The 139,258-nt window shown below is 39.8% G+C and overlaps 2 protein-coding genes and 2 long non-coding RNA genes across 9 annotated transcripts; 2 read left to right on the forward strand and 2 right to left on the reverse strand.

Moving 5' to 3' along the window:
• Positions 1 to 7,692: 7,692 nt before the first annotated feature.
• Positions 7,693 to 22,747, forward strand: GORASP2 (golgi reassembly stacking protein 2). Of its 2 annotated transcripts, XM_037397310.1 has the most exons (11): positions 7,751 to 7,862; positions 14,124 to 14,219; positions 15,152 to 15,232; positions 16,015 to 16,218; positions 16,635 to 16,721; positions 17,191 to 17,321; positions 17,928 to 18,060; positions 18,181 to 18,304; positions 18,668 to 18,754; positions 20,807 to 20,902; positions 21,695 to 22,747. In XM_037397310.1, the coding sequence occupies exons 4-11, from the start codon at positions 16,075 to 16,077 to the stop codon at positions 22,012 to 22,014; spliced, it is 1,122 nt and encodes a 373-aa protein (XP_037253207.1). In that variant the 5' UTR covers positions 7,751 to 7,862; positions 14,124 to 14,219; positions 15,152 to 15,232; positions 16,015 to 16,074; the 3' UTR covers positions 22,015 to 22,747. The 2 variants fall into 2 exon arrangements, with proteins under 2 accessions (XP_037253206.1, XP_037253207.1); XM_037397309.1 differs by lacking the exon at positions 14,124 to 14,219 and having other exon boundaries at positions 7,693 to 7,862.
• LOC119152266 lies at positions 22,287 to 40,741 on the reverse strand. The gene is made up of 4 exons (XR_005105743.1): positions 40,583 to 40,741; positions 37,389 to 37,484; positions 26,322 to 26,395; positions 22,287 to 25,504 (listed from the first exon to the last, which is right to left on the reverse strand). It is a non-coding gene; the product is annotated as an uncharacterized LOC119152266 (long non-coding RNA).
• A 413-nt stretch (positions 40,742 to 41,154) lies between these two features.
• Positions 41,155 to 111,872, reverse strand: TLK1 (tousled like kinase 1). 5 transcript variants are annotated; one of them, XM_037397027.1, is made up of 22 exons: positions 111,512 to 111,624; positions 105,662 to 105,835; positions 86,381 to 86,499; positions 82,481 to 82,552; positions 76,720 to 76,795; positions 74,017 to 74,063; positions 73,564 to 73,650; positions 72,363 to 72,452; positions 71,408 to 71,500; positions 70,062 to 70,172; positions 68,213 to 68,349; positions 66,778 to 66,966; positions 59,527 to 59,593; positions 55,806 to 55,903; positions 51,819 to 51,900; positions 51,451 to 51,542; positions 51,275 to 51,364; positions 50,317 to 50,486; positions 49,012 to 49,147; positions 46,314 to 46,425; positions 45,911 to 46,018; positions 41,155 to 42,912 (listed from the first exon to the last, which is right to left on the reverse strand). In XM_037397027.1, exons 3-22 carry the CDS (start codon positions 86,492 to 86,494, stop codon positions 42,736 to 42,738), a joined length of 2,148 nt encoding a protein of 715 aa, XP_037252924.1. In that variant the 5' UTR covers positions 86,495 to 86,499; positions 105,662 to 105,835; positions 111,512 to 111,624; the 3' UTR covers positions 41,155 to 42,735. The 5 variants fall into 5 exon arrangements, with proteins under 5 accessions (XP_037252924.1, XP_037252925.1, XP_037252923.1 ...); XM_037397028.1 differs by lacking the exons at positions 105,662 to 105,835; positions 111,512 to 111,624 and adding an exon at positions 111,854 to 111,872; XM_037397026.1 differs by lacking the exon at positions 105,662 to 105,835 and having other exon boundaries at positions 111,512 to 111,856.
• A 193-nt stretch (positions 111,873 to 112,065) lies between these two features.
• LOC119152166 lies at positions 112,066 to 115,595 on the forward strand. Its single transcript, XR_005105705.1, has 3 exons — positions 112,066 to 112,360; positions 112,487 to 114,047; positions 114,631 to 115,595. It is a non-coding gene; the product is annotated as an uncharacterized LOC119152166 (long non-coding RNA).
• The last annotated feature ends 23,663 nt before the right edge of the window (positions 115,596 to 139,258 follow it).

Raw genomic sequence — 139,258 nt, forward strand, 5'->3', positions numbered from 1 at the left:
CCTGTGGGGTCAGATCACCCCTGTGTCAGAGCCTGGGTGCAGTATTTGCCCTGTTAATCTCAAAATCCCCATGATAATAGTTGTTTATTCCTTCTTTCTGTAAAGAGAGACCTCCTTGGACCTTTGTATTTCTTCTTCTCTTACCCTATTCACCTGTCACAGGCAAGACCAAGTGGCAGAAGCCCAGCAACAGCGCACCTGTAGCATATGACGGTGTTCATAGACTGGCTGGTTTCAGAAGGCCGCTGCTCTGTATTTAGGGATAGAGAGGAAAATGCCAGGGCTTTGGGTTGAGGCAGCTCTCAGGTAGTTGTGCCTCGGTGCCTCAGCAGTTCCTGTTTCTTACGGCTCTTAGAACTGCTCCTGTGCTCTGACAGCCAAATCTATGAAGGCCAAAGCTATGAAATGAAATACTAGGGATGAAACCATCACAGAGGTTTCTTTTATCCCTGATACTCAAGAATTATACTTGGCATTTCTGCCTGCTCAAGTCTGTCAAGCCAAGTGCAATTTCTTTTCTTAATGTTCAGTGTGGCTGCAGTAACTCTGTAAGGCCTGTAGAAAAGGTCCGGACTTTCTGCCAAGAAGAGCCATGTTTTCAACCTTTGTGGCAGGTACAATAAATGGAGCACTATTCAGGATGGGACACTAAAGGATTTAATGTACGATCCATTTTAAAATACGGGTCTTTTCAGCATCAGCCTTTCTCCAATACTGCTTTTTTCCAGGACAGTCTTCATCAACCGCTGTTCTAAACAGCCCTCAGCAGAACCGGGCAGTTTGATAACACAGCCAAGGGGTACAGTTGCTTTTCTGCCTTACTGCTCCTTCTTCTTGAAGCATAAAATCTGCGTTGGGAAACTCAGAAGTAGGCCTTTTTTATTTATTTTTGGTTGATGTGTACCGATGTCTGTCTTTTATGTTTCAGTGTGAACTCTAGATAAAGGGCTCTAGAAAAACTCTGGGTAAAGTGTAGCTGACTTCTTAATTTAAGATAAAAGAATTTAAAGCACTTTATAGAAGTATAGCTGAAATAGTACATATCACTGTAGGAAGTACTGGCCACCCAAGCCACGCTGTAGAAGGGATTCTGTGAGCAAAAATGCTTCTTGTTTGATTTATTATGGTTAAGACAACAGGATTTAACGTGTCCTTGGTAAATAAAAAGGATTGCAGCAGCAAATCCTTGACTATCACCCAAGTCTCTTACTGTAAGCAATTTCTAAAACTCCAGATTTTAGGCTAACCACTTAGGTCAAAAATGACTGACAAGGCATGTAAGTATCATGTAATGAAGTGGTTGGAAATTACTTAATTTATCCTCCATTATGAACCCCTCTTCTGCGCCAACCCTAGCTGCAGTAGTCCCAAAGCCAGCTGCTATCTACAGCTGAATAGTAGCAGGCCTTTTAAGCCTCTTAAATATTTGCATTCTACTTCCTAAATTGGGTGGCCTGAACCTTAGTCTGTGCAATTGCCTCTATAATTAAGATTCTATCAGTGTTTCTATTATGAGCCCTGTTTTCAGCCCAATATAATTTAAAGAGGCTTTTCTTTTTTAGCAGAGAAGCAAACCTATTGTCTGTGATTTCATGTACATTGTGTTATTTCCTAGCTAATAATCAAGCAAATCTTTGAAACATTCTGACATCTGTCATTAGGTCTGTGCCCTCTCTTAACCATTCACCAATGCATCTTTTACTGTGAGTACCTGTATTTAAAGGTTATTCTCCTCTATTATGCCTACTCTTAGTCATACACTCTGTAAAAATGCTTAACACTATCCTTCAGGCCAGAAATTGGGGTCTGCTGGCCATATGAAATGGGGCAACAAGCCAGAGTAAGGATTCAAGTTTGAAGTAATAATTTCTGGAGGTAGAGGAGCAAGGACATTGATTTCACTAAACACATGCCAATATTCAGGCACACAGTTTCAAAGCCTGTAGGAGCAGAAGATGTCTATTTTGGAGTTTCATCTACTTAGAGTCTACGTTCTTAGAGTCTGAGGTGAAACCACTGTAGCTGTAGGAAACAAGTAAAGATTGTATAAAAAGCCGTTCTGTCAGAAACCTATGGCTATAATACCTTTAACTGTCAAAGCTGTGCCCCTTACAGATTTGTGTGAATACTGCTTAACCGGTGTCTAACTCGGAGCTACTGGGTCTTCAGCACCTTTGGGAAGACAGGCAGCGCTGACCTGTATTACAGCCAAGTCAATCACTTCTACAAGTTAAAGTAACGAAAACTTAAGTTAATTTCCTGTGTTCTATTAATAGCACCTCCACAAATTAGTTTTGCTGGGTTTCTGGTTTCTGAAACAAAAGCCTTGATTCTGGTCTCGACTCACTTGGGGAAAAGGGCTGTAGATTACTTTTGCAGTCCCTCTCCCTGTGATCTGTTGATGGCATCTGCAGTCCTCAGTGCAAATTACGGCAGCCAGAGGAACTGTTCCTGATAATAACCAGAGCATGACAACACCGACTGCATCTCTGATATGTGCCCATGCTAGGAGCTCTGGGGGGAAAGCAGAGAGCAGTTCTGCAGCTATCTGCCACCTGAGCATTCCCCTTACAGAGATGCAGTGTGCTAGGTCTGATCCTGCTGACATCGTGGCCCTTCCCTCCCACTGACATGAGGAAGCTGCTACATCTCGCAGTATTATCAAGTTAGAGTTTTCAGTTGAAGGCTGATTAGCTCCAGCTCTTTCACTGGATACAAGTCACTCCTAATTATCTCACTGAAACTGCTTCCCCTGCCTTGTGCATGAGTGTAAATCAGCAAGAATGCAACAGAAATTGATGGATTTTTGCAGTGGCAAAAAAATGTCAAGCGGTCAAGACTGGGCTTTCTGAGTTCAGCATTGTCTTTTTGTGCCTTGTACAGCGTAAGGGGAGAAGCAGCCCTGCTGCATCCCCACTGAGAAGACTATGACCTGTCCAGCCAGTGCCTTCCTCCCTTGCATTTCATTCCCTTTCCAGCTGCATAGCAACTAATGTCCATAAAAGCAGCTTTACAAAAGCCCCATATCATTTGTGTACTTAATTAACTTCTAGAGCATCAGACCATAGTATTTAATCACAGCCTGCTGGGTTTTGGGGGGTTATTTGGTCTGAGGCTCATTAATGCTTGGCTTCCATTCGGAGTGCTTCACTGTTAATTTCTCTTTACATTTCAGACATGCTCTGGTCTTTTCACAGCTGTTGCCAGCAACAGGTCAAGAACAGGTTCAGTCTCACACGTCTTGCATTTGCACACCTGCTGGCCATTGCTACCTTACTTTATTTTACTAGATGGCCTCAGTTCCAAAACACCTGCTGCTCCTAAACTGAGACTGTGGGGAGCATAGGTGAGTACTGCTGCAGCCTAACGAATGGCTGTATGGCCTCTCTGTGTCAGCAGGCTTTTACCAGCCATTGTGCAAGCTAGAGCTACTTATTTTGTAGAGCTGAAGAATCTGTGCTTTACATCTTCTACTAAGGTGAGGTTCTAAGTGTTAAGGGTGCGCAGCCAGGTGGATGCCTTCCAAGTAGCCGCAGTTTGTTCCGTGTATGCTTGCAAAGGAGATAAAACCTTCTTGGGCGCTGCCAACAGATGAGTTGTTTGTAGTCGTACATCAGACTTCATGGCTCTTTCCAACCCCAGTCATGCTCTGCTGGGACCAGGTTCAACAAGCAGATATTCTGACCCGCAGTTCCTCATCTTGGGCAATACATTAAGAGCAGGAATGAATGAGGTCATACATTGATTAGGGGATAAAAGGTGTTACGACCAAGCGCTATCTTATGACCCATCCTCTTCTCAGTCACTGGACACTGCTTCTCTGTTTCTGCCTAAAACTATCTTCAGTGTTTGCTTACTGGGACAATCCCTTTTATTACCTTACCCACTGGAGATGCAAGCCTTCCCATAACTCTGGCAGTATTCACTTAATTTAATTTTAATCAAATAAAATGATTCTATTTACTGATTCTTAATAATGCCTCAGAAGCTTTTGTTCTGGTATATTTGTCTGTGTTTGAGCTTAAGGCCATTTCTGCAATAAATCATCATTTTCTGCCTGTCTTAGCCTCTAAGTGATTTGGGTCAGCCAGGCTGATTGTACACTGCATTTCAATAGCTCCCATTCTGCTACGTATGCCTGGGTTTCGCTGTCCATCTTTACTCCTGTTTGCCCAGCACCAACAATACAGAAGGGCTTAGGGAGGGAAGGAAAAAAAAAAAGAAAAAAAGCAGAGCTGTTTTTCTTCAGCCACCGTATATCCTGCTCTGCAGAGGGATTCTGGCCCCCGCTGAAAGCATTTGCAACGTGCTCTCTGCAAAGGGCAGCGTGGCTGTTTCATCTATTGCACAGTGGATTTTTAGCCAACAGCTGCAGCTGACAGTTTAAAGAAGGCCACTTCCCCATCCATCTTACTCAAACAATTGTGTGCAGTCTCCTAACTAATAATTCATCATTTGCACGTGTGCCTTCTGCTTCATTATTTTATTAACATATTAGAAGGGCTCTGATTTATTTATTAAATTCATTATTATTATCAAATGATGACATGTTGTTATCCAGGAAGATGCACTTGCTATCTCACAACTGATTATGCCAATTAAGTTTTCGTGATTCTACCACAAAGCACAGCTCATTAACTTTAATTACTTTTGAAATGCAGCTGCTGAGATACACAGAGAAAGGAACAGGTAGGTTATATTCGACAAGTTGATTTCTGCAAATGGAGTTTGTTTTCATTAGGTCTTAAATAATACTTTCAGGCAATCTTGTTCCCTATTTCTCAGGTAGGTTTTGTGTCCTTTTCAGATAACCTAGTTCACTATTTCTCAGGTAGGTTTTGTGTCTTTTTCATCTGAAAAGGTTCTAAAAGTTTCTTTGGGTTTTTTGTGGGGGTTTTTTTGTTTGTTTGTTTGTTTTTTACAGATTAGTCTTTTGCCATAGAACACTGGACCAAGTTCAAAGATATTTCCTCAGATAAATCTGGTGTTTTAGTTCAGCCCTTAATGGGAATCGATGGACATCTGCAGAGACCATCTTTCTTCACTGAGGTGGAGCCAGCCCAAAAAGAGTGACTGCATTTTGATGGAAAGCTGAGATGCTGTGATAAGGCAAACAGCCCTAAGAAAAAGCATCTCAGGTCTTGCAGCAATGCATGTAGTTTATGTCTCCAGAGAGGGGCCAAGTTCATATTTCTCTGAAGGGGTTGACTTGAGTGATTAAGAAGAACAAAATATGGCTGTCTGTTTCTGGATTGACCACATGCAGGCATGAAACTTTTACAGATTTCCTGAGGAAGAGGGAAATAAAATTTCTTAGGTTCTGTGAGAAGAAGCCAAACTGACTACTGATGCAACAGTACTGACTGGCTCACAGAGGGTGTAATGTCTGAGCAGACTCACGGACTTGCAAAATCTCTGTCAACTTGTCTCCCCGCTAGCACCTTTAGGAAACATGAAGAGAATTCTTCCTTTGATAACATTTCACTCTTGCAACCACAGTCAGAATAGGCACAATTCATATTCCCTTTCACAAACAGCTGGATGTAGTAGCTGCTGCAAATTGCCAGGGTACTTCTGTCTCCTCCTCAGCCCCTCACACAACCCTCAGTGGTTGCAGGAGCAGAATTCAGCCACGGAAGTGTTACTGTCAGTGACAGGGGCTTTCTTCCTCTTCTGCTTTGTACATGGTGGCTTTGGCTTTGGCCGATTAGAAGTTAGGCTCATAAAATCAATGCTGAGCCATTTGGGCAATCCCAGATTTAAGGCTGTTTACATGTTTAGAGGCCAGGTGGAAGTGTGTGAAAGACTGGTATTCACCTCAGGGTTTTTCAAACACACGGATTCATCAAAATGGCAAATTTTCAATGGCAAAACACTGTTACTCTTTTTGGTTCTGGTCTTGGTGGACAGAAGTATTGTGTTTGGGGTAACAGTCACCTTTTTTTTCACAAAGAAATCCAAGTTCAGATCTTTTCTTTACAACCTTTAATGACACGGGAAAGGGCCTCTAAGAGGTATTTTACAGTGTGTTTCACTGTGATGTAGTACTCATTACAGTAACCTCTGCTGAGGGATAACTCTTTAAGGATGAGGTATGTAACACGCTGAGGTGAGGAATTAGTGCCCTCAATGAAGCACATCAACAATTATTACATCTGACCCAACATAAACTCTGAGTAGGAAATGCCTGCCATTAATAAAATGTTTGCTAGCTGTAGAGCCACTCACCTCTTCATAATTTCTGGGGAAACAGAGTTGTCATTGAAATTTACTGTGTGGTCTAAAAATGCACTGGAATTTATGGAGCTTTGGCTGGGGGAGAAAAGCCACCCATGGCAGTGTTGTTTGAGGTTTTGAGTGGTGGGAGTTTTTCCCCTTAACACAGCAATAGTAATTCAAGGGTCTTGCAGTCCAAAGGCAAAGTAATGAAACTGAATATACTGTAGAGAAGCCTTCACTAAATGAAGATTTTTCACCCATAGAGTTGTTCTTAATAAAGGAGGGGTTGGCATAACACAGCCGGTAAGCCAGGAGGACATCTGGTAGCATCTGCCTCATGGCCGCAGAAAACCTACAAGCAATCCACAAGATCGACAGCACCGACCTTGCAGCAGCAGGAGAGCTGTCATGTGGGAGCCGCTCTCCCAGAAGAGAGCGAAGAATGACTGGGTGGTAGTTTGCCACCAGGTATGGATCCTTTAGGAGGCTTTGGATAAAGGGCGATAAACCACAGCTGCCATCCCTGGGTCACAGTGAACACAGTTATACCACTGTCTGTCGTGAACCTCTAACAGCAAGGGAGAAACGGATGTGGCTGGGATTTTCCTCCCAAATCTGAACGGCATGAACATGGAGGCATGAGATCTGCTGAAGCCAGTCTAGTTTTTAGATTTCTTTGTGTGACTTCATCAGCTCACTCTAACAGATGTATCGTACTGTACTAAATTTTGCCTTTTTACTTTGCCTTTACTTTGCATTTATTTTGCCTTTTTACTTTGCATTGCTGCCTCTGGGTATCCTAGAGATGATTTCTTCTTGTGATGGTGAGTAGACGCTGCGCAGGGACACAAGGGTACCTGAAGTGACGTGCGGGCACAAGCCAGGGCTGGCCGTGCCGGGGGGGACACCTGGCACAGCGAGGTGGCCAAGGGTGGGGGTGGGGGGGTGTCACCCGCCCTACCGGAGACGGCAGCGGCCTGGTTCGCACGGGCGGGCTGTGCGAAAGTGTCACCGGGGGCCTGCCAGGCACAAGGGACACTCTGCAGGGGCTGCCTAACCCTGGGGCTCGCAGCTCCCCAGCAAACCGCAGGGAGCCCCCAGGGCGGCCCGGACCGGCGCCGCACCCGGGCCGTTAGCGCTTCCGCTCCAGCTTTGTGCTCTGTGCACCCGCTTTGCTACACATCACCAGCACAACTGGCACCGACGGGCGGTAATTAACGGCTCCTGCCCAGCACCGCCGCCGTTCCCCGGCCCGGGGAGACCCGGCAGCGCCGCCCTCAGCCGCCAGGGGGCGCCGCCGCGCCAAAGACGGGAGGGAGGGGAGTCGTGCCCCGCGGCCACCGTAGCGCCCGCGCCGCCCCGGAGCCGAGCGGGCGAGGTCTGTCCCAGGGCGGCCGCCGTACGGCCTGCACCCGGCGGGAGGGCCGGCAGGGGGCGCTGCGGACCGGCCTCCCGGCATGCCCCGCGCGCGGCCTTAGCCCGCCCCTCGCGAGCTGGGCGGGAGGAGGGAGCGAGTGCCACGTCCCTGGTGCGCGGGGCTTTGTGCGGGGAACAGCGCCGCCACCGCGCCCGCCGCGGCCATGGGCGGCTCGCAGAGCGTCGAGATCCCCGGCGGGGGCACCGAGGGCTACCACGTCCTGCGGGTAAGGGCGCGGGGAGCGGGCGGGCGCCCAGCGGCCGTGGGCCCGGCGGCGGCTCTTGGGCCCGGCGGCCTCTCCCTCCGCGGGTCCGCGCTCGGGCGGCCTCAGGCGCTCCCCGGGCCGGGCGGCCCCGCCGCGCTTCCCGCCCGGCGGAGGAGGCGCTCGGGCAGCGGCGGTGCCCGCCGGAGCTCCCCGCCCGGGGCTTCGCCTCAGCCCGCGGGGCTGCCGCGGCCTGGCGCTTGCCCCGGACCGCCTCACCCCGCCGGTGGTGGGCTGGGCCGCGGCTGCCGGGCAGCGCCGGTAGCCGCCCCGTAGGCGCCCGGGCGGCGTTATCTCGACAGGCGCGTCGCGACATGAATCGCAGCCGCTCCGCCCCGCGCCGGCGGTGCGGGACCCAGCCGTGCTGCCGGCTGCGGCCGTGCGGAGGGCAGCGCTGCTGCTCCGCGTAGTGCTTGTTCGCACCGCGGCCGCAGAGCCTTGGCTGGGCGTGCAGCAGAGTGCTTCGGTAGGCTGCGTTAAAGGTCTTGTGAGCAGCTGTTTGCAGGTCCCTTCGTTAACGTGTGTCCCGCTCGGTGAGCGGGGCGGTGCCTGGGCTGTGTCCGTGAGCCCGGTGCACCGGGCCGTGCAGTAACTTTGCCAGTTACCGATAGACTTGCCCGCACCGTAGCGCTTTTGCCGCTGCAGCTGCACCGTGAGTACCCTCACTGCAGGCACCGTGCTGGGCTAGTTGTTTGTTGGCATAGCATCCTCTCGGGTCAGCTCTCTGTCTAGAGCAAGCCCCACGTTTCAGACATGTGAAAGAGCACAAGACTTCAGCTCACATGAGTTAGTACTTCCGTGCTTGGTCTAGCTCGCTAGCAGTCATTTGCTAGTGGTTATTTTTAAGATTTCATTAGGTGCTGGAAAACTAGAGAAATGTCAGAAAATCTTTTTAATTATTGGAATAATTTGTTTGGGTAGGGTAGATAAATGAAAAATATGTGTTAAAAGGGCATGAAACAAATGAGCTAACATTGTTAAGAATGACTATAGGAGCCAAGTACAAGTTGCCAAAGAGATGAGCAAACTGAGACTGTTGCAAGTCACAGGCTTCTTACAGTGAGACTTTTAGACTGTACATGTTGGCTCCCTACAAAACTGGTAGCAAGTATTTTGCTCTGCTCGCTTCATACAGGAGCGGAAATACATACAGTAAGTGAACAATACAGTCATTAATTTCTGATGTAATTTTTGCAAATTACTTAAATCTTTTTGGCTGTCTTTGCTAATATTCAGCGCAATATCACTTTCACTGTGAGCTTTATTATCAGTGCTCTTGTAACAGGAAATAGGAACGCTTCAGGACTGAAGCGCTGTTGAAGGAAAGCAATTTCATCATGTGCATACTTGACAGGAAAAGTTGCAGTGGGTTGCACTGCTGGGGTTTCTTGAAAGGTAGCTTTTTTTTTTTTTTTTAAGAGGGAGAGAAAGTTGCAAACTGTTTTGTTGCCCTGGTGTCTTCATAGGTAGACCTAATAATCAGTCATTTGTTTGACACAGTTCTTACTTGAATATACTTTTATTTATCATATGTGCTTTTGCTGTTTGACTTCTACTTACTGATTCATGTCATGCTTATAAATAATTTTTAACTAGTACTTCCAGACTGGTAGCATGCAATGCTATTTACCTCTAGGAATTTTCTCCTTTGTTTTTCTCCTCCATAAGTTTCCTTAACGTAAGTTGTGTGGCTGCAACTGTCTGACTCTGTTGCTCAGTATGCTTTTTTTTTTCTTTTTCGCTCTTCAAAACAGAGTGAAGGAAAGTTTTAGTAACTTTCTTGTTCAGCAGTGTGAAACTGCTACAGTTTGCCCAGGCTGTTGTAATGACTTGACAATTTCGTGAACTCATAGATGATGTCTCAACAACCCCACGCAATGCTACAGGTTTGGGGAAGAGCAGCTGGAAAGCTGCCTGGTGGGAAAGGACCTGGGGGTGCTGGTTGTCAGTCAGCTGAACATGAGAAGGCCAAGAGCATCCTGGCTTGTATCAGAAACAGTGTGGCCAGCAGGACAAGGGCAGTGATTGTCCCCCTGTACTTGGCACTGACGAGGCTGCACCTCAAATACTATGTGTTCAGTCTTGGGCCCCCTCACTACAAGAGGGACATGGAGGTGCTGGAGCGTGTCCAGAGAAGGGCAGCGAAGCTGGTGAAGGGGCTGGAGCACAAGTCTTATGAGAGGCAGGTGAGGGAAATGGGGATGTTTAGCCTGGAGAGGAGGTGGCTCAGGGGGACCTTACTGCTCTCTACAGCTGCCTGAAAGGGGGTTGTAGCATGGTGGGTGTCCATCTCTTCTCCCAGGTAGCAAGTGACAAGACAAGAGGAAACGGTTTCAATTTTGCCAGGGGAGGTTTAGATTGGCTATTAGGAAAAATCCTTTCACTGGAAGGGTGGTGAAGCATTGGAACAGCCAGGCTGCCCAGGGAAGTGGTGCAATCACTGTTCTTGGAGATACTTAAAAGGCATGTAGATGTGGCACTTGGGGACATGGTTTAGGTATGGACTTGGCAGTGTCAGGTTTGCATTGGACTTGGTGATCTTAAAGTCTTTTCCAACCCAAATGATTTTATGATTCTATGTAAGAATTTTTATCTGCATGAGATTTGTATGCTACTGTGTTACATGCTGTTCTCCCTAAAAGATACTGAACAGCAAGTGCCCAAAGTTTAGATTTCTAACTTTTACTTGAGCACTTTGGTTTGTTGTAGCGGGGGTACAAACATGTTGCCATGAAGAGATGACTTATTTTTGAAGGAGGCTCACATTTTAAAAGCTCAAGTTAAATTCTCAGTGCTAAAATAAAATTTGATGCTAATATAGGGAACCTTACTTCCTTACAAAAAGCTTATAAAGCTTTTTTCCTCAAAACCTGGGTATTTTTTAAGGAAATTCAATACAGTTTTATAGTGTAATGTGTTAAAATAGCTGACAGAAATAAAATAGATTGTCAGACCTAACAGGAATTGCTTATCCATGATATATAATGAAATTTTATTAACAATTACAGAGTGGGTGGAAGAACTAAAAAAAAAAAACAAACCAACACGATTCCTTCAGCATTTTGTTGGTAATAAATATTAGGAAGCATTTCTTATGTGGGGAAAAAAATAAGTTTCATAGCTTGTGTTCCTTGAGAATTGTGTATTTAGTGCTTGAAGCTAAGCTTCTGAAAGTTTTAAGTGGACAGTAATATAAGATACCTGATTTCCAGAAGTGGTGAGAGCCTTCATCTGCCTCTGAAAATCAGGGTTTCCATGCCTAATGCCATTTATGGCAGACTTCTGGCTCAGGACTTAAATTTGTGACCATTGTGTTGCTGATCAACCTTATTAAAATGTGTAATGTACAATATATACTGTGTAGGCATGAATTGGTAGTGTCGGGAAAGGTGTTCAGCAAAGAGAAACTTCATGTTATTTACCAAAGAAGAAGTATCTTTAGTAACGCAGATTAAAATTAGTGTCTTGACCTTGAAACCTTTCCCCTGTTTAATTCTTGACAGTGAATTAAAAGTGGAATAATTAGCCTGTAATCTATGTGCTCAGCAGCCCTGCTGTCATCTCAGTGAGAATCTGAAGTCCTGCAGCACTATACAAGGCTGAAAGAGCCGTACAGCCCGTATCTGCCTTCTGACATTCACCATTCTGATAGAGGTTTTCTTCGCTTGCTCTTAAAAAGCTCTGGGGGTGGCAGTTCCACAGCTTCCCTGGATAGTCTGTTCCACTGTGTTTCTCTGCTGTTGGAAAGTCGTGGCATTTACCCACAGGTGTCTGTAACTTATATGTCTGAAATAACAGCTGGGTTCGAGAGAATTAGGCTTCCTAAGCTGCCACGGATGGTATTTTGCCTGCAGTGGCATCTGTTGTAAATGGTGTTACTTGATTATTTTTGCAGTCCTTATTCAATTACAAAGGCAAGCTACTGAATACCTGCTTGGGGCATACAGCAAAGCTGCACAAAGCCAGATTGCTTAGGAGGCCTAGAGTTTATGTACGTATACGTGGAACCTTTATTTCCATCATTAATAAGAAGGTTTTTGTGCCCTTGTATTTCCTAAGGTCCCTGGTTATCCTTTGCTGATGTTCCTGAAAGAGAACCGTGGCCACAGAGAGCTGTGGTGTGCGTTTGGTACTGCGCGATGGTGATGAATTTGAGTATGTCACCACTTTAAGGAAGAGACGTGTCAATGTGGAATGAACTCAGAACTTCTGTTCTGCATTTATGGGACTGCCAGGCATGAAAAGTGCTTTTCTGTCAGTGATGTTGGGCCAAACAAACTAGGGAAATAGGGAATTTTTTGTGACTGAACTTGTACGTGGCAGCATGAGGAAATGTGATGGCAGCATGTGATGACAGAAGGGATGCAACTACATGCATTTGAGGTGCATGTATGATTGATGTAACTGCGAGAGCTTGATTTCTTTTAGATACAGCTTCCTGGTGGTTTTTACATGCCCACTTAGAAACAAATCATGCAGAAACATTCAGGATTGTGATTGATTTGGGGGAAGGTGTTTAACATCTGAAGACTCTTTTGCAAACTAATCGTTTGGAACTTGGAAACGCTTGCAGTCCATCAGTTTGGGGCAGACTATAAATAATTTACTTAGAACACCAATTCTGTACATCCCAGGTATCAGTGAGATTGACACTGATGGATGCTGAACATACGTAATTCTCATTTATTGTAGGTGCGCCTTCTCATTTTGAAAGATTACCTTATTGAATACTGGTCACGTTTGGTTCGCAGTGTTCAGGGTGTAATTGGTAGAGGCAGTGAGGTAGAGGTGTAGGTGATGGGGGAGGGATCTTGTGTCAGGGTGTAGGGGATTTGTGTTTGGGTTTTTCAAGAAGTTCATCTGGAAGTGGAGGAAAATCTCTGAATAAAGAGTGGACCATGTCAGGACAGCTTTTGCAGCTGACCTAGTGGCTGAGTGAAGTCTGGCGCTTCATAATTTCAAGGCCGTGGCATATGTCCAGTCCTAACAATCTTACATGTTATCTGAAGAAATACATCGGTTTGCTGGATTTGCTGATCTTTAATGATGAGGTTTAGAAAGACATGTTCTGTCTCTTAACATTCCTGTTTTCCAGTAACTTCTGAAAGCATCTGCTGATTTAAAGCCTTTGTCAGACTCATTAAAGCAACAAAATTTAAGCTCTTATATGTCATATGCAATAGGTGGTGGAATGAGAGAGACCCTATTAAAATATTTTCATATCATCTCTGTAAACTGAGGGATGAGCAACAAACAGCACAAGCTCATTCTACATTTGCTACTAGAAGAACAACATTAGAGGAGAGGATGTTTTGGATGACTTAATTACAAGAGGAACTTCAAGCTTGAGAATGTAATTATGGCCCATATCCATAGAAGACCAGAGTTCTTTAATTCTGCTTTCATGTAACTTTTTTACTTCTAAGCTAAAATTTTTGTGGATGTTGTTCTGTGGTAGCTCTACATTACCAAAAGTTTGATAGCTAAAGTTAAAATGAGCTCCAGGGACAGTCCACTAATGTCATATCAACATCCACAATGTTTCTATGCAGCTAGTGTCCAGAGGGTCTGCTACGTGGAGCTGAGCTTGTACCTTTACCCTGTTACCTGGTGCACACCTTGCTGTCTGGTTGTTCTTGGCAAGAGGCATCTTGAACCGACAGATTAAGTAATGTGGAGACAGTAGTTTGGATCTATTTAGTGGGACTGCAAGTTCCTTTGGTGACTGAGAGCGCTGTGGTTCCGTACAGTTAACACGTGGCAGAGAGGGAGAGTATCTGTACCCCTCGTTGTAGGAAATTATTTCCAAAGCATGCAGACCTCTTGAAGAGACATTTCTGCAGACGCACTTCAAGTTCTAATTAGAAATTATAAATATGGTTTTGAGGATGCTATTGCTGCATCAGTGATTTTTATTACTTTTGGATAATACTTGTTTCATACTTTTTTGCTGTTTACAAATCTTGGACAGCAATCAGTATGTGTGATGTGATTCTGGAGCTATTGATTCAGATTATTTTTTTCTTTAATAAATGTTTAGGTTATGTGACATTAATGTTCTAATCTCCTGGCATCTGTTACAGAAATGTATCCACAAGTAATCTGGGTTTTTTTCCAAGCTCTGATTTTGTGAATGTGTTGGGCAGAGGTAGATAGACTCTTAAGAGGACAGTTTTAGTAGTAATTGAGCTTTTTTTTTTTTCATATTGTAATATTTTGTTCTAGATGAGTCATATTAAGAAAACTCAATTCCTGCAGAATCAGACCAGTATTTGAACAAACTAGCAGATTTGTACCCGGTTCTGTCAGATGGAATAACAGGTAATGTAAGAAACCACACTGTAAAGGGTAACACTTTTTAGATCTTCTTGGAAGACGAACATAGCACATAAAAGAAAAAGCCAGCGGGTAAAATGAATCAGTATACAAATAAAGAAAGATAGCCTTTACTACAAAGGCTGTAGGAAAAACCTGATAGCCATACTGGAGTTACTTTAGTCTGTCAGCAGTGTGTGTAATGGTGAAAAAACAACACTGGCAAAATGTCTGAGTTACTCCATTTGGAATTAAAAGCTACTTGAAACTTCTGGGCGTGGCGTGTATCCTATACTTAGGCCTTGTCGTGGTGGAGTGGTTTAATTGTTTGAGCTGCCATGGCTGCAAAATTGCACAAGTCCCTTTTCTTGCAGCTTGTTGGTATGTTAATAAATCATCTGTTGTACAGATGCCCTCTGTGTCTCGAGAATGTCAACAGGTGATGTTTAATCATGAGATAACAACAACCTGTGCTTGCACAGATGTGACTCCTTTTCCTCTAGTAAGTATAAGTTAAAAAGCAAGGCCCAACACTGGTGTTTCTGTGGAAAGATACTGTGTTTTAACCAATTTTTTCAGAATTCATTGAGCTTGTCCTTTGATCATAATTTCCTTTATTGAAATAAATATCTGCAGCTTATGTGCTGCAGCTGTTACGGAGTGCTTGTCCCAGGGAGTGGCTACTGTTGTCATTCCTCAATGATTTATAAATTACTGATTCTTTTTAAATGTTTTGTGCTCTTTTTTCTTCCCCTTTTTTTTTTTTTCTTTTAAGGGAGAGATTTTTTGGTCCAAAGGATTATATTTGAACATTTACAAATTGTACACAGAAACATCAGTAGCTTCTCGAACTACAGTTTGCACAAGCAGAAATATAATTCTAATCTGTAGATCAGCATTGGTACACATCTTGCTAAATTCTTTTTTAACTTTGTTAGGTACAAGAAAACTCACCGGGGCATAGAGCTGGACTGGAGCCATTCTTTGATTTTATTGTGTCCATTAATGGTTCAAGATTGGTAAGTGTGTTGCTGTTTTATAACGCTTGAATATAAACAATGTGCTGAGGATCTTATTTTTATAGGTAAACAAATGCATTTGTTTTATTTAAATGTATATACTGTTTCTCCTTAGTTTAAAATGAGAAAGCCTAACTGCATCAGAAATGAATTTCCTTCACGCTGTAGTTATAATTCTATCAAAAATAGGTGAGTAAGGATGAAAAGAATAAGGATGCAGACAAACAGACATGCTCTCTGCAGACATCTGAGCCAGCAGAAGACTGTACTGGTGTGCTTGTTAGTGCCCCCCTAGTTCTGTCTGTAAAACTGTTTGTATGAGAGCTTGCAAACTCAGTTCAGTCAGAACAGGTTGATCGAAAGAGCTGTTATCAAAGCTGTTAGCTGGGCAGGAGTCAGGGGAGAGAGTTTTCAGGCAGAGCTTTAGTGAGACAGCAAACCATCATACCAGTGGAAAAGAACAGCTGTCGTTAAGCTCTTCCATCAGTATGGCTGGATTAAAGAAAGCCTCTGAAAAGCTCCAAGGTGCATCGTATCACAGGTTTAATTCAAGTGCTTTCATGTTTGGAACGTGTGACCTGTTTATTGTGAAATCCAGGTTTTCGCCAGAGTTGTATTCTAGAGGTGTGAAGGGACTGAAAGCTTGTTATACTATAGCTGTAGATACATATTCTGATACTGCATGGTGTTTATAGGACCTTTGAAATATAAAAGCAGTGCTATAGAACTGGATGCTTGCTGTGTTAAAACACTAAACCAAGCTCTTGTTTGAACATTTGCAGAATAAAGACAATGACACTCTCAAGGACCTGTTGAAAGCAAATGTTGAAAAACCTGTAAAAATGCTGGTGTACAGTAGCAAAACACTGGAGCTGAGAGAAACATCAGTGACCCCCAGCAATATGTGGGGTGGACAGGGCCTGCTGGGTGTGAGCATTCGCTTCTGCAGCTTTGACGGGGCCAATGAAAATGTGTGGCATGTTTTGGTACGTACGGACTTCCAAATATTTTTCTTCAACACTGCTTACTGTTAAACTTTATATTTTTTACTGATAAGTAACTTGCAAGGGGGTTTACAAGCCATGAGACCAAACTGGTCTGTTTTGTCTTCATTGATTTTGGGTTTGGAAAGACTTTTGAACTAGAACTGTATGTCTGTTCGTATTTTATCAGATCTTGTATTTACATCAGTGGGTTTGTACAATACTCAGAGCTCCTTGTAATGGTGTCAGAAGAGACTGTTATCTAGCCACTGTTTCACTAGTTCAGTGACTGTTCTACTAATTGCATTGAAAAGTTGACCAGTTTGTCTGTCTGATTCAAAACTTGTGTGAGGTACATATCTAACTGTCCTGCTGCACCCTGACATGTAGCATTTTGTAACTTTCCATCTTAAAACTAGGAGGTGGAACCAAATTCTCCTGCTGCATTAGCTGGACTTAGACCTCATAGTGACTATATCATTGGAGCAGATACTGTTATGAATGAGGTAAGTATATAAAAATAAGATTTTGATTTTAAAAAAAAAAAAAAAAGGTTGTACCAGGGCAGTTTGAAACATCTCTGGTTCTGTCTCTTTCAGTGCTAATGGATGTAAGTTAGTGCAAAGAGGAAGAAGCTCTGGCATGGTGCCTCTTCCTTGTGCTTAAATGCAATTCTGGAATTAAAAATTGCTCTTAAATATCTTCATGAAGTCAGATAGAAACTTTTTTTGTACTCTAATATTAATATTTCAAATAGCAGATTTGAAATCTGTGTTGTGCCGCATACCTTGAGTTGCGCTAGCAAAGGACATATTAAAGTTGGCCTTGTGATAAAACAGCAGCACTGCAACGATTGCAACATGTAGCAGTTACAAGGTTCTGTTCCAGAAACTTAGGACTAGAAAGATGATCGTTCTAATGTCAAATGATAAAATAAGGACAAGAAAGCCCTTACTTGTTTTTACTCCTTTGCAGTCTGTAGATCTCTTTTCCCTTATTGAAGCATATGAAGCAAAGCCATTAAAACTTTATGTGTACAACGCAGACACAGATAATTGTCGAGAAGTGGTGATTACTCCAAATTCTGCCTGGGGTGGAGAAGGCAGGTAAGGAGACAGTGTGTTATGGGGATGACCACCTTATAGCACTAGCCTAAAAGCTGCTTGCTTAAGTTTTCTACAAACAGGAAAAGTGTTGTTTTATCAAAGGCATTCTGATATAATAAAGTATATATTTCCTTGAAATTCAGGTTTAGTTACTAATGTGTGTGTGTGTATTCTCACAGTAAATTAGTTAGTGCAGAAATGCATAAAGTGCGATGGTTGCTTTCTGCATTAGACTTAAGTACTCATTAGGCTGTAGTATATTCTTAAAAAGTATTGTGCAGTAGCCAGAATAGAGGATTGCAAATAACTGATGAGAGTTAAATGCCTAGCTGCGTACCTGATATAGCTACTTGGTTTAAATAACAATGAAATTTATTTTGTGCTAAATATTTATTGCTAAAAGCTACATAATTTCCTTTAATTTGTCTTGTATTGATTGTTTCTCCATAGAAAATGAGTCAATATTTGGGGGCGGTGGGAAGGGGAAAGTTGGACAGAACTTACCTTGAAACTTGTTGGCATCTTGAGTCATTTGTTCGTTGTTTGCTATGGAGACTGTAGTTGTAAGATCACTTCACTGACTTTTAAATGTTCATGTTTTAAAAGCCTAGGATGTGGCATTGGGTATGGGTATTTGCATAGGATACCTACACGTCCATTTGAAGAGGGAAAGAAAATTTCTCTCCCAGGACAGTTGCCTAGTGCATCTCTCAGTCCCCTCAAAGATGGCTTCACAGAGGTAAGTGTTAGCCACTTGTCTGGCTTGGTAAAAATGGATTATGATGTTGTATTGCTTTTGTGCTTCTGTTGGTCCATTACAAACCCTAATGATGTAACTTTCTTTTTTCCTTTCGATAAGGTTCAGCTGTCATCAGTTAATCCCTCAGCTGCATTACCCCCGGGGTCAGCAGGCCTCGAGCAGAGTCTTTCAGGACTTTCTATTAGTTCACCTTCAACTACTGTCAGTAATGTTCTCAGTACAGGTTAGTATGCAAGTAACTGATTTCTGGAATGCATGGGGTTTTCTGACTTCTTTTGCATCACAGATGTTTCTAAAAATTTTATAGAAGAAAGAAAGAGAAAATTTTATTCTCTCTTCTCAAACTCTTCCTGGCAACAAAGTGCTAGAGTACTGTAATTGTGCCCTACTTGCTCACAAAATAATAGCAAAAAATTCTATCAGAAATAAAATACATATTATTTAGGATACTGTTTTTCTTTATTAACATTTTATAGTTAAGGCAGGTAGTAATTCTCCTGCAAGCAATTATTTATTTGCACTTCTTGAGGAAGGGAGCTGAAGTGTTGTATGCTTAAAATTAATGTTTTCCTGTGTACTCCTTCAGGTGTTCCAACGGTTCCATTATTACCACCACAAGTCAGTCAGTCCCTTACCTCTGTGCCACCAGTTAATCCAGCAACTACATTACCAGGTGAGTAGGTAAAATTTCTTAAAATGTTTCTGAAACAAAAATCTTAAGGGAGCAAGGGAAGGGAGCTGTCTTTTCCACTGCTTTTTGTGGTGTGGGAGGGTATAACTTCATGCAACTTGCACGTGTCATGGTGAAGATCTCTCTACAACCTCTACAATGTTAGGAGTTTTGGTTTGGTGGTTGTGTGGTGTTTTTTTAAGAGTAGGTGCATAGGGTGTCTGTAGCAGAGAGGATTGAGTTGGCAACAAAGTTTACAATCATTTACCTTTTAGGCCCCCCTGCACAATAGGTGCAGCATTCAACATTTCTTAGGAAGGTATTAGCTTTGATATTGGCAACATTGCATGGATATATTGTTACTTTCCCCAGTTCATAAATTGTATTTTGCAAAAATATTTTTGCAAATAACTTCAGTTTCTGGTTTGTCCTTTGCACTGACATCATGACAGAAGGAAGATCTGAGAAGGCATGTTTTGCATATTTTTTGCTTTCCTTTCACCTATAAAAGTTTTCCATTTTAGGAAACTCCTTTTTAATACTCAGTTTGATCATTCTTCCTAGCATAAATGGAGGGCTAACAATATAGAACTGTATGTTGCAGTTATTCTTTCTGAATTATTTGGTAATTTAAACTGGTATAACAAAAGTAAGAGTCTGTCTACAAAGTAGTGTGCCTGATAATAATGAACATTTCAAGCAGTAGTATTCCCGAATTTTTCCCGAATTTTTCACAGTGGGTAAGATGAGGATTGTACAGGCTTTTGCTGTGTAGTTGGTGTGCTGGCACAGAACTGTCATGCGTTCCAAAACACTGAAGGAGTTGTATTTTATGTTTTGTATGGTATGAAACAAGTAGGTGAAGATGTGCACAAAAGCTTTAAGTAATGCTTGGAGGTATGCTCCGTAACATAAAAAAAAGTGTGGTAGAGCTAAGTGCATGCAAACAAGGGCAGCGAACTTAATAATTTTGTACTGCTTAGATAAAATGGCGAACTACTAAGAAGTTCAGCTTCTGTTAACGCAGTAGTCTTCTCCAGCCCCCTACCCACCCCTTTCCCCAAAATATGGATTTTCCTTTCACCTTGTTCTGAGTAGTATTATTTTTTGAAAGCGGTTAGAATATTTTTTGCCATTTGCAGCCACACTAGTGAAATTATAAGTATTAAATATACAGGGGTTTTAAAATTTGAGTGAATTTGTGTGAAGCTCAGCTTTTTTCAGATTTTTAAAAATGTTCAAACCAAAGTTGCTTGTAGCTGAGCTTTAAAGCACTTTGAGTCAGATTATGTCAGTCTTTGTGGCTAATTGAATTCACAGGTAGGTAAAGGTAACGTTTTTAAATGAAATTCTATGTATGGTGGCCTTGCTGTAAGACTTTTCTCCATCTTATTGCTGTAGTATCAACAGTTTATTTCAGAATTAGCCTTCTCTGAGCTAAACGCAAAGTAGGAATAGAGCCCTTCTCCCAGAAATGCAGCTCATCTAAGGCAGGAATGTGTTCCATAGCAAACATAATGATCGAAAGGGGTGTGTTGTGTTCATCATGTTTCTCTTGTTTTCAGTCCTTTCTGACTTTGAAAGTTACTTTGTCTTGCCTATTCTATATATTTTTGTGTTTAATTCTAGTTATAACTAAGTAGAAAGACTAATAATAATCAAAATTAGAGATCAGAAATACTATGTATTTCATCCTATAATTATGTTATGCCATTCAAATTAGGAATGGAGGGCTTCTGGTACGGTGCTGCAGTGAAATAACTACCTTTGTTAAAAGCTGAACTTGGAATGCAAATCTACTAATTCCTTGAAATAAAATTCCTCAAAACAATCTGAAAGGTTGGTTTATACATTTGTTAGTCCAGACTTCCTGCAATAGGTGTCTGTTTTCACTATACATGTTAAAAGCTGAAATTCAGGTGAATTTGCATTCTTAGATGTAAAAATGATAATCAAGATGTAAAGCAATATAAAATAACTTTAAGTGATCAATAAGATTTCAGAAACAGAAAAAACCCAGTTTTTTCAGCTGTAATTTTTCCATTCTTCTTTTAGGTCTGATGCCATTACCAGCAGGACTTCCCAACCTGACTGATCTGTCCAAACTTAATTTACCTGCACCACACATTGTTCCAGAAATCATACAGCCTGGTATGTGCTTCTGTAAACTGAAACGCTGTAATAGCAGGTCTCTCCTTGATGGTCCTTGATGCTTTCGCGTAGAGCCATCTGGTGGAGTCCTGAAGAGGATAAATTGAATGTTTGCTTGAGATGGGAGTTGACGGTAGTGCCCAGACTAGGTAGACAAGGAATATGTCTTTAGAGAAACTAATTCTAAACCTGTGTCTGTATGTATTTGTTTCTTCTTATGTTACTTGATTTATGATCTCAAAAGAGATTGTGCCAAGAGTGAGAATATATAGTTTTATGGGTAGAAGAAAATATGAAGTGTTTCCTTGTGTGCTAGAAGATGAGATGGAAGCGCCCTGGCTGAATGCCAGAAGTACGAATGAATACTGGATTTATGGGTTTGAATGAAACAAAACTGCTGAAAGTGCACATGGAGGAAGCAAAAAGAAATTGGAAGCTTGTATGAAATAAGGTTCTTGTTAACTTCTTGTTTCTGGCAGTTTCAGTGAATGCCAGAAGAATCTAATCATCAGTATTAATGCCCTAAATACCTAGTCCTCTGGGGAGGTAGAAGCAAACAAGAGTATTCTGATTCTGCAGGTCTGAAATCTGAAAAGTATCAAGCTTGAAAGTAGCCTGCTGAGTCAGTGCTGCACGCACATCATGTTCACACTAAATTCAAAAAGCTTCCTCCTCTCCTAGAGTAAATAGATTAGAGAAGATAAAAATTTGAAGCAGAGATTCTCTCCAGATCTGTCTGTGGTATGCAGCACCTCATTGGCTTTTTTTTTTTTTTTTTTTATTTCTCCTTAGGTTTGCCATCCCTTCCCTCCTTACCACCTCTGAATCTAACGGGAATAACACCTCTATCAATGCCACCCAAATGTGTTCCTCTGCTTCCTTTGGTCACAGAGGCATCTACAGTGCCTGCGTATTTGCTTCCCTCCATTACTCAAGCTGGGAGCTTTACTGTCAACCCTGGCACTACTGTAAATGTAGAACAGACCTCTACGCTCACCTTGGATAGCGCTACCCCGACTTGTAAGGCAACTATTGTTGACAGATCAAGTGAATCCTCTACAGTTAATAAGAAAACATCTGGAGTCACAGATACACAAGCTTCTAAATCATAACTCCAGATCACTCTCTTGGATTGGCTTGGTATCTATTTAGCCATGGGATACATATTTGAAGAGCAAGCTATCATTAATTTCATACTAGTTTGTACTTAATCTTTAGGAGTCGTGTAAATAATATGGAGGTATAATAAAAATAAAAGGGGGTTTATAAAGTGTGTGTGGTGGGAGGGGAGGAAGAGTACTTGTATGTAACCAAAAAAAAAAAAGTCAACGTGGTAAATAGAATTCCACTGCCAAACTCGGAGGTATATGTTTTTAATATAGGGTGATGGCCTTAGCCTGCTAGGCCTGTCCTTGCTTATAATTAGCAATTTTTGCTTCTGATAGAAATGAAGTGGTTCTTGCGTGTAACATTTACGTACCATAGTTCTTGTTCTTTGCAAGTATCTTGTTACTGCAGTGGGGATGAGAATGTTTAGTTCAAGCTGTAAATTTTAACACTACGAAACTGCCACCTAAAGATATTTCTATTAAAGTTGCTGAGTGACCTGTTAACTGACATCTCGTTATTCAGCTTGTATGCAAATCTTTATTTTTAAGCTCTTGAGAGATGCTCAAGCCATGTTTTGTGACCACTGCTGTGTTGTTTCGTACTCCCCCTGTAAAGTGGCATTTGGAAGGGAATACAGGATATGTTAAATGTAGCACACAATTTGGCACTTCAAGACTACTGTAAGACAAATTAATGGATTAAGCATACATAGAGCAATAAATTCCTGGAATTTTATCCTTTGTGTGAGAAAATATCACATTTATTTGTTTAATGCTTAAATTCTCATTTGACTGTTTTTAGCTCAGCTCTGTAGCCCAGATCTGTGAAAGGGCTCCCCTCCAGAGGAACGGATCCAAGAGGGAATGCCAGACTTAATGGCAAGCAGGATCAGCACTGGCGGTTAGATCTGTTGCAGCAATGAGTCATGAAATCTGCCTGCATATGATTCATATTTGGCTTTTAAAATTGATGTTCAGGATGAAAGCTGTAGATCAGCTGTAGATTCTGTAGTTGTATAAACTGCTGTGTGCACTGTACTCCAGGTGACAGCCTTCACTCCTGCTACCAGGTACAGTTTATGTGGAAAACTCTTCTGTGCTACTCCAGTCCTTCTAAGCTAGTGGGATTTCATTTATACATGTCTCCTACAAGTGTAATCAGACTTCAGCCGTATCACCAGCAGGCTGGAGCTAAAGTCTGTCTCAACAGCCGCATAATACCTTTTGGCAATTCTGCTGGTCACTGCAATAGTTGTTGCATCTAAGTGCTGATCATAACATCTCAAAGAACTAGTTTAAGTGGAAGCCTTATCTAATACCTTTTGTCCTGTCTCATCTCTATCACTTAAGTATTTGTGTTTCCTCATTGCCTGTTGTGTCAGACCCCAAATACTGTTGGGTTTTTGTTTTTTTCCACACAGTGAGCAGTTTCTTTTCTCAGCTGCTTGGAGTGTGAAATCCCTCTGCCTTGTTAAGTAGGGGGCTCACTGTTTCTCAGAATGTACTTTTGGTTTACCTTTGTAAATCCAGTGTCACATACCTCAGAATTAAACCTTGGCTTGAGAAGAAGGATGTTCCCTCTTTTCTTTGCTGTATACAGAGAAAGGATGTTAGTATTGAGCTTCATAAAGTCTCACAGGTTAAACGGTCTTTCCTGTAACTTCCTTACTTCCACAGCCAGTCTCCTCATCAGTATTGTTTTCTAACCCAAGAACAGTAGAAATAGAAGTTTTGTCACATACCAAATCTAGAGCAACTGCTGATCATAATCAGATGCCTTGAACTAAAATCCTTGAGTAGTTTTTTTTTTTATTCTTACTGTATGGCACAGTGTCCTTTGGAGTAACATCTGAAGTTAGTTGGCATGTTGCTATGCTTTCCAACAGCAAGCTGCAAACTTTTGAAGGTGGTGTGGTGTTGTGTTTAGCAGATAAAGAAAGATGCTTAGTCTGAAGTCATGCACTTCTGTTACCCATTGTAAGGTCTTTTGCTGCTGACTATAGATCCAGCCTTTTCACAGGTTTGAGAGCAGTGGAAGTAAGGCACGTGAGTAATTCTGCTCAAGTTAACATGACTTCACATTTGGAGATGATTCAGTGGTGCAGATTTTAAGCTGTAATCTCCCCACCAAAAAGTCAAAAACATTGGGAAGTCAACAACTTCCCACTTAAAATAGAAGCAAGGACCTTGAAGTCATATTATTGCATTCTGTCCCTGTTTTTTAACTCCTTCAACTAGATTTAATGAAATCGTACCTTAATCACTTCTGGCAAGGGTCTCTTAATGACGACTTTTTCCCCCAGGAAAGAGAGTAAGGGGAGGATCAGGACTTCAGATACACCAGGGGACTGACAGCCAATGTAACCTTGTTTCAATTTCATATATTCAGCTGTTAATGAACAGTTATGAATAGGCATATTAGCTTTATTTAAAACATTGACACATGGAGTTCTTTAACAAGTACTGACAGCAGACAAGAAGACAGATGTACCATGAACGTCTCCAGCCTTGCATATAATTAAGAACCATTAACATGTGTGTGACATACTGTAAAATAAGTAAGGTAGTTTCCTGCTCTGCCCAAGGCTGCTCTGGGGCAGTGGGGTTCAGTGGTTGTGAGTGCAGGGCCGTCCCTACAGCTCTGCTTGAGAAACTCCGTGAGCACGTGCTGAAGAGGTGCATTTTGCAGCTCGAGGCTCTGCTGCCACTCCTGGAAACAGCTGCTCAGGCTGCAAGGTCAAGGTAGGAGTGTGGACGAAGCGTTAATGTTGAATGTTTCAGAGCTTTCATGGGGTTATATAGGGGGCTGTTTCTCAGCCCCTGACAGCCATCTTTCAAATCAATCCTGTCCAACAAACCCAGTCGCAATCGGAGCTGCATTTGTTCCCTGGAAATAGCTGTGCAGGGCCACGAGATGGCGTGCAATAGTTCTTGCTGAATTTACGGGATTAGGCTCAGCAATGAGGGAGGGTGGGTGGTTCCCGCCCCCGCCCAGCAGCAACTGTAGTCAAATGGATGCCAGCTGGATGCTGAATGATAGTACTTTAAGGAATCGCACATAACTAAACCAACTGATTTGAAGGCTGAAATGGGCTGAGCTTAAGCTATTTCTAAATTCTAGAATTTTGCTGGCAGTTTGCTGACTTAAGCCAAGCTAACCACGGGGCAGAGTGAAAGTTTGTTTTGAAGAAAGCAGATCCTTACAGGCAGGAACCTGTTCAGGATACCATCATGCTGAAGGAGAGGCCTGGGTAATATTTCCAACTTCTCAGTGATGCAAGTGCTGATTATGGAATTAAATTGAAGGGAGCAGGATAAGAATAATGTTGGATTGTGGCACCCTTTCTTGCTCAATTATACACAGGCTTTGGCTGCACTAGTCAAATAACTGCTTGCAATCGCTCCCTTCCATGGAGGCCCCACTGGCACCATGCTCAGATTCTTTGGTTCATCAGTTGGACACGTAGATTCAGTCTCATTTTAGATTTGAGTCCTGCAATGGTAGGCAAGAATCAGACTGCAAAATAGTTATGAACTACAAACACTTACAGATGAAGAAACAATCTCCTGCTTTGTAGTCATGCTCTGTACGTTCTTCATGGTAGCGCCAGTGGCTTAATACTTATTTGTGCAACCCAGCCCACTATGTCTTGCACTGTGCTTCAAGTTCTAGCAGTAACTTTAGCTCAGAAAGCAAAAATCTTCATACTGATTTGCCTGTAACGTCTGTGGTAGAAACTTTTCTTAGCTGTGGTATAATGGGGAGCCAGCACCTACCACAGCACAGTTTTAAAGTTAAAGACTTAAGGTGCAAGAACCAATCTCAAAAAAACCAAAATCAAACAACCCAGCACCCCAATCAAACAGAAAACTTCATTTAGCTCAGGTGAATCTCCTAACAGTCCTGCCCTGCAGCCCTGCTGAAAGTTAAAGCATAGCAATCTGCCATTTTGTAGAGTATCTAAGTAAGAGATTTACAGATGGTGGCTAGAGAGTTAGTAAGCTGAGCAAGGAACAAACACATCCTTTTCCAGAAGCCTCAATTGGTGTTTATCCTTAGGCCTTGTGAATACATTTTGTTGCCAGGGTGCAGCTAGCAAATCAGAATTTCACTTGGGTGGATGACTGGTGTTTCTTAGGAACAGCCTTTGCACATTATTTCAGTTGCAAGTTAGTACCAAAGAGCTGGTTTTGTGCTATGACATACTTGGCATAACTGCATTAAGACTTAGAGTTCAAAGGCAACAGATCTGGCATGTGGAGACCTGCTTTGGCTGAGAAAGGTTAGGTGGGGTGCATGGTTTTGCTACCTTACGGCAGGAAGGTGCAGTCCTGTCTCTGTCCATTGGCCACACGCCTGCCTCTCCACTGCTTGCCCTTGCACCTGGAAAGGCAGAATTTTGCTGTAAGAGGAGGCTGCAAACATTACTGTGCACTGACGAGCTGACTATAGCCCTATCAACTAATCATATTCTCAGCCTTGGAACGCTCATCCTGTGGGATCAAAAGGTAGGTTTCATCCTTAGTTGTGCAATGTAGTGTTTTTAATCTCTGAACGGTTTCCTGTATGAGGTTCACAGTTAATCCATCTTAAAAGCTGTATGCCAGCATTGCTCAGCTCACCCATAAGGCAGAGCTTCAGAGACCACAGAGGTCAGGCTCACCTTGGGCAACCCATGGCAACCGTGAGAGCCACTTCTGCAAACAAAACAACCCATTTTAATAACAGTCCACTTGTCTGAGAGCTGTTTACTCTGCCAGCAAGTGGTTGCATATTCACATACTTTGCTCATGGCCCTTGCAGCTTAGGTGAGCTATGAAACTCCAACAGGAGCTAAAAAAAGGAAAAGAGTGATGAACTCCAGCTGCTAAGTCTATAATCAACATAGGCTTGCTAGTTGTGTAAGAAAATACCGCAATGTAAGATTACAATATTAGCAAAAGCGTTGCAGAGCTATAAGCTTTATGTTTGATGAGGGGCAGTGGATATAATGGGGTTCACTGAGGGTCAACTGGTCTGGACCTTCTGATGTGCTGCCTGGATCCTGCTCCCTGAAGATATCTCTTCCCAGCCCTTACAACTTATCAGTCAACATCCTCTGCTGGAAGCTTTCATGAACAAACAGCTCATCTCAGTGTTTTTTCTCCATTAGAACAATCACAAATAACAAATCTTCAGCCGACACCACTACATTCTCACCTGGTATAACAGAAATTAGCTTCCAGTTCTTTGCACTGGAGAGAGGCAGTGCATAGAGACAGTTCCGTAGCTAAGATTTGGCAGTGAGCATTTGCTACCATCTCACCTTTAACCTTCAAGTTGATTTCCCCTGAAAATCTGTTTTCAGAGGCTTCAAAACAGTCTTTAAAAACAAACTGAAGATTTCAAACCTCCCATCCTGGCATTTCTAAGAACCCATTGCAAGGGCTTGGAGCTGTGCACGTACCATGTGCTTGGGTTGGCACCTACCATCAGTCAGCGCTTAAACAATCTAAACAAAGAATCTGGGAACAGAAGCTAACTCAGAAAAATAGTATAACTTAAGAAACATTAGAACTTGTAAACAAAAGTTGACATTTTTATAAACAGCAGCTCAGTATTAACAGTTACTAGGCATCAGTCAAGTTTTATCAGCTGTAATGCTAAAAGCTAGAACTGTAAGAGCAGGTATGAGAAGCTATTATTGCACAACACTGTTTATGCCCTCAGGTGTTTGTGTTCACATGAAACAGGGAACAGAACAAGTGTGGTCCCAGGCAGTGACACTACTTTACCAAAGCTCAGAAATCTGACAATGGGAGATGTTTTTGTACATATAAACAGTACTTGGGTAAAACCCTTTTAGAGAGCGACTGCAACTGCTAAGAAAATAGAAACCAACAGGAAGTCTGCGTATTGCCAAACAACATGCTGGGCACTGGAAATGGCTGAATTTGTAAAACAATTACCTTTTGTTTCAAGGTTACATTTTTATTTGAAACAGATTTCTTACCCATCTTACCAGTAACACCTATTCAGAGAGAAGACAAAAAAAGCCAAAAAAAACATACTTGCTTTCTGGGTAGTAACTGTTTAATAATGAAAAGGAACTTACTGTTCCTAACTCACTTTTTGACTGCTTTACTGCAAAAAAATTGTAACAAAAATAGGGTTTTTCTGGATTGCACTGTGCTTCTGAATATTTTTAGCCTAGAAGTACGCATCATAAAGGAGTAGGAAGACTGTGAGGAATTTGGGGTGAAATATCAAGAACTCTGAGGAACTGAACCAAATATTTTTCAAATGCTCCTTGGAAACTGCCATACGTCACTCATATGGAGGCATGCTCACGCATCTTTACTTGGCAGATTCACATTGATGGGGTTCAGTATAAGCACAGTCTGCTCCAGAGTCTCACCAACTTGCAGAACTACTTGCTTCAGCCTTGAATCCTGCCCTCGCAATGCCTACCTGTCAGCCCACAAACTTCTGCCTTCAACAGCTCACCACCATCTCTCACTAAGTACATTACTAGTGTATTACATTCTTTAAAGGACTTGCTGCCTTGACAGCTGCTGCCATATCCCATGCTATAGAAGTAACACTTCAGAATAGGGCCTGAGGGTGTATGTGACCTGTATCATCTTCCCTCTCTTTTCTCTCTTCACCTTATTCCCCATGTAATTTCTAGATGTGGTCTTGCAGTATCATTCAGAAAGAGTTGTTAAAAACACAGCAAAATTTCTTGTGGTGTATAGGGAGAGAGATGCTGAAGGAGAGCTGTTAAAGGACAGAAGCCAGATGGCTTTCCCCTTACTAATCACTGCATTTGGCACTCTGCTTGGCTACTCCACTGAGCAGAGAGGTCCTACTGTCACCCCTTGCCTAGGACTCATTTGCCATCCTCCCATGGCAAGTTCCCATGCTTTTTGAACTACTTCTTCTTGGACGTCCCAAGAAAGAAGCAGAAGTCAGCACCCACATCGACTGCCTGGTGTACTCTGCACACCCTGGTCAGCCCCTCTTCAGCTGCAGCCTGTGCTCCATGTCAGAGCTCTGCAGCTTCTGCAGAAGATGAGGTCTGGCCTGGGGGGCGGATCATGAGTCAGCTGGTGGGCAAGAGTGCCCACAGACATTGCCCCGCACCGACACCCAAGGCACCACATCCCATCACTGTGAAGGCACAGCAGCAGTTTTCAAGAGTCAGATTAGCAACAAGCAGCTCACTCACACTCACATCTTTTGCTTGCTAAAGGTGAGGAACCACACTGTCTTCAAGGAAAACTCTTCAAAGGGATTAAGAGTAGTAGAAAACTGTTGTTACTGCACACAGGGCTGAACCTGAATAACCTTTATGACTGATTGTGATGCTGAGAACAGCTCATGAGCCCAGTGCAGTTTCAAGTGCAAGGTCTTTGCTCCTAGCCCCCTGTGCTATGCAAGGGGGGACATTGGCTGTTTAAACAACAGGTGCACATCACTAGAGGAGGGTATTTTTGATAAGTCTTATATGCATTTCCATATAAAGACTAGAAATGTGCTTTCTGAAACATAGACAGTATTTAAATTAATTAGGCAAATAACAAATAATGCCCTCAGCCTTTTGCCTGCAGCAATCTCTGAGTGCTGGGCATATGGCGCCTTTCCAGACCTCGTGCAGCCAGTGAGGCAGAGCTGCTGATTATTATTTCACCCACCTTTGGCAGGAAATAAAACATCTGTTTAATCCTGACAGTGGGACTCCCCAGCAGATAAACTAAGATGGTTAGAAAGGAATGTAATTGAAAATCATGTTTGAGATATCAGAAGGCATTGATGACAGACTTTTCAAATCTGACAAGACTTCAGTCACTGATATTTTGAGAGCTGTGGGATTTTTCATGGCTGTAGCCAGTCAGGACCTCTGTTTCACAGCTCAGAAGGAAATCTTGCTTTTGAAAAAGGGCATCTTTTCAGCTGGACTCAAGGGACAAGTGGTTGTGGCTCTGGACTGCTCACAAGTGGAGCAGCTGTAATCGCTGCTGCTCTCAGTCCCTCTGGTTACCAATGGTATTTCTCGTTGCTGTTTAACCACAAGGCAGTGTTAAGTGCTTTGAACACTTGGACTATCAATGTGGAAAAGCAGCATAAGCACACATGTCATTCTGTGAAATATATAAGCAGATGAAGATATTTTTGGGGGTGTGGAACAACTTCTAAAATGATCTGTTCCCCTGGAAAGTTAAAACCAGTATTATTGACTATGAATGAGTAGCCAGTGGGCTGACTGAATACCTCAGCTAGGCAGTGATGAAGGGGAAGCACAGCCGCGTGTTTCACCTCCTAGAACAGCAAGAAACGCCTAAGCAGTTGAAAGAGGCAGCCTCAAAAAGAGGGAGGGGTATTTACTGCAAGTGATATAGCTGGAGTGGTCCAGTAAAACTGAGCAAAAGGAAGTTTAGACCAAATGCTTGTAATAATTCCTATGTCTCAGATTAATGTGCAAAACAGTCTTAGCAGGGAAGTGTTCAAATCGCCTTCCAGAAAAGGGCAACCCAAAGAATAAGCCTGTGCTGAATTACTGGAGCAAGATGAAAAACATTTGCTGTTTTGTGGGATTCATCTCACTCTACCCTCTTCATATCCAGCAGAGCCTGCTCACAGACACTTTGAACTGGTGCTCCTCTTTGAACTGGTTTGGCTCAGTGGGTGGATGGCCATTTAGTTAGCAATGGTCACTTTGGAGGGAGGAGGGTTTGGGGAATCTATTCTATGGGCTGTCACTGAGAACAGATTCCAGCTGGCTGCAAGCACTCCCACTAGGATGTGAAGTCTTAAGTGTGAACAGCGAAGTCTTAAGTGAATGATGCTTCTGAGCGCCCTTGTCAGCCAGTGAGCTCAAGCACCTTGGCACACATGGCAGCACTGAAATGTACGGTCTGTCACTGTGCTGCCTCTTAGGAAACAGCTGATTTTGCTGCAGTTTGCAGCAACAGATCTGGACTAAGACCTCCAAAAATCCATTTGAGGCAGTAGTACCTAATAAAAGGAGCCTGAGTCCAACCAAAGACAAACTGAAAAACAAAATGGGTGAACTCGACTTTGCCTATTGCACCCACTTCTCTACTGGCTTTGACTGGGTCCAAAAAAATGTCCAGCCCCTGCTGCTGCAGGAAGCTGTTGTCCTTTGCTCAGCCATTAAAATCAGCTATTGGAGCAGAGCTATAAGAGAGGCTGCTGCTCTGGTGATGGCCTCAGAGCTTTGAAGGCCAGGCAAGATGATTACCATCTTCCACCCTGACCTGCCACAGTATGCCCACTGCAAAATGTCACCAAGAGTTCCTGTGCAAGCTTCACATTCCTGGATGAGTTGGAGAGCATACTTTGGGAAGGAACTCAAACTTAGTTCATAGTGGTGGATTATACACCTACTACGATTAAAACTCCTGCTGTGTTTTGTTTCCCTAACTGGAAGTAAGGGGCAAGCTTTTCTTTCCCGTTATGATCTTTGTAATACTGTATGAAATGGCATTTTTTTCAAGAGTACACTGCAAAGAGTGCCTTGCTTGACTGTTGGCCACACATTCACAGGTGTCTTTTCTGTCAGTTATTGATGCTATCAAGAAAGCTGCAGCCCTTAAAAGGCTTCCAGCTGAATTTAAGCTCCAGGCCATATACTTTCTCTCTGCAGGGTAACTTTTACCATCAAATCTCACTGGAACAAGAACGCTTTAAAACTAGGAAAAAATGAATGAGGAAATCAGTGATACCAATTATACAGCAAATGAAGATAAGTCCCTCTGTCTCATTAGCACTGTTTAATTATGCTTGGATTCAAATTCTAAATATAGTTCATAAGCATTCACAAGGGCAAGTGTTTGCTTCCAGTGTTGTAATCCTGTCCATATCTAATACTTCCCTCTCCTTTAAGATCAACAGTTTTAAGGACCTGTCTACTTGAGTCATAAAGAAGGAACATGCTGACATGTCACCCTTAGAAGTGAAAATGTTGGTTAAGCAATGGTTTATGTTTGACATTTGCATTGCTCTGAGACTCCAGAGGTCTCAGCTGACTTTTCAGCTTCCTGTACTAGGTCTGTGTGAACACATGGAGAGAGTCCTTGCTACAGGGTCCTACACGCTTAACAAGGCAGAGGCAGTATACTTGCAATATGCTTGTGTGTATATATTAATATGTGTATGTGTCAGTCTGTCTATCTGTCTGTCTACGTCTTTAAATGCAAAGCATTAAAGTTTGCAGGAATTTGAGTTATTTACCCAGTCTAGGTCAAGCACTTGACCCAGTCCATCCCTCTTTGGGATTACTTTTAACCTCTTTACCAGTTTATCACTGCAAACCTGGTAACAAATATTATTTCTAACTACTTGGTCCAGTTACTAGTAGATTTCAGCAGGATTTGAGAAAGCCCCCCCTAAATATCTGGGTCTTCTGCCAAGGGGTTTAGCTGAGAAAAAGTGGAGACTCACTCCCTGGAGAAAAAGCCTCCAGAGCCAGTTCTCTGCTCACCAAGAGGAAGCCTACCCTTAGCCCATGGACAATGTACCTGTCCAAAACATCAGCAAGGGAGTTACTCCAATGTGAGAAAGGTGAAGATTAAACAAGCATTTCTGCACCAGCCAATGCTAAAAGGAGGGAATGGGGCAGTTCAGTGGGGAGGAGAAAGCAAACACCCTTTTTCCCTTCCCAGTCTGGTTATAAATTCACAGTGTTAAGAAGCTCCATCTAAGAAGACAAACATTTCCAAAACATCATCAGCATTTCTCAAAGCACAGTGAGTGCAGACATGCTGCCTAGCATGGCACCAGTCTGCTAATCCTTCATCAGTGGTTTTGTTTGACTCTGAAATACTATTAATTAATCTAACCACATGTAAAGACTATTGATCAAGTGAGAATTTTACTGCCCTCGAAACTACAAGTTTGTTGCACTTATGAAAACATTTTACATTTGCATCCTGGATTCATACGTATCTGCCAAGAACAGATGTAATTGCTTAGTCACAGTGCACAAAAGGCATCTGATGCTCAGTGTAGGCTCAGCTTTGGGTGTCCAAAGGACAGCAAACATAGATGCAGTATTAGATATGAGCTTCAGATGCTTGAATTTGTGCAGGACCTATAGGAATAATCACTTTCATGCCCATGGGATATGGGATAATTAGAACACCAGGTTCTTCCTACATTAGTTTAGTCAAGGAATGCTTAAAAAAAATGGTGTTTTTTTGTAACTCCTACGCTCTAGAGGTAATTATGCAGAAGAGGAGCTGAATGCTTAAATGCTGGTAGCACCCAGATTGCTGTGATAGCAGCTGTGATTATTGATGTTTCTTGGAAATTTTGGTTCTGTGTAATCCCTCAGCAGACAGTACAGTCCAACATGGACTGTGTGCTAGGTCTCTCTCATATGCTAAAAAAAGAATTGGCTTGGTCAAGTATTTGCGTGATGGCACAAAAGAAACACTAAACTAACCAGCTACCTGAGGGCCCCACAGGAAGTGGTGTTGACTCCCAGGGGGGTGTTTCCTATGTCTCCTACTGGTGGCTTTGCCTGCTGCTGCAAAGCATCTCTGCTGTTTGCTGTCGGGTGAAAGATCACCTCTCCTCATCCTCTTGCCCTCCTCTGAACACAACTAATTTTGGTCAGTGAATGAAGCTAGTATGCCACCCACAAGGGCAGGATTAATAGCTGTTTTGTGGAGGAATGCTCTTTGTTCCAAGCTCTGGCTGAAAAGTTTCCTCCTTGTCAAACCAAGCAGAGACCCACAGACAACACTGAAAGCAGACTCTAATCTCTGGCAGTTTAGAGGGGTGTAGTGCAAACATGAAAGAACATAACTGCTGGATGCAACTCATTGCTTTAATGAGAACATGCCCTTGGGGTTTATGACAAACAAATTCCAGTTGCTTTATTGCATTGTGTCTGAATTTCCCCCTGTCGTTTCAGCTGGATACAGCACACTGTTGGATCGTGCCTGGAGAAGGAAGCTATTTGTGTAACTGTGGATGGAAGGAGAAAACCCCTGGCAAGATGTCCACACAATGAACAATTGAGAATACTGGTAGGGTAGCCTCATTAAGAGAGGTGCTCCTCCCAAGGGAAAGCCAGAGCACCAAAGCCCAGCTGTGAGGGTAAGCCTGCCTCTGGGGAAGCCCCTCTTCCTCCAGGGGCTCTAGAGGGAGCACAGCCTGGCAGCGGGGCAGCCTGAGCTGAAAGTGAAGACCTGTCCTGCACCAAGCTAAGACACTGCCATTTCCAAAAGTGTCTCTCCCTCTGCTTCCATGCCCACCTGCGCCCACACCCATGTGGCTGCTTGCAGCCTTGGGTCAGCTCTCAGTCCTGGCTGAGAAGTAACCCAGGCAGAAAGAACGCTGCATTTTCACCCAGGTCTGCCCGCTGATGAGACCTAGCACACAGCTGCATGGTGGATGGTCTGGAGGCAAGCGCAGCAGTGGGTGTGCAGAGCTCAGGGGTGAGCTCTGGGTTAACTTACACTGATGGCAAGAAACACATCTCCAGCTAGGACTTTAAACCTGAGTGGTATCAAACCCTGGAGGAAGACCAAGAGCATCATAGCTCTCACACTTTAGCCCAGTAGTATAAAATAGCATTTTTCCCTCCAGACACACAAATGAGTGCAAAACATTTTAAATTATTAAGATAGACATTTCTAACACACAACCATACCCTAATGAATCAACTTATGTGAAGTACTTGGATAATTTTCACATCAAATATTTGCCTTAGGTCAAAAATACAACAAAATCTTTAATGCTAAAAGGATATTTAATTGCCCTAAAACACAACAGCCATGCTATTAGGATTAGTAACTACTACATTATTTTAAAGTGAAAAACTCTCTTGCAGATCATATACTGTAGTAGCTATCAGTTTCTTTCACCATGTTAGAGATCAGTTTAGAACTACATCCTTTCATTAATTCAACTTTATCAGCACAATGTCCTAGGAATAACGTGTTAGAAATCATAAGCAGTGACCATCACAAGGAAATGTGTGACCTGAAAATGATGAAATGATACTTCAAAAGGCTTCTTAGTTGTGATTATCATAGAATGGTTTGGGTTGGAAGGGACCTTAAAGATCATCTAGTTCCAACCCCCCTGCCATGGGTAGGGACACCTTCCAGTAGAAGGGGTTGCTCAAAGCCCCATCTGACCTGGCCTTGAACACTTCCAGGGATGGGGCATCTATAACTTGTCTGGGCAACCTATGCCAATGCCTCACCACCCTCGTAGTGAGGAGTTTCTTCCTTACATCTAATACAGAGCTACCCTCTTTCAGTTTAAGGCCATTACCCCTTGTCCTGTCACTCCATGCCCTTGTAAAAGGCCTCTCTCCAGCTTTCTTGTAGGTCCCCTTGAGGTACTGGAAGGCGGCAGTGAGGTCTCCCTGGAGCCTTCTCTTCTCCAGGCTGAACAACCCCAGCTCTCTCAGTTTGTCTTCATAGCAGAGGGGCTCCAGCCCTCTGATCATCTTCATTGAATCGAATCGTGTCATTTCAAATGACAAGAATGGCAGTAATAAGAATAAAGCCCAGAGCAGAGCAAAGAGCTGAATTACAATATTTCCAGCCATTTTCAATTATAAATATATTCTGTGAATATTGCTTCAAACTATTAGGTATCAATCAATGCATTTTATAGATTCATCCACTATCTGAGCACCTAAAAGTCTGAAGTTTCTTGATAAAAGGCTAGGGCTTGATACAAAATTTGGGAGACAAAATTCAGAATTGTTAGAGTTAAGTTATTTTATGGATCTTTTTCCCAGACCCTGCAACTCAATACTGCTGTGAACTCCAAACAGAAGCCAAGCTTCACTCGAGGAGTTTTGATTCTTATTTTCAGACTGTTGCTCCAAGTCAGATGGATTGTAAAAACTGCTAAGTTTTCACCCACCCTTTGTTATAAGCTACTCCTTCCTGCTTTACATAAACTATAGGAGAAAGTTTTCTCTAAGTATTTGTTGAAACGATGGCTAGCCAAGTACAGCCAAATACTAGCAAATACCAATACCCCATGCCAATTCCTAGGAAAATTAGTGTCATTAGTATTTAAATCCTCTGCCTGTAGAGAAGCCCTGGTCCAATATCCCAGAAGGATGAGCAGTCCTGACAGCTCAGTCACATCATCAGCTGCTCTGATATTGCCACGCCCAAGCACAGTGTCAGGCCAGTGTGAGGTGCAGATCAAATATAAGCAGATGGTAGCAGTCTGAATTTGCCTTCTTTTGGCATTTGCCATCTAGTGGGTGCTGGCAAACTGTGTGCTTCCTTCTCCCCTGGGCTGCTAGCAAGTATGTCTGATGCAGATCTCCAGTGGCAAGCTGAGATTTGATCTACCTCCCTGATTTTGGGAGGGGGCAAATTTATGAGCCGCAACGTGTTGTTTATAAAGTCATGATGGTTCAGGCACCACTACTTCCCCCTTGTGCCCTGGGCTTGCTTTCTGTATATCTGAATATGAAACACAGTGTAAAACTTTGCCACTAGCTATTCACCTTATATCTACTCAGTGCATAGTGGCTGAGGCTGAAAGTGTTCTGGGCATACAGCAAGCTATCTATGTGAGCAGAGCTGAAGTTTCATTTCAGTCACACCATCCGTCTGGAGCCTTGCCTAGCTGACTCCTGCTTGCTTTTCCTCAATTTCAAATAGGAATGGCTCATATTGGCTTTTCTCCATTATCTCTTTGCCCCATCTGTGTTGCTCCTTAGTACAAAACTAGCAAAATCCTTTGCAACCTAAGTAATCCTTTGCAAAACCCGAAAGGAGAAAAACATGACCTGAGTCACAAAATGAAAAAAAGGAGGCCTTCACATTGCTGCCTGATGTTAACAGAGCACATCAAAGCATGCCCCAAAATAGAAAAGCTATCTCAACATAATTCAGCTGAATTCCTCTCAGTTGTCTCTGAGATAGAGAAAAAAACCCAATCTTTGCAGTTTTCACCATTAGGACCATGTTTTGTTTAACATGCTACCTATATATTAAGGTTTTCATTTTACCAACATATTAAGGTATTAAAAGTTAAAAAGGATTAAACACACAGGAATTCTGACAGATGATAAAGGACAGGAGAGGAGTAGTTCTTCTATTTTATCTGTATGGGTACACCTTTATGATATGCTAATTTGTTAGATTGGAATGCCTTTGGGCTCAGTAATGAAACTGTCCTGACATCTGACAGCTCTAAGAAGACAATTTATGAGACCAAGCTCAGCATCTGATACATCCTTATGTAACCCTACAAGCAACATGAGGATTTTGTGGTATCATATAAATATACGTGAATTGACATTTAACCAATGGAATAAAATGTTCCAAACTCACTATGGGCAAGTGCTTATGTGTCGTTTGCCAGCTAATATGTTACTTACCTGGCTTTGCAATAGAAGGGCATGCAGGGAAGGTATTCCAATGCTCAAATCATTGATGAGAGCTCTGCCAGCTGCCAATGAGCCACAGCTGCAAGCCTGAAAAGAACCATTTGTGCACTAGTTAGGGTGATTATTTTTGTCATGAAGAAAATTTTCCATTATGCAAATGTACAAAGCTGTGCAATAACTCTTCATGTGGCTGTTTAGAGGGACAAACCTAGGCGAGTGAAAGAAGCTGCACCTCCTCGCTAAGTCAGCCCCGTGTATGTGACCATTTGGCAGGTCCTGTTCCTCTGTCATGCTCAGCCCAAGGGTGGATGGGGTAAAAGGCAGAAGCCTGGGAGCATGAGGGAACACGTTTGACAACTTTGAATCCTTTAAGTTCTTGCTAGTCCCATTGGTTTTAGGGGAAACTGCTGTTCTACCAATGAAGGCAAGCAAAGATCTACTGGATCTGCTCACACATGCACAAAGCAGCGCAGTTCTTGGTACTCTGTCCTGTAAAGCCCTTACCAATAATAACAGGGAGTCAGTTCCCTTTTCCAGTTTTCCTTCCGGGCCTGCTGAAGTCATGAGCCTGTCCCAACAGGTTAAGACACAAGAAACTGTATTTCCTGTCTTTGTCTTGCATTCACACCACTGAGAACTCTTTTCTGGAAGCGTTAGTGCGGTAAGAATAGGAAAGAGCTCAGGCTGCAAAATTAAAATTTTGCATTCAAATAGTGTATTCAAATAGTATTTCTCAAGGCCTTGTGCACATCAATCCACTATTACACGGATACCTACAGGAATCTTTGCTAGCAGTCCAACTGCTGACCACTGCACGTTTCAGGAATGCATCCTGCACACATCATGGACTGTGGCTACACAGTGACATCCTGGAGCCCTCCTGGGCACAGCAACAGCCCAGCTGTCCTAGAAGTTGCAAGGCCAGTGCCTGAGGCCTGGTAGATGCACATTTAAGCATCACAGAGTCTCTTTTTCTACCAGCCCCAGTTCCAATTATTTCATTGCAGTGAAAGGTGTGCACACAATATATACATTTGGGTTAAAAGGCATTTGGGTAACAGGAGACACATATTGCCAGATCCTACCTAGGAGTACTACAGTCTGAAATCTCATCTTTGCATATATTACATACCAGCCATGGACTTGTAGATGTGTGTAGCACTTTCAACCCTTCACCTGGAATCATCACAAAAATAAACCCTATGCTTGTACATACAGCCAATGCATTCAACTTAATATACTGCCTTTCATAGAGCTGCATACGATTGATTTTCTAACTATCATAGTTCTGTATTAGTGAACAATATTTAGAAGGGGCTGGTTTGAGAGTACATAAAGACTCCTTTCCTTCTGTCCTGAACTATAAATATTTCAGAATTTCAACATTAAAAATAAACTAGGATATTGATTCAGCAAGGTACTGACAGTTACTTCTAAGTGCTGAAGCACTGGATCGTGCTTATGTCTTTTTGATCCATAGCTGCTCCTGGACCTTACTGAAGTCAATGGCTCTGCTAAGGACTGTCCTTCCAGTCTCGGTGAAGGGAGCACTTATGCAAGCCCCATGTACATCAATGCTAAAAATAACAGGAAGTCACAACCCCAGACCACCTGCAAAACTGATTTGAACCCTGTATACGGGTAAACAGGTTTTCCAAGAGTAACAGCAAACACAAGGGTGATGTCCAGGTACTGCTTATGTTTTTTATACTGAAAATACAACTGCCAGACTACAAAAACAGTGCCAGGCTTGCGGCTGAGGCCATGGCATTCTCTTCCTGGGAAACAGTTGTTTCACTGGGCTGCAGAGTTGTGCTCTGCTGAATACTATGGCATAGCCTCCACACAGAAGCAAGAAAACACCGTACTTCTCTAGCTGACCTGCTGGTCTGATAATAGCACATCCTCTGAGGATATATCAAATGTGGTCTTGATCTCCATCACTTTTTAAACAGAAAACCCCCTGTGTGTGTGTTAATGTTGCACAGAAGATACCCCAGGTTTGCACAAGGGGATTCTGAAATGTAAACATTGTGTAACTTCTTAATGATACCTGTTTAGCTCTAGAGACACCAGATACAAAAAAGATTTCTAGGGAAAGCATTATCCCTTGATTTATGCATAGAATTTTACTGGCTTGGGAAACATAGCACAATGAAAAGATCACAAGGTGACTCAGTTACTTAGAGCAAAATAGAAAAAAAATATTTCTTCAACAGCAAGTTTCCCTTACATTCTGTTGGAGTTGAATATCTGAAATAAATAATGCAAGAACTTCACTTGTTCAGAGGATAATAATCTTAATTCAAAGGAATACTCAAGAAGCATGCATGAAGTTCAAAACTGAATACATGGAGGTACACAGAAAGCAAGGCTCATGCACTACACATGCCACTGACTCTTTGTGCTATAATGCATATGATCAGAAATAATAGGCTTAATAAGCAGCAAGGACGGCATGCTAGGAAAAAACTGGAGTATATTGCTTGGTAAGTAATGCAGCCTTCACTGATGGGCATCTTTAAGGATAAGGTGGACAAGTTTGTCAGGATATAAATAAACTTGAGCTAAACTTGGGTACTGGCAGAGACTGGAGAGCTTTTCAGGAACGCTTGCCTAGTAAGTGTGGAGGATCAAGTAAAACTTGTTTTTTTTGTGTGGAAAGGGCACCTGGAACTACATTGGCCTCAGGTGGTGGGTATATAATGCCAGGCCCCCAGGCTGGCTGGTGACTCAGGGGGAGCTCTGTTTATCTTACTAGATTCCTTTAATCAATCTGCGATCACAGACATGAAATTGCTGGATTATTCATTATCTCTGTGAAAATGTTTACAGTCTGATCTTTCCTACAAACACAACACAGCCCTCAACTCTACAATCCATGGCTACTGGAGCCGGGTAAGCTCCACGCCTCCGGAGAGGTATATACACCCCAAAGCTCAGGGCAGGGTTGCACTGGGACTGTGGAAGCGACAGTGCCCTGGCCCTGGCGACATGGCAGCCGGCAGCACAGGGTGCGAGACCGCCACCGCGGAACACGGCCACTCTGCGGTGCCAAGCACCTCGCCTGCGAAAGCAGGGGCCTCCCTCCGACCGCACTCGATAAGCAAGAAAAAATATTAAAAAAACACAGCCGTAATTGTGAATCTGTGTTTTAGACACCAAAAATCAGGAGACTCTCTTACCGCTCTGCCTCCAAATCTTGAGGCTGCCGGGTCTCCCTTCCCAACGCAACGCCCCACTTCTGGGAAAAAATCAGCAAGTCCTGAGGGCTCCTTGAAGAGAAGTAACTGTCCCGGAGACACCTCTCGCCCTTCCCGGCGGGCTGTTCCCGCCCTCCGCACAACACCTGGCGGGAGGGGGGGCGGGAGGGGGGGCGGGAGGGGGGGCGGGGCCACCGGCCGCCCAGCTGGGGCCCCTCAGGGCCACCGCGCGCCGAGGCTGAGCCTGGCGGGAGCCGCTTCAGCCCAGCAGGGCTGGGATCTGGAGCAGGGCTGGAGCTTGCCTGGGATCTGGAGCTTGCCTGGGATCTGGAGCAGGGCTGTGCACCTGGTTGGCTCCCCGCATGTCCCGCCAGGCCGGGAGAGCTGTGGGGTAGGGAAGACCGGCCTGGCCAGGCTAGTGGTGTGGGGTACTTAATTATTCTATTGGCTTTTTACTTGTAGTTAAGAGTTTGCTTTAAATAGCGAAGTGTAGCTCAGTGATATGGTTAGCTGATTGACCCTTACTTGAAATGCAAAAACACGCAATGAAAACCTTGAAATTTCAACTGTCATTGTTTATTACTGTTTTGGCTACATTCTCTACAATTTCAGCAGCATTTTAGAGAGACAGTAAATGTTTCTTATATACAATGAAAACAAAATGGCTTGCAACATCAGAAACAAGAGCAACAGTTTAACTGTACAATACTAAATGAAAACCTGTGGTACTATAGCCTCCTTCTTCTGTAACATGGACAAAATTACATATAGGTATTCAGCCTCAAGAATGGGATAGTAAAAAGAATAGTGAATGGGGGAGAGATACAATGTTCTGAAAAATAAGTTTCTACCATACAAGGCAGTTAGAAAATGTTTCACATTTTAAAATATCTGTACAAGCCACAAGAAACATTTCCTTGTTGATAGGAACTTCCAGAAACAGAGAATAACCATGAGTAACTTCTACATCTAGTATCAATGCGCTCTGCAGGTTGAGAACGCAATAAACTGACTTAAAGAACTGTACTGTATATTGCCGACACAGATCTGTTTTACATGCCTTGATTGTTAATGAATTACCTATTCTTAATCTCTCTATAACGTACAGTTGACTTGCACTTAAGGAGGTCATTTGATTCTTTCACAGAAGTAAAAGCAACGTCATTTAGCAGCAATTAAAAGCGCCTTGAGGGAGACTTAAAAAAAATACAATATCCAATTAGAAAAAGCCATACTTTAAACATTTGTACAGGAATAAGTTGCTGAAATTTAACTGAAAATGTGACATCTGTACAACAATTTACAATAGAGCTAGAAGGGAATTTATCATTATTCCTGCATAGAACATTATACATGGCCTGTTTTGCATTTGGTTTCATACTGTTGCTTGCTTTTATCAGAAGCCTGGAAAGTTTCACAAGTTTCAATACCACAGCAAGTATAGTATTTTTTAGAAAACCGAGTGGATTTCAAAATTAGCAATCTATTTGAGAAATAAGTACCAGGAATTCCATATCACCCTTCCAATCTAAATTCAGTGAAATACCACCATGGTTTTGGAGGTACAAGCCTGAGTTGCCAAATAAAATACTACAATTTTATCTGAGGAATCTGATACAGAACATCTCTTTGACCATCTCACTCTCCTTCCTTTGGTTTCAAAAGATCAATGTCTTGTAAAGATGGCAGTTTGTTTAGTTTACAACCAGGCACAGAATTTTTCCCGTGTTTTCAAATTTGCGCACTACCCTTTTTTATTTAAATAATGAAAAACTACCCTTCATGTTAGAACTTTCCAGTATCAACCAAATGTACTTTAAGTATTAAAAAGATTATTTACAATGTTCCCCAGAAAAAACTAAAAACCTTTTCTTCAGTCTTAAACACAGTATACCTGTTAAGAGTGTAACAGGCAGTGTCATCCTTCAATGTTTAAAGGTATTTCTCAGAAGGGTACATTTATTCACAGTCCATGATCCATTCCAATCATACAAATGACACTATGTAACAGGACTTCAGCCTGAAAACACAGTTATCAAACTTGTCCTGTGTAAAAACACTCAAATGCTTTCAAGCTCAAGTCTGCATCTGGAAACTACACAAAGGTATCATGCCATACTTCGGCTGGAGAAATTTCAGTACGAAATAATGCTTGAAGTAGGTGGTGTAGGGGATGCTGCTAGCCCAGTCATATGCAAGTTTCCTGAAGAATTTGATCTCCTCATATGAGGAAGAAGATAAGGATCATTAGCCAGCTGGTGGACATCAAATCTATCCTCTTTTCGGTATGCTAAACAGCGTCTGATAAAGGCCTAGGAAAGAAATGTAAAACATTACAATACTATTCCCAAATAATTATGTCTGCTTATAAGCAAACATGCATGTCCTCCAGGATAAACTGGTTCTAAACAAATTCATGTTTTTATGTAATTCAAATCATGACAGTGTAACATTTTACTACTGAGTCCAATGAAAAAATATAATGTCACAGCAGAAAAAAAAAATCAGCAAATTAATTGGCTTCAAATACTCACACTTCCAATGTGTATTTCCATGTTTAGGAACTATATTTACAAGTAAAACATGAGCATCTCACACAATTACAATGATGCATCCCTGAACAGCTTAGTAAAAACCAGCAGCAAACGTCAGAAGATTGAAGAAGTAGAAAGAAGCTCCATGGAACTTCTAAAACCTTTCAACTGTGTGGTAGATGAAGAACAGACAGAAGATGCAGGGACAGAATTTCAACACTTTAGTTGACCTTTGACAGCAGACATTGCCACATGTGCCATGACAGCATAGAGCAAAATATGGAATTTGGCAATGGTGGTTGCCATGTCCAATAGGCATTAGGTAACGAATAGACTATTTAAGAAACCACTACCTAGCTAGAACTCCTTTCCCAGGAAAAAAAAAACTTAATCCCATTTGCTTAAAAAATATTTAATCAATTGAAAAATTCTGTAGCTAGGACTGTTCTTGAGACACTACGTTATCCTACGATTAGGTCCATACAATGTACGCCAATCACTTTGTGCTGAAAGTTTCTGTCAAGTCTTATGTCTAGCATACCCAGAACATTTGGTCTCCTGAGAGCTTGGGCTTCAACATTTAATGATAGAAAATCCTTATTATTGCTACAGAACTGATTAGCACATCATTACTTAATTTAGAAATTAATTTAAAAGAATTACATATCTTTTATTTGATAAACCTGTTCAGCTCTTTGTTCTTTGCTCCAATTAAAAACTGCAGATTAAAGGAAAAAAAATCTGTGATAAAAGTTCCTAAGAATCCTGCTAGAATTTACTTCTATCATTTACATATCCAGCACGAACAACGCACAAAACAAAAATCATGCACATCTGTTAATATATATTCAGATGTTTGTGCATATTATGGATTTTAATGAAATTCTTCACAATAAATCCCTTCATAATGAATGAATTGTTAAGATTTGTTTGCAATATACTCAGAGTAAAAGTTTGTGTCTAAAATGTTTTTAAAATGCTTCATGCTTCTGTGGCAGTGTGGACACATTACTGTAATGCAAAGGAGAACATTGCACAAAGTAGGAAAAAGTGAGGAAGATCAAAGGACAGTTACAGTCTGAAAACTAACTAACAACGTAATTTCAGGTTCCGTATTTATTTCATCTCCATGTTTTCCCAATCAGAATTTCAGTTTACAATCTGTTATTTTCCAACAGCCAGGCCTATAAATCTGAAAGGCAATTTGGATTCTACACAGTCATCATAAATAGAATGAATTTACAAGTTAGCTTGAAATTGTTTTATACCATTTTCACCAGAGAATAATTTCTCCCTCTCTCTTACAGCTATCGTGACAATGTTAATAAAAGTAGAGAACACTGAAAGCTTATTTTAGTCTTTCAAACAAACAAACAGAATATGGAATACACAGAGAATGTAAAATAAGTTGCCAATTTTCCATGCTGAACTGTCTACTCTTTCCCAACCTCCTCTATATAAAAAATTACTAATGACAAAGAAACACAAAGTTAAAGGACAGGGATATAAACTGTTAACATGTAATGTTATCAGTTATATGATGCATATTTGTCAACTGCATTCAAGGGACAGAATTTTTCCAAATAGGAATCAAGAAACAAAACCAGCAAATAAAAACCTCAACCAAACAAAAAACCCAGGACACACTACAATTCTTCAACCAAAAATCTCATAACCTTAACTGCAACTCGCTCACTAACACCACTTCTAGAGAATATAACCCATGGAAATACACCATGAATTGTAACAGCATACTTATGTACCCAAATGACTGACCTTCTTGGGAAGTTACAGCCTCTAGAAATAGGTTTCCTTTCCTTTATATCTTTAGAAGCTAAACCTTAACATTGCTGAATTTTTGCAGCTTGTGTCCCAGATCTAAGTATGTCTAATTAGTTGCCGAAACTTGAACAGGCATTCTACTATCCTGGCATTTTTTTCAATGAGCACATCTCTACTGCATCTGGCCATGAATGTATCTTTCAAAAACTGGGAGAGTTTTAAAAACTAGTAACACATATACAGTTTTCTTCCACATTCACAGACTTGGATTTGTGTTACGAATGCTCACAGCAGCAATCATTTGGGAAACCACCTTAAATCTGTTTCTGAATAGCTGGTCTATGGAGATGAGTTTGATACTAGATATGATTCAGAATAAGATTTTTAAATACACGAAACATTGCCATCCACACCTTTGTGGCAGATCAACTATTTTGGCAGTCTTACCTCCTGAATCAGCATAAACAGGATCTTACAGATTCTTAAGAATTTATCTTTCTAAACTCAGCTTTCAGTTAATACACAAATACTATGACCTTTCAAGGAGAAGAGTGTTATCAGGCATATCCTCCAGGTATTTGGTAGTCAAATAGTTCTTCAAGCCAATAAGGCTGCAGAGAATAACATTCACTATTTTCAGAAAAGCTCGTTACTGTTAGAAGTATTTCACAAGAACTTCTAGCGAGACAGCCTGAGTGAGACACATAAGCTCCTCTGGGAAAAAGCAAAGCAGACAATTTTTTAGGCGGCCTACTTTAAAAATGCTTGAAATTTTCTGGAAAACATATATATATATATATAGTCTTGCCTCGAAATACATGATTTTGTGAAGTCCCCGAATAAGTTTGCTTAAATAAAAACATAAAAATACTAGTTCTCCATCATGATTCTCTATATATTTAGTTACTCCATCACACAGCATTAAGTTAATTACACCTGAATCCTTTGTGATGAATGTTTTAACTGTTAATATGGAGTTCATATGAAAAGTTACCTTGGCTTCATTGCTTACAACAGGTTTCACAGGGAACTGAACTTCTGTGGCTTTTAATATTGTGTTTTCTTGTAAGATATCTTGCTGTGATTGATTGTGGCCAAATGGCTGAAAAATAAGCACATGATTTTCTTCATGAGAGTTATCCAACTACTCATAAACTTCATAAATATTTATGCTATAGTAAATTGTTGCAGTGTTAATACAAACTGCTAACTATTCTGTAAATAAGAAAGCTTCACTCCAGATTTTCTACATTTCTTGCAATATCAATGCACACCATCAAAAAGTAACACAAGTGATTTTCCACACAGATTCATGTCTTTATGACTATAATTCACATCTACCAGAATCAGACATTTACACTAGAACTCTTAACATTTTCAAACAACATTCTCCTTACCTTTCTACCATAAAGGCATTGGAAAAAGATTACTCCAACTGACCATACGTCAACCTTATTAGAAATCTTTGGTGGCTCCTTGCCAACTACAAAACACTCTGGAGGCAAGTACCTGGAAAACAAAATGCAAAACATGGATCTCAGTGTCTGCAAGTAGAAGTACAGCATCACTAAAACTTGTTCAAATATGAAATTATATAAACACTTCATGTACATATCTCTGACATTCTAACAAGATATTCTGACAACTGTACAGCTGCCTTATGAGCCACATTCCAACACCTTGCACGCCCACCAAAACTGACATTACAGGCATTCCAACACCTTGCACACCCATCAGAACTGACATTACAGTTTTTTATGTAGTCAGTCAGTCAAATAGAGGGTTTATTTCAAGCACAAATACTAACATTCTTTACTTAAATCAGTAATTATCACTTTTTTTTTTTTAAAATGGGATCCTAGGTTAAATAGGAACCTTCTCTATCTATCGGAGCAAGAAAAGATGAAAGCCACATAGGGTATTTTACAGCAAGACCCGGTTAGGAATCAAAGATAATGTAGCTGTGGCTTAAAGACCCTTTACTTAATTTTTTAGTAAGAGAGGACATTAACCAGAGGAGTATATGAGACAAAGATGATTGTTATTTCCATTCCTGTAGTTTGCAGGAAGCCATACTTCAAGAGCCGAAAGTTGAGGCAGTTCCTGTGCCATTTTTGAATTACAAAAGAACTGGTGAAATGGAACCTCCTTTAAAAACTAAATGAAACCTCCCAAACATATCAATATGGGGGCAGTTAAATATTATTGACTGTAGTATCTAGAACAGAAAAAGATATAAAAGTTGTTAGAGCAACTAAAACCCATTAGAGCAACTAAAACTCAGACATTCTTCCATCAACAGCATACAAGGCTTTCAAAGAAATTTTGAAGAAATATTTGTGGAAATGGAAATAAGCAGAAAAATGAGATAAGAATGTAACACAAATTTGAATTTCACACAGTATCACCAAATCTCTTCTGAATACTCATGTACAATTCTGATTACAACAATCAAGAAAAATGAGCTTAAAGTGATGCAAGTGCAAAGAAAAATACTAAAATGATCTCAAGAATAGAGAGCCTACAACTCACGGGAAAAAAAATTGAAGGCTATAAAAACACCAAGGAGCAGTACTACGAGGGGAAACAACCTACTTCAGGGAGGACAGTACTGGCACAGGAACAAACAAGTATAAACTGGCCACAAATAAACAGAGTCTGTAAATTAGAGGATTAGGTTTCTAATGATCAGAGAACTGAGGTTATGGAACACACTTCATATCAGATTACTGGGGACAAAACATTAAATGTAATCAAACGCCTGTAAGTTTACAGAAGAGATTATGTGACCTAACTGCATGGAAAGACAGGTAGCCAGACCCAGCGACTGAGGAAACCCCTTCCAGAACTATGCTGCTGACAGTTTGTGCAATCTACTCTGAACAGACTCATCCCCCACCTCAAACTCACTCAAGATACTTCCTTCCTTAATGAAGATTTTATGCTTAGAGAAAGTGTGGATTCAAAATGCAAAGATTCATCGTGAACCTATAATGGTCACAGACCTTTTTTGATCTTAGTTTACAGCACCACTAGGTGCCTGTAGCATTTTAGATGAAATTGAAAGGCCAAAATTTTTTTACATACATTCCTACACTACAATATTTAAATTGTTGTTTAAATAGAAAGAATAGCAAAAGCCTAACACTTCCAAAATGCTTCAATTTGAACAATCATCTTTTTGCATCGTCTGCACATTGGTATTTGTGCAAGAGTATGTGTGTTTTCTTTTCTAAAGCATCTGAGGGAAAAGGCAAACATTTTATCACATGCAACTTCCAAATATGGGAAAAGTTGCAGAGGAAATGGAATGAAACTGGCTTCTCCATTTAGGGTTAGGTTTCAGCTCCTGACCCTGAGCTTGCTACAGGCAGAATGAAAAGAAAAAGAGAAATGAATTCACAAGTAATAACCTGGCCAATATAGGCTTTCTATTCCACCCACCCAGACACAGCTACCATGCACACAGGCTCAAAGAGCTACTGTGCCATGAAGAAGCTGTATCCTTAGAGAGCAAATTCTAGAAAGCTTTTCTGCAAGCAATGAAATGCTTATTGTCATTCCAGCTCTGTAGGCAGCTCTAAAACTTCAGGTTTTTGGACAAGCATGCAAGTGCACACAGAAAACAAATCAGAGCTGCTGAGCTGTCATTAACCTTTAAGATGGAAGAGTAAATACTCTTTTGTCCTAAGGACATTACCTGCTGGTAATCCCTGCTCTAAGATTTCCAAGGACTAAGCACCCACACTTAAATCATCATAGCTCTGTCAAACATCTTCAACCACCCGCAGCCAAAGATTAAACACCTGCTTCTTCAGGGAAACGATGTTTCCAAGTCATAGTGATCATCTACACATTTTTTTATACATCTATAAAACCAAACAACACATACTCACACTCTCTTATCTTACTTGTTATGTTACCATTCTAATACTTGGGAATATCAACATTCACAGCACTGCACAAAAATCTTTGTTTCTCATCCATGTTAGTATTTTTAATCCTAGCTCTCTCTCCAAATTGGCTTTGTAAGAGCTTTTATGAAATCTAAACAATGACCCAGAGTCTAAACAGCAAAATCAAACCAAGCATTACCAGTAAGTTCCTGCTCCCTGTGAAGTTAAATCCATTCCATCCACACCATAGCTATCATCATCCATTATTTTGGACAGGCCAAAATCCGTAATTTTTATTTCTCCACATGCTGTTCCATCCACAAGAAGGATATTACCTATCCAGGGGAAAAAAAATACTTACTTAAAAAAGATAATAGAATGCTTTATTGTCAAAACCAGGTACAATTTTCAGAAATATCTAACTTCATGAAGGTTAAGTGACAACTTTACATCATCTTTATATCCTCAAGTCCACAGTAACTTGACTATGACACACTTCAGTGCAGTCTTGGGAACTCTAGGTTATCATCATGATCTCAAATGGCTTCCTCAGCTGGGAAGCGGCTGGACAGTGAGGAAATATCAAAATGTAGTAATAAAACACCAAAACATAGCAGCATATCAGTTACAATCAAGTTTCACATTTTTCTGCACAGAATATATCCTACACTATGGGTTTCAGGGTTTGCATATGCCACAAAATTGTGCCAAGAAACTGCTGCCATACTATGAATCGTACTCCACGCATCAAAGTTGTGCAATAATTTCTTGATGTGAAAGTTATTTGATAAAGTTCCTCTGAGAACAGAAATTAATGAGACTAAGAATACACTCTGTACAATTCCATAATATGCCAGAAATCTGTATGAACAATTTATTATACAGCAGCAAGCAAACAGGCTGGCACTGAGTTACATTACAAACCCCACACCTGGAAGTGTAGCAGACTAAAGTACATAAAGAATACAAGCATCATTCATGCAAGGTGGTAAAACAAAGGCATGGAATCAAGACAGAATATATCGTTTATGACAATGCTTATTATTAATTGTAAAGAATACTTCTGTAAAGTCCTGTTTTGAAGTGCTTATGCTAGGATGCTGAAAGTGATTGATTACCTATTTCAATCCTTCACAGGTTAAGAAATACCCAAGGGAAAAATTATTTACACACCAGCATTCCACAACGATCAGACAGGACTGAGTCAACTAATGAACTGATTACAGTGCTAAATACCAGTATATGCATCTATGTGCTATATGATTTTTTTTACAAATTCAAATCAAAATAATATGAAGCAGAAAAGTTACGACAAACTTTTTTCCAAAGAAAAGACAGATGATTTTGGCAATAGAACTAGAAAGAAAAGTACACGCTTTTTTCAGTTGCTTACAATAAGCTTGACGTACAAAGGTAATTTTGGTATTTCCAGGCACGAATTACAAAGAAAATAAAGGATGATAAAAAAAAGGTTACATTTTCAATCGTAACATTCCTCATTTACCTGGTTTAAGATCATAGTGTATAATAGGGGGCTTGATCTCATTGAGATACCGTAGTGCATTTACTATTTGCATTACAATGGACCTAGCTTCCTTCTCTGACATCAATTTATGTTGCTTGAGATAGAAATCCAAGTCATTGCCTTCACAGTATTCTAACACCGTGCAAAACCTACAGCAGAATTCAGAGAGACAAAATTAAATAACATATCAAACTGCACAATGAGAAATGTAGATGTGACAACCCAGTTTGATACTGGCAAGTTTAAGAATGGCTGCCTGAATATTGAACTATATGAATGAAATTGTTAATAGAACACATGGCATAACTATTGGCTTACGGAAACTGACATCAATCAGAATATTCATACTTACCAAAAGAGAAAATGCATCCATACTGAAGAGAGGTTAACAAAACCCCCCTCCACTTATTTATGTAGGCTTGTTTCTAAATAGAAAAATATATTCACTGTTCCTTAAGATATGCCATCATTTCATGCAAAGAGGTGCAGCCCTGTGACTATGGGCTACACTTAGGGTGATAAATGCTTCTGATGTCATTTAATCTTGGAAACTTGTCTAAGCTACAGCAACCTTTCAGAGCTGCTCTGCAGCAGCCCTTGCTCTACCCAAAAATATTACAGCACATCCCTTACACCCTCACGACATCCTGTAGGGCTTGCTAGTCAAGTGTTGCAAAACTGTTTTCAACACTTCATAGAAGGTCTGCAATATTTAGCTGAGAGAAAATCCTGCAACTAGTGTGTTTGGGGTTTTTTTTGTTGTTTTTGTTTTTTGTTTTTTGTTTTTTTTTTTTAATGTCCCCTCAAGGAAACCCTAAATGCTTTGGCTGAAAGCAAGAACATACTTTTGTTCAAATAATCTTCATTTCTGTTTATCTAGTACACACCACTAAAATCCTTGCCAAGTTCTAGAAAATGTATCATTTTATGTACTTACGTATCTGTATCCAGGGAGAAGTAGTCATACAGTTTAACTATCCGGGGGTGATCCAGTTCTTTGTGTATTCTATATTCTCTGCAGGCATGTCTAAAAGAAGACGGATATATTAACCTTCTACAAACAATAAAATGCTATTCAATTTAACATATGAAGCGTAAGTCATTAATATTTACTTGTGGTAGTTTTCTTTCTTTTCATCCCTCCAGCTTTTGTTAAGCTGGTGAATCTTCACAGCAGCATATCTTTGTTCATAAAGATCAAAAGCCTAAAAAAGAAACCCCAAAATATGGGAAAGTTATAACCAAAGATGATAAAAATAACACCCAATAAAGAGAGGAAAAAACCTGGCATTTAATTCACAAGTCTATTGTAATGTTACCTCTCTCCACACGTTAATCGAAGTTTGCTCAACCAGTGTTTAAAGAGTATACTACATTACAATCCTTCTGCTTATTTAGATTCCCTCCCTCCCCTCAAAAATGAAATGTAAAAATATATACGTGGCTCAAACATCAGATATAGCAGACCCAACACACTCTACCTTGTATACTTCACTGAAGCCACCTCGGCCAAGTAAATGGAGTAACAAATACCGTTCATTCAATGTGGGGTGATCTTTAAATCTACAGAGAGAAAAAAAAAAGATTTAATTCTAATTAAGTTATACAAATAAAGAGTCTAAAATTTAAACGTCTTAGCATTACTTCTCAAATGGAGGTTTCTTTTTACTAGCAGTATTTAATATGCTGACACCATGACTAACCTTATGGCAAACAATGTGACCGATTTCATACTTTTTGACTATTCTGTGTACAAGTGCTATCACAATACCATTGTCAAATCAGTCAATTCTGGTAAACTTTTTGTTATTTCTTTCTATTTTTGCCAGAAAAACATCCTTACATTTAAACATGTGGTACACGGACACTTTCTTTGTTGTGCCAAATTTTAAAGCAGCCTCAAACTTCAGCTTTCTGGAACAGACAAGGAGGGTATTCTTCCCATTTCACATGAAACAGGACCATATCTGTTGAACATACCTGCTTCTTTTTAACAAAAATGAATTCTATATAACACTAAGAAGTTAACAAACAATGAACAGCAATATGGGGAAAACACACCAAAGGACTGACTATCTGCTTTTACTCTAATCAAAACCAAGAAAACACTCCTTCCAAACACAAAATGATGCTGTGGGACTGAGCAAAGGACCATAGTCTCCTGAAATGTGCTGAAGACAAAAATACATCCTTCCATCCAACCAGGGGAAGGGAAGCGAATACTCACCATATTCCTAATGCAATGATAAGACAAATACACTCATGAATCTAGGGCCAGCTGCCAATTAAATTCCATAGAAAACTTTAAGGAAGGGTTTAGAGCTAGTCTGGCAATAGGCTATCCCACCCTTCCATGTTCCCTACAGTTCTGGAGGCATGGTCATAGCTAGTAAAGTGTTTGAAGGAAAATGCATATTCTTGCTTTCTGTGCCCCTTAAAAAATAAAGCTTTCCCTTTCCTCACTACGAAAATACATATTTCAATGTTAAAGGAATTTCTTTACAAAATCCTGAACAGTAAGTAATGCACTCAGAAATAACAAATTTAGAGAGAGCAACATTAGGCAATTGATGTCATCTGACCAGTAGCTCAATTCTTTAAAACCACACTTGACAAATTTAGATTCTTATTTTCTTAGTCCTTCTATTACATGTATGCTTCTAGTAGGGCCAATCTTGTGAACCTTACCACCTCCCCTCTCCACTGCTGCTTTTGCGACCGTGTGTGGCTCTCCATGGCTCAGGACCTGCACCTTGCAGGTAGTCCCAGCATCACACGGACTCTAAATCCAGACAGTGAAACCCTAACCCACACTCTCAACTTGTCCTGTTATCCCAGTGCAGTGGGGTAAAGATCACACGCAGACATACAAATTTACCCATCTCTAAACTGGGCAATTTTCCTATGGCTGGAAATACCTCCTATGTCAAGGCTGGAACCCTGAACAGGTGAGTCTGCTGCCTACTGCATATGGGACACTTGGGGAGGGCGTACATGAGCAAGAGATGTAGAAGGGAATGTTGCTAGAACAAGAAAGAGGGCTCCGCATCTGGAAGCTGAAAACCCAACAGGATTTGAGTCAGGACCCAACAGCTGCTCTACTTCAGAACCCTCCCTCTTACCAAGTGCCGAAGTTGCCAAGATGTGTTAGTAAAAACTGCAGGGACCCAGACCTAAAATACCACTCTACTGCTTCTATATTCTACATTATGAGTGTAAGCTGCAGCTTGGCCACTCCGTAAACCCTCAAGTCTAAACTCCCACAAAACCACAAACACACAGCTTAAAGCTTTTTGTTCTGTACCATGAAATGTGTCAACACTGACTGCAGAAAATGAGCACTGAAACTGCAGTATTCTGCTTGTCCATGACCTGGAACTCTGCTTTCAACTGGGACTGTAATTTGGACATTCTCTGCCCCACATATGAAATGTTTACACAGTCAAAGCCTGTCCTTTTTCTGTGGCATTTACTACTTCATGAAGGATACCCCCCCCCTTTTTTTTTAAAAAAAACCACCTTCTTTTAATGCAAATATATAAGATTAAAAAAGGTTATAATTTAACCTGCAAAGAATGGCTTGTTTATTTGTTGTAGGGCATTTATTTTTAAAAGAAAGTATTCTGCCATTGAATTCCAAGCATCAACAGCCACTATTTTTCACATCCAAAATACAACACCAGTTTAGCTACCAATTAGCACTAAATGGTAACAAAAATTTTCTGTATTCCTGCAGGGTAGGTATGGGGACCACTGAAACAACTGAGCACAATTTCACATCTTGTTGCTTTAACGTTTAAGTCTTTCTGTATATATAATTCTACTGTGTCTAAAAAGTAAAAAAAATAAAGTTGAATCCTGAAGTCTTAAGGCTACTGTTTCACAAATATTTACTACCGCAGAAAGAAAGAAGCCCAGTCCCATCATCTCCTTCCCCCTGGCTGCTCATTCCATCCTTGCATTGCCCTCTCTCCTCACAGCAGCACAAAACATTTCTGCAGCTGGGGCAAAGAACTACACAAGGAAATTGATCTGGGGTTAAAATGAATCCAGAAAAAGAAACCACAGGAGCTGGTTTTCACAGAATCACAGGATGGTCAGGGTTGGAAGGGACCTCTGGAGACCATCTAGTCCAATCCCCTGCTCAAGCAGGCTCTCCTAGAGCAGGTTGTACAGAATGAGAATGACATCCAGGTGGCTTTTGAATGTCTCCACAGAACAAGCCTCTGCAACCTCTCTGGGCAGCCTGCTCCAGTGCTCCGTTACCCTCAAACTAAAGAGGGTTTTCCTCATATTCAGGTGGAACTTCCTGTGTTGCAGTTTGTGCCCACTGCCCCTTGTTGCTTGCCACTACTGAAAAGAGCCTGGCCCCATCCTCCTGACACTTGCACTTAAGGTATTTGTAGACAGTAATAAGATCACCTCCTCCAGTCTTCTCCAGGCTAAATAGGCCCAGGTCTCAGCTCTTCCTCATAAAGGAGACACTCCAGTCCCCGAGCCATCCTCATCACCCTCCGCTGGCCCCTCTCCAGCAGAGGAGTCCTGTCACACTGTCTCTCTTGAACTGGGAAGCCCAGCCCTGGGCACAGCACTTCAGATGCAGCCTCACCAGGGCAGAGCAGAGGCGGCAGGATCACCTCCCTTCACCTGCTGGCCACACTCCTCTTAATGCACCCCAGGATCCCAATGCATCCAAGGTTTAACTTGGATCAATTTCCAGTGTCTATTTAGTAAAGACGTTGCCATTGCAAGCATGTGAAAGGAAAGAGGGCAAGGGCATACGTAGTCAGGGAGAAGCAGAACCAGTTACTTCCATGCAACAGTGTCATCTTAAAGTGCTGGTGAAACCATAGTGTTAGTGTTCGCGTTTGCCGTAACGGAAAACAGACTGGGTTTTGTTAGTTATGCAATTATTACTTTCAAATCTACATAGTAATAGCTAATCTTAAATAAAAATTTAACATGATGATATATTGCCATGCAAGCTGAAGTACAAAGCAAAATTTAACATAACCCATATTTTTAATACTATGTACCTGTACCAAGTAGGAATGAAATTACAGTGCAACAAAACCAAAGCTAATTTTAACTCCATAGTGAAATTGCTGTTGTTGCATCAAACACCCCCGCCATTTTCTTGCATTAGTGTCAGCTAAGTGAATTGCATTAGGTTCCCTTACAAGTATTTTTTTCAGCCTAGTAAAATCATCTAGCAAGTTTTAGCTCTTCTGCAGTATAAGCTGTGTATGTACGTTATTTCTTACATAGTCAACAAAACCATTAGTAAGTTTACCAAATTATAAGCAATTCTATTTTTTTTAAAGTTTAGGTAAGTTGGTGTTTAAAATACATAAACAAAGAGAACCAAAGAACAACTTATGAGCGAGCCCCTCCTCTCTAGGTAGAATGTGATTTTAGAGCCTTACTTTAAAAACAGACATGCAAAACTAAGACAGTAAGTCTCTTACTGTGAATTATCTTCATTATTTATTCTTTTCAGTTCTCTTATGTGAAGATTCCTAACTCTTTCCAAACGTTCAAGTTCTGCTTGTATTTCAGCTTCTTCCTGCAAATGAAAAGAATGAAATATAAAAGCTCATTTACTCCCCATTTGAAAAGGATATTTTTACCCCTGCATCAATACTAGTGGTGATGGAGGAACATTACATTACAAAACCCTGCTGAACTAGAAGAAAAGCACTGCTTTTCTCTTAAAGCCAGAAAAATTCAGAAAGATAAGGCAAAAGCCTGTTTCAAGGAACCTTTCTGTCCATGAACCCACAGGTAATGGGATGCTCACAGTTTTGTTCTGCACTGTAGGGATGCTATTTGCAATGATAGGCAGCTGGGTTTTGTACCTCAGCCAAGGAGAGAAATTATCTGGGAAGCGGTCTGAAATTGATGTACAAAGAAGAAAAAACAGATATGTGCAGTTATAGATTTTGTACAAACCGACAAATTAAGAAAAGACATTTAAAATATTTTCAAGCTGAAGTGCAAATCAAAAAGAATAAAAGAATGTTATTACAGCAGAAATGTTAAGGTGTTGATACAAAACACCAAAACCAAGCTAATTTAAAAATATTTTCCCATTTGTACCTTATTAAAATTACAAATGCAGAATATGTATTGTCTAAGATTGAATGCAATTTCAAAAGAAGCGTGTCAGGTATGAGCACATTCCCTAACTAATTTCAGCACTTAAAATTATCTCATCTTTATGCTACATATTAGGGAACACTGGAACAGTTGTTTATTCAGATTCTCTATACAAGGAAAGAACTCACAATGCCTGGTTTGTGGAAACCTATGTATCTATACTCGAAGTAAAAAATGTATACTCATTGAAAGACATTGTAGAAAGGGTTGTATCGATATCAGAGTTAGTACCTCTAGAACTTGGAAATTTGAATAAAGGGGAGACAAAATTAGTCCATATCAGAAAGCTCACCATTTTGGAATTATTCTAGCTGAAAAGGAAAAAGAGGGCCTGGCATCTGATACGTATTTTTTTAGTAGCAGTGCCAGTGGAAGCAATGCCCCACATCATCTCTTGTTATTTTGGCACAGCCTCTTGTACAGCCACACGATGAACCAAACTGGAAAACTAATCAGTCTTTTCTTTTTTTAAAAAAAAAAAAAAAAAGAAAAAGAAAAAAGCAAGCCTCAAAAACCTATACATATTTGGTTTTGGAAAGAATCTAGATCAGTTCTACAATCCAATTTACACTGTGACTGCACAATCTGGTGGTGCTGGTAAAAGCAACAGGGCAACAAGTCATGGCACAAGGGGATGAAGATGGAAGTCAGCAGAGGGCAGAGAAAATGCTGTAAAGCTGGTATTTCCAAACATTGTATATTATAAAACCACATCCTGAAACACCAACTGTATTTATATAAATCTAAACCATGCATTACATATCACATTTCCAATGAGCTGAGGAGTCCAGACTGGATGATTTCAGTGGATATCCTGAATCCCTCCCCATAAGCTAAGGAAAAAACCTCTCATCCCAAAACAAGACACTAGATGAACATCCATTCAGAACACAAAAATAAAATTCCTAATAATTTAAAAGCTGTACTAACTAACACTAATCTGCTAGCAGATCTGGGTGGACCATTTGCTTTTCCTAACACATAATGCGAAGGGTTTTTTTCCTCTTTATACAATGTTAAACTCTTCTTTTTTTATATATATATTTAGATTTATCCTTGCAGTTCTCTGTTAAATACCCTGATATGCAGTTCCCCATAACCCAATAGTCCTTTATAAAGAATTCTAGCCCTTCTCCCCCTGCAAAAGGCCACACACTTCTACACACACAATTGTCTATGTTCTTCCCAAAGGCTGACAAAAAAAATCCATCAGTTATGCCTCTTTTGGGCTTTTTTGTTCTTATATTATGCAATTCAGTGGTTCTCAAAATGTGGTTCATAGGCCAATGTTAGTCCAAAGAGAACTGGCTGGTTGCATTGTTTCCAGCTGTTATTTAGGACACTCAGGCTGTGAATACCTTTAAGCAAGAATGAACCAGCTTAGCTGCCTCAGGTCACTGCTATATAAAAGGAAGTGAGAAAACAAGAGCCTCTCTCCAGGACCAAAGCTGCTAGCTGGAAAAGAATTTCCTGGGGAGCAGAAGGAAAAGAAAACTGGTGGTGGCAGCATGTACAGGGCACCAAAAATAAGAGCACCAGTAAAGCATCTGGAGAGTGAAAAGGAAGAGGAGCAGACAGTAAAACAGCATATGCAGAAGGAAAGAAGAAAAAAATGTAACCAGCCAAGAAGCACTAGGAAAGAAATACAGCCACGTAAAAAGAAAATTGTTTTTCTTAGTTTAGAACAAAATCTTTATCGCACATAAGAATTAAAATGCAAGTATGTATTTTTATTATTATTTTCAGATATATTCAAACATGATTTGCTAATAAATAACGTTTGTTTCCCCTCTGGCATTTGTTCAAGGAAGTTCCTTCTTATACTGACTATCCCGGCACTGATGTTCAAGGTGAAAACAAAATCCAGGTATTAAACAAATTTGTAACAGCTTCCTTCATATGTCACTTGCAATTTCCATTAGATTTCAAAAAAGTTCAAGCACGGAAAAAAAACCCTACAGAATTTCATGTGAAGCTGGTGCTATTTCTAAAGCATTAACAATGAAGAACTATGTGGGCAGTCTACTCCACTAGCACCAACCAAGTTCATATGCAGATTCCCTACCACATATTCAAGTACTTTCTTGTCATATACTTTAGAAACAGCATCGGTGTTCTCAAGGGGCCCAGTTCAATTTATTACAGTAGGATTCTTAACAAATGACTTGTACATTTGATGAGAACAGACCTGAAACAGACCCTTGAAACATTTCAAGGCGAAAACCACTATGACCTGGTTTTGACTGAACACCTCAAGAACTACCGCTCAGCAGACAACGGTACTTTCCTTTCACACTCGAGGTATTTCTGCCTGTTTCAACTTTCATTCCTTTTCACAGGTTATTCCTCAAAAGCTTGAGTAAGCAATAGTTTGTTAATATCATAATTATCTCATTACACAGATTTATTAGAATGATGGGCTTCAAGAAAAAAGTGCTGCTTTTTTTTTTCAGAAGTAAAAAACTGGAGTAAAATACCTGACTGAAAAAATAATTTAAGACACAGAGAAAAAGACTTTTCATAAAAGCAGGAAAATTCTATTCTCTCTTACAATAGGTAGCATGCTAAATGACAACAACTGAAATGGATACTGTAGATGATCAAAACATTAGATTGATTCAGAAATGAAATGGTTTGTAAATTCAATCTTTTTAAAGATCAAAACCTAAAGTTAAAAAGCCCATATATAAAACTTGGCTGACACCACTTCCTCAGCCCTGAAACAAGAGCAGTATTGGTGGCATCATCACTGTTACCACTGTTAGAAGGATTCAAGGAATCAGTACAGTGTTACACTGGATGGAGTCACTACTGCTCCCCCGTACTCCCAAGCATTCACGCCAAGTTGCACCCAAAACCAAAAAACAAAACAAAAGCACCACTATCAGGCATAAAATTGTCCAGCACTTTTAGTATTACATTTTCTAATCAGATAGCTCTCAATAAGCCCTCTTCTTATTTTGGTAATATTAGTTTTTACAGCTTTAGGCATGGTCAAAAAAATCTTAGAATAACAGACCGTACACATACCTTTTTGAGATGTCCTAATCGAAGTTTGAAAATTTCTTCCTGTTCATGATACTCTGCTAAAGTCAAACTGAAAAAACAAACACGTAATTATAGCTTTTATATAACTGTAATCAAAACAATAGCATTCTTACTCAAATACTACAGTAATAATTAACATAAGATACTGTATTTACTACCACAATACTAAGTCTACCTTTTTGTCTTTGTTTCTAACTTCAGGGTCAAAACATACTTACAGAATGCCTCTGTGTCTAGTATTCTGGAATACTAACTGCCTCTCCCACTGGACCATTTCTCTTCTCTCAGACAGCCTGTTAGAATACCTGGGTGCATCCTAAATCATATCACCATACCAGTATTTTAGCTGATGCTACTTCACTGTTTGGTTTTGAACTCTAAAACTTAACAAACCAAAGGATGGAGATCCAGAAACCAACTAGACAAGACTGCTAACACTGGATTTTTGAGCTGTGATTTAAAGAACTTCGTGTAAAACCATACATTCCAAGTTCACTAACACTACATTTTACATGAGACCACAAATTCAGTTTTGAATTGGCATGCGACTCTTGCTTGTTCTCTTTTCATCTCCCTTTGAGAAAAGATTCCTGGCTACAATTAATTCACTGGTCCCTCGCTGTCTGTAGACTTGCTAGGACACAAACTCGGTTATCATTCAGAGGATCTCGACTGTTCATATGGATTAGTAACTAAGAAACCCATGAACTGACTGCATGCAATATTCATCTGACAAATGAACAGAAAACACACAGAGGACAAACCACCAAAGAAAAGAAACTGAAGAGACTTCAGGTTCCAGGGAAGAAACCATATGCGCGTGATGAAGGGAAACAGGGGATGGGGAAGGACAAAGAGGTATGTTCCCCTTTAAAGGATTCACACAAATCCCTACAAACAAACTAAAATTAAACATTTTATAGTTTTGCCTAGATCTACTATTTCTTGCTTGATGTAAAACTAAAACTAATAGCATATGTTTTCACAAAGTCCATGTTTTAGCAGGTTGAATTATCAACTGTCCTGGGAAGGTAAGTTACACAAAGTGTTTGGAAGGCTATACACACTGTCCATATTGCAAGTCTAAGGAACTGGAGTGTCTTGAGAATCACCAGTAGTTTATCCAGAAGTGAAGGACACCAATTCAGATTTATGCAAGTGCTAACTTCAGTAGAATTTGCAGAAGCCTTAATAAACTGTAAGACTTCTTCCTCCCTTTTAAATTTATATGAAGTTCACCATTATTTTTCAGAATTCTAAACCCTGTTATTTACTGGGTCTCAAAAGTTGTTATGGAGTGCATCTTTTCAGGATAGAACTTGGTCGTTCTGAAGCTTTCACAGAGCTCCTTCCTATTCCAGATTTCATAAATACTGAATTTTGCTGCCCCTTTTCTGACCTGGCCAGGACAGAAGCATGAGTTCACCAGATAATCTCCATGAATATTAGTGAAATTGCTGGATTCTTTTCTGACTGCAGCATCTAAATTTCCAGCAACCTGGAAACAGCTTCACAAGATTGTAGTTATTTCATCAACCTTCTGGTCTATTAACGTATAGAAAAAACACCCAGATCAGGTGACAAAAGCACCACCACCACATCCTGTCAGAATCTGAGAAGGAAGCGAACTTTCCTTTTAAGAAGCATCAAACATAGTTAGCCTGCACCTTTTTTTTCTACTGGAATAAAAAGCAGCCTTGTATTCCAGTCAACATGCATCCCCAAACACTCTGAAGGCAACAGAGTGAGGAAATTTGCCTCTCCAAGAAAGGCAAAAGGTCCCTTAGTACCAGATTTTGGGACCAAACATTTGTATTATTTTCCTGGCAGAATCTCCTCTGGGTTTAGATGATTTACACTACATTTTAAAAAAGGCATTAAAGCAAATGTGAAATGGGGTGTCTCAATAGTGAAGAAAGCCAGCAATGCATTCTCTGCACAGTTCGAACAACAGCAAGAAACCTAAGAAAACAACGCTCTAATTCCTGCCCTACTACATCTGCTAGCCCTATCAAAGACAGCACCAAGGCCACGCTAGGCAACTCACAGTGGCATCCCTGACATTGTTTCAATACTTCTACTCAAACAGCGAACTACTCTAACATGGATTAAGTTCTCAATTAAAAAAGGCAAAGGATCAATGTCAATGTGTACGAGGTTGAGTATTATTCTTTCCAGATTCCCGCCTGCAGTATAAATTACAGGTTTGTGTGTTTCCAGAAACACAGATAGTAAAATTTGTCTTCTCAGGAAGAAGAGCATTTTGGTGGCTTAGCAAAGCTGAACCACAAGTAAAACACATTGAAAATACAAAGTTTATGACACGACCTTCCAGATTTTTCATTGAACGCAGAGAGCCCTAAAACCACAGATCCCCTGAAAACTAACATAATACAGAAAATCTGGTCCTTTTTATAAAACCTCAGCTATCTGCGCAGAGTTACGACAAAGTGCCTAGACAGCTCTAGCAAGTAATGCCTTCCAAAAAGTTCTTAAACAGCCCTCTTGAGCACAGAGTACAAGTTAGAGGTCATATTGAAAACATTAAGATTCGAAGTCACTCTTTCCATGTTTCCATGCTATATCCCGATGAATGACTGTTTTCCATTTTTCTATTTCCTTACAAATCTAACTCTATTAGAGACACAGCATGATCCACAGCAATTTGAAACTGTTGTTACTGACCACCACATTTTGAAGGCACAGAAACCACTGAACTGTACACAGACGTAGTCACTTTGGATTTTGTTTACTTCTGAAAAACAAAACTTTATTCACTCATATTCAGAAACACTTTTTTTTTTCAGAAGTAGGAGTTTATTACTTTTTATCTATAAAGATACTGTACTTTATATTCATATTAAAATAACATACGACAAATAGTAAAACAATGACAGTGTGCATGTTGTTTGTTCCCTGGTTATAGGCCACCACCCCACTGTACAGGCTGAAAACAATCCAGCACACAGACTCCTTCCTACCAGCCCATCGCTTCCCACCTGTATCCACCCACCGTCTTTTGCAGGGCAGGAGCACACTGGAGGCACCTCCTGAAACCAGAAATCATCTATGAGACACCATCGCTACCTGCAGGAGGGGTTGCCCCTCCAACACTTGAAACACAGGTCTCATCAGATCCAGAGGACGAAAAGGTCTGCAAGCACAGCAGAGGGCCCTTGGCCAGAAATAGGCTGCTGCTAGCCACTAAGTGAACTTTAGCTGGGTAGTCAGCCTGGAGGCTCATCTGATGGGTGTTGGGCAATAAGGGCACTGGGAGTAGGCTGCATGAATTAATCCGGTAACAGTCTGGTCCTGACTGTGACCTTTTCCACTCAAAATTACTGTGCAAGAAATGCTGCATTTTAATTGTCTACAGCCAAATGAACTATTGTACACATGCAATGAATTCCTGAAATTCCCAAAAAAGCACTGGACATATTCTGTGCATGTAACAATTTTCCTGTGACATGTAGGGACACGGCTGCCACCTCTACTTGTAGCTGGAAGAAAGCAGACAGCTTACCTGGCCTGAAAGGGTTGATTATCATAAATTTAAACATTTTCTTTTAATTAGCAAAAATAGGCCTTCCAGTTGTTTAGCAATGTCTTCATAGCCAAATTTCAAAGGCTTTGACACAGCACGCATGGACTGTAACCAACCTGCTCTGCACTTTTTCCTCACAAGTTCAGACAAAGCCACTTTCTATGATTAAAACACCCTTACTAGTGGGTACAGAAAAACCAAAAAACCAAAATAGCCACCTTGGTTTTCATGATGATCAAGCCTGGCCTATCTCTCCTCCCTCCTTCTCCCAGCTGAAAAACCATCCTGGATACATAGGCACAGCAGAATGCAGCCATGCCCCCCAAACAGCCTTGCACATGTCCAATACAAGGTTTTGGCCACAATTTCTGAAGCGTTCCTTTTTTGGTCCAACCTTATTCTCACTCTAGTTCCTTGATTTTCTGTAAGGATGGGCAGACGCTGACCAAGTCAAAGCCTTCTATGAGTTCTTTTTGCACATGTCTGCCTTAGAAAGAGACTGCCTAAGGATCTGTCTTTACTTGTCCTGTAAAGCCCAGACACATTGTTGGCACTTCAGCCTGAAATAGTTTCTGAAAATATTTTTATTTGTTCCATACAGAACAGAATGCTCTCTCTAAATGATGCATTTGTTCAACTACAGTAACAAACTCTGCCAGCTCCCTCTGCTCTCCCATTCCAAACTGCACGCAGAGAGAAGGATGGATGCAGAGTCCCATGGAGGAACTGGGAAGCAAAGGAAGAGGTGACTGGGAAGTGAATATAATTGACACAGCTGAAGCTGCACAAGGAGGACTACAAAACCTAAACTAAATACACCATTTATCCTAGAAATAATTGTCTAGTGAAATAAGAACTGCTTCCAAGAAGTGGGTACTAGCATTATAATCTCTCAAATCTCCAAAGAATTTGGAATAGAGTTTTTGAACAATTTTTCTAGGCTAAGAAGGCAAACTCTACTTCAAATAAATGTTTTTTCTTTAAATACATGAAAGGAATAAATTGAAATTTAAGAATAAGAAAGATACTTTGCTCAGTAGAAAAGAGATTACTCAAAATCAAAACTATTTTTTAGTTTGGGTTTGGGCCACAAAAAAGGGAAAGAATGATGGAAAACCAGGACACTGTTCAGACTCATCTGTTGCATGTTATTTAAACACTAAACGCACCATTCACTCACAGTATACTGGTAGATGACCACCTTTATACTAGTAACTTCAATGCAAAAATTCTGCTTTTAAATTTTTATCTGAGACAACAGTATATTCAGCTAAACTAAAACAATGTCCTTATTAAGAAGTCTCAGGCAACACCTTCAATCCATTTCAAAACAGTTAACACCTGTTTTCAGAAAAAGCTTAAATAATTCTGCTTGTTACAAAGCTATAAATCATGTTGTCTTGTCAATACCTGCAGCAGGAGACATTTTGTAAAGCAAACAATGCAGTGGTAGAGACACTTGTTGCTAACAACTGCTAGCAAGTTGTTTGTTTATTTAAAAAAGATCTGCCTAATCACTTGCATATATGTTGTACTGATTTATTGCTGGTTTAGTTTATTGATCTCAAGCAGCTCTGCATTGCCCCATGCCCCATATAAAGAGAACCTCTTAATTTGGCTATACTAATTAAGATAATTACTTTGAAAGTAACAGAGGAACAGTGATAAGCACAATGGAACAGGAGGGAATTACATACGGCAGACCACAAATTTACTCTAAAATGGATGTGCACAATTATTAATTGTTTTACGAAGATACACAAAACACGTTTAATTCTGTACTGAGAAGCACAGAGGAGTCAACACATACTACTACTACTATACAAAATTATTATGGATTCTAAATACAAACATTCAAAAACCCCTTTGAAGTAAAGTCCAAAGAGCATGACTAAGCTTAATGAGTCTGTGATCTCAGGACATATTATAGACCTTCTCAAATGTCTGAAACAAAATTTATAAGCTTACCATATAGGCAAACAACCTAATATCTAGATTATATAATGATCAGATTAGGATACTTAAAGGCAAAACAGTTTTGATTCAATAACAGCTTACATTTATGCTAACATTAGATACAAAAGGGCAATTCTGATCGTTCTCTTGGCAATTTCATAGCCACCAAGCATTTTCACTTGCCATTTAACATGTAATTGGTTAAGTCAAAAGAAATGAAAATCTGTAAGTTTTGATCATTCGGAAATTATTTAAAACTGCTTAACACCAGAAAACATTCAGAAGTCTATTATCAGGAATTAATTTTGTCCTACTTAATATTTAGAACATGTCTTCTGTATTTTTTCCCAAATGTGTATTTTATCACCTCCTAAAGCAGCAAGAAGATTACGGAAACGTAACGTGAATGAAGACATGGCCAAAAGCTGGCAAAATAGAAGTTTTATCATTTTTCAGGTAATCTCCATTACTTAAATGTTACTTTTTATTATTAAAAGGTATTATATTCAAACAAAAAGGTATTTTTAAAATGACTATAATCTTTACTGTACTATTCAGAAGTATTAATTATGTTCTAAAAAGAAACGTAGGCACTATTACTAAAGAATCAGTTTGAGCAATGACTCTTGAGCTCTCTACCAAAATACACAAGTAACACTAATCAAGATTTGCTTACATCGCCACCCTTACTACTGTATTTTCATGGTATTTTTGTCACAGCCAAACAATTTCATAATGTGAACTTTAAGAATGATGCATTATGCAAAATCTATGCAGCTGTCTTCACACTGATGGTCCAAACATTTATTTTGTATATCTAACCACAGTAATTTATTTACCCCGGACCCTGAGGTATAAATTACTACCTCCACAAGTAAGAGGTAACAAGTGACCATGTTTAACACACATAGCTTACTTCTGCAATGTAACATAAATCAATTTCTTGGTCTTTTTAACCCTAGTTATTTACTTTTTATTTAAGCTGACCAGAAACAGATCCACTATCAGCTGCAGCCTCTTAGCATCAAGGGCAATAACTAGTACCTGCAAGCAGCAACTTCTTAAAATACCCAAATGTCAAGAACGCATCTGTCTGTGCCTTGAATTACACCATTTCTGTTTGCAGTAAAAAATGTCACTTGAAAAATGAAGCGTTCCTTGATAGCTCTCAATTTTTATGTTTAAGTGACAAAAAATTTGAACACTGTCAATATATGAAATGGGATCAGTAACTTCTGACAGTTGCTCTCAGGATCTAGCATTCAGAAGGGAAAAAAATATATTTTTTTAATTTGTTTTTAGACACACGTCTTCAAATAGTAAAGGCTGAAAAAAGCTTTTGTTGTCAGCTAAAGACTGTTATGTGAAAAATGAACTGGTCTCTAACTAAAGGAGAAGATCTTAAACCAATGTGGATCAAGAAAAGTTCAATAGGTATCAGTGGCACTACAAGAGTTGGAAACCAGAATAAGGACTCCTCTAGATCAGGAAAACAGAAGGAACTGCATAAACACAGAATGGGCCTTTCTCTGGTGACTTTACCAAAAATAAGTTGGGCAATTGTACGACATCTTCATAGGCAGTGGTGCAAATTTCCCTAACATCAGCAAGTCCTCAGTGAGAATATAGCTGCTGAATATACTGAGTGCCTTTTTATGCTGTTATTTGAATAGAACTCACACAGACAATATCTGAGAATTTATGTAAAAGACTGATTGAAATGTTAAACTTACAGCTGTGGTAAATTGGGTCTAACAAAGGGATCGTTTTCTGCCCCATTCACAGCTTTATTTTTCCTCTGCTTGGGTTCAGAATTGGCAGATGGTGCCTGAGAATTATTTGTAGTTGGCGGCTTTCGCTTGGCCAGGAGCTTTCTTTGCCTTTCAATGTCTTCCCTTTGTTGATTCACCCATTCTTGCTGCCTGTAAACCCCAAAAAAAGCCTTATTAAAGTTTCATCATTTTGCATTTTTTAAAGAACTATCTTTTTAACTGATAAAGCATTAAGAAATTTTTAGAAAACTTACTGTACATGTGAAAATTTCCTAGGAAAAAGAACGCCAATGTTCCTCATGAGGTGGAAAAAATTTTGCTAAAGTTTAGGCACAATTTACTTTTGAAATATATGGTGGGTTGTTTTTTTTTGTTTTGGGGTTGTTTTGTTTTGTTTTTGAAAGTGTTACACATGATTTCTGCACTAGAAAAAAAAATATCTGGTGGATAACTTCTTTTATACCATCAAAAGAAATGTAACAGTCAATAGAGTACTTGATTATTCAAGGCCAAAAACTGAATTTGATCTGACTGTTCCCAAATAAATCATCAGTTTGGTTGTATGGCAAACAATTACAGTTTTTATGTAAAACACACATACAGATGGTTTTTAAGATTGTCTTGAAAAAACCAATCCCTAGGCAATCACATAACGCTAAGACTATATGTTGCCCTTCAAAAATTAAAATCTTGGTGAATTACTTTTATATCTCTCTATATATACATATCTATCTCCAAAGATTGAATCAGACTCGTTCCCAAAGAACAACTTTTGAGGCATTGCATAATTATTTTACCACCATCTCTGATGGTCTCTCAGAGCCCTTTTCCTTGGCTCCATCTCTGCTGAAATACCTGTGTTGCAGCAGCTCTTTTCCAGGTGGCTGCTCTTCCCCATCCACTTGCACTAGACCCTATCTGAGGCTGCCAGAATTGTCACTCCTCCTTCATGGCACTGAGGAGCTGAATGCCTGAAAAAGGTGCTACAGTGATGGATGCGCAGGCAGCACTTAGGTGACCAATGAAAACTTCACAGATCTCTTCTACCCCAGTCATCACCAGTGATACGCGGTTAGCTGCTTGTAAAATCACTGATACAGTTTTATAGCAATTTCTACCAGCTGAGCTGAATAATTACGTGTCACCCATTTAGCACATTCATGCTTTTCTAAGGATAGTTAAAATCAAGTGAAACCAAACTGTCTTTCAAAGACACCCAGCCTTAGTATTCTCTCAGTTGATTAAGGGAGTTCTGCACTGTATTCTCAGTCTTCAAAAGGCAAAGCAAAATACAACGTAAGAAAAGCTGCTCCAATCCTAGAACCTCAGTAATAAAAAAATCCACTAGAGGGAACTAACAATTAGTGAGAATTTTAAGAACATGGCATTGACTAACTTCACAAGATTTTGAAATGCAAAGCCATCTGTCCACTGTTCAGTAAATGAAGCACCATGACGAACTGTTGTAAAATGCCCCAGGCGTAATCTGTCTTGCATGCTCTTCTCTCTGCTTGCCAGCTTTTCCTGTGTGCTCTAAGAAAACAACAAAAAAAATAATATTTAGTAACACTGAAGTGTTCAAAAAGTCAGTAAAACACTTCTTTTTCCTCCAGCAACTTCCTACAGGAAGGATAAAAGGAGAGTAGATGAAAATATCTTTTATTACTTTACTCCACTTATTCTAACTTCTGCAGAGCCCAAACATCTGCAGTTGTTAGAATTGGTACTAATGACTACTTGGGCACATAAAAAAATAATCAGAGTTGGACTCAGTTTTCCTACAAAGGTCACTGTTCTTCATAACTAACAAAACATTTTATTTGTAAATACAGCAAAACTGGTAACAGTATCAGCATCATACAGGCATATAATGATGTCTGTACATGTCTATTATACTAAATAAGCCTGCTTACGTATCAGAAAGAGCGCACCTACCATGCTTAGCCTGGAAACTCCCCTGAACGACCATCTATGTTACTATCTGTACCGAACTGACTGAGCTCAGGAATCTCTACGTGGGGACGCACTGCAGCAGACTTAACTGCAGTCAGCTATTCACTTGCAGAAGTAGAAGCCGATGCCCTTCTCACAACCAGCCACTGCTACCACGAGCATCCCTGGGATGTGGTAAATGACTGAGGCTGCCTAGTTTGCTTCAGTACAAGAAGACAGACCACTGTGAACACCACTGACGGACAGAAACTTAAGAAGCAAGCATTTGTAACAATTAAAGAAATGCCGATGGCCCCAAATCACACACACAAAGAAGTGAAAAGTTGACAGAATTAAGGATCTTTGCGCAAACAGACTTCTAGAATGAAGAGGCCGCCTACATGGCCTTTTGTGAAAAATGGCCTATGTGATATTCTCAGTCTGAAGGTGCTCACCTAGCATCATGCTGAACAGATCTGATGCATCATTGTCCTGCGTTCCCCTCATGCTAGAACTTACAAAGGATTGCAATAATTTATTTATGCCATGCCAGTGAGGAAACTCTCCCCAATCCCCCAATGAATCAGACTGCGCCCTTGTATCTGACAGCAGCAGCTAGTGCAAGGGAAGAGACCTGGCTGTTTACCTTGAACTTTTTTGTATCCTAATATGTAATAAGATGATTTTCTAGTACTATTTTTTGAATAGGGCTGTTTTAAAGAAGAGGGAGAGAAACAAGGTATATTCTTGTCTTTTATGAAATTGCTGTTAGTTTACATATAATTGGCATTAAATTTGAAATAAATATTTCTTTCATAGTAGTATGCAGGTAAATGATCACCATTTCCTTGTTTCCATTAATTCTGAGCTAACATAGCATTTTATCATTTTAACATCAAAAATTATCTCAGGCACTTAAATGTCTCACAAGGAGATTTTATCTATCTCCTTTCCACAACAGATTCAGAAATTTTTTGATCCACTGTAATCATATTCTTAAAGTTTGTCCCGAAAATTTGCCACATACTAAATTCTTATCTTTTATGTTTTCCTATATTTGAATTACTCATGATGAAAACCATCCCACATACCTTAAAGTAGTTACATGTTCCATGATCTGAAAAAGGCTCAACATTTTATTTTGCCTATTCAGGCTTACAAGAATACTTACTGCCACATAAAGACCACACATATGATGTTTCAGCCTAAGAGACTAATGTGAAAAAGTTATTATGAAAATAAAGGAATCATAACAGAGTTCTACAGCATCCTCACAGTTTTTATCACAAAGATTTTAAAAGCAGCAAACTTACCTTTTCAATTAGAAGCTTCTTGCTCATTGAAATACATTTGTTTAACCTTTCTTTATATTTTTCAAGTAGCTTTTGTTGTTCATCTATTTGTCTTCTAAGATCACAGTTAGCCTAACAAATAAATACAAAATATGAAAAGACATATTGAAACATTTTTTTTTAATCAGCTGTCACAGAAAATAAAGATGTCTACCTTCACATGACTAAAGTAAAGGAATATGCATAAATATATATATATATATATATATATATATAGGCAAAAATATAATTTCCCAGATCTATCCCAATCTGTAGAAGGATGTACCTTGCTCCCTTTTCACTTTCTTTACACTGAGCTGCATACTGTATTACAGAGCATTCAGCATGTAAATAATATATAAAAGCACTGTACTGATCATTTTTCCAGTCCTCCAGCGTTAAACTGAAAGTTTAATTTTAGCTCTGTATCCTTTATACCTGATTGCTGAAGTCACGTGAAATCCTAACATTTTTGATTTAAAAGGAAACAAAAAATTCCCAATGATACAAGTTTCAATTATCTGAGTAGGAAATTTACCAAGCTCCCTACATTCCAATTATATTTAACTTATTACCTTAAAAAACACCACAGCAGTATTATTTTGTTTAAAACTAAATTATTTTTTTTAGTTTTAAAAAGGTTGTGTTTGTCTATTCCATACTGCTGAACATGTGCTAAAAGACTGTATGTACAATTCTGTAACGTATGATTGCATGTGTTAATATGTACTCGTGCACATATAAACACTAAACAGACTATGAATTGTTTCATATTTCTATATATCACCTCTCTAACACTTCTTTCAAGAGCACAAGTATTAAGACTTTGTTCTGAAAACAGGTCTTAGAGCACAGTATAGCACAGGTTTCTTATTAAGAGTAGTTTATTTATTGCCCATAATAATTGTCACAATCACCTCCATTCTGAAACTGCCAACAGTCGGCCCCCTGATAACTGCTATTCACAAACAGAACAACAAAACCCCCACCTGTCACATGAAATTATATTATGAAGTTAAGGAATTAATGAACTGCCTGCAAAACAGCATCAGCTTTCTTTGTACCCTCAGAAATTCTATAAACGTATTTAATCATCAAAAAGTTATAGCACAGAGGCAGAAAAAAAACCCTTATGCATTTCATTTTATAGACTTCTTGCATTTTCAGAAAAAAAATCAGAAAAATTAAAACCTCACTCTGCCTTTTAATTTAGGTAACTCCAGGGTAATTTTTAAAAACAAGGATTATTCAAACATTTAAAATATTTGCCTCAGATTCATTATCTGAATTATCTGAATAAATATCTTTACCCCATGTCCAATACTCACCCTGAGTAAGTCATCTATACGACCTTCTTTCTTTTCCAAGTCTTGATTTTTATTACTTTCTAGCGCAGCTAATTTCAGCATTGTGAGATCAGTCTAAAAAGAACATTTTGAAAATTTCATCCTTTCCTTTAACAATTATAGCATTATTTTTCTCATGTTTGTTACACAGAGAAATAAACTACTTTAAAACGTTCAACAAGACCAGCACATCTTATTTTCACGTGTTTTAGAAGTGACATGGAAGGTTGTTATTCAAAATTGCTTTCCCTCTTCATGAGGATGACTGTCAACATTTGGGATAAGCCACTAACAGTGTTAAAAGACTTAATCACTAACTGAAAACTTACTGTTCACAAAAAAAGCATATAAAACAGAGCAAGAATGTCAACGCCAGCTAATTACTTGAAAGTCTCTGTGTTTGGTTAACAGGTGAAGGAGCCTTGTTCTGACTAACTTGCGAAAGAGAACAGATCATGTCAGAAATGGCAGAAAGGATAAACCAGTTGCTTTTGGCTTTTGAAAGTCATGACAGAACTATATCTTGATCATTTTGATTACCATCTCATTTTTCTTCTTCAATGTCATACTTTAAATGCAATATGACAACAGCAGCTGTCACTTCAAATACTGCCTGAAAGAACAGCCTCTACTTCTCAGATCACACACAGCTAAAATCTTGAGCAAAAGCCTACCGATGACATGGTCAACTGACTACACATGAAGTATGACACTGGAAGCAAAGCAAGTGCAGAATACCAAACTAATCAGAGAGATATAAATTAAATTATGAGCTGGTGAACTTAACAGAAAAATGCTTTGGTGGATTCTAAAAGGCAAAGGTTTTGAAAGCCTTTAAGAATTTACAAGAAGTTGAAAGACAAAGAAATAAATGTATCTATCTGTTTTTTCTGCAGTCTTGAAGTGATACAGGATAGCTCTACTCAAAAAAAGTTACCTGAGTAATTTTAAAAGATAACTGCTTTGGTTGCGTGATAGGGTGGTCCCCAAAAGCTAATGAAGTAGGAGAAGGACTATTCTGTCGAACCTGGAATGCAGGAAAACAAAGGATTTTAGATACAACTGCAATATTAAATTATGAACATAGCCCTGTTCACAACTCTTGGCAGAAAAATCACATAGAATAGGGAAATAAGGTATCTTTCTTACAGAAGATACTACTCGTGGCATTGCATTGAGAACTATCACTATGCTGTTATTTATCACTTGCAGTTTAGAAAGGATGCAATAGATTCTCTGAGAAAACTGAGGCTGTCACTTTTAGGAAACAGACTGAAAGATTTAAGAGAATACAAAACTGACATAAGGTGATGCCAGTCTTACACAGACTTATTTTTCTGATTCTAAGCTTTCGCAACTCAAAAATAATGTGAGTTATTTTTGGAGTGGTTATTTCCCATGGGAGAACCAGAAAGGGGAAGCTAGTACAGATCAGAACACAAATTCCATTAATGGAACTTCCCCAAACCCACTAGTTTGTCTGAATGAGGCTGTTTTCAAGACAAATTCCACAATCTGTATTATACTGCATATTGTCAGACTGAAGTTGAAAGCACATGGAACAAAAGCTGAGGCCTACCAGCAGAGAAAACAAACCCCTTCTGTAACTGGCAGAATCTGTTTGGCCATTTAGAATCACATGTAGGTATGTTAACACTGAAATTGTGCGTATGAGGAGGGGAAAATATTAGCACGACCAAGGAAGAGACTTTTTAAAGGATACAGGCAAATTAGGTGTCAATTATTTAAAAATTTATGATTTATCAAAACCTGAGCTTTTAAAGTCCCAAGTTAGGGGTCAAAGCAACAAAAATCCTCCCCTTTTCTGTGTGAGTCTTGTGAACAGACATCATTAGAACATTTCAACATTTATTCAACATTTTACATTATTACTTTGTATTTAAAAATTATGTTTTAGAAAAAAAGTTCCTGTGTTAGCAGAAAACTTTAGTTTTAAATTTAGTTAAATATTTAACTTGATTTTTTGTTGGTTGTTTGTTTTGTTACTGTTGCAAGAATGAACTCCTCCTCAGGATTCCTTCCTCTGAAAACTCTTCCCTTGAATATAGATTCTTTTCAATTATGCTACCTTCAGACTATGAAAGTATCTCCAGCAGCTACAAAGTTCACAAACTTACAGAAGAAGGAGCGGAATGTGAATTCTGAGGAGATCGGATTGCAGGAGGTACGCCTCGCACCGGACTAGAGCCGTTTCCACCTTGGTACTATAGAGAAGATAGGAACCTCCGATTAGTCAACCTTCTTCTCAAAATACATTACACACCTACCAAATGATACAGTTCATCTGTACACAGAATTTGTGTATCACGTTGTATTACTTTTATTAGCATAGTCTTTGGCCATTTATATAAAAGCGTGAGAGAGAATTTTTTTGTATTTTAGCTCAGGCTGCACCAAGAGATCACTGCATCTCTACTTCAAGGTTTAATACTTATAAAATTACATAAAGAAAAAAAAAGTATCCTCTCAGGAGGCCTGTCCAATACAAGCAAAAAATCTGTAACTTTCAAAAAAAGCTGAAAGTAAATTTTAAAGCTAAAATAAATTTTACAAACACACAAAAACCTTACCTCAAAATAGTCACTAATCTTGTGACCACGTCCCCCAATATTCTTTCCTGAAACAAAGACATCAATACATTAGAATTGACTAAATTACTTACAGATGTGTCTTACATTTTTACCTATACAGTAAACAGCAAAATCTTACCACTGGTTAAATGGTTTTCTTTGATGTGCTGAGATGTGATCTCCCTATGTAAATAATCAAGGGATTGGCCACAATAAAGAGATTTGCATATTCCATTCATTGAGAAGTCAGAAATTAAGTCACGCTACAATTCCTAAACCAGGTTAGTGCAGACTTAGCAGTAAGCCTAGACCTCTTCTAGATACCAGAAAACTCATCTCTCATCCTACAATTCATACCTTCAGCTCCGAGCCCCTCCCCTTTTCAAGCACTACCTCATAGCTTATCCACTTCCAAAATATCAAATTAACCAAGTCTATTAACTCTATTAATTAATAAACTATTTTTAATAAATTAATAAACAAGTCTATTAATTAATATAACTATTATATGTTCCAGATGAGTTACTATGCCCAAATGTTTAGCTCAAGGACTTCCCTAAGTACAAATAACAGTGGGGGCATGGAGGATGACAAGTATTTCCATTCTTCCCAACCTGATGATGAATCAGCTAACTCACAGGGTTAACTGGGGAGATAAACAGATCAGAATGAGAGAGCAGAATTTCTTTTATCTTAATCAGTGTTGACACTTCAGGAGCACCGGTGTGAATTGATCTTTCTTCAACTTGAGGACCTGACCCATATGTGGCATTCCATAGATTGCACCAATGCTTCACCCAATGGCATGAATACTTTCTTCTATTAGGTTCTAAGACGACTGACATCTTAAGACTGTTATTTGTCTCTCATATAGGTCAAACTACCTGTTAGAAGACATCTTGAAAAAAGACCACTGTTCAAAATTGTTCTCTTTATAGAAGGAAATTTTTTTTATAAATTAGGAAATCACTACTTATTCACAGGTCCAAAAATGTATTTTTGGACTTTTTAGCAAAGATTTTTAAGCTTTTCTATTGCTTCAGCCCTGAAGAATTCATTCTAGTCCAATATACCTCTATACTGGCATTGCTGCATAACTTTGTCACTAAGAAATACCATGAAGACACAGAAGCATTTGGCAGCCCTTTCTGTGTCAAAACTTTTAACATAAATATTTAGGTAAAATAATTCAAAGACTTCAAACAGCACCCAGCTAACTCTTCCAGTACCCAGCAGTTACCCAGTTAGCGTACATCACTGTTACTGCCCTCTAGCCAGTTCTTTACCTACCCTGTAATTCTGCTAGTGATTTTTGGGTTTAAGCTTAATTCTCATCTATCACTTTATCAAATTAAAACTTGCTTTCATCCAGATAAATGAGACAGACTGCTTTCCTTTTCAGCATAGAAAAATCTATTGTATGTCATGTTACAGAACTCTGCCCTGAAGAAATACATCAAATTATTCTGGGCCAGCCAATTATTCCTAATTTCTACTGATTTTATCCCACTTTACAATCACCTCCATGTTCTAAACAATACTTTTCTTCAGCATTTATGGATTATTTTGCATGCTATAAAGTCAAAGTCCTAGGCATGCAATATACAAGACATGGATCTCTTGTTCCTATTTTCAGTACAACAGCAGTATTTGCAGTGCTTCAATTGTACTGTACCACTCCAATATGCTGCAGTTTCCTAGGCTAGTTCCTTGAGAATATTGCAGTGCAGCCTATTCAGTTTCACTGCTGCTGACAGTAGAATAGTAATTACAAGACATTATAACCATGTTGTCTATGCCAAAAAGTTCCTAACATTTCTATCATCTCTAATTTCAACTCTCATTGGTAGGAGGAAGGGTAGGCTACTAGAACAATGGAAATAGGAAATTTCATTCAAGTTCTTGAAACAAAGCAGGTTTCTATGAAGCAATACTAACAAAGAAATTGTAGTCAAACTACATAATTCTTCTACTAATAGTATGTTGCATCACGAAGACTTCAAGATATGGAACCCACTGGTATGTATCTGAAGTGACATTTCCTGGCTCAGTTAGAAACAAAAAAAAACCCAAGCTAATACAGATATTATCAAAACTATTCCTCCTCCCCTTTTGACATCATCTTGTCTGTCTGGAGGTTACATTTCCCCCATTCCTCCCCCAAAAGCCACACTAGAGAGAAGAATGACAAAAAATAAGCTTTGTAAATATTAAACTGCGAAACAGCCTCATCTTGATTTCCCCACTCCTCTAGACTACACTGTACAATAATCCATAGAAAAGAATAAAATTCAATTTTTAAATATACCCAAAAAATAAGCAATCACATATTATAGTCTGTAATCCCTTGTCCCCCTTACCTACTGAAAAGAAATACAAACCACAGAAGTATTTTGGATGAGAAGAGCTGCTACAGCTCTTGAAAGTATACAGAACTGTATCGTAGCTGCAAGTTACGTGTGCGGGAGCGCACAATTCTTACGGGCAATTACCAGCCCAGTTCAGGTTTTACTTGCCCATCCTTTCCAGTGACAAATGGGGGTGGAGGGAGGGGGGGATACATAATTTATCATCCAAAATGCAACACCTGTCTTATGCAAGCAAAAATACAGATTTTTTTAAGGCTAACAGTCAAAACTTTGTGCCTTATAACTGGATTAAATACATGCAGTAACTACCTAATTCATTTACATTTTAGTTTACCTTGGCTGCTTTCACTTTGAGTGTCTGCTTTTCGTTTTCTTCCTCTGGAAGGTTCTGACTGTTTCTTCTCTGGAGTCTACAAACAACAAAAATAACATGATCCAACAGCAGCTCTATTTACTTACATTATTGCCCTATTATTGTGAAATAATTTTAAATACTCATTCATAAAATATGATTTCACAATTCAGGAGGGATGTAATTTCAGATTGTAGTTAAAGTAGAGAATACGATCCTTGGTCAATAAGATAAATTCAAGCCAGAAAAGATACTTAAGTATGAAATAATTCTTTAATAATTTCCCAAAAGGCAATTCTACATATTAATTGTTAAGCAATTATACCTTTTCATCCATTCTGAGGTTTATAAACACCCAATATGGTTTCACATTTTACCAAGATCTTCCTATTATAGTTGTGGGTGTTTTAAAGCTTAACACTTGGTGAGATAAGCTGATTCTTGATGGTGTTTTCTACATATTGCCACAGTATAAACACAAAGTTCTAGCGCTTCAATAGGAAGCTTATAATGTTAACGCATTTTCGGAAGTGCAGAAGTAATCTCCAAAATACTATGAGCTGTAGATTTCTGGAATCTATTTAGGATTTTTAAAAAAGAGAGAGAAAAAAAAGAGAGGGGAAAAAAAGCACAATTGCTCAAAACCTGAATATCTATCCACTTGGAAAGTGTCATTGTCCCCTCCCCATTATATTTGTATCTCAAGAAAGTCAAAGAAAAACATCAAGCGAAAAAATGCAGACCTGTAAAAAATTTATTCCAGAAATATTACATATAGTTGCCTAGAAACTACAATCAGCACGTACAATACAGATGATAAAAAAGGGATGTGATCAGAGGCATCTCTAAATTGTATTTGCTCTCCCTTGATCTGAGGATTCAAACCGGTTAGTCTCCCCAGTGTAAGTTAAATTCTACAAGCTGCTTTGGTTCAAGGAAAAGATGCTGCAGCTGTGTGTGTATTCAGCCCCCAAGCAGCCTCATACCAGTAACTGGAGAAAGCACAGAAGCCACTGCATGAACTCTGTTTTACAATCAAGAAATCAATGGTCCCTAGTATCTCGGACTAAATGTGAGATCAATGGTAAGATGCTTAATTTTTTTTGATATCACCATTTTATCATTTCACTGTATTTGTCACTTTGTTCTCCAAGTACTCCTCCTCAGCACAGCAAATGATATCAAAATTCAGATTTCAACCCATCACTAAAAGCATTTCAGGCATGTTTCTGTTCCAAAATCTTCATTTGGGTATCTTCAAATATAAATATACTACAAATATCCTAAAATATTTATTTTGGCAAAAAACCACTTTAAGTTAGCTGTGATCTGTAGAAATTATCAGTCCGTAAAAGAACAGTCAGCACAAGAAAGGTCTTCCTTACCTATACCATGTATTTTTTAGAAGTTTTAGCTCTGTGGATAGGTTCATAAAAACACCTTCAGAAGTTTTACAATTGTAGCTGTTGTATTATCATGCTACAAATGAAGTTCAATTACATACATTTTATTTTAAATAAACTCTTCCAACCAAAAGCTGCATCCTTTACAGTGCTGTCGTGCATCAGCAAACTGTGTAACACAGACTCCTGGAAATGAAGTTATTTTGAGGCCGTATGATTCTAAAAGCAGAAAGCATATCTTAGAAATATTACTTTTATAATTTACAGTTACTGCCAGGTAAATAGGTAACATTAAGGTACCTTTCCACAAAACTAAATTTAAAATACTTAACCAAACATTTTCATGTTATTCTTATTTTCCAGCTTTCAATTTTGCAGGTTATCATTCTAATGTAGTCAGTTTTACCTACCATATGAAGCAGAAGAAAAAAAAAAAAAAGTTGTTTAAAAGCTGATTAATGACTAAATATTTAAGATTTCTCCTACCAAAATTAGTTTCCAACTGCAGTGACTGATTTCTTGTATTTAAAAGCCAGACATTGAAAGAGGTTTATATTTTTAAAACTGAAACTCAAGTAATTCATAAATGTCTATTTCCCTAAGCTCTTCTGATTTCTTCCAGTGTTTAATTTAACCTTCGAAACTAAAAAGTATTAGCACACTAATGAGGTTACTAATGAGGTTACCCAACAAGGTCATGTTCACCTTTTCTAAGTACAAAATTCACATGGTAACGTATAGCAAACATCAATCACCAGAAAATGTTCTCCAAAATCCTTTCTAATGAATGGAATCATACAAGTTACAAGAAACTGAAGACTAATAGGACTGAGGACTATCCTCGCAGTAAACGAAGACTTACGCTGTTTTCAGTCACTCAGAAGGATTTACATATAGCCAAGATTTAGACTAAAACCCCACTATTTCATAAGCAAGACAAAAATAGCTCTGAAGTTATCCAAAGTCAGATGGTAAAGCTATGTTAAAGTTACAGCCCAGCGTATTAGCAAAGCCTCATATGCCATGGTCTTGATCCTAGCTTACCCTTCAATTCTAATGTGCTTCCCCTTAGTCTTCTCTTCACATTTATACTTTTAAATGTTGGCTTTTCACATCCTCTTTTATAAAATGAACATTTCTAAGTACCAATTCTCAACTAGTTAATGTCCTTTAAAAAAATACTCAGGTAAGTATTTTTATATATTTCATGTACAGTTAAGTATCTTCTGCCATTACTGTAGAACTGGTAACAGCAGAACTCAGGAAGTTATTTTTGTAGATAAAAATTATTAAAATTGTGTAATAAACTCAAAGTGGGGTTTTTTTATGTCTCAACACTTAACCCTCCAGCATGCTTAATAGCGATGCCTTTTTTAGTTGTTGATATTTTTCATATACATAACATTGAGTTGACAATTTTCTACCATTATTTTCTTCTAAATCCTACCCTCCCCACAAAGCTTTAAAATTATAGCAAACTAATACAGCAGTGCTGTTTTCCTCTGCAACACATTATAAATTCCAATTAGATCAAATCTTTAGTTACTTCTGAAATTAGATTTATAACGATGGTTCTGTATTATCGGGAACCACCACAACTTAACAGCTGCAAGCAAGTAGAGCAAACCATTTAAGTAACTTATCAAACTGTACAAATCAAACCACAGACAAGGCTGCCCTCCGTTAAATAATTAATTATCTACAGAGAACAGAAAATACTAGTGATAAATAAAAGTATGTATCTGTAACCAAAACAAGGAGTAATCTTCTTTAATGAGGAATGGTGGGGAAGGCCAAGATACTGGAAGTCTACCAGAAGCACTTGTTCACAACCTGAGGTAGCCAGTTTAGAAATTATCTTAACTACAAGTAGCTAATACACACGCAAATAAAGATCCATGTATCACAGCAAAGAAATTAATAAAAAAATATGTAAAAATTTTAAAAGAAACTGGAATACAGGTCTGGATATTAAGATCAAACATTCAGGTCATGTTTATCACTCACAATGCTGAACTGAATCCAGGATAATGCCTGGTTTCAAGTTATTTTGCAGTTCAATGTTTATCTCTGTGAAGTATCTCAAGTAAAACTATTATTCAGGCAAGTTGCCCCTCTTCATACATCCATCACATGGGGGGGGAATACTACAGTTGTAATAGTTATATTTTCTGCAATCCTGTGATTAAAATGTAAAAAATAAAAAATTCACATCAGAAAACCAAAAAGGGTTGTTTGTGTGTGGGAAGCCTGCCTTGGTTTGAATACTAAGTGTGAAAGAATTCATATCTTTTAATGTGCCATTTAGTGATGAGAGCACAGAATGGTGAATGTACCACCACAATTTAATCAGAAACTGACATTCTTGCTAGAAATGAGTTTTAATGATTCTGAGATGTGTATTTCTACTTTTTTTTCCTCCAAAAATCTATTATAATACAACAGTTCTCTCTCATCATCAAATGATGGCACTGCTTCCTGCATAAGTCTTTGTCTTTGTACACTACCATCCACCAGAGGAATTCCCTATTATTATGAAATTTTCATTGTCACACCATTAAAAAAACCCAAGAAAACACACACACACAAATCCCACAACCTGTTTGCAATATTAAGCACTAAACTGCACTTCTCACAGGATTACAGCATATCAGTAACCAGCTGTTATTTTAAGAAAAGACTCTAAAAACTTGTTAACATATTTGGCATCACAATTATAATTTAAGTGACTACAACTGACAACTTCTGAAAATGGGTCAAGAAATCATATTTCGTTATTCAATGTCATTAAGACCATCCTTCAGAAAACAGAAGAAACCTGGAGACCTGTGCAATAGAACACTAGACATCTGTGCAGGGACTTTTTAGGAAAAAAAAGTCTATTTCTATTTTAGAATAATTAAAAAAAAATAAATTATCCCTATCCAGAAGCATGGCTTTAGGTTAAAACATTGTGCAGAGACAGAAGAAACATGTTGAACTTTCAAACTTACATGCCTCCGTGTCTCATGTATACAACTGTAAAATAACATTTTTCTACGCCAAAAAGCTATTACACATATAGTGAGTGTTCTGAGATCACTCAACTACTTAGACATGTTTTTTTTTGTCAGGGAATTGCAATAATGCATCATAACCTTCAGGCTACTGCAGCACATTTCCATTCCCACACCAGAACATCAGAACTGCACCACTGCAACACTGCCCAAAGTATTTCTAGGAAAAGCCATGAAGAAAAACAATGGGCAGACAGAGTCATTCTTCTGGTTAAGAAAATAGACTATATACAATTGAAAGGAAAATCTCGCTGGGAAAGGCAAGGGGAAAGAAACATAGCAGAGCCTCTCCCAAAGAGGAAAACATGAAATCACACACACAAAATGTTTACTTATAAGGTATTGGTCTTGGGAACTAACTAAATTCACCTGCTGGTCAGCCCAGTATAAAAGCAAGAATCAGACAGTCTCTGAGCGACTAAGTGAATGTACAGTTAGGCCACAAAATAAAGCTTTAATGGAAAAATAACATCAAAAGCACATGCCAAACAACTATTCTTCCAACATGACATGTCACTCAAACATAGGTCTACCCCAGGCTAAAAATATGCTCTTGCTTACTTATGGGTATAATCTTATCGACACAACTGTGACGTACACAGGCAACACTGTCAAGAGAGCCTCACCCACCCCAAACCAGGTAAACTGTAAGAGCTGCATTAGTGCAGTTGTATCAGTGCTGGTCACTGAGAGAACCACCTTCTACTCCAGGGAAGTCTGCACTCTGCACATGAAAACCCAGTAAGAGTATGAATCCTTTACCGGATTATGAACTGGTAATAGGCAAGAAAAACCGCAGTGACAACTGCAGCTTTACAAATGCAGATGACAGCCAGTGTCTGGCCTTGGACTAAATCCATATTTTTCAAGAAAACGCAGCAAACTAGTTTCTAGGGTACTTTCAAAGGTGCAGCCAAAGACTCGTCAAAGTTTTATCTGTGCTGGTGAAAACCTTATTACTTACTAAACAAAGGACAGCAAACTGTTTAAGCATTTTCAGCTCCAAAAGCTGTATGTATCCTCACAGCATGACTACATAGATAATGAAGAAGCAGAAGCAGCTAGTTTCATGACCAGAAGTCCAAAGAAACTTTTATGAAGTCATGTCTCCTCATCCAAGAGATGGTATATTTTATTAATGTATGCTTTTTCCTACCTAGCTGTGTATTTTGCATTTTACTTTAAAAGCTTCTACATGAAATAAGGCATCACAGTGGAATATAAAATTATGATTTGTTAACATTAAATTTTTGACGTAATAATGAATCTGCCTTATATACTTACCTCTGATTCTTTATCACTTAAAGATCCCAAGCTTCCAAAACTGTGATTTGAACTTTCGTTATTTGTTGAAGCCTACCAAGACAAATAAAATACTGAACATTATATACAGATTTATAAAACAGCTAATCCACTATTATCACTCACAGTTATAACAAGTAACAGTAATAAAATTTCATGCTCGCAAGGAAAAATTTATTAACTATAAAGCACTGGTGATTTCAAGGGGGATAAGAAGCTTGACACGTGGATGGTTTGACAGGGCACAGTAAATTCTGTATTTTGATTGGTTTTAAGCCACATAAAACCCTAGAACATTCAAAACCACTTAAGTCTTATTTGGGAAAAGCAAAACATCCAATGAAAAATCCTACCAAATGATTCCACAGAATAGGCTTAAGAAGCCAGTATTGTTGAAACTGCTGGAGACTACTAAAAACTTTAATTTTTCAAAGAAAAAGAATGTTTAATTTTCTCCAAGACAGACACTAGGTTACGGCAGAGCGATTTTTTTTTAATTCACTCAATGACAGAAAATTACAAGCTATTGACAATATTATTCCACATTCTTAAACCACTTTCCCCAAAGTAACAAACCTAGACTAATGAGAAAAAGAAAAAAAGACAAAACCTGTAAAATAGTCTCAAGTTACAGTATTTATTTAGGAATTTTCTAAGGCTGATTTATTCAGAGGTCTTTTGAACACAGAATGGCAACAAGGACATTTTACAGCAAGAGTCTGTTTCACGTTCAGAGAACAAAAAATGCCAACAGCAGTTGAGCTTCTTCTTATTAAAAGAAAAAATATAAAATCTTATACTGCTGGGTTATTCTTTTCCATACAGGAAGGCAGAACAAATACTTTGAAGTGAAACAACCAGTTCCAAGGCAAACACTCAGCTTGCTTCAAAGCATGCTTGCTTTCCAGAACTGTGTCAGTTTGCAGGACAATACTGATCTGTGACATCTTCTGAATAACTAGATCATCTCTGCATTAAAATTTCTGGAGGAATGTTAACTAACCCCACAAAATTTCCACGTGTGTTCCACACCCCAGGCAGTCTTTTAGCACAGAAATGCCTATATGTAGTTCTTGCTTGTGATGTCTCAAATCTGGTCATTGGAGTTAGCCAAGACCATAATCTCAGTAACCTATATTCATATTTCCACCCTCGCTTACTGAGAAAGTTTGAAGATGATGGGCTTCCCCCCCCACCCCGCCAAACAATTCCAAAATTCTTCAGTAAAACAATACATAGGGGTAGGCTTTCAAAATAGCAGTCCCAATAAATAAGAGCCCATCTCAGTTTAACTACTAGAGGAATAATGACCTAGAATGTTTCCAAAATTAACCAGTAAGTGCAGTTGCAACCTCTGTATTGTCTTGCTACATTAGGAAAATGAGAATTTAGTATATGTGGATTTGGGGATGTACACGAAGAGGAAGTTTTCTCATTTTTGTTTTCAAAGTGAAAGACGACCAATGGAGATCATATTTATACATCATATTTCCCCAGTAACCTCTGCACATCACATAGAAGGTTTTATCTGTTTTTCCTTTTAATAAAAATCAGATAAGCAAGCCTCTCTTAACATCCCCCACCAAGACTGAAGACTATATTGAAAAAAGAAAAAAAAGCATATTCCAAACAGCCCAGATCAGCTACATTTCATGCTATCTATTTGGATACACTGAATAGTCAGAAATAAAAGAAATACAAACAAAACTGACATAATTGCTGTTTTACTGATGGTAGGATTAATCACAGGACTAGATACTAGTATTCTACCCTGCCTCCCAAAACCAAACAAAAAGTAAGCAGGAAGAAGAAGAGATGTTGCACTGTATACTGAAGATCACTAATGGAATATTTCTGGTCAAAGATAAGAACAACAGTGCCTGAGGTGAGGACCTGCATCAATCAGAAGACAGTGGTGATAGCATCTTCTGCAAGCAATCATCAAATCATTTGGTATTAAAAAAAGTGGTATTAAAAAAAATGCTGTATCCAGCTACCCATTTGGAAACCAAGTGCGTTGGTTGTACAAGTACAATTACCTGTTCAAACAGATCTTGGAATGTGTCATGGACAAGAAACTTTTATTTTACATGGTAGAGTGAAAAAGGAAATTAGTTGTTTTAAACTTCATTTTATTCTGGCTAATGTGAGTGCACAAACCGAGAACTTGAAAGTGGAATGTAATTTGCCTAAAAGTGAAATCAGCTGAACAACAGACAACAACAACAAAAAGACTTGAACAGACTTATGGAAATGGTAAGCAGCAACTCACAGGGGATCAAAGTTCAAAGAAAAAGAACCCCAAGAAACTTGATAATTACTTTTAAAGAAAATGCATTACACACATAGCAGTAGACAGCTTCTGAGGAAGAAAGACTGGCAGTAAGGCAAGGGACCAACACAGCTGTATCAAGAACTAATAGAAAGGTTTATTTATACACTAAAAGTTAAATGAAGTTAAAAGAAGGTACAGATCTAGTAATGGAAAAGGACAAATAGTCACCTGAATACTAAGCAATGGCCTGAGCAATTATAACGAGCTAATGAATTACATGAATAAGCAGTATTAGAGAATCCAAGGAAGAAAGAAACAAAGATGGGCCAGAACCACTGCGTTTGCCTCTATCATAACATATGGTGAGTATACATTTTTGCAGTCATAATTAGAAGACAACAGTGCATCAACCACACTGTCAGTCCAACCCAATTCCTTCCCCTGATCATTTAAGTCACTTCTTGGTTAAGACACTAGTAACAGAAGTGATGTGTCACCTTCTTTACAGCTTTGTGACGGTTACCTTCATGTCACTCTTAAAAACAAAAAGTCATGATGCTAGATCACTATGCACTGATTTCTATTCCTTATTGTTTGTTAACAGTCAACAATACATCACAAGTCTCCAGAAATTTCATCAACATCTGCTATCAGGTAGTATTTTGTTCTGTAATCTAGAGTGGTAATTACAATGTAGAATAGGAAGTGAAAAATACTAACCAAGTTTGTGTAAAATACTTCAAATATGAGGACACTTAAAATAGTTTGGAAACAGAATTCAAAAGTACTTTGGCCACAGGGAAATTTGTGCCTGAAAAATTAGTATTGTATCTTTGACACACCAGTTTATTAAGTACTACACTTGGTGAAGAACACTCAAAGACACAAATACAAAATGGAGTACCTCTGGCTAGGCAACAGTATTGCAGAGATCAGTCTTGGAAGTTGAAGCTACTAACTTGAACAAAATTTGTAATAAAGGGAAAATTTATTCTGCAGATGTATCAGCTGAAGGGTAATGTATGACATATGGAAGGTAATTAAGCCCCTATTGAATGTTTGTAAGGTTTTTCCTCAAGTTGCATCCTGGTTCAGATATTAACGAATAGACTATAGAAAGTCTGCAATGAAAGTAGGCAAAATTGATATAAATGTCTGGAAAAGTTAAAAGAATTTGGCTTTGTTAGTCTAGATATATTAGTCTTCAAACAAGTTTAATCTTAAAAACAGAGGTCACACCAGATTCCCTGGGTCTATTTCAAGCCAAACTGTAAGTAGCTGGCCATCTGCAGAAAGGACAACTAAACTTAAATACTGGGAAAAACTTCTGTCTCCAATCACATGTGCACTAAAGCAAAACCACAAGCCTGTATAAGCCCATTCTCTGATGTTTTTAAGAACAATTCAATGTCTGCATCATAGACAGGTTCAGAATAAACAGTCCTACCCTCAAAGCAAAACAACAGATTAACAAGGATTTTCTTGAGAGCCAATTCCAGCCCAGTACTTTTGCAAGTAAATCACATGGACAGTATGCAAGTGAAACAGTGTGAGATAAATTAGTATTTTAAAAATGGTAGGTCTGGATAACTGCTCTTAGAACTTACTTTAGCTCCAACACTGCAACTTCCAGTACTCCCAGTACTGCCACTTACTACGCCTGTGAATCTTGCCTCTAACAATTCTTGTCTTCTTGGGTCCAGGCTATGAAGCTCATCCATTGCTCCTAAAAAAGATAAATAAATTCATTATATTCCCTAATATTTGCAGTGGAATATTTTACAAATAAGCCAAACATACCAGTGGCCTACGCAAGGAAAGGATTTATACCCTCAACTTGACAATGGATTCACCATCTGTTACCTAATAAAGAAAGCACTCAATGAATTCCAGAAATTTTGAGGAAATTTCTGTCTATCAGAATAGCCTTGTCAATTTTGGTGAAAACTAGAACCTGTTAGAGGCATGTAAGAGAGAGACATAGAGTCTGCAGCATGCGATACACCAACCAGGCAATTATTTATAGATTAAAAACTAGCTGACAGCAGCAAAATACTTTCCAGCATAAAACCTCCCAATTCTGCAAGCCCCTTGTTCTCCATATTATTTAAATTGTTTAGGCTATCAACATATGAACGTCCAAGAAGAACAACTAAGAATCATAGGGAAAAAAGGAAAATCAAAATGTAGACCACAGTCCCCAACACGTGCAAGGGAATGCAGGGTTACAGGGAAGTTCGAAGGGCAGAGAAGCAAGGAGCAGGATCAGCAATATGAAAGGAGCCAAGAGTAACAGAGACACTTGCACAGGTGGTGCCCTCGACCGCCCTGCTGAGTGGGGTAAAGCGGCGCTGCTGGCATCAGCAGGGAAAGTAAGGTGGAAGGAAATGGAAGAACAAAAGGAGTTTCTGATGAGTTCAGCCTACATGAGTAGGCTGCAGCATGATGTGCAGCTTTCTAATTTGTATTTAAATCACTTACGGCTGTTTAATGAGTCTGAAAGATGATTTAGACAAATAGTCTTCCGTATTTACACAAACTGCGTTCTTTGTTTTTATCTTTTCAACTACTTGAACATTCAGTTTATCTTCAACTGGAAACATTTCAGTTGCTTTATTTTAAATATTTAATGTGAAAGTCTTTATGCACTATTTTAATAGCATATCCTTCAAGTACCATATAAAGTGATATTGCCTCATTTTTTTTTTCAACTAAAGACACAAGTTTGTGCTTTTCAGTCCCACAGGACAACACAGCAGTTCACAAAGGACTGCAAGTAGGAACTATGTATATTCAAATGGTTCTACAAAAAAAGCTTTTGGAATTCCCTTTTCATGAAAGCTACAGGTTGCAAAGTAAGTGCTCCTATGAACTTCTACCCGTCAGCTAAGCATCCTGACAACCAAGGCATCAGTGTAGCCTTCCTCACCATTAACAAGAGATGAGACACTTTCTTACATGACTTGTGGGTATCTCACAAACCTTTAACATTCAAGAACTAGACAGACCTTTATGTACTACACATTTTGGCCACGCAGCTAACACTCTCAGTAGGGAAAGCACTGGCTCTGTTATTTGGCTAATTCAAGTTGCCCTTGCTCCCACAGGAAGACAGACAACAGTGACTGTGGTGTCAGTGTCCCTTTACCACAGGCCCTGGTACCCAGACTTCTGATGGAAGAAAACCACACCAAGAGAAACTCAGTCAAAAAGGAGACATTCGGGAAATGTGTTGTTGGCAGAGCCTCCTTCTGAAAAATCAAACCACAAGTGGCAAGTTGAGGATACCGCATCTTGTGTCTGGAGGTGGGGGAGTTCACACATACACAGCCAAATCTGGAGCTGCAGGTCACTTTTTCAGCAACGCAGAGGAATTTCCCAGGTTGAAACTGCACCTGGCTTTTTATCAGCAGTTGTAATGCCACTTCTGAATTTGCCTAGTAAAAATTCCTCCACTTTCTACATATTTTAGATTGTAAGGTCTCCAGGGTAAAAGACTGTTTTACTACATGTATGCGCAGTGCAGAACAATCAAGAATCCTCTTCATTCCTAAAATGTGCTTGTGTACTGCTTTCAAGAGTTTCAAAAACAAATTGTACACTTCTCATATGCACAAAAATATATTTCTTGCATTTACACATTGTGCAGTAAGGCTTAAAAAAAAAAAAAAAAAGGCAGATGTGTACAGCGTACCTTTCCTAGTATGTATGTAATCTATACATTAATGGGAAAGTATTGCTCTGAAAAAGCATAAGAAACTAATCACACCAGATTTGTCAGGCAAGTTTAAACGATTATTGGTTTTCTTCTTAACAATCCAAGTGTTTAAGTGTATGACACTCTGAAATAACCACAGTAACCCATTTAATGAAGCAGGACTACCAATATTTTGATTTACTAGCCTACTTGATAGACACTGCCCACAAAAGTTCAGCACTTACTTAAAATTACTGACATAACTAGCAATTACAAAGCATACACATACTACAGAAACAGATACCACCATACCCATTTTGTTTATTTTATGAAATACGGGAAAGCAATAATCATCATGGATAGCCAAGGCTCATTTTAAGAGCTACAGAGTAAAATTGCTACTGCCATCTCATGAATGGTACCAAGATACTAATGCACTAAGTACACCAGCACCCCTGGGTTACCTTCCCAGTCAGAACAGTAATTTAGCAGGTAGAGATTGTCTGCACCACAGATGAAATAACAATTCTTCACTTTTTTTGCTCACCTTTTAGAGCCTACACACACTAATGAATGCACTGAATTCTCTTCATTATTTCTGCTGGAGTGTTTTTTGGTTATTATGTTTGGGATTTTTGTTTTGTTTTGGTTTTTGTTATTGTTAAATATCCAGAACCAAAAAGTAACACTCAGCCATCCTGGTGATCTGAAGGACAAGATAGAAAAGCTGGATTCAAACCTTCATTCAACACACTGCAAATCCTAGGAAGATCTATTAAACTGCTTTCCTCATTCATGCTGTAATTTAAAATACACCATTCACTCCCAGACACACAGCTGTTTTTTCAAGAACAAGCAGTTCTGTACAATCCTTCAGTTCTCAGCACAAGTTACCTACTTTTAAAGGTACCGCAAGCTTTAAGACACTTCATGTAAGGGACAAAAAAATGAAACTTTAATTTTTTTAAACACCAGACTTTATACATTCTCCTGCTCACAGAATACCTTGCTGCCCACAAGATCAACGTAACCTAAATTGAAAATACACCCAGACTTCTGACTTTAACTTAATTCCTACCCCTGAAAAGCAACTCACTAACTCAAAGGAAACCAATCACAACACGCAAGTGCTCACAGCATACTTACAATGTTCCTAAACGGAAGACTGGCATTGCTACCATCCACCATTTAAACTTCTACTGTCTTCTGAAGAGAACACCTGGAAGATCACCCAAAACTCACAGAAGAGCCCTAAAAAAAAATGCACTTTTTTTCTTGTAACTGCTACAGGTATTGGAATGCTTCTTGTAGTTTTTCTAAGAAGTTACCAACACTGCCTAGCTGTTGTATTTTTCCGGAGTGGTGTGTACCATATATATCCTCTCCTCTAAAAACTAACATAAAATATACAGATTTCTTGTTCTAAAAAGGACACTTTTTGCAAGAACTCTTTGGAAAAGAACTACAAACTCCTCTGAGAATTTATTAAGCAATGGGTTATGTCAAAAGTCAAAGTTATAAATTCAGAGAAGCAATTTATAAGCTTTTTCATGGCATCTGGTATAATCAATTATACCATACTCTACCTTAGCAAAACAGAGGTGTAAGGAATCAGAGGATTCTCCATGGTAATCTGAATTTTTCAGAACCAGTGTCCAGAAAATAATAGAATGCAACTACACCTGTAGCCCAAAGCCCTACACCTCCAAATATACAAACTTGCAAAAGATCCAGTTATTTAACCAAATACTTGCTCAAACCTCAGTAAAACCGACATTTTACGAGAAAAAATTTAGCAGAGAGGATCTTTTGGGATATAAATGTACTCCAATGTCTCTCTCAAACACTACTAGACTACAGAGCAATTTGCAGACCCAAACACAAAGACCTGACAGATCAGACATATTTTTCTTTTCCACTAAATATGGAATCCAGAGCCAAGACTCAATCTTTATCTTCAACTCTCTTATTACCCTGAATGGACTCTTGTTAACTGGCAATCAATTACAGCCTGGAGACGAAGATCAACAGCTTCACACATTATCAGCTTTCTGCAATGAAGATAAAGTTCATTATGCAGAAGCCAGATTCTTCTTAGAACAACCCTCCCGATTAGATTGAGGCCCCCTTCTCCTGAATTCCAGGCACAAACCACCTTTCACTTAAATGAAAGGCATACTGGTTTGGTCTGGTTTCTCCAAATATTTGTTGGAGCAAAATACTCCAACACAGAGACCTATCTGTTGAATAGAAGATGAGAGTTCTGCAACAGTGCAAATGTAAATCGAATTTCCTGATGTGCTCCCAGTAGGCACTCAGGTTTTATGGTAACACACATAGCATGTGAATTATGTCCAACGTACTTTTTAGGAACACTTCACATTAATGTTGATAACATTACCATCACGTAGCCTCTGCACTGACAGTGGCATCCTTTAGATCAGTAAAACTAACTAATATCCAGCTAAAAAAGTGAGGGGTGGGAAAAGAAAGGAAACGGGAGGGAGGGAACGGTACACACTTCAAATGACAAAAAAAGCAGCCTGGAAAGCAGTTTTGGGGTTTTTTAAGTCACAATTCCTTTAAAGGTATTAAGCAATCTTTGAAGTTAGGAATACCAGACTTTAAGCATGGTAACCATTCCAAGTACAGAAACCACTGTTTAACGGCATTGCAATGCAATCCCAAAAGTCATTAAGTAACTGTTTATTTCAATTTGGAATATCCTAAAATGCACTGATCCCATTACATTGATGGTCTAATAATTTAACTTCATAACAATTGAGTATGACAGCTCTTGTTATTCTAGAATACACGTGTACCAGCAGATAAAAGAAAAGCTTTAAAATATCAAATGCAAAACAGACTATGAAAATTACTAAAAATACAGATTTTACAATCCTTACACAGTCTCCTAAAAAAAAGCGCCCACACAACTACTTTCTTTTCTTCTTGTGCAAACACGAAGATGCATCTTGTCTTTGCATCCACATGTAATTCAAGTCTTGTCTCATGTTCTCTTGCCTCATTTGGAAAATAACCCAAATCCCCAAAACCAAACCAACAAAACCATGCACTCAACTTCATTCTTCTCTCTTACCTGTCTGAAACTCTGGATATTCCTTAGTGCAGAACTAACCAGAGATGACTTTTTCATTCTCCAGGAAAATAAGGTAATGAAGCTAGCATTTCTGCCTCCAAGAAAACAAACTATTTGGTAACAAACTATTTTGTTGTTAGGCAAACACTAGCAAGTTATCATCACGTTGATCAAAGTCTCTTCCTGTTAATAGCAGAACTTCCTATTTATTACAGCTTATACTTTATATATATGCTTCAGTACCTCATAAAGCCAATGGAGAATGAAGCAACCCAAAATAAGTTTTCAGAGAAGAAGCACACAGAGCTCTGAAATACAAGTCTAATCAAGCCAAAAAGCACAGCAAACCAAAATACAGTAAGACATCAAACTGTGTGGAGTGAATGCAAACTTCTTGATTTTTAAATTGGAAAAAATAAACACCTGTTCAATTTAAAATAGAATATTTGGGGTGAGAGACTGACAAATTAATTAGACAAAAACCTCAAAGTTGACCTGTGTTGCTAAACCATGTCTTGAATAGTCTTTCCTCCACAGCATGTTTTGGGGAATCACAGAAAACATAATTGGAAACAGCCCTGAAAACTACTAATGTGCTAAGAAAACAAGTTGAGATGCTAGCATGATGGCATAAAGCCAAGCAGCAGTAACTTGAGAAGAGTTCAATTCCAAGACAACAGCAAAAACACAGCCTGCCCTTAGCAGAAGGCTTTGAAATGCATCACCATCCAACATGAATCACAACCCGAGGCCACACTCATTCAGTACTGTGGCCTCAGAAGCCAGGAAGGTCCCATTCAACCTAAATCAGCAGTCAACAGGGCAGACAGCAAGACACAATCTCTGAGATTTAAAGTAAAACAAACAAAAAAATCCCCAATCTATATATATTTACCTCCAAACAACAGCTACACAACCAAAGCCTAGAGGACAGACCGTTTACCAAGCCCTCTGGGTTCCAGCTCTTCCACAATACTTAATAAAGTAACAACAAACAGGTATAGGTTACCCATTACAAAGTTTAACTTGGAAATTTAGAAATGCTTGAAATCACTGCCTTTCCCATAAAAAACATTAATTTCTTTTGCAGAGAACTATGTAGATACTATAACCTCCAAACAGGTAAATGAAAAAGTTCAGGGTACTACATTCCAGTTAAAAACCTTCACTGCAGCTGAAATTAAACAGCAGCAATAGATGCAATAGAAAATGGGGAAAATACATCCTGATGTTCAAGTGAAACTAGCTGTCTGAAAAGATCTTAAGTGAGAAGAAATTCCTAAATGAGACACACACATATCCAAGCCCAGGGTCAGGAAAGAACAGAACCCATCTGACTAATCAAGAGTCATTTTAAATGCACAGTGAAAATGCAACATTTCTTAGCACCTGAGCCTGTAACACTGAAGCACACAACACAGGAAAAGTAGTATAAAAAATAGTTATCTCCCCTATTTAGGTACTTCTCTTTCCTAACAACCCCCCAACCCCACCCTGCCCCGACCACTACTAAGGTGCCCAGATGAACTTAAAATGCTTTTCTTAATAATCTAAAGAGAGTGTTTATTCCACAAATTGATCCTCTTAAAATGAAAAAGACTGTCCAAAGGAATAGGCAGAGGGATGCAGGCAAGCAAAAGGTGACTCATGCTTACAGGAGGCTGGGGGATGAAAGCAGGGAAAAAGCTGGATAATTAGCAGGCAGACAGATCAGGCTTTAGACTACATAAAAGGGGGAGCGAAATAATATAACTGGCAAATTTTGGCCTAAAAAAAGCACAACTATGGCTAATCTAACAAATTATAAGAAAAAAATAACCTTTCCTGTAAACATCAGAAGACAGCAGTTTTTGATAAATACAAAATTTGCATCTGCTGATTACAGTTGTTTGATTGTTGGATGCAAACTTGTTAAAATACAAAGTAGGGAAAATAAGGTTTTTTTCTGACGTGGAGGGGGAAGAACTGACCGATTTCCCATGAGCGAAAGAGTTGATGAGGAAGTGCACAGCTGTTGGGTTACCTGAACTCTAGCATTCAACATTTAATTCTTCTAGTGTTGAACAGGAAAACATTCCCTGTGTCCCTTCTCTCCACAAGATGCAGTCTATTTCTTTTTGGAAGTCTTTTTCAAAGGCTTTTTAAAAATGATGGCTGTAGCTCACTTTTTAAAAAATGTTTGAATGTTGTTCATTTCACTTTTCCCAACAGTTCAACTTTGATCTAAAACAAAAGAAAACTTTGGCTGCTGGATAGATAAGTAATTTTCTGCAAATCATTTTGCAACAGAAATCAATTCTTTAACACTGAAAAAATTGTAATGATCATTAGACTTCATCTCTGTTCTGCTAGTTTTTGAATTTCAATTGTCTGGCCAATAACTGGAAAGGAAAAGCGAATTAAAGGGAAATGTGTTCCTGAGGGAACTTCTGCTAGCACCTTGAAGAAGGACTTACGAATAAACCACTTGGGCCAACTCCAGATCAGCTAGTAGACATCTGTGGGTAACAATTTAAGAATGTTTAATTCACCCTGCCTTTCAGCTAGGCACCCAGTAAGGATCCCTTGGCCATTATGTGTCTCATCAGATGGCTGTAGGCAGCAGAGGCAGAGATGCATTTACAAGTTGCCTACCAATGCCTTTATTTGGCCACAAACCAACAACATATACTCATGTTATGTGGGTATACGCCACAAGGATGGCAACTCAGAATGGCTCATTCAATGTCAGGGAGTGATTCATTCAATAGAGAAGACAATAGCTCCCCAAGGGTCCATTCTTTTGTAACTGGGACTGAACCAGGCATGCAACTATGTCCAAGGCAAGCTGGTGATGCCTCACATCTGATGAGTCCCTCTACCAAACCCACCCTTTGGAAATAGAACTGAACTGCCTGAAAGCCACACGTGTGGTGCTTTCAGAGCAGCGCACAGGCCCCCTGAAGCCACAAAGAGCTCTTACTTCGGAGTGACAGCATTTCTCCTACATATTGCATGTAAGTAATTTCACTTTCCTTCAACATCACAGACAACAAACCCATTGCACAGGTGTAAACTCCACCTGTATGTCGATGACAGCTTTCAAGGCTGAAGTCTATCTAACAATTAATGGTGCTGACGGGTCTGAAAGGTGCCGAAGCTTTTTTGCAATATTCACTGAAACAACAGCGTGCTGTGTCTCATTTCAATCCTGTTCATTATTCAGAAAACAACATTTAGTTTTATTTGGCATGTGAATCCTTATAACAAGTCAGTTTTTAGCCAGCCTTTTCTTTATGCCAGCTTTTCCTGAAGGAATTCTTCACAGGTCAAATTTGTCCCATCTTGCCCCAGAAATTATGACGCCATTATTTTTGCAGTGTTTTTTCCGTATTAGTGACAGTAGTTGGCAAGTACGAATAATTACTAAAGAGACGCTAAGACATAGCACAGAACATTCAACATGGCATCTACCTATCCATTTCCCAAATTTCTAATATAACTCCATGTGCACCATGTACAGGAAGCGTTAGCATAGCAAATACTGCTATGAGCAACAGAACCACGACAAGGTCCTTCCTGAGTCTGTTGAATAATGTTTAGTGCAATGAATGAAGAGGAAAAGGACAACTGAGAGAATATGTAGTATATTACTAGCATCCTGAAAGCTGTTTATCTTGGAATTGCCACGCCTCAACAGCAGTAAATAGGACAGATTTTGAAGATCGCTACCACTGTTATTTTCTCCCCTCCTCCACATACCATAACTAGACAAAACCTGAATTCAACAGATCAGTTCATGGGCATAGTAAGAGAAACATCTGCTGTGCCCAACAGCAGAACAGTCCACTTGGAAGAATTCCCCACATCCAAAATCCCTCCCAGTGTCCAGTAATCCCTTCTAGGCTCTTAAAAACAATATAGAGCTAGGTACGGTCAGAGTGTTCCTATGTTGAAATCCCAAAGTGCAAGATCCTTCCCCGTAATGAGAGCCCTCCTATAATCAATCAAACAGAAAAGCCACTGCAAAAAAATAATCCACAGAAAAGTAGCATCAGTGAGTAACAACTCTTCTGCAATGTCCTGCTTATGAAGACTTACTCTGAACTCATAAAATCAGGAGCTCAAATAATTAAAAATTTGCTAAAAATGGATTTCCCAAAATGTTGGCTACAATACCATATGCAGAACAAGCCTGACAAAGAAGTCAACACTCTGAACATATACAAACTATATGGGTGATACCCTGAACATGTTTTTTTACAGTGAACGGTATCCATGCCTTTGAAACTTGTCACTATGTAACAAGTGTCATATTTTCCTGCTTTTTCAAAAACCTGGATTACTCACTTGTAATTGTTCTCTAGATTACTCTGAACTGCCAAGAGCAATCAAAGAACTGGTTCTGATCTGGCAGGATTTTGGTGGCTTTTCACCATCACCAACCTATAACATTTAAATAGCGAAGTAGCAGAACCAGAACATTTCAAAGAAACAAGTAGGTTTGCTAACATAGTCTTCACTGACCATTCTGCACTCATCACTGCTAAAGACAGTAATACATGAAAGCAGTTTATTGACTAGTTGACTCTGTCTGAAGTACTGCTCTAAGCATTTAGTCCATTTAGAACAAACATAGATACTGAAAAACAAATGCATCTTCAGTAAAACTCTTTTTTAATGACAGCATCTGATTTGAACATCTGCTAGTGACAGAATAATCAGAGATACAAAGCACTCATCTAAAGTGCTTTTAATAAAGTTTTGTTCGAGACAACTGTCAGTTTTGGCAGCAACTGGGTAGCCAACTAATACATTCTCCTAATGTTTCTTGTAATCTCTGACCACTATAGCCTGTGCTTGCAGAAATGTGATATTAATGTCTCCTCTGAAGTCTCCCATAAAGCTTTATAAACCATCACCTTAGGTTCCATGCAGCTTTCTCCTGGAAAGGGAAGATTCATTACACAGTTGTAAGGTCCAAAGCAGTAACTCCTCTATCTTCAGAGTTAAGAACAATGTTCTGGTTAAAAGAAAAACTACACTAAATGCATTGCTTTACGATTGTATGCTAACAAGTTATAAGAAAAATTAGAAGAAAACGTGATGGCACCCCTTTGGGTTGCTTTAGTCTACTGGAGATCCTTGGTCAATCAAAAGTAAAGAAGTCCTTGTTAGTGTCCCATAGGGCAGTATCAGTGTTGCTGTACTGCACTGTACTACTACAATGATCAATAAACAAATATACAATACGCAGACAAGAAGTTTATGTTTATAATCCCCCTATAAGGTAAGAAAAGCCTATTTATGTTTTACAGAAAGCACCTAACTTCTTGGCCAAAATTATGCAAGACATCTGTGGCAGGAACACTAGAAGACTGTCTTCCTAGGTAGCAAACATCTGCCTTGAACACAACATTATGCCAAGAGAGAGAAAAAACTAATACAGCCTGGGCTGCACACATGCAGGTGACGTGCTGCCTGCCTATCAATACCAGCTCCCTTTTCCCCTCTGTGTAGCAGAATCTGCTGCAATTAACTGTTGCTTCCGGACAGCTCTGTAAAAGGTACCCAAACAGAAAAAGAAGCAGAATTTGCCCATTTCAGCCTCATTTGCTGGAAAACCACACACACCCTGTCTCCTTGAGGAGGAGGCAGTGAGCAGGGAGAAGCGAGTTCACGGGTCACTTATTGGTGATGCAGACTAACAGGTCACTAGATAACAACAGTTTTGTGATACTCTCAAAAAGTGAATCACACTATGAACAAAAGCTCACTACTTTCCACCCCTCTCTCTGTTTCTATGCTGAAAAGGACTAAAAGCCTGGAGCGCTTCTGAAGAAAAACATCTACCTAGAGAAATCCCAGAAAGTGCAGCAAATTTCATTTACTGCATTCAGTTATCTCTAAACCCTCGAGTCCACGAAATGGCTGTTCTGCAAGAATTTAAAATGGCACGGGCATTTTGCCCGTATCAAAAATAAACAGTAGTTTCTGCTATCTAAGGAAGGAATGAGAAGGAAGTTAAAAGCAGAGGTCACCTACTGAGCAGGAAGAGAGCAAGCAATGCCCCTTCCCATAGGGTTTCTGGTTCTCACCCTCAGTCAGAAAAAGTAAACCACAAAGGAACAAACATAAAATGTGCACCTTTTCCCCAACCAGATTTGTCTGGAAGTTATGTATAGGATAGAAAGGCAAGCCAAAAAACCCCAACAATTTGTCAGAATAAATATATCTTATTTTTCTGAGTTATACTACCAGTCATCTGGTATTTGAAAGCTGTATTTGTGTCAACAGGAGTGTGTTTCAGTTTTTAATTCCCTGAACTTCCTAATCCCCTTACTTCTGTTGCTCCTACTGCCATTTCTGCCCTCATGATCTCCAAAATCTCCCCAGTGCAGACAGCCCACCGACCCTCTAGGCAGAGACAAGCGCCTTGTTCCCCCCAGCACACAGGACACCATGAACAGCTGATAGCAGCACGTAACTCTTAACTTACGTTGATTTTGCCATTACATGGTAAGGAACATACTATAAGAAATTAAAAAATCCTAAGTCTTTCCAAATGCATTAATCTATACCTTATCTAAATAGATAAACTGCACACACAAAGCTGACATGTTACCGACTACACCTACATTTTCTTAGGACCTTGCAGAATTGCTCCCATTCTAAAGACAGGGAAAAAATGAGACATGTACAAAATCACACATGAATCAGTGAAGAATCAAGTTTAAGGCTAAGGGAAAAAAAACATTTTAAACTTTGTACTCATCCTTATTACAGCACAGCTACAAAGCCCGTTGATACCAACAATCTACATGAAATTCAGTTGCATGCTTGTGTACTGAACACTTTTAAAAATTCAGCACCCCCCCAGTTCACAAAGAAACATCCTATGCAATCATTTGTCAAAAATTTGGTTTTAGTGTTGCTCAGCATTATCATTAAAAAAACCTGCATTACAGCCATTTCTCCTATCAGCGCTCATTGCCTAATTTTAAGCCAGCTCTCTTTTCTGCTATACTATCACTTCCACTCAAGTTTTAGAAGAGAGAAGGGATTCTCATTCCTTTCAACACAGTCTCTTCCTGAGAACTGCCCATCTTGCAGGCTGAGTGAAGAAAAGACTTCATGGAAAAAATTCTGCGATCACGTGGTTAAAATTTTGTAACTTAAATGCAGTTAAAGCCCTGAAGGCAACCAGAAATCAGAAAAGGACAGAGATACAAGTCTCTGGTATTGCAAATTGAAAAATAAAATTATTTTTTCAGGTATCTATTCTAAACTTACTTTGACACCAGTAAAAATACTTATGTGCAGTTAACATCTCAATCTGCCATGGAAAAGCACCTGAAAGCTCAGCTGCATGCATACTACTCGTTGCCCTAGAAAACTAACACGTCTTCTTAGTTAAAGGGTAAGGATGCTTACACTGGCTTCTGTAGATCACTGCGGCCACAATATAAGCTGAACAAGTGTCATCCAAGTTCTCTGCCCCAACTGGCAGGAGACAATGCAGAACTTCTTAAAACAGCTGCCACCAGAGGCAGGGAAAGACCATGAGATTCCTCGGACCTCCGAAGGGGCTTCCTGGTGCCTACTTCCCACAGCCGGCCTGCCAGCAGCCAGCCAGCGCTACCAGGAGGGAGCAGCCCACCTTACCAACCGCTGGCAAACCGGGATGCGTTTCACCTGGCATAAATTTAACACAACTGCTTCCACACGCCTGACTTTGGGCTTAACTAGACACCAAGGTAACGACACAGGAGATGTTTTTTAAACTGAAAAAATCTATAAAGAAATCTATGCTGGACTTAGAGAGGATCCAGAACTGGGCCAGGCTTACCTCCATCAGTTAGTAAGGGACAACAGTCCAAATGAGACCAGTGCCTCTACCGTCAGGCAAGGCTAAAGCCCTGATGAGTCTCCAGATGTACCAGGGTACCTGCAGTGCACACGCCATGCTTTTCGCCTCCCAGGGCACTGCTTTGGCGGGCTATCTCAGTGACAAAAAGACAACTGAAATTTAAGAACTAGTAAAAGCAACTGAATAAAAACAGGTCACTAAGGAGAAAGTTTCACCAGCGGCAGTTCCCAGGGAGAAGCAGCAGGTTGGGCAGTGGCTGGCAGCAGGGCAGAGGGATGCTGTGTGCCCCCAGAGGGGGCAGCCGCTGCTGCTGCGGCTACCTGGGGAACGTGCACACGGGGCCAGCCAGCACACGGGAAAAATCTGGAATAGAAGTTGGCAAATGCAAACACAAATGACTGCGTACACCACACAGGTTTTGGTGTAACTTTTAGAAAAGAAAAAAAACTATCAGTTTAGTCTCTAACAAAACCCTTCTACATCCCTAACAGCCAGTCACACTACCTATATTGGTAGCCACCTGAACCGCTTTCACATAACAAAATACGGTTCTGTGAGTACTACATGCTAACGTGATTACTTACCATGAGAGAACTTGTACTAAAAATGTCTTATTTTGCCAGAAATACTCTTCCACTCAAGTATCCTTGCACCACTCATATAACAAGCCCAACAGATTCAATTACTTGATAACAAAAAGTGACTGTAATGACCTGTCTTGACTCACAACCTAAAAATCATCAGAAATTCCCATTATTAAAGACTGAAGAAACACTAACATCATCTGTTATTTCCTAAAAATCCCTCATTTGGATCTTTAGCCACAACAACCTTAAACTAGATTTTGCCTTTTCTCAAGTGGTAACTGGTGGTCAAGCAAAATTTTGACACCCAAGATAAACGAACATTCCTCTCCGGTCTTTCCAGACACAGGCACCTGCAAACTCCTAACTGCATGAAGCACTCACCGCTGCTGCCAGCACTACAGCAGGAGAGCTCCTGTGCAGGGACACGAGGAGAGACTCCCAGCTACATCCCTGCAAATCACAGCACCCAGCACCCTTCCAGCTAAGTGCTGGCGGTCACTGCTTCAGTGTCCGGAAGGTTCCTGCTTCTACCGCATCGACCTGGTCTCTTTATCAATGGCTGTCCTCCCTCCAGCAAAATCAACAGCGTGTGCAAATGAAAGCTGAGCAGAGGGACTGCAATTTGAGGAGGAAAATGACAGTTTAGGGATGCACAGGGGAAGCAGAGGAGCAGGACAAGACTGGAGGTCACCCTTGTGGCTTAGCACTGGTCAGGAAGGTTGGGAGGTGGCAGGCTTGGGGACCTGGTCTAGGAGCACAGACCCCACCTGGAGAGCCATAGGGATGATGGAACACTGCCAAATTCCACAACTTGTGACAGTCAGTACTGCTGCCTCATTGCTCACTTCCCTTAGAAAGACAGGATTCCAAAGCCACAAGAACAACAAAACAGTAAAAATAGCAGCTTATCTCTGTCTCTCTCTTTTTTCGTATGAACAAACTTGAAGAGAGATTTAAGGAAAACAGCAGGAAGGTGGTGTCAGACGCTGGCAGAGACTGGTGCCTGTTGTTTGCACTTCTCTAGAAGAGAAAAACAAGTGAAAGGCTTGGAGGGAACAGCACGTTGTGATTTAGCCAGGAGAACAAATCAGGTCAACTTTCAATCACACGACACTGAGGGAAAAAAAAAAAATCACTATTAAGGTCATTTACTGGAAATGATTTTGTTGTCACAGCTTCAGTATTTCATTCTCAAATTATGGTACATGTTGCAAGTATAACAAACAGGGAGAAAAATGCAAGAAATAGAATATTGAAATATAGTATTAATATATAATCTAATACAAAACCAGACTCTGCTTTTTTGTGAACTCTACATGTTTCTATTCTTCTATTTAAAAGCAAACAGCAATATAAAAAGCTAAAACTCAAGATATGGCAAAACTAGGCACCATTAATCTAGCAGCTGAATTTCATATCATCCGAAATACTCATCAGCAGGTTTAACAAAATTATATATTTGAAAAAATAACACAAGTTTTAAGAACTATGTAATAAGAGACAACAGGATTGTAGAACATTTTTACTAAAAAGCAGCTGAAGTTTTTGTGTAAGCTTAGCTTGTTTATGAGACTGCTATGGGGAATGAGGGGGGTCCTAACAACAACATTAGTATTCCTAACAACTAAACAGACAGCTCATCAAGGCTTCACACACACATTTTGTGTATATATAAAAGTGTGTACATGCATGATATATAAAATTGCCTCTTCCTCAACACCAACCACTTGGATGTTCTGGACGTGACAACATGCATCAAGCAAGGCACCAATAAAAAAAAAAAAAAAAGAATCTATGAATGCAGAATGCAAAATACCATCTAACAAGGAAGCAAAGGCCATGAGATTTGCCTTTGAACACTGGTGTTACCCCTCTTAGGCATTATTAGCATCACAATAATTTAATAATACAATTTAATTAGAAAGAGGTAATATGCAATCTGATTACGTAAGTAGAGGTAAATTAAATAGGCAATGAACTTCTCATACTGAAGCAATAACATGCACAGCAAAAAGTACTCTTTGTATCTCATTAAAAAATGTCAAACCTGCATCTTCAGAAATTACTTCTATTTGTATCCTATAGTAACTTCAAAATATGAAAATTCCAATCCTCATAATGGCCTTTCAAAATACTAAATACAAAGGTGCTATAACAAGATTTACGCTGCTTTATTCAAAGTTAAAGCTTGTAGAAAACTTGTGAGATAGCCTTCTACCAGAGTTCAGTACCATGAACAAAACTACTGAAACTAAAATGCAACCCTAACAATCAGAAAGTTTCCGAAATATGTATCAAAAACACAACCACCACTCCCAAACAACAGCCAGCTCAAGGAATAACTGACTTGCAAAAGAAACAAAAAATAAACAAAAAACTTAGTGACTAACACTGATAAACCTAGTCTTAATAATCTATAATCACCACTACTACTACTACAACAAAAACAACAACAACAAACCAAAAAAAAAACCCCACAAAACTTTATGAAGATAATCACACCACCTAGACCATCACCACTCTTCTCACCACAGTGTAAGTTCTCACCTGGCTGGTAAAAGGAACACACTGGGGGGTAAAGAGCTGGGAAAGGGAAGCAAGACATTCCTGGACATACCTTAGCAATAACAAAGGGCTTTTATTTTGAGAAGTTTCAAATCTTCTGATATATCTTTTAATACAACTTTTCATAGAACTGTTAAAAACAGATCACTACCCATCAAGACTAAAAGAATTTGACAACAAATTAAGACCTCCAGCATATTACCTGCAAAATGTTTTCCTTAATAAACTAACATAGTATTTCTAAAAGATAAAAAACCCAAAGCTATTTCAAAGTTACTCTACTTTTCACCATACAAACAACATTAAGAGAACTGGTTTCATTACAGTCTTGTACGTGCACATACAGTTGGTCTTTACAATGATATTCCTTAGCAAAATATAAAGCTTGCTGTAAGTCACCAGTGTCAACCAAAAAGAATTTGTCCTGTCTAAACAAATAAAACCCATTTAAACTATAAATCTGTATATATTAAAAATACATGTTTCTATCGATGTTAAAGAGAATATTATTAATGCGTAGGTTTTATTTACAAATGCTTTATAGTGAAAATATCAACTTATTAAAGGACACTATTTCTCTCATCACTTTTACTAGGAATAAGCTAAGAAGTAACAAAGACAGCAACCTCCCTGAGGAACAAAATAGCTAGAAAGAGGGTATTAGGGCGCACACACAAAAAAAGGCATTGGCTGAAGTACAGCTGCAAAATTTAGGACAAAACTGGGACCTATGAGAGCACAGCACTAACTAGAAAAAACAATACTCAACAAATAGAGCTATGTAGTGTACACACCCGAATAGCCTAAGCCACAGGACTGAAAGAAGTATTAGAAATCCTACTTGTAGCATCATCTGAATTTGTCTTCATAGAATCAAGAATCTCAGTTGTGGAAAAGAGAAATGGGTAACACCTCTGCTGTTAAAGCTGTGTGTTCCCAAGGACATCTGAGACCCACTGAGCAAAGACCAGGATCTAAATTGTATTTTCAGACTTACAGGAGTTATGAAAAACAAATTAAATATTTATTTGTATATTTAACATTACTTTCCAATTTGTGGCCTTTGCGCATATAGTTCAGAGGTTCTATTAATCACCAAAAAAAATAATAATTTGCAATCCACCAGAAGCTACAGCTGCAGGACCCAGTGCCTGAAACATCTACAAGCTTTTGAGCTCAAGGTACAGTCATAAAAATAAGTATCTAAAAGGTTGGGTGTATGTGACATCATACAATAGGTTTTTCTAGAAAAGCATCAACATTTCCTGTTATACCCTCAAAAAACATATTTTTCCTCATTTTCTCTTATAAGTATAGCTGTATTAGAAGTCCAAAGAAAGGGAATCCAGTACTCGCCAACCTCCAAGTAATTATGGTAGGGTTTAATTTCCTGTAAAAGGCACTCTGGAGTTTTTTACCACCATCCTCATCTCTCAAAATGTGAAGTGCGGAGCGCTTTGTTCTTAAGGACCTTATAAAGAAAGCACCACAGCCTTTCAGTTTCCACCCACCCAAAACCGTGCAGATATGATGAGGCAAGATACATTGCCTAATGCTCCTGCTGCCACCTCTCAGCAAGCAGAGGTGGTCCCAGGGAATACTGACCTTTTTAGTGACGTTCAGTTTCACATAAAAGCTCCAGTAAACTGTTTCCCATTCCAAAGCAACCAGATTCCTGTCACCATTGTGTAATCATCCAATAACCCCTAGCTTTCCCTCTAAATCCTTAGAGGACACTTGTCAGCCTCAGAGCCTCTCCAGCTAAAGCTAAAAAGGCCTTTTTAGCACAGGCTGAATAATTTTTCTTATTTGTGTTATTTTAAAAATATGCTCCAGCATTAAACTTGGAGTGATAAGAATCTATGGTGAGGTTTAAAGTTTATGATCTATTAAATTCATACAAGGGAAATACATTCAAACGATATAAACTTTAATGCTCTGCTGGCAGCCAAAGCAGCACATGGCTGGAAGCCGCCAGCGAGCCGTCCAAAGCCCAGCCCTTGAAGCGCTCAGCTGGCTTTTGCCAGCAACTTCTGCCATTTTCGTTCATTCAACTACTTCAAGAGTTGGTTCACTTGAACTACTAAAAAGCAATTGACAACCCAGAAAGCAGGAAAGCCTGGCTTGCTTTTCCAAAAAATGAACAAGAAGGAATGGTAACTGGATTTGATCTATTACTCTGAATCTCACAAGGCACAATGACCAGAAATAACTGACTCATTTCACAAACAATTCTACTTAATTTGGTTTAAATTCAAAACACATTTGGATATATTTGTTTCTTCTTATGTATCTAGCACAATTAGCATTCATTTTATTTAGCTAATAAAGTTAGCTAAAAGCTGTCTAAAGCATAGGGAATTATGTTTCTTAAACATTAAGAATCTAAGCTGTATAACTACTTAAATAAATGCATATAGACGGGTACCCTCTTGCCTAGTAAGAGGCATGATCAAATTAGACCAATTAGAATCAACTTTTCTTTAGGAAAAATAATTAAGCACAAATGCAAAATAAAATTAAAAACAATTATTTAATCAGGATTTCCTGCTTGCTGATTTAACTCATGATTAAAATTAGTAATATAATCACTCTGATTTTAGTCAATCCCTCCAGCACAGACCCACCCTCAAAGGCTCGCACAGCCCCAGGCTTGCCCCGTCAATCTTCAGCATGTCCAGCCTCACTCAAGCCCTTCTGCTCCCCTCTTCTGGGACTAAGTTTGACTGAGGTCGATTAAAGCTTACGAGCATTCATGTTCCCACCACCTACTGCATCCTCCCCAGGGAAAGGCTGATTGCCAGGATTTTTCTGCTGGCACAACCCGGCACTCTGCTTAGGAATGAAAGAAAGTAATAAGAGCTCTAGAGAAGGTGCCTGGGAAGGAAGCAGATCCTTGGTTTCTATCCCAAACAGAGCATCTCAACAAGGATGGCGTCAAGATGAAGGGAAATGTAGAATTCAAAATACCTTCCGATACTCACTAACCCTTCTCTACTGCTACTGAACTCGATCCTTCAGTACTGAATGTGAAATGCAGTACTCATCCCTTACCTTCAGCCAACAAAAGTTTCCCACTTGCAAGCCCACCTGAAAAACTGGGTTATATTGTGGTGGCCAGCTTCTGTTTAACTGCTCTTGAGCAATCCCAACTGGAGCACTGGCACTGTCAACAGAAACCCCGACTGCTCTTCTTCCTCTGCCCACCTTCACCTCCACGCAGAGCAATCTGGCAAAGCAAATTTTCCTCTTCCTCTTTTACAGCTGAAACACACCAAGACAAACAGAAAGTAGTTCATAAAGCTTTTCTTCCCCTCACCTTGGTGTGCTTTTATATGTTAGGAGAGCTACAGTTCAGGAAATATTCTACTGCATAAACACAGTTTACTAACTTAAATGTTTTCTTGTGTAAACATTTCAGCATGGGGGCTGAAATTTAGTATGGGAGTAATCTGAACTGGGAGCAAGTACAACTTCAATATACAACCCTACATCAAGAACACATAAAGTATAAAGGATTATTTAAGCCTGTCATATTTCCATAATCTCCACTCTTCAGGTAGCAAAATTCTATAGACCTAACTTTGACTGTGATGCACATACATACAGTAGCCTTTCCCAGGAGTCCCAACAGTATTTTGCAATCATTCAGGACTACCAGGCCCTAAGAAAATCCAAAGAAATGTCAATACTAATTGCAGACCAGAGTTATTACTAGTAAGCAAGTTTACTTCAGCTTGCTGAAGAAAAAAAATTACTTGCTGAAAGGAAAAGCAAACAGGAAAAAAACATATAGAGAAAGAATGAGAGAAATGAAAAGCTTTTTATTTGAATGGAGGTAATAATAAATACAGCCTGTCCTTAAAGATATTGATTCTCTCCCCATTTAAAATGGAATAGGTTAATGGGAAATTCCATTCTAGGCAAGTTAAAACAGAATTAAAACAAAACAATCACCCAAGTACTAATTTGCTCTATTCTCTGCAGCACTTGTCTTTTAGAAAACCAGATTCAAACAAGGGTCCGTATTAACAACAACAACAAAAAAAAGTCATCTTTTCTCTTTTATCATTTCTGCATGCTAGAAGAACTCGTAAGAATTTGGCATAAGTATCAGCTCACTTGAGAAACATCTGCAACAAAACCAGCAATAATATCACAAGCTAGAATCTGCGCATATCAGTGGAACGATGAAGTCTTACACACCTGCTCTTGCTACAGCCAGCCTAAAAAATCTTTCATAATTGCAGTGCTCATCCTGAGTAAAAATATACCATCACCTTTAAACACAAAGTGTTTCCATTATTCTCTGCTCTCACATAAACCGGCCAAATCCATAAAATTCTCAGTCTACAGTTGAATGATAAAACCCAACAAACTTACTGAGAACTTACTGGTTAAGCAAAGCAGCTGAGTTTTTACACTACAAGCAAAGAACGGAAGAAAACAACCCTGTAAGTTTTAACAAGATCAGGTAACTTCCACGTTCATGGGCTAATATACTGTATGTACCATATGTGACACAACCCGGCACCTGGGAACACTTGCTAGGCTGGAAACTTAAGGATGAAATAAACTTTACCTTTGTGCTCAAGCAAACAACTACCATCACATTTTAGATAACAATAAATACAAATAATACACATTTATCAAATTAAAACAAAAAGTCACCAACAAAAGTTACTACTACAACATTAATTCTTCAAAGAGTATCAAATATATGTCATAAGCTTATTTACCATTTTGTCATCACATGTTAATTTGGGCTCAAATTTGAAAACTGAAAATCACATTCCTGTGGTGGTATTTCAAAGTTTTATTTGGCATTCTCTTTTGCTTTCAGTGAAGTGTTCAAAGCCAACAGCACACACAAAAAACAACTCGCAATGCATCATGCTTGACTACCAGACACTGTGGCACTGCCCCCAACCTCAAAAGAGAAGCTTTCAAGACACTCACATGTATGTCCCAAATCTTGGAGGTGTTGGTTGACGAGCAGCTCAACATGACCCGGCAATGTACGTCTGCAGCCCAGAAAGCCAACCACATCCTGAGCTGCATCAAAAGAATCGTGACCATCAGGTTGAGGGAGGGGATCCTCCCCCTCTACTCCACTCTTGTGAGGCCCCACCTGAAGTACTGCCTTCAGCTCTGGGGCCCCTAACATAAGTACATGGACCCGCTGCAGCGAGTCCAGCGGAGGGCCACAAAGACGATCAGAGGGCTGGAGCCCCTCTGCTATGAAGACAAACTGAGAGAGCTGGGGTTGTTCAGCCTGGAGAAGAGAAGGCTCCAGGGAGACCTCACTGCCGCCTTCCAGTACCTCAAGGGGACCTACAAGAAAGCTGGAGAGAGGCCTTTTACAAGGGCATGGAGTGACAGGACAAGGGGTAATGGCCTTAAACTGAAAGAGGGTAGCTCTGTATTAGATGTAAGGAAGAAACTCCTCACTACGAGGGTGGTGAGGCATTGGCATAGGTTGCCCAGACAAGTTATAGATGCCCCATCCCTGGAAGTGTTCAAGGTCAGGTCTGATGGGGCTTTGAGCAACCTGGTTTACTGGAAGGTGTCCCTACCCATGGCAGGGGGGTTGGAACTAGATGATCTTTAAGGCCCCTTCCAACCCAAACCATTCTGATTCTATGAAATCTCTTCTGTCTCTCTGCCTTGTCAGCAATAGCCTGAACATCCCCCACCTACAATACAGCACTTTCCAGCTATGTGCTTTGGTCTCTTTAGTTACATGCAGAAAGCAGTCAAAAGTCAAGAAACTTCAAACATGAAGTTGCATCATTGCAATTACATGAGCTACAGCACAAGATTTAGCCACACAATCACACTGTATGTAAAATAATACTGCATAACAGTCCCCTTAAATTCCTGATAGCATCCTACTGCAGGGCTTCTGAATGAGTGACCACATATCCACACATAAGTTACGGGCATATAAAACAACTGACAGAAGTACAGACATTTACAAGCTATGCTGTGAAATGCAAACAAGAGACAGTTCTGGTACAATAAAAGTGTACAGATGCAATTGTACTGAAGTGCACCCCAGTCCTTTCATTTTAAAACCTTAAAACATAAATTCAAATCTATACAGCTAAGCCATGATGCCCCTGTAAGTCAAGATATAGAAGGTAACATCCAACTAAAAATGTTCCTGCAACATTGTAGTACATTTCAAAAAAAAGGTTATTTTCTTTAATTTCACCTGTATTTCCCAAGTAGTCCCTTTTTGATACTGACAAGGCATTGCATGTTCTTTTAAAATAACTTTGTGCAGTAGTTACATATGCCAGAGCTTTTCTGCTTGCTTTCTCCGTATTACAGCGGCAGAGAATATTTTTTTGGACTTCCTAAATCAGGGTGCTGGGAGTTTCTGTTCTTAATAAATCAGAACCTTTAAAAGCCCACATGAGAGATGTGGGGTCTTGCCAAACTTTCACAGGTGATTCACAGGTGAGGTCAGATAAACCACAGCACACAATAGCGTGCTCAGTGAAGGCCTGTACATCTGAAGGCAACATGGGCATAACGGTCAGAGAAGCCATCCAAAGGGATCTGAATCCACAAATGAGAAGGCCAGGCCAGGCCACAAGCTCAGCTCAAATGCCAAACGCACTGTGTCTGGGAATATTACCCACGCAAAAGCAGTACAGGCATCAGCAGCGATGCAGCTCTGATCCGGCATGGGCCAGCAGCCTTGCGCACTGCTCCAAAGCTCATAACCTCTGTAACATCACAAGGTATCACAAGTTCAGAATTGATGAGAGCACAAACTCCTATAAATACACTGCACTGCAAATACTGAACACTTATTAGCTTTATCTGACATCATTCTTTCATGTATATAAAACGTATCTGTGACCATGATGACGTGTTTATACTTCAGGGCCTATTGCTTTCTGGCAAGATACTCCACTGTAAAATGTTACTTAGGTAAAGTAAGGTGTGCCGATAACGTCCCACGAGCATGAACATAAAATACAACCCCAAGCATGGCTGGTATTTTTGAGTATCAGCATCTTTGAGTATCAGCAAGCATGCTGATTTTTTAATAGAGCTACCCAGTGAGGATGCGCAATTACCATGATCCAGGAACACTGTGCAAATACAGTACATTATAGTACCAAGCAAACACCAGGCCTTTGACTACTCTGTAACCCCTGAATCTGTATTAGGGGATGTAAATTACAGTACCCAGAAAAACTCAACAGCATGAATTGTAAGACAGAGACAGAACAAAGGGAAAAGCATCATAATCATTACATTAAAAATTAATTTCACAAAAATGTTTTTCCTTGTTGAAACAGAGGTAGTGAAGGAACAACATTTTTCTTTAAAATAAACAGATATCTAAGTCGTGTTGCGGTAATCATGTCAGGCTTGTACACCGGGTACCTGAACTACATCCAAAAAGACCTCATATATACACTGTGTGAATACTGTATGCATGCATATTCATAACAAGTGTTGCAACACTGAAGAAACCTACTCTCGATAAACTTAAGCTATGCATTTGGCCAGTGGCTGTTGGTTTTGTAAGAGCTTCAGTTTCCCAGAGAAGATGAGCACAAAATGCCTGCCACTTTATTCAGCATCTTTAACATATACCATAATCCCTTTCCAGGTATTTTCTAGAGCATTTCATGTCAATCCATCTACCTGCAGGAGCGTGTGCAAAAGTGACACAGAGTGATACAAGTCTGACAACTACTGGTGTGGAAAATGGAGAAACACAGGCTGCATTCTGCGCCTTCAGGATGTCGGATCCCTGTTACCAAGTCCTTACATCGCGTATCAACCGAAAAAAAACACAACAAAAAGGCAAGCAAGGAACCAAGCAGCTACAGGAAGACCTGAAAAACAAAAGACTCCCCATTTTCACTATTATTTCTATTTTAAGTTAGCAAGTTTCCTGCTTGGGCGGTGACGTTTTGCAGATGCTACATGGTATTCATTAAACTGGGGCAAATCAAGTAAAATTATACAACTGCTCGGTATACAAGTAGCCGTGCATGAAAGTTCTCCTCCGCCACTAACGGGCGTTCAGCAAGTAGTTATTTTAGCTAAACGCTGCGAGGAATTCACTCGCTGTATAACTGCTACATCTTGTGGCAACACATTTCAACGCAAGGAGGAAAAGCAGACAATACCCGAAAGGGAATAGCGAAGGGACTTGTTTGCTCATAACCTTCATACAGATATTCCCTGCAAACACCCACAACACCCTGCTGTCGCTGTCGGTGTAACACAAGAGGGGAGGAGCAGGGGAGGGAGGAGAAAAACATTATCATCCAAGGCGTGATGGAGGACAGGAGAAAGTTGCAGTCATTCCGCGGTGGCCGTAAGGCGCCCTGTCACTTCTGGCCGTAAAAGCGGCCGCCCCCGAGGGCGCCTTCCCCACAGGGACGAGCCCTCGGCGTCAGCCCCTCTCTCCTCCCCACCTCCATGATGCCAAAAGTGCCCGACTCCCTCTATCCAGCAACAACGGCCGCATCCTCCGGCGCAGCACTTTTACTTTGCCGCTGGCGGAGGGGAACCGTTTCCGCGGAGGACGCGGCGGGCGGGCGGCCGCCCCGGCAGAGCCGCCGCGGGAGCAGACGCGAGCGGCGGCGGGCGGACGGCCCGGCAGCGGCGGGAGCGCGGCCGATCCCCCTTCCGCGGCCCGGCGGCAGTGGGGGAACAACGAGGCGCCGCCGCGCTGTCGAGCGGCGGCGGGGGGAGGGGGGGCGGCGGGGCCCCGCTCGCCCAGCGCCCGAGGCTTCCCCTCACCGCCGCCGGGCCCAGCGCTGACCCCGCGCCGCCGCCGCCGGGGGCACCGACCTCTCCCGCCGCCGCTCCCCGCCAGCCCGGGACCGGCCTCCGGCGGCGGCTGCCGGGCCCCTCCCCGAGGGCCGGGCCCCCCGCGCAGCCCCGCGGCGCGCTGGTTACCTTCCTTGGGCGGCTTGCCGGGCGGCGCGCCGTGGAGCTGGGAGGCCGCCGCCGCGGAGCAGCCCTGCAGGCTCGGTGGGGACGTGGAGAGCCGGGACCAAGATGGCGGCCCCTCCAAACTTCCACTGCTACTTTGGACACTCATCAAGCTACTTTCCTGGAGCCCGGCAGCCGCCGGGGGCGGCGGGGGAGGCGGCGCGGCGGGGGGACACCCAGCGCCGCGCTCATGGCCGGGGGGCCGGCCCGACACCGGCGCGGGGAGGCCGCCGGCGGGGAGCGGGCTCCGGAGGCAGGCGGGGCGCGGGAAAGACGGGGCGCGGGGCCAGCGCAACCTGCCCGCACCTCTGCACTGCGTCGCCGCGGCCGCCGCCGCCGCCGAGCAGCCGCCTGTGTCTGAGGCTAACCTTCCCCGCCGCCGCCGCTGCCGCTGCCGCCGGGGAGGGGAGGGGAGGGCGCAGGCGGGGAGGGGTCATGCGCAAACACGATCGCGAGCCGAGCGAGCGCCGCGCTCCGCCGGCGCCCAGCCGAGCCCAGCCGTGCCGTAGCCGCCCAGAGGCGGCGGGCGAGGAGCGGCGCCCCCCGCGCACGCACCTGCCCGGCCCTGCCGCGGCCTGAGCGCGCCGCCCGCCCGCTGCCCCCATGCGCGCCCGGGCGGCCCGGTACGCCCGCGCCGGGGTCCCCGCACCGGCCGCCGCGTCTGCTTTCCCCCGCGCCCCGCGCCACAACGGCCGTTGTGGCGGGGCGCGGGGGAAAGCAGGCACGGCGGCGGGGAGCCCGTCCGCGCCGCCACCGGGGCCCGGCGCCACCCCGGCGTGGGACCGCGCGGGGCGAGCCCTGCCCACCGCTGCGGTGAGTGGGGGCGGCGGCGGGGCTGAGCTGGGCGCTTGCCGGCGCGGACGTTATTTTTGCGGCTTGTGCTGCGGGGGCTGCCAGGGCTCTGCCGGATTTCAAGCGCGTTTCTTTTTCCCCGAACAGGACAGCGTGGCGGCAGCGGCGTGGGGACCCGGGAGAAGGTGTCGCTCGCCAGCCGCCACCTGCGAGGCAGCCCCCGCCGGAGGAGCGGCCAACCCGGGCTGGGGGAGCCCTGGGCCAGGGCCACCCCCCCCCGCCTCCCCCGGCAGGCGGGGGCTCCCCGCTAGGCACCAGCCCTGACCTGTGCATCCTTCAAAACGCACCTCTCCACCCTGAGTTAGGATAAAGTGCAGGCATAGCGGAATTTAAACCCAGTTTTCCAATTTTCGGCTTTTTCTTAAAACTGACAGTGTCTTCCCTGAGAACGTGAGAATCTTGGCAAAGTCAGTTCTGGAACAAAGCCTTTCAGCTTATGAGCGCAACTTAGGTAGGACAACGATTACTTAAAACAATACCATGGTTTGCAGACATACTGCATTCTGCATGTATACAGAAGTATATTCCTCAGCCAGGCATGGTGCTCATTTTGTGGCTGCTGTATGGAGACATCCTGGCCGTCCTCTACCCTGCTTCTGTTTGAGAATGGCAGGAGTAGATTACTAATGTTGGGTTGCAGATCTGCGCACAACACCGATATTACCGGTTCTGTCTCTTCCTTTTAAAGTGACATCTGTCAAATTATCTAAGAGTTTCACCTCCCACAAGTATACAGCATAGCTGAGAGTTTCTTCACAATTCACTATTAACTTGAAGTAAAAATCAGTATGTTTACTTGCTAAATGAGTCTGTTCCAGGCTATCTATTTAGTAACAGCTATACAGGTTTTTTTGGCAGAGAGAAGTGGTTTGATACTTCAACTGAGACTTACTTGCTTTTAAGGACTTGATCCTAGAGACTTCTCAGGCATTACCTAAGAAAATTACACCAAGAAATTGCTAGTACTTAGGCATGACGTAAAACAGTGCTAGTTCACTCTGACTGCAATATTAATATTTTACAGCTGGCACAGAAACTTCTTGCAAGGTTAGAAACAAAACATAATCCCATAATCCACATGATAGCATAAGTGAACATACACCTCATTTCCTGATGAGTACATCCTGCTGCAGCACACTGCTTTCAAAATCTGCCAAGTAAGACGCAGTAAGTTAAAGACATTCAGGTTCTTTGTTCATACTCATTTGCATCCACTCCATACAAACCCCTGCTAGCCTTACAAAAAGATACATAAACAAGCATTCCTTCTGCCACTTTTGCTTACAAACAACAACAAAAAAAATGCCTACAAGTCATTCCACTAATACAGCTGGGACTCCGTGTTTAAAGCAAGCATCAGTCGCTTTGACCAGGGGAACAGGATACGAAGAGGAAAATCCCATTCATTGCATCTTCTATCAGACACGCAGTTTAAATATTATAAAACCGTCAAGATGTCTTTTAAACTGTCATAAATTAACACTGTGAAAAATAATCAGATCTTCACAGTATCTCATCATGTGTTAGAAGGCACCTCACTGAAGGACCAGGAGTGAGTGGGGATGTACTGCAGGATTCCCCACCAGACCGCTTATTAAACAGTGCCTGCTGCTGCTTGGCAGAAATGGGTACCTGCTGCAAAATACAGGTTGGGATCTACTTTTCTTAATATAGCAGAGCTATATCTCTTGGTTTTGTGACCTGTTGATGTAGACTGAAAGCAGAGCATGAATTATATAGATCATTTCCAGATGAGACGATCTATATAACTTTAAAAATACATGGAACGGTTATATTTCCCCTCTGTAGTTCATAGAAAAATTGCTTTCTTAATGTAGAAGTAGAGCTGATGCTGATTTTAAGGTACCCCTTTATTTGTAAAGCCACGCTGCTTCAGTGTTACCAGTTTAATAGTATCATGGCAGGAAAGGACATCTTCATTAACACCTTAGAACTTTCCAAACATCTTCTAAAAGTCTTCCCTTATTACATAGCATCATAAATGTACATAATGCTTTCCTGTGAGTGCCCTACCTTCATGTTGCAATAAGACTTTATGGTCCAGTGGCCAGATGAATAACCTGTCTCTCACAGTGTTGAGGAGTCTGCTCAGTGTCACCCACTCAAAACATTACGTTTTGACTTAGTCCAACTCGTATAGTACTGAGTAAGTATCACTCATTCTTTTTTAAAAATATAATAAATATTACAAATTTTTCTTTGCCTTCTAGTTTTCAGGAGCAGAATAGTCTGCTATCAAGGTTTCCTACATAAACACTGCGTTATCAACATCAGGCATAACTTGAGGTAGATCCTCAAATGGATCCTCAAAAATAGAGAGATCCCCTTTCAATGGGATTGCACTGGAAAATGCTGAAAAAGGTGCCATACACCTATGTACCAGGGAAAGCTTGACTCCAGGCAAAGCCCAAAGAAGCTGATGTGGTTTTGTGAACTGCTAAGGAAGAGGACCTCAAAATTCAGACCAAAATGGAGAGGAGTGAAATGCCTATGTGCTATTTTTCTCATGAGAATGTGTCAAATGGAAGTTCACAAGGTTTATCACAGTAGTAACCCTCAAATCAAGGACACTTGAAGAACAGAAAAGCATCATGAAATTTCATTATTCCAAAGACAAAAAAGCCAAGCAACAAAAATCTTAAAAAAAAAAAGACCCCACATTAAAATTGTGAGAGGTTTCAACTTTGCGACTGGAATTATTTGTGCAAGAAATTTTTATCACAGTAAGTTCGCAATTTACCCCAAAATCTTTAGAAAAGTAAGAGAAGTTAACTGGCAGATAGTTAAGGAAAGGGCTTAAACAAAAGAATTGATGGGCTGCATAGAGAAAACAAGGAAGATTACAGCAGGAGCAAGTTTCTGGAGACATCTGCATTGTATCTATAAAGATAACCATGCACTCAGGTCAAACGTCAATTTCAAAATTTTTACATACATCCTTTACAGGACAAAGAATCGTCATTCCAAACACTACATGTGGTAAAATCCTGAGTTTATCCTAGATGTTCTTGAGGAAGAATATGCTATGACTGTGGGACCAATTACAGAGAGAGAGTTTCTTCCCTGTTCAGAGACCTTCATCTTCACTCCTCACAGGCACCAAATACATTTTGGTGTCATTATGAAAAATATGTACTCCAATAACATCAAATAATACATATTCTTAATAATTGGGTATGTCTTCTCTTTTTTCCCCACGAAAATCTATTTGATATTCACTGGCTTAGGTTTCATGCAATACCTGGGAGTAGATTATATGAATAATGTATGTTTACATATAGGTTATAATTAAGACCATTTTTAAATTGTGTCAATAATTAGAAGGAAAGTGTCAAATTCATGGGACAAGTGGAAGGAGCATAGGTATAAGAGGAATTTGATTTAGCAGGCTTGTGCTTCTAGGAATGAAAGGCAAGAGTTTCCAGAAATTATCATAAATGACAACATCCCTGGAAAAGTATTAAACTATATGCTTCCAAACTTAACTCTGTCTCTATCAGCTAGAGATCAGGAAAACGTCAGGAGTCTGAGATCATTAGTGTCTTTTCTTCAGATGCTTTTGGTATCTATTTCCTTCACCTGCTTCTTTTGATCAAGATTTCTAAAATATGCCTAACAAAGGTATTACGTCTCTCTTTTACCTTTTCATATAGTTAATCAGAAATATGTAGCCTTCTTCCACTTTGTTGGACTTGGAGCAAGTTACCTTCTTCAACAGACAGCCTAGCAACCCAGCCTTGGTTTTACCCTTTTCTCAAACAAGCAATTCTCTTCTTTAAGCATTATTCAAGTCCTTTGATTTATCATAGAATCACAGAATCATGGAACTGGGTTGGGTTGGAAGGAACCTTAAAGATCATCTAGTTCCAACCCCTCCTTGCCGTTGACAGGGACACCTTCCACTAGACCAGGATTTAGCCCATCACTTATTTGCAATGCCAGTGAAACTGCAGTTTTGTTTGTTACAGCGGCTTCAAATTCTTTGTTAGTTCCCTGTCATCCTAGCACTTTGGATAATAGACCTGTAGCAGTACATTTAAAGCATAAGCCATTACAGGCACTGTGTATTTACCAATATATATTAATTTTATATGTAGATAAATGTATACACACATATACACATGCACTCACCAACCCCATATATAGAAGGACATACACACATCCTATAAGTATGCCAATACCAGCAGCCAATCTGATTTAACTATCGTAGTAGAAAAGTATTCTTGTAACTAAATAGACATACCGGTACAGCAGCTTGAGTAGAAAACACCTAAATTATTTCATCATCCAAATGATGTATTTATGACATTTCTAGGTTAGATGGAATGAGGTATGCTGGGAAAACATAACTTGAGAGAAGAAAATACTGTTTTCTGACTTGGTGACTACTGGAAGCTTGTAGCTCAGACACTCTGTCCTTCCTTCTCCTGACACAGCTGAGCACATGTATGGACCCTCCCAGTATCAGATCAATGTACTCCTGGCCAGTCTGGGCTGGAATGACGACTAGAATCTTCCAGTCTCCGTGTCCTGCAGCTTAGAAGATTCAAAATGCATTTTGGCACAAGTACAAGGTAAAATGCCAAGTGACTGTGACAGCAAGTGCATTGCTGTGATAGAACACCATCTCGGATTGTAACAGCTTCGGCACCTGGTTCTCACATACCGTTTCTATTTATGAGCAAATAGGAATGTTGCAATTGTACTAATATTAATTTTCAAGTTTAGCTAAAATTCTCTAGAACTGATTTAGAGCAATAATATTTTTATAGGAAAAAGTTATTTAGATCTTGATTAAATCAATTTTGAGGCTCACTGAATTAGAGCTGTCTCCCTGAGCCATATACCGCACTACATGCTTAATAATTTTTTTAATATAGAACTTGCTAGCAACTCTCAGTTGCAAGGTAACAAAAACATACATAAATAATATACTAGCAAAAATATCTTCCCTAAATATACCAGCATATCAAGATGCAGAGAAGCCAAAATGAAAAAAATGGTATCACATTAAGCCTACGTTCGCGAAATAGACACAAACACTATGTAAGCACAGATCTATTTTTATCATCCATGTAATTGTCATAAACTGCATTTATCATATCTTTGATATCATCACCATTTGTACTCCAAATCTCTAAGAAGCCTGCACACAGCCTCCCTTCAAACCAAACAGAAAAACTAAACAATGGGGTATATTTACCATAGAAATGTTCCTCTTGACTCCAGTCTCCCTGCTCTAGCTACTGAGATTATTAGCCACATTCCAGTCAGAATCAAGGACAGTTTTACCATCCCTCCTTGTGTATGTCATTTTAATAAAAAAAAATTTGGTTTTAAATGTTCCCTGGTGAAGAAATTAAAAACCCCATCCTGATGGATGCTACATTCACTTTCCCCACCTGTCTGTTTTCATTTTATTCTATTGCTTTTCTTCCTGTGTCCCTTGCAATCTACTTGCCTGCTATTCCCTGCAATTTCTTCCGACACTGAGACTATTCCTTTTGTAACACTGCTCTCAGGTAAACAGGCCCCTCTTATCTGTCAGGCTTCCTCTCAATCTTTTTTTTTAAGCTCATGCTTTTCCACACATCTTTCATACTGCTGTCTCACTCTTTACACCTTGTATCTTCCTTCCTGAAGTATCTGTCTTGCCTGGAGCTTATTTTGTTGCCTTTGATTTTAAGCCATTAGAGACAGACAGTGTTTGCAGAAAGCCATGTCTATATGTGGTTTCTAATAGCAATGGGGCATGTCTTGATGCTTTTTTCAGGCAAAAGTCACACCAGTTTAGGGTTGCTGGGGTTTTTCTAATTGTTGAATAAGGCCTTCAAATTCACACACACAGAGCGCAGTACAGGAGACAAGCTGCCCAGCACATTCCTGAAGGGTACAGAGAACAACTACTTGTGATTTCAGACAGTTGAGGAGATAAGAGAAGAAAGGCTGTTTTGCATATTATTTACCTTATCAGTTAATACTTCTCAATTAAGGCACCGGTGGAAGGTATACATATAAAAACTGATCACAAAACAATAAAATTCATGATGCCAAAGAAAGCATGGAGTGACACAAAGAAATGGGCTTCCAAAAGCAGATTTTAGTTGGCTTAGGGTATGAATAGGTGGGTAGATCTTTTGGAAGAAATTCAGAAGGAAATGGGAGCATAGGAGAGCTGACAGATACTGAAAGAAGCGTATTAAAGGCACAACAGCAGACGACCCTGATGCAAAGAAAGCACTGAAAGAGAGCAGCAAGGTTTCATCAGGAGCTATTTGATCAAATAAAAAAAAAAGAAGGAACTACACAAAAAAGTGGAAACAAGAACAGGTGACTAAAAATGAGTTTAAAGAATAGCAAGCTCGCACAGGGAACAAATTGGGAAGGCTAAGAGGAAAAATGAGATAAATTAGGAAAGGACCTAAAAGCCAATAAAAGGTTACAACACACACACATGAAGTAAGGGAGACAAAGGAAGGTTCAAATCCAATATCTATCAAGGCAGACAGCAAATAATGTGACACAGAGAAGACTAAAACATTCAATTATCTTTTTTGCCTAGTGTGTCTACAAAAATCTTAGCATCAGATATGCACAGCAATTAATTTTAACAAAGGTCTCGGAAGCAAAGACCAGAAAAGGGAGGGAATGGGTTAAGTGATATTAAGACATGCCAGTTTCTGATCCTGCTGACTTAAAAGTGTAGTTCAGAAAGCAATGGATAAAGCCTGCTTCCCTGTAGCCTTGTGTCTCCTGTCTGGATTAGCCCAGAGCAAAAGCTCAGACTGAAATTTATGGCTGGAATATTCATAATGTTCTTCTGTGAGTTTTCCAATGCCCAATATCATGGTTTCATTTCCTCTGAATTCCTTGTTGCCATGGAGGACTCTCTACTTACCTGCTCATTTTCACAAAAACTGTAGAAATGTGGTACCTTTGATACCACAACTTCTCAGTCCAGTTCAGTTGGAAAGTGAGCAACAAGTTCAAAAGGCATGGTGTGGTCTGGCTGGTCATACAGTGTGGTTATACGAACTGTGTTTCCATAGGAAAATGTGCTAAAAATTACCCTGGAGCACTTAAAAAGATAAAATAATCTCTGCATGATGACTGAGGGGTGGGGGGGAGTTGTGGTTTAGGGTTTGTTTGGATTTTTTTGAGAATTTTTGGAGTACAAGGGAGGTCCTAGAAGACTGTGAAGGATGAAAATACTGCCTGGCCTGTCTTAGGAATTAGAGTTCAACTGACCTAACTCTCATAAATACATCATCCATCTCTCAGGCATACTACCATAGGTTATTAGGCAGTGTTAGTGTATAAGCAGGAAGATAACAATACTATAGAAAACAATTAAGTAATAAGATGTTAAAATGTAATTAGGATAATTATTGTGTCAAACCTCTCTTGATTTCCTTCTCAGAAAGGGCAACAGGCCTATTGAGTAAGAAGAAAGCAGTAAATGTGATATCCATGCTTTAACATACTTTTGGTTGGGTCCTTTCTAATTTTGCCTGCAATACAAGAAATGGTATAGATGAAATCAAGCAGTACACAAGTAGTTAAATATTTCTTCCGAACAGTATTTATCAACAGTTTACTGATGAAGCAGGATGGCACTGCAGTAACATCCTTCAGGGATTTCTCACCCATCCTATTCAATTTTTCGTTGAACATCTTGGATAATAGAACCGGGAATAAACTTGTAAAATTTGCAAAAAATCTGGAAGGAGGCTGCAAACACACAGGAACAGATCAGAACTCAGAATACCTAGATAATGTGAGAAACAGTATAAATGCAACAAGCTCATATTACATAGAGGGAAACTAAGCATCGCCCATGACAAAAATAAAACAGAGTATATCAATATAATATGATGATGCTTTAACAAGGCAACAGGATTGCAGAAAAGGATAGGAAGGTTTGAGTGGATTTCAAACTAAATATGAGTCAACAACACAATGATGTTGCAGAAAGAGCATTTCACATTCCAGGATGTATTAGGAAGTGCGCAGTATGTGAGATGCAGGACCTAATTATTTTGCAATCTTCAGTGCCGCTGAGGCCTCAGCTGGAGCGTTCTGTGCAATTTTGGCCAATGCACTCCAAGAACAATTTCAACAATTTGGATGGAGTTGAAATGAAATCAACAAGAATGATAAGTTATTTTGAAAATATGACTTACAAGGAAAGGTTGAAGGAATGGGGCTTGGCTTGTTCAGGAAAAGACGACTGGGGGGAAAACACTTGTTTTAAAAGGCAGCACACAGAAAGCCACGATCAACAGTTCTTTGTATCCACTTGAATTATAACAAGCTTAATTTGCTGCAGAGTAGACCAGATAAAAAAAAAAAAAGAAACAACAAAAAAGTCCCTTTCAACTTAAAGTCTAGATAGATGGAATAGGTTTATAGAGGTTGTGGACCCCCTTCATTTGTGGTTTTTAACAGCAGCCTACACAAACATCTGTCAGGGATGACCTAGTTACCCATTTCCTGCCTCAGAACAGGGATGGACTGGATGACCTTTTAAGGTCTTTTTCTACCCCTCTCCTATAATGATTTCAGTACTACCGAACATGTTTCCTTTAACTTGGTTGCTATAGTTTAGGCAGTACAGTTGCTGTAGGCAGGCAAGGCCTGAGTGGTACTAACCTGTAAATGTAAAATAAGTAGTAATTCAGAAAATGATAAAACAAAGAACACTAACTTTAGCGATTTTTAAACATCAATGTGTCAAAAAAACCCCAGATAAACAAACTCTGGATTTTTATAATGGCAAATTCCATCAATATTTTTTTTTAGCCAGCTTGCACATATGTATCTTTGCAAAAACTTCATTCAATATCCCCTATAGAGTCAAATATCATACTGAGTGATAAAAACCAACCAAATGGCAAAAATCATAGTTTTATGTTAAATTTAACTAAAAAAATGCCATGATTAATTACATTATTTCTTAAAATACAGGTCTATTGACCAAAACATCCATTTTATAATTATTATGATATCAAACTGAGATTCTGAATTCTTTTAAAATAACCAGGGCAGTAAAAGGTATTTTGATGTTAATCCTTAATTTTAATCTGGCTTTATTTAAAGAGAAAAAATATCTATGATTTTCAACAAGACACAAAAGTGATATATGAAATGCAGAAAAACGACTCACAGAAAAACTGTGAATTAAGCTCTGTCAGCACCTCAGGGTTATGACGCTATCATAAACCACACAAGAGCTTTTCCCTTCTGCTTAAGATGCTGTCATCAGAAACCTTCTGTGTTTATCCACGGTAGCCTTAGGTATCACTGTTACTGGTACTTCGATAGTATCAAGCTATGCACATGCACAGAGGCGCAAAGTGTCAGGCTATAGTTACAGTTGATCTGATGACACTTTCATCCTGAGAGCTAATGCAATCCCTTTAAAGAAACAAAAACATCATTCCTGTTGAAGTCTTCATAACTAATAATAAAATTTTAGTTGATTTGTAAGAGTTAATTTAAAAAAAAATATGTATTTCTGTTTCTGTTTTTCGTAACTACCACGAAGGCCTCTTCCAATTATCTAAGCATGAAAAAAAAATCTGTTCCAGAATAACATTTTAAAATATTCATTTAAAATCACTTCCCTAGAACTCTAAAATGGTTATGTTTTCAGACCAAGCTTGTAGTTTACAACACGTACATAGCGTAAGAGGGTTTTCATGTGTTCCAACCAACCAGTCAATAAAAGAATCCAATTCCTACTACTGGCCTGCAGTGGAATAAAAGAAACAAGTTGGTAAACCACAGACATCTGGTTCAAAATACAGGATGTGTGGCCAAAGCCCATAATATGTTCTATATTACCAAGACGCCCAGCGAAAAATCTCATCAACTTTTCCAAAATAGTGTGAATTGTCAGAACTACGCTGCATGGTGATTTATCTAAGATTAATGTAATCCTAATGTTTGGGTCTCCTGTTTCTGTAGACAGGCGTGTTTAATTCTGTGTGTGTCTTCCAGACGCTAGTAGGTGAAAAGGACCTGAGAAGGAATTTACTGAAGTAGCAAGACAAGAAAGCAAAATGCCCATTGCTTCAGTTGCTGTATGACATTTGTAAGGCAACTGAGGAGATTTGCTTTAATTTCCAGCCTTAACACACAACTGCGTGCCAGATTTTTACAGTGCAGAAATGTGAGCAGGAGAATGTTGCAGGAAGACTGACATGTACCAATGACTCCCTTTTAATTTTGTGGATTGTCCTTTTGCCTGCTTGTCTGTTTAATTTTGATTGTCCTGCATGCCAAAATGAAGGCCTTTCCCCCCCTTCCCCACCTTGTTTAAAGCACACAGAAAAGATATGAACTATATAATGTAAGAATTAGTGTAACGGGGAAATACTGAGAAGGAAGTACAACGGTTGTGTCTGTAAAAGTAAGTTCTTATGCATGCAAAAAAACGAATGCATACAACCAGCTGTGCAGTTTCTACCTACAAAAAAGTTTGTGCCTATAAATACAAGTTTTTGTGGGTGCAATGTATGTAGAATTGCTTCTTTTCAAACCAGCTCATATTGAAACTGAATTTTAGGCCTTCCCATCTTTCCGCCCCTCCGGTATAATACTGCATATAGAATGAATGGCATCATAAGGGAATTTGTTTGTGTCTCATCTCTTTTTTTCACCAAATAGTATTCCCAGACTGTTCCCAGCAGCTGTTCATCTAATTCATAAGCAAGAACCATAGAATATATTCAACAAGATTATACTGCTTTCATTCGGCCCCTTTGGAGAAACAGAGGAAAAGTAGAGAAGTAGGAGAGGTAAGAATGCAATATGTGAGCGTATAGGAAAACACGAAATTCCCAGTCCTGCAACTCAGTTAAACCTTAGTTATAGGCAAAACCCCACAAACTGCCCTTTGATGTGTTAATTGAAATCTAGCTTTCCACATGGTCCCATTTTCTTCTCAACAGAAGGGACACTAACTGCTCTTGAGAAAGAAAAAAATTAAATGCCTGTCATACAGTTTTTCCTTGCTTACTTCAAGAACAAAGGTTTAAGACAGGCATTGAAAAAGCATCCAAGAGATTAGATAAACAAATAAAAATGCTTATGTATGTGTATCTCTCCGTATGATGATAAGACAATTCCTAGACATCTTTCCCTCACCCCTTGCTGCAACACAGACAAAAGATGGTGTCAAGCCTGTTAGGCCTCCTCCCTTTCCGTTCTGCTGCAGCTTTCAGTAGGCACAATGCTTGTTAGTACCACAACAAGCAGGGATTTTGTAGTTGAAGTGAATCACATCTTCTGGGGTGTAATCAATGGCTAAATTAAAAAAAAAAATAAATCACAAGTTAAGGACTCAAGCTGCAAACCAATCCAGAAAGTAACAGCAGATATTAAAACATGCCACAGTATGCAGACATGACACTGACTTTTACCTGCACCTAATCAAAGAAGCTCAAAGATCAAACCAGACACATTCATCTGCTGCTTGTAATTTGCTCTATGGCAGTTCAGCAGTGTTTCATAGAAGTATTAACAATCACAAAAACTACAGACGTAAAAGAATTCTGCATGTCCTTCAGCCAACGCAGGATTTTTTATTTTGTATTTTTCACTCCTTGGTTCAGTATCAAGCACTGGTGGGTTTTTAGTGGTGGATCTGCAGCCCAGTAGCTCTAACCACACATTCTTCATTATGGTCTAGCAATGTTAGCTTTGCTGATTTTTCTAGAAGGCAGAAGAGGGCTTTTTGCTGCACTCCCTCATTAGCTTCCTAATTCTCAAATACATATTAGAGGGTTGGATTCATCATTCTTGCCAATTTTAGTAGGAAGCAGTTACTGTAATAATAAATATTTATATTTGCAGAGTTGTCTTCTCTGTTGTGTTACATCTTGACCTATAGCTGTTCTTTTCACAAACAATCCATACTTGTTGCATATTTGTAATAGTTGGTATCAGTATGCAGATACTATAGCATATTTTGAGGATGTCCTGCTGCTGTCTGGATAGATGTGCAATTTAAGTCCTCCATTATGACCTTATTTTGAGATATCCTCTATTTCCCATCTATGTTATATTTCAATCTCCCTTTTTTAGATTGTCTCCAATTTGTTGGCCCCATTCTGGTGATGAAGTGTCTCTAACTGAATGCTTTCAGTCTGGTCTGACAGATGTATGCCAGGATGAATCTAGTATCATAGTTCATATATTAGAGAAAAAGATCAAAACCGCACCCTCTGCATCATTGATTAAGGGACAGCTTGAATCCATAAGGCATTTCAGGGCATACTGCTGAAGATACTGCCTGTAAGAATAGGAAAATTGAATCTATTGCACGTAGTATAAAAAGCCAAATACTGGAAATACCCAGCACGTAGCCTGAAACACACTAGCATGAAATGAGGCAATGAAGTGGTCTCACTGTGCCAAGCTGAATGTCTCAGGATGGTGACATCTAATACCACAGTGCAGAACTTTGTCCAATCTCGAGTAAAACTTCCAGTACTTTCAGACTCTAAAAGGCCTCTATCACCTCACACTACTGTTCTGCTTCTCTCTGGTTTGATATATATACATTTTTTTCCACTTCATTTTTTGAAATTATTCAATAAAATCCTTTTCTTCCCTTCTTAAGTTCTCCCTACCATGTGCACACACTCCTTCAAGAGTTTTCCTATTTGCAATCAAGAAAGCTCAAGTTTCTCAGGGAATAACACTGCAAAGAAATTCCAGGGCCAGCTTTAGGATGTGTCTTGTTTTACCATTCAGTGACAGAACTCCTCCCTAACACAGACAACAGCCACTGCTGAACTTAAAGCAACAAGGCACCACTTGATCTGAGAGTCAGCTGATTTTAAGTATGCAATCAAATACAGGCAGGGAAAAACTGACTGATGTGTCAGAGCCTCCTTAATTTGGAAGAAGATATTACACAGTGCTCTGAAGCATCCATTATGGCTCCTGTTCCTGCATATATGTATAAGCTCAGCAGAAGGTGATCTCCATTGTTCTGGCAGGAGGCACCCAGACACCCTTCAGAGACAGAACAAATGCTTCCACGTTATTAATCGAGCTGAGAGAAGCAATCAGAAGTACAAAGTAGAGATCCAATTTCATAGGGAGAGGCTGAATTAAATTTTGGACTACTCTAACAAGTATCTGGGGAGCTGCAGGAAACTATTAGGCAATATAATTTTATCTACAGGAGTCATTCTCATGCAAACACGTCAAGGAGTTATTTTTTTAGCTGACATCTAAACAAGCCCTATCAAAAGGAGCACGTTAGTCTTACCTGGAAGATATGCAGCAGCAGTCTTCAATCCATGACTTGCAGCCAACATACTGGCCAAAGATCCTCTGTAACGTTGTTAATGTCCACAACACCCTACCTACTGAGCAGTGGGGTCAGTGAAGACTGGGATCCTAATCAAGAGCCTTTTTCCTTCTTTTATGAGGTACAAGATACCTCCCAGCAATGTGTGCTTGACAATATCTGCTTTACAGAAGTCAAGACCTGAAGATAGGAAGCTAATACAGAACTAGATAGAACAAAAAACAGCTGAAAAATTAAACAGTGCCTTCAAGGGCTTTAAAAAATTAGTTATAGATGGTGTGCTTTATTAATAAAAATCAAAGCAGCATTACCACATCTGACAATCTTTGATTAGTTAAAAAAAAAATTACAAAACACAAATGCCAACCACACTTCCACAAAGAACTCCAACTCATCCTGAGTCTACCTCGTTCAGGTATGAAGAAAATAATCTTAGACAAACCTGGAAAGCTGGTGACTAACATTAATACAGTGCTTGACAGGATGTTTGCAGCAGCTGTTATTGGCTATGGATGTCATTCAATGTTATCCTCTTTCTATGCTACTGCATTGATGATGTACTGGCGGAGGCTGTATTTTATACGTTAGCTTTCCTAGGAAAGCACAACTGCACCTTAGGGGTAAAATTGTGATCCTACTGAAATCAGTAACAAAGCTCTCATTATAAATAGGGCTAGAATTTCACATTAGGAGTTACTGTATGGAGAGATGTACTAATCCTTTATTTCTTATCTGTCTCTCTAGGGAAAACTTATATAAGATTTTGCAAAAGTGAGAGTAAGACTCAATGCCAACACATAAAAAAGCATACCTATCAGACCTGACCACTAAAAGACAATGCATCTCATTTTCTGCCTTCCAAAGATAGATTCACCATTCACATTCAACTGTCATAGAAACAACAGTGAAAGCAATGCCGGTCTCAGACTATGGCATTTAGTCAAGGTTTAAGGATCCTAGAGAAGCAAAGGAACAGAGTCTGCTATCAGATATATTAAGTGTATTTGTTATTCATGTACTTAATAAAGCTCACAGACCTCAGGAACAGCTACAATATTTGTTTCATTGCCAACAAAACTTAACCTTGAAGCACTAAAATCAGTCATAAGACTCATATAGACAACTCTGTATACAATTTGCATTTTTTTTAACAGAAAGTCCTACCCAATTTTCCTATCAGACAATTCCACTTTAGGTAGTAAGGGTAAGTGCCTAAGAACACACAGGGCTCCTTTAGCTGCTTGCATGCTAACAACTAATACAATTATGCCTAGCTTTTTATTTTAAATGGAGACTACCTGCTTTCTCATTGTAATAGTCCTTCATTAGAGAAACAATTCCATCATGATTTGTATGATACCTATCCAAGTTCCCAACGGGAGTTGTATTTTGACTAATAAATGTAACTTCTTTGGTCCATACAAATTTATGCCAATTCTATCTCCTTTTCACTTATTCTAGTCACTATTTTGATCTTCTTTTTGATGATAGTACCACAGTACACTCATAAATTCATATGCTGAGTTATTGAAAAGTAAAAAAAAAAACAACCAAAGTTATAAAATATCCTGTAAAACTTGTTCCAAATCAAGGTTTTAGATGCTCAGGGGTACAGAATAATCCATGGTTAATTGCATATACTCATTTACTTATAACCTCATTTAAAGGCAAAAAAAATAGCAGCAAGACATTTCTGCATATTAGTTTCTATATTTTCATTCTATTTTTTAATCTTTTCTATACTGTTTCCTGACTATGTCTCAGGTGTGTGTAAAGCAACACAACTGCTATCTGTGCAGTTCTAAGATTTTGTCTGCATGGAGCTGGGAAGGAGCAAGTCAGCTTGCTTCATTTTAGAATTTTTGCTTTGTTTTACACACATGTGCCCACAAATATGGGTACTTACATTGTAGCACACAACACTAAAGAAATGTTCTTTTCCTGTAGCTTCTATGACAGAGCTGAAACATTTCCAAAGAAAACTCCTCACACATTCAAGACTTGCTATTTCTGTGGAAAGATCTGCTGTTCTAGATGACCTATGTTTTATTTCTGAGCTTTACTAGATCCCTTAAATACTCCAAAATTCGTTCTTGGAGTGGCTAGAGAAAATAAAAGCAGGATACTGATGCTGATTTATTATTCTTTGAACAGGCAGAGCAAGGAACAGAAGACAAATGGGCAGTATTCCTCCATCTCAGAATACGCAGCATTGTTCTATGCTAGCTGTGAGTCTTAAGTACCAAAGTTACCGCTACGCATGTTATCATATCACCCCTGCTCTAACCAAACCATGAGCTAACAGTGAGTTGACAATGAGTGAAATGATGAGTGAAATGAGATGATTTTTCACCAGGATGGGACAATTTCTTATACAGCTTCATAACCAGTTACAGCTAAGCAGCTGTACTGAACTCCAGGATTGCAGCCATGCCTTTTTTGCTGATGTGACACATACAAAATACCCAGGTTGTTTGAGAATCCTTTGTTTATATATGGCTTTAGTGGCCCCTTACGATGGTGGTTATATTATCCATGGCTCTTGTTATTTGGTCCTGATGCTCAGCAACGGCAAACTGTTCACTAGATAGCTTCTTGGCATGGGATTCAGCAATATGAAAGAAAGACTACATAGCTTTCTTTGGGAAAAAAGGTTATGATTTCTTTTATAGAAGCTTTCGCTTTTCAGTACTGTTATTCCAGACTCTAGCCCTTCTACCTTCACGTGGTAAAGGGTAAGAGTGGCCCTTTCGGCAAGGAATACTGCAGGGCAGTAGAGGAAAAAAATCCAGCTGGGGACCCGGACACCAATAACTGCAGCTAGCACACATTCAGAATAACTCAGGAGATCCCAGACTAGCTCGAAAGAGCAATTGCACTGTTATTGCAAAGTTCCTATAAAGACAATGCGAGTGCAGAGTTCACAAAGACATTAGCTTTCTCCTGCTTTTCAGGATCAGAACCAGACTATCACTCTGTCTTAATATAAGCAAGTAGTTACTGCTATGAATAAACTCAGAAATGCTACTTACAATCTGATGTGTCTAATGCTGGGTATATTAAGTAAAATATTAAATCCTTAATCCCTGTTAGTGATTATGGGTATTTTTTCCACAAAGAACTTCCCGAATGTAATTCACAAACTAGATTCATGTCTAATTTCAATATGATTTTGCTTTTGCATAAAACCCAAAAACAAATCCCAAAACATTACAGGTCTCAAACACCTCGATAAAAACTTCCTTGTCTATAAAGACTTTGTACAAGATACCTGAGAGATTGACACAAAAATGCTGAAATAGAAAGGGACTGAAATAGGTGTATTACATAGAGGTCCCACATACACAGTGAGATTTCTTTTACACTTCTGATACAGTCTTCTGTCTGACCCCCAGGGCAAAACTTCTTATGACCACCACCTTCAGGAAGAATTTACTGTCAATATATACTGCATGCTAGAGGAAAAAAAAATTAACTCAGTCCACATTCACACCAACTCCATAGCTCCTTAAAACACTTATTTTCAAAATATTTTTGTTCAGTAACATGAGCTTTGTTTCAAGTTTCTTTATGGCAGGTCAGCAGAATCAAAACGAAGGCAGGTTTGCTCACCACTCAAAGCACTTGCTTTCTTTTTAATTTCTCCCAGGAATGAAAAGTATATTCAGCTTTTCCTCCTTTGGCACCACACTCTGCCCTCGTAGAAGATTACTGAAACATGAATTTGTGAAGGCTGCTTCAAGCAGAAGCATGTTCCTATGTATAGGAATGATGTTAATTCCTGTCACTCTGAACATCCAAGCGAGATTGTTGTTAAAGCTGCTTCTAAAGGAGCAAGGGAATTTGTGCCATTCAGTTCAATGACTTTCATCACCTCTATTAGACTAAACATAAATGTAATATAGCCAAGCCAGATTCCAAAGGTTAGTCTTTCATTTAGGCAAAGTACTGGAGATGCAAAAGCTGTGCAGCATTTACAGGAATCTGACACGGATTCAATAAACCAATTGAACACGAAAGGAACATCCATTCTAAATGCAAATTATTCAGGTGCGATTTGAGTTCCTTAAAGGTTACTCTTCAGTTCCCTCTCTCTGTCTAATAAATGAGAACACAGAGCAGCCTAGTTTCCTTTTTCAAAATTCTTCGTATTAAGTCATCCTGCTGCTTCTATTACAGGCCTTTTCTATAAGGAGCAGACACAGACTCTGGACTGCTTCTGTCTTGTGACTGCTGAACATCAACATTAATCTTTTACTAAAGCACATCTGAGAAGAACTGAAAACTAATTTTAAAAAGTCCAACAACACAGCAGTGCACAAATACACTCAAGCTGCACGATCTTCTCTTAACTTTTAATTTTTCCGAAAGATTCTACATTTTCCTATCTAGAAGACTAAAACCACAAATATCAAGAAGGGCCCACTAAATGTAGTCCAACAACACTTGATATTAAACTGATCAAAGTGTCACCAGATCTACCTGAACAGTTATGCATAACAGCTGCAGATCTGACTATGAAATGTTGATGAGATGTTGAGTGAAGTCAGTGGCAAAACTTTTACTTGGTTCCTGTGGGTCAGAACAGCATTTGTTATATTAATTTTGAGCTTGGGTCTTAGGAATCATGGGAAAGAAAACTACCATATTTTGTTATGTTTTATTATATTATATTAAAACCATCGTATTAGTGATGCCCTCTAAAAGATGGACTATATTTGTGCATAAATTAAACACTGCATAATACTAGCCACTGACTAAGAGGCTGCTGTGGGCCCTTTGTGGCGTTGGCACATTCATTAGAGAAATCCACAAGCATATTTTATACACAAATTTTCCATTTTCTAAGGAAATTTAATTTCACCATGTAGTTTGTATGGCAAGGTTTTGGTAGCAGGGTAGGCTACAGGGGTGGCTTCTTTGAGAAGATGCAAGAAGCTTCTCCCATGTCCAACAGAGTCAATACCAGCTGGGTCCAAGATGGACCTGCCGCTGGCCAAGGCTGAGCCCATCAGTGACAGTGGTAGTGCCTATGGAACAGCGTATTAAGAAGGGGGCACAGGAAATAAATATCTGCACCAGCCAAAGAGAGGAGTGTGACTATGGGACAGCAACAACCCTGCAGACACCAAGGCCAGTCCAGTGCAGGAGAGGAGTAGGTGCACCAGGCGCCAGAGCAGAGATTCCCCTGCAGCCCATGGTGAGGCAGGCTGTCCCCCTGCAGCCCAAGGAGGTCTACGGTGGAGCAGGAGGATAACTGAAGGAGTCTGTGACCTCCTGGGAAGCCCACGCTGCAGCAGGGTTGCTGGCAGGACCTGTGACGCCATGGGGGACCCACGCTGGAGCAGTCTGTTCCTGAACGACTGCACCCATGGAAGGGACCCAGGCTGGAGCAGCTCATGAAGAACTGCAGCCCGTGGGAAGGACTCACATTGAAGAAGTTCATGGAGAACTGTTTCCCACGGGAGGGACCCCACGCTGGAGCAGGGGAAGAGTGTGAGGAGGAAGGAGCAGCAGAAACAACATATGATGAACTGACCATAACTCCCACTCCCTGTCCCCCTGTGCCACTCGGGGGAGTAGGTAGAGAAATCAGGAGTGAAGTTAAGCCTGGGAAGAAAGGAGGGGTGGGAGGAAGGTGGGTTTTTTCTGATTTTAAAGGTAGTTAAGCTAATTTCCCCAAGTTGAGTCTGTTTTGCCGGTGACAGTAACTGCTGAGCGATCTCCCTGTCCTTACCTCGACTCACAAGCCTTTTGTTATATTTTCTCTCCCCTGCCTGATTGAGGAGGGGCATGATAGAGCGGCTTTGGTGGGCACCTGGCATACAGCCAGGGTCAACCCACAACACACCACAACTCATACAGCAACATCTTCAGAATTAACATCTTCAGAAATTACTGAAGCTTCAGGGCCTTCAGATGAAGAAGACTGAATGAAAACAGCATCAAATTGCACAAGAAAACAAACCCCAAAAGGTACTACTGGGAATTATGGCTACCTGCCTGGGTATATCTCATTGCTAAATACACAAGGGGAGTCATTTCCACAGGAGAAAAGAAGCATTATAAGTTTTGTGGGTACAGGAAATATTTTGCATTTTCCATGTTTCTTTTCATACAGGGTTCAAATGAAATGTAGCAACTGGTCACACTGTTGAAGAGTTTAAGCTGGAATGGTGGCTATATTTTAGACAATCACTAAGTCACATCTCGTATCTCTATCTCGTCTCAGTTACATCCTATATTTTTTAATGGTCCCAAGGTCTCATCCATTATATATTAATGGTAGCACACATGAAATAACTAGCATTTTGAACGCTGTAGGTATAAAATAACAAACAACAGTAGGAAGTTCAATTAAGAAAAACAGACACATTCTGGTTTTGATCCTGTGCAGGACAGCACCCAAAATAAAAATTATAATAAAGACTGGTAATAAAGTCCCAAATCGATACCTTCAGCATACCATGCATAATTGAAAGCAGGATTCAGTCCTCTCCAAACACCACATAAGAAAGTCCCAATAAAAAGGGCTGGATAATATAACATCTACTGATTTTTCTCCCAGTGGAATAAAACAGGACTTTCTTGCTTTCTTTATATCCATCACAGGCAGCAGAAATACACTTTTAGGTCACATATTAGACATTTACCTTCAGGAGCCCAGAGATCTTGACTCCCTCTACATGCTGCTGAGAAGCTTCATGAGTTTAGCAGGTGTTACAGAGCAACGGGCAAGAAGCCTACGGCTAGGGGCAGACTGGTAACAGTGCCCTTGAAGACAGTGTCAGTGCAGTCCTCTGCCCAAGTTTAATCAGAAACAGATTCTTCTCATCATCCTGCTGTAATATTGTCAAGAAATTCCCTTTTGTTGTAAAATCGTCTGTCTGAGTCTTACAGCAGTTGGGAGGAAACTGACAAAGTCGGTTTTGAGCTAAAAGCAAATAAAACCCACTCATTTCAAATTTTAACATAAGTTGCTAACTTGTGTTTTGGTAACTCACACATGGCTGACTAACTTCTAAAACCTCAAACTTTGCATGTTGTACGTTCTCACAGAAAATGAGGGCACAGTCTCCTTTGGAAGCTCACATAATACAGTAATGACTTTGGTTTTTGACTAACCGATCAGCTACACGTGAACGGCCACTGCACAAAAGCACTACACGTTGGATGCAGTGGCTGGTACTTCGTCACACAACATGGCTACACCCTATTAAGTAGTTCTGTTCCCAGCTATTTCACTTGACTCTTGAAGCACATGTGGGTATGAATTCAGGATGAAAGGTAGATACAAAGTTTATAGAAAAAAATGTTTTCCCTTAAAACAGTTTTCCCTCTGCCACTCTCCACTTGCTAGATATCCTTACCCTAACTCAAAAAACACCACGAGTTTGGCCTACCTGGACCGTAACCAATCTGAATAACGAAGCACGTAAAGCCGAGCCAGGCGATGGCGTGCCCCTGGGCCATACCTGGCCTGCCAGAACAACCCCGTCAGACCTCACAGCTCGTTCAAGGCCTCACTTCCCCGGAGGACCTCGGCAGCTGGGAGGGGAGACGGCACCCACACTGCACACGCCAGACCTGCGGCAGTGGATCCGTGGGGAGCGCAGCAGGAGGGGGCCCGGCCCCCGTGGAGGGGCAACCCGCAGACGCCATGGCCGAGGCTGCCGCGGCGGGGAGGCACGATGCTGCTGGCAGCAGCGCCCACGTTCAGCCAAACGTGGGGAATTGTTGACCAGACTCGCTCCCTCCCCACCCCACATTTTCAGGTGGCGAAGCGCTAAGCAAGCGGTTCTGCAGCTAGGATCTATGCAGAAGGCACAGAACACTGTTGAAATAGAACACTGAATCACCAATGTATAACCTCGCTTTTTTAAAGAAGGCCCTCCTGCTATACAACACTGCATTATACAAATTTATCTACAGTGAATGCGAAAACTCTTCTGTAATTCGGAATCTGTCACAGTTTTGAATGTCAATGGCCTGCTTTTAGCAAAGTTCCCAAACAAACTAACCAAAGTGTGCAGAAGTTCATCAGAAATAATAATAAAAAAAAAAAACCAAAACCACAACACCAACCTGTGTACCGAATGTTGGTGCAACATACCAACTGCAAAGGCAACGTTAGTACAAATCTTCTCTGAAAACGTTTATTTAGAGAACTGACACTTGGCAGGCAGAACCGCACAAACTCACGCTCCTTTACCCCTTGAACACGAGAGCTGAAACCCAACTGGAGAGTCAAAATTCACCCCTTCTGAGGCTTCACCCAGGCCTCCTTCCCTCAGCGAGTTGCTCTTCTGTTCCCTCCCCCAAAGCCCGCTTGTTCCTCCTCCTCTGCACGGGGCACACGAGCTGTTGTGTGAGAGAGGTTTGATGTTTAGCAGAGACTGAAACTCGCCACTCTTATGTATCTCTTTTACTCATTTTTAAATTGTAATTGATTATATTTTGCTTGTCATAGAAGTTACGATTTTTCAGCAGCACATGTAATACAGGCACAGCTTTGGTTCTGATACGAGCACTGTTAAGAATGAAGTCATTCAGGTCACCAAAGCTGCATACGAGTGTCCACTGTTCCCAGATTAGGGCTTTAAACGTTCACCTCTATATTTAGAAACCTAAAACCAAATGGCCAATTTTCCTGATGACTCAGCACCCATACTGACTGCAGAAGAATGTGGATCCCCAGCAGGCCCCTTGTATAAAAGTGCTTAGAAAGTCCAAATGTGAAAGTTACAGCTTACACGCTTTTCCAGACTAAAAACTGAAAGACCAGTAATAACTTTTTCTTTTTTTTTTTTTTTTTTTTTTTTTTTTACTTCTCATCCCATACTACCATTGGTTTTAGGAAGAACAACTAAGCATACAACCTTTCTCTTTTACCTTATGTTAAAAAAGCCTCTTTAAAGAATTTCTTTTTTCTCATGCCTGGACTTTAATTGGATGCCAGCCAATTTCCATTTCTCTACCTCCCAGCCTGCTGACGTTCTCTATGCTCTCATTTTATTTTTATACACACACACACACACGTATGTATACAATCTAAGTCCTTTAGGCTTTTTTGTAGCAGTAACAGTTTTGTTGTTGTTGTTTTGGTTTTTTTTTAAAAATAATTATCAGGGAGCACTGAAATAATTGGCAACATTCTCAGAGAGATAAAAAAAGGTTGCTCTAGGCTCCCCTGGGGAAAGTTTGCACGTTCATTGTTGATCTCACCTAGTAAGCTGGGTATGAAAACCAAGAGGCCTGAAGCTGTCATTGTTCATGTAGTTACACGTGGAGATTTATGTTAAACTTTGTATTTATTCACTTTATGAATACAAATAGTAATACTTAGATAAAGTAAGTAATACTTACATTCCACTTGGGAATCTCCATAAGCTTTATTAACATAAATCAGAAAGTAGGGTAGCTGGAAACAAGAACATGAAAATTATATGAAGCCTTACAAGCATGCATATAGAAAATATCTACTAAAAAAAAATGCTGGTAACGTAGCAGATAAAACTGTCCCATTCTTGATCTCACAGATGGCAGGAAAATCCACTGGAAACAACACTCAGTTAATATTTGCCTGCAATATCATCCACAATTTGTGGCTTTCAAAGAGTGTTATTATGTGTGTTTTTTTCTTTTTTAATCTGGTGGACTGATTTAGGAAAAGAAGAATAAACAATTGTGAAAAAAATGGAAGCCTAAAGCATAATGTAAGTTTAAATTACACTGCTTTACTGGTATGCAAAGTCTTTTGGTAATGGGATAACACAATTTCTATAAAATCTAAAAAGATGGGGAGACATAAATATGCATATTCGCTTCCTGACAATGCATTAAAAAAGCCATTTTTCTCCTTATTGGTTTTTTTTTCAATCTTCGCAAATTTTCTTATTTTGGACTTCAAAGGACTGTTAAGTTTAAGAACAGGCATGCCTTCTCACAGGTACTTTCTCAAGTATTTGAGAGAGAAACATAGCAAAAATGAACATGTCTTAAGCATTTTATTGTAAGTCAGTTATCTTTACCAACCATGCTTATCTGGTTGGTTGTCAAGTTTCATACCACTCATTAGAAAATGTTGTAGGATAAAAAAATCTGAAAATCCTACACTAAAATATAAACAAAGATATGTGAGCATCTTAAACCTAAACCAAATTTCATCCCTTAAAGAAGAGTGAACAAAGTTATTGTGTCTGTGCAATTGATTTTTAATTAAATTTTTTAATGATTAGCATAGATGTTCTTACGGACAGAACATCTTTGTACTTTATGTTTGCATTTTTATTTCTACAAGGAATATTAGGCACCAGTTAATCTGGATTCAAGCAACTAGTCTATATCTTGAAGTGACTCCATAGACTTTAAGAGTCTTCTGGACATATATTGATATAAATGACATTGGGAATCTGGGTCAAAGATTCAGATATTTTTTTCTGTGGGATTTAACCCTGAGGCCTTTTATTAACATTAATTACTTCAAAGTAAAATAAATCTTCACTGTTGCTGATACTCTGCCTCAAGCCAATTGATGCAAGAAGGAAAGAGTGTAGTTCAGTAGTTTGTTAAATATCTTAAGTAATATACTACTACTTACACGCTCTGCAGACTGCGTGCCCTGAATTTTCCTTTTTCTTCTGCTTTCATTTGCTATTAAAATAAGTATGTGCAAAATAAAAAAAACCTAAAACCAAGGTTCTTGTTGATTATATTGATTCCATGTCAACTTCAGAAAAATAAAATGTAGATTCACTGCCAGCGTGACTTTGTTCTTCTTTCTTTGTATAAGCTAGCTCAGACTATTTCCAGTTTAAAAAATAGAGCTTATTTCAGAGTGCGGTAACTACCACCAAGTATTTGTTCAACTCACTAATATTCAGTCTTGAATAACAAGATGAAATGTTTATCTACAACAAGATTAGGATTGTGTTTGTCATAATGTTTATCTCAAAGCAAGTTATGCTCAGTGACAATCACAGCTTTGTCACATCATCTTTTATTAACACAAACATCTTTGGATGTATAGATCACCAAAATTTAAAAAGGATTAAATGATTGATTTTGAACCGCATTGTGTATCATCTTTGGGTTTAGCTCAGCCCCTGTGTAAACAGGCTTAGCATTGTCATTGAGAATTACACCCATTTATGCCAGGGATTAACATGCCAGGGTGTCTCTCTGTGAAATCACAGCTCCATTCTGAAGATGCAGCTTCTTGCTATTTTCTCTTCATTTTAAGTAAATGCACATTTAACTACAGGCTGCACTGGTAGTACATGGGGATGGAGATTAAACCTGAAGTGCGGAAGATTCAACTCTGCTCCACTTCAGAGTAAAAACTGTTTCTCAGAGGGATTGTCACCCACATACAAGTGCTGGAGTGCAAACCTCCTCCTTCAAATACCTCACACTGCCTTTTCACTTCTCCACCCACCACTCTCTCTCATCCTCTCACTGTTGAGTGTAATCAGTGTCACTGGAAACTAAGCTGCCCCATTCCTCAGAATGACATCTGACTACTGTGCCTAACAGGGTATGTAGCAGAGCCATTAAAAATGGCAAAGCTTTTCCTAGCATAGAATAAAAGACCAGTGGTAAATTCGGATTCTCTAAGCCCATCTGCTAAATCCTACACTGCACAAACACCCTTTTATTCAAGTTCAAAGATGCAGCTCCTCCATTTAAAGAGCACTTGTTATTTGGGCGGAAATGGAGGCTAGAGTGTGCCTGACACTAAAGAAAGAAAAAATTAATGTTGGCTCTGCAATGAAACCCTCCAATACACCCAGTTTGACCCAAGCATAATTAATCAATTGTATGCTCTTTTAGCAAACCAATTACTTTCATTCTTCGGCTTTTGGCTTGTCCAAATGCCAGTTTACAGTGATATTGTCGTAAGTGACAGGAAAGTGTGGTGAGTCTCTCTCTCTCTCTCAGGCACCGTACTGAATTTGTCATTCCATATAAAATACTAACTGCTGTATGATTGCTACAGAACTACATGTTGTCATGCCAATTAGTATGTTCTCTTTTTTCCTACTTTCTCCCCTCTATCTTTTCATAATTCAGTAATCTGTGCCTACTAAACACCCATTTTGTATTCAGGTTTATTCTCTAGCTCTACTGCTGAGCAATGTTAGGATCTCACAAAAGGTAATGAGAAAAGTTGTAGGACTGTTGTTTTTTTTTTTATTAGAGGCATTAGCAACAGTAAATATGCAGATTTTTCCTTTCACACATATAAAAATGAAAATGGAAAAATCTAATATAACCCATTTTTTGGTAACTCACCAATCTTTTGGCCTTGTGAACATTGTGATTCCTTGGTTTTTTTTATAGGCTGTGCTGTATATATTTATCAATGCAGGTTTGTTACCTGCCAATTTGACCAATTTATATTGCTTTTTGTATCATGTAAAAGGGATGAACTAGACCTAAATACTAACATTATATGCCACCCTCACATTGTCTATCATTCATTTGCCTAACTTGCTTTCATACGAAGTTTTTTCTTGTCTCTAGGAATTTTCACCATCTATTTCTACCTGCATCTTTTTTCTAGCTGAACAGGGCACACTATAGAGAAGACTAAACACTGGATTTATGCAGTAGCTATAAAGCATTCTATTTTTACATTACATTTATAACTATATAGCATTCTATTATTTACATCATATTTCTAAATTTTAACATTTTGGCTGGTTTTATAACTAGCAGCATACACCAAGTCAGTGTTTTTAATGAATTTAAAAGTTCATTTAGTATGAATACAGAGGAATCCTCAGATTATTCTTTGAGCATTTATTAAATTGTTTATGTCGTCAGCAATGGGTTCTAGTCATCATTAAAGTAATTCACTTGCTTTCTTAATCTTTCATGTTCCCTTCAAAATTATAGTAACCTGATCAATAAAACATCCTCTGAAAATGCAAATCCCTTACTACTAACTCCTTTTTCACGGTAAAAAGTGACAAAATACCTGTGGCTAACACTCATAACATGGATATTTGGTTTAATAAAGTTGATGATGCACATTATACCTTGAATAACTGTATTTTCAGCCTCTTGGATGACTGCTGATCTGCAACTGTGAAAGCGTTTAAAAACAATAAACATGTTCCTTCTCTAAACTGTTGTAATCCCAGGTAAAACCTAAAGATTATTCTGCTATTTTCCTTTTAAATTGTATTCCTAGTTTATACAAATTCATTTAAGTTCTGTTGAACAGATGCAAGTATAACAGAAATTGAGATTGGGAGGCACTTCAAGGTGATAATGTGCAGATATGGTCTTGATTTAAATGGGACAACATCAGAACATATGGAGTAAACTTAATTGTCATACCTCGATGGAACACAATACGGATGCAGACACTTCTGTTATTCTTTTGTACTTGCTTCCCAAGAGGTTAGGAGTGTAGCTTCTGTCACTATAGAGTTCTACTTGAAAGAAGGTAAAAACATTTTTCCCTAAAGAAAAAGCAAAAACAGGTGTATCATAAACCTGCC

Source organism: Falco rusticolus, chromosome 8, assembly GCF_015220075.1.
Source record: "Falco rusticolus isolate bFalRus1 chromosome 8, bFalRus1.pri, whole genome shotgun sequence".
Classification (NCBI taxonomy): Eukaryota; Metazoa; Chordata; class Aves; order Falconiformes; family Falconidae; genus Falco; species Falco rusticolus.

Coding starts and splice junctions, on each gene's coding strand:
- GORASP2 (XM_037397309.1), top strand. CDS start 7,800: ATGGGCGGCTCGCAGAGCGTCGAGATCCCCGGCGGGGGCACCGAGGGC. Junction 16,219..16,634: donor AAAATGTGTGGCATGTTTTG/GTACGTACGGAC, acceptor TCTTAAAACTAG/GAGGTGGAACCAAATTCTCC. Junction 20,903..21,694: donor TCCAGAAATCATACAGCCTG/GTATGTGCTTCT, acceptor ATTTCTCCTTAG/GTTTGCCATCCCTTCCCTCC.
- TLK1 (XM_037397026.1), bottom strand. CDS start 111,656: ATGAGTGTCCAAAGTAGCAGTGGAAGTTTGGAGGGGCCGCCATCTTGG. Junction 76,796..82,480: donor TAAGTGATAAAGAATCAGAG/GTAAGTATATAA, acceptor TGTTGTTTGTAG/ACTCCAGAGAAGAAACAGTC. Junction 46,426..49,011: donor CAGGGAGCAGGAACTTACTG/GTAATGCTTGGT, acceptor TTTGTTTTCCAG/GTACTTGCCTCCAGAGTGTT.